At 45.6% G+C, this 144,179-nt stretch overlaps 1 protein-coding gene across 2 annotated transcripts; it reads right to left on the bottom strand.

The window, feature by feature from the left end:
* Window positions 1-54,801: 54,801 nt before the first annotated feature.
* Window positions 54,802-143,573, bottom strand: LOC116948854 (RUN domain-containing protein 3B-like). 2 transcript variants are annotated; one of them, XM_032966023.2, is made up of 10 exons: window positions 143,069-143,573; window positions 123,651-123,766; window positions 103,808-103,941; window positions 96,741-96,826; window positions 80,542-80,631; window positions 76,573-76,653; window positions 72,797-72,962; window positions 70,708-70,865; window positions 66,776-66,918; window positions 54,802-55,399 (listed from the first exon to the last, which is right to left on the bottom strand). In XM_032966023.2, exons 1-10 carry the CDS (start codon window positions 143,314-143,316, stop codon window positions 55,242-55,244), a joined length of 1,380 nt encoding a protein of 459 aa, XP_032821914.1. In that variant the 5' UTR covers window positions 143,317-143,573; the 3' UTR covers window positions 54,802-55,241. The 2 variants fall into 2 exon arrangements, with proteins under 2 accessions (XP_032821914.1, XP_032821923.1); XM_032966032.2 differs by having other exon boundaries at window positions 66,785-66,918; window positions 143,069-143,564.
* Window positions 143,574-144,179: the final 606 nt, after the last annotated feature.

Genomic DNA, 144,179 nt, shown 5'->3' with positions numbered 1-144,179 from the left:
ATTGACAAAGGGCAGAAACAGAATTTGATGCAAAAGTGGATGTGTGTGCTGTGAATTAAACCATAATAAACTTTACCTTTATATAAACTACCCACCCCCTTCTTAGATTACGCAGAAATTAAATAGATTTTGAACATTCCTTGTGGTGGTGCTGCTGAGCAGCACTGTTGTGTACTTAGAGGCAGGGGAGGCTTTGGACGGCAGTAGTGGTATGCACCTGGAGTGGGTCTCCACTACAGCACGCAGCCAAGGTCACTCTATACACTTTGGCAGTGTAGTTTTTTTTTAAGCAAATCACTGCACTCCTCGTGCACACAACCACAGCTATTACAGACGCACAAAGAAGCTACTGTACACATTGTGGCAGGTGGTGCATGTCTGTGCTTCAGCATTTTGGACGCTTGAGTTGGTGGATCACACATTTTGGAAAGTCCCAAACGCGCTGAGCTTTGAAGTGATTTTTTTTCTCAAGGCACTTCGGCTTTCCTCCCACATGCTAAACACATCCTCCTGAAAAAAGTAAAAATGCTCACTTAGGTTTTGTTGGATAAATGAAGGGCATGGTTGTTATTGCACACCTACTGGGTCAGTGACTTAGCACTGTAACTGTTCGGGCATTGAGACTTCATGTTGGGCTATTTAAAAACAATGGCGGGGTAGGGGGAGGGCAGGTAGAGCAATTTGCTCCAAGCCTCACATACAAGGGAACCTCAGAGATGATCGATGGAGCTCAGAGGGGGGCTTCGTCTGGCATTTTCGAAACTCCAGGTCTCCAAAAACCTTTCAGTGGCCCTGAAATTTTTAGGGGCACCACGGTGGCGAGCTGTTAACTACCTCGCCTGGTATACAGGAAGTCGAGGGTTCGATCTCAACCCTGATGCCTCTGTATTTAGAGTTTGCGTGTTCTCTCCGTGGTTGCATGGATTTTTCTCCGGGTCCTCCGGTTTTTCCATCCACATTTAGAAACATGCGTTTAGACTATTTGGCTGCTATAAATTTCCACGTAATAAGCCATTTCTTTGAGCTATCATTTGTGGCCAAGGCGCTTACCTGATAAAAGAAAAATGTTTTAGATTACATTACACTGCGTGTTGAAGAGAAACCAGCAGTGGTTCTTTGTCCTCTCAACACCCGTATGCATCCTTGGGCTGCCACTGCCTTCATGTTAGGCTTAGTGCTGAGTTCTACGCTACCGTACTCATAAAAAAGCTCAACATGTATTAAATGGCCCGGCAGCTTGGGGAGTTCCAGAAATACTTGCGTTGTAACTCCCTAAGTCATTACCCCCGACTTTTAAGAGACACTTGTCGGTCCGCCGCTCTCGCCTGGCTGTTGAGTGACACTGAGCTTGGCGGCATGACCCAGAGTCACAGGCATTAATATCCGTGGAATATTATGTGCGTTATAAATTGGGTTATTATGATGAAAAATGCACCATCGAGTGTGTTTATAAGAGCTGCATAGTGTTTAAGTGACTTCAAAAACAACACTGACTTCGACTTCCAAAGACTGTTCCCGAACATTGGGTAAATAATTATCCAGTAGCAGTAATCTAAATCAAATGTCTTTGTATCATGACGTGGTCCCAATGTCACAAGTGGGAATGGGGGAGAGAAAACAACAAACAGACTTTAAAAGTTGAAGAGTTCAACTCTGTTCAGGGAACCTAACCATTACAAACATTTGCTTTACAAAGCAACATGTTTCCAATGGGTTCGACACTACCTGGGTCTCAATGTAGGAGTGCTTGTCGATATGTGGAACACTAAATATACATTATTCACGAATGCTGTGTTGCCAGCAAATCTTCCTGGGGCACCATGGTAGTAAGATGTTAACTACATCGCCTGATATGCAGCAAGTCGTCAGTTAAATCCCCACCCTGACGCCTGCTGTATATTTGGAGTTTGCGTGTTCTCCGTGTGATCGCGTGGATTTTTCTCTGGGTCCTCCGATATTTCCCTCCACATTGAGAAACATGCGTTGAGAGTATTTGGCTGCTATACATTTCCACATGATAAGCCACTTCGTTGAGCTATCATTTGTGGCTAGGTGGCTTTTGAAAAAGAGCTCAGTGGGCCTTACCTCGTAAAATAGAAACAAATAGTTTAAACGTTTTCGTTTTTCGTTTAGTTTCAGTGAATTACGCTCCGCCAGAGGTAAGTTTCCAGAGTAACCTGCGTAAGTGTCATTAAGGGTTTCCGCAAACTCTACAAGAAGCCACACCTAGATGGCTCATCGTTCAGGAACCTTACATCATGCTTTTTCCTGCAGGGTTGGGTGGTGCTCGAATAGGCAGAGCCATCAGAGATGTACGACCCAACTTGTGGGAGCAAGCCCTGCAGATATAATATTGATGAAATCTGCCCGTTTTACTGCGGGTGCTGTTGCTGATCCAGAAATGAAACGTGTCGGTTGTAGGCGGATGAAGGCACATTTAGGGTTTTGGTTTTTTTACATTGCATTTATGACAAACATACGTTCACTGTTAACAAGTGAAAACGCGACACGTTGAAGTAAATGGGTACAATTATAACGCACCGCTTCTCGTGTTCTGAAATGCCGTAACAATGTTTTCAGTGAAGAAACAACACGTTCGTAAATAACACTGTAGCCTTAAAATAAAATAATAGGTGACGTTTTGAGTAATGACCCTTCTTCACGGCATTTAAATGTGCTGTGAAGAAGACATGGCTTTGTGCAACATTGGAAAATGTATAAGAAACATTGTGTAAGAAATAATATCTTTATTTATATTATAAATAATAATACACCTGCTGAACAATTACTTGTTGTGCTGCGTGCAAAATTAATCAAATGAATTCACTTCAATTTCACATTTCAAAAACCCATCGTATTTCAACTCTGACAAATGTTTAGACGATTGCTTATATATTTTCTCGCTTGTGCTCAAAGAAAACCCGCACAAATGAGAAAATAACTTCCTCCAATTAGCATGGTTGGCTACGTACGGTGCGAAAGAAGTTCAACATACGTACATACAAAATACGACCCAATAACCTTCTGTCTGGACCACCTTCACTTCAACGTTGCCTGCATTGCTGTAAAGCTGTCGGGCAGCTATATATTCTTAACCGAGCATGTGGCTACAAGCCTATGGCTTTTGCTGGCTCGCCATCTCACCACACAGCAGTGCTGTGGTTGCTGACGCCCACTGTACCTCCGGTGCCTCGTCCGGCAAAGTGCCCCAATGCCCAAGCAAGTGTGGGGTTAATGCTCGTCTCCATTAGCAGCCCTAAGCCACAGGTAAAGCATTCCACATTCATACGGTCGGGGTCATTCTTGCAAGGGGGGTGTGGGAGGGCGGGTGGGCGGGGCAGGGAGTGAACCAGAGGCACAGCGGTCAGCGCGCAACGCTCTGAATTTGCCACCTACGTTTGATTCCTGGCTGTGGCTAATATCAGCGGCAAGTGATGTATCTGCATCAATCCTGGGTCTTTTCTTCGCCGACCCGAACTGACCAAAGTAATGATGTATGCTCCAACAGCTCCCATTACATACTCTTTTGTTCTATTCGGTAAAGTCACGTAAAAAACAACAAAAAATAAAACATTCACGACGTTTTGGCCACAACACAAGTGACCTTCATCAGGTGAAGGGACCAGACTGTCTAGAGGACAGCGCTGGAGTGAACACAGCTAAGCTCAGACCGCGACCTTTAAGCTGTGTGAGAGGAAGCAGAGCGCCTTGAAAAAGGAATTAGCATAATACGACTCATGGGAGGAGGCATTCATCCAGCAGTGGATTGGCAAAATAACTGGGGCGTCACGGTGGCGGGATGTTAACGACCTCACCTGGTATACAGGAGGTCGTGGGTTCGATCTCGACCATGACACCTGAATGATGCGAGTTTGTATGTTTATCTCCCCGTGGTTGCGTTGTTTTTTCTCTGGGTCCTCCGGTTTTCCTTCCACATTTAGCAACATGGGTTTAGAGTATTTGGCTGCTATACATTTCCACCTGATAAATCACTTTGTTGTGCTGTCATTTGAGGCCAGGTCGCTTCTGAAAAAGAGCTATACAACGCAGTGGGCCTTACCTGGTTAAATAATAAATGATTCATAGTTTAGTTTATTTTTGTATTTTTTGTATTTGGGAACTTAATTGATCTGGATATACAAAAAGTGTAGGAATTTATAGGAGTTTTATCCTATTTCCTTTACAATTCAATAATTGATGTGAATACCCACGGACATGTGTGAACAATTTATAGTGGAAAGCCACAGTACCACAAATGCGGTGCTTCAGACAGTGTGAAGATTCAACATGACGCGTAAAAAAGCTTAGCTTAATCCACAGAGGAATTATCAGGACCGCAGACCCTTACCCGAGAGGCATCTAATGAATGTATTACGGTGATCGCGTCTCATACTTCCCCATTACCGTTGAATACATTCAACCATTAAAACAAAGTCTCTCCCGTGGCTGCTCGGCTTTCTGGGCTCAATAATAATAATATCTAAATAATATGGCATTCTCCCAACTGGCATTTCTGCGCTGTTAAATGTCTGCTCAGAGAGAGGTATTTGTTACACATTCTGCTTCAATACCTGTTAAGTCTCGCGTGCTGAAAGCTTGATATCGGAATGCATTCCCACATCAGCATGAGTAACATTTTCCGATAATGTTGGCAATTGTCTCCGAACAGGTCAATCAGTGAGGCACAGAGAGTGAAATGTTCTTTCTGAATGTTAATGCGGTTGTACATGGCCCCGTAGTATCTGGGCGACCGGAGCGGGGGCTAAGCCCCATCACCCCTCTGCTGTAGGTTCAGCCCCCGTCAGCAAACTGCAATAGTTTTATGGGGTCGGACAAAGCGAAAAAAATCAGCACAATCAAGCATTGGGCGTCACAGCTTTTCCTCATCCACACAGGGGGCCGAGAGCGAGAGCAGAATGCATGGCAAACACAAGCAGATTGCATCGTCCCCTGAGTTTGTGTATGCCCCCTCCCGCCGCCCATTAAACAAGGTCAGACAACAAGGCGCTTGTATATTGACTGGGAAGTCAAATCAGCCTTTGCCTATCTAGTTCATTGTCTTGCTTGTTGTATGCATCAGCACCAAATGTAAACTAAAATTTGCATTGAACTGCCCATATAGGACCCACCACTGCGATCTCTACATTGGGTCAAACTTAACATCTCTTAATGATCGACGGCTTGTGCATCAGATCTTATTTATTAATGATGTACTTCCAAAAAGATCAGCAGACTACCTGCTAGATCTCCTCACTGTTTCGAAGAATGTGACCTAAAGTCTTTGCTCATTTACCAGCTTCACATTCCTTATTGCCGTACAAATACTGGAGGAAGGGTCTTTGCTGTTGATGCCCCCAGGATCCGGAATGCTATCGCCAATAAACTGCAACTTGGATCATTTCCTGTGAGAAGTTTACTCAAAACTGCCCTAGAGGAGTTGTACACCCATAGTTGCCACTGCTATTCAGTGGCCTGAAATCAAATGTTTCGCTCCGGATGTCCGCTGCAAAGTATGATCTTGAGTTTTGATTATAGTGTGCTGATCTTTAAAGGTGCATTGAAAAATTTTGATACTCCTACTGATACTCCTGGTGTTATGGAGTGACTCATGCTGCCAGCTATGGAAGCAAAGTTTGGTCGTACATGTTATGTATATCGTTTATTGTTAAATATGAATCACAGTTCCTATGATCACTGTTACATTGTTTTTATAGCTTTATTTTGGTGATTTCGAAAACTTTTGCTTTAACCATATTTGTGTGTTGTAGTACAGAGTTAGCCTGATAACTTTAATCTAAATTGCCTTATGGTTGTTATTGTTTGACTTGCATCCCACTGGGATTTTTGCACACAGCATTGATATACGGTGCTTTTTCTGGAAGAATTTGCTGTTTTTTCCTGGATTTTTCTGTTGCGCGTAGTCACTTTAAGATGTTTCTTGTTCATGTTTTTGTTTGTTGCGGTTGCACCCGATTCAAGAGCTGAATGGCTCACAGGGCTATATCAAAATAACCTGAACTGACTGGAGTACAGGTCAGGTGAGTCAATTATCCTGCCAGCCACCTACAGGCCCGACTCAGTATCGCATTCTGGCGTACACACGTGCATCATGTACTGCACAGCACATAAGGACCTTCACAAAACCACACTTTACTCCATTGCTGCAGGAGGAAATAATTAAAAGAGTGGTCCATTCCTAATGTGCCACATATGTTTAACATACCTAATAAATGAACTGAACTCAAATTAAATAATTTCCAAGACAAGCTAATCCCAACAACAAATAGTCAATGTCAGTTGGATATAAAATGTAAATCAACGGGCAATTTAGATTTATTAATCGCATCAGCTTGCCATTAAGCTGCTGGTATGCTGCTCATGGAAATTATTTGTCCGTGTAATTGATGGGCGAGGTGATGTCATGCAGTAGAAACCCTCGTCTTATAATTTAACCACCACATTTAAGCAGATAAAATGTACATTAAATCAACACCTTAACCAGGTAATGACAGTTCCGTTCTGGAAACACGTGTTCACTGAATCATTCTTGCCTCCTAATGCAGGTTTATTAAATCCGGAGTGTATCCACCGGTAGGGATGATTAATTATTATTTACATTCGTGTATTCATTATCAATTTCCTCTCATCGAATCACCGAGGTGCACTCAGTTGCATCAGATCTCGGAAGCTAAGCAAGTTTGAGCGTGGATCGTGCTCGGAGGGGTGACTGCCGTGCAACAAACATTGTTGTAAATTTTGTGGGAAGCAGAGGGCATTGCAGCAAAAGTCAATGTTGCACTCTACTTCCACGCTTTCACATCTCTGATCCTCGCCTTCATCAAGCAGCTCAAATTTGGTAGAATAACCCCTAAAATCCGCACGCTCGTGGGGAGGCCCTCATCCAGCACATACATACAGGCCTGTGTGTCTCGAGAAACAATTATTTTGCGCCTTACGAGGTCAGCTGTCGGTTTTGCATCGCCTAGAATGACGTAGTAGGCCAAACCTCGAGTGGCAATCCTTGCCACAGCAATTGCAAGTGAATGCGGTGGCAGCTCCAGAGGTGTTTGTTGCTCTTTCTTTACGTCGCTCCCTCTTGGTCTGCCAAGCGGTGTGTCTATTCATATCGCCTCTCCTGAGGCCTGTTATCACAGCCTGCCGCACAACTGAGTCGGTCGCCGGCGGTTTTCTCCCAGTCATTTGGGTTGATGTCGCAGCTCTTCGTGTCCCGTTTACAGACATCTTTGAAGCGCACGGCTGGGTGACCAGTGGCCCGTGTGCCTGATGCCAGCTCGCCGTACAAGACATCCTTGGGCATTCTGCCATCCACCATGCGGCGCACGTGTCCAAGCCATATTGGGCGCCTATGACTGAGTAGAGAGTTCATGCTGGGAATGTTGGCCAAGTTGAGGACTGAGGTGTTGGGAATGCGATCTTGCCATCCAGCAGCGTACTGACAAAGGGCTGTACAAGTACTGATGTACATACACATGCAATGTCTTTAAGAGAAACTGGCTTAATCAAAAGTGACGTAAACTAAACAATAAGCTTAAACCCTCTTTCCGCACACTAATCTTCCCTGCATGCAAAGTTTACCGCTGGTGAGCATGACTTCGACATTTGCTGAACTTGCTGTGTTTACTCTTCTGCAGCGCTAAACAATCCCGACTCATGCATTCTCCCGAAGACAAAGAAAAAGATCCCCCGTATAGCCTGAACAGACTGTTTGGAAAAGTGCTGTTAGCGATGGAGGCCGGGACGGCACACGAGGGGGTGGGTGGCCAACAACACACCCGGCCTCCCTGGTCTCCCCAGTAGTGATGCTTACACACCACACTAGGTACTCATTTGAGGCTGGGTCAACCTAGGGGAGGCCCATGAGCGGTTCAGATAATCGTCACTGGTGTTGGCCATGGGCGGGTATCGAACTCGGGTCTATGCCGGGTTCATAGCGCAGCGTGGCGCTAACCGATACACCACCACTCCCTATTCATTCTCCCAGAAACATCAACATACACAGGCTGGCGATGTGCGAATCTACGTCTTTATGTCTGACCATACTTCACAAATAGAATAGTGTAGCGTATGTAAATATGGTATCTGTGGGAGAGACATCGATGTTTTCTAACAAAAGAGACACTTCTGATAATTAACTGCATTTCGAAACATGCTACGTATTTTTCTTCATGGTTTTAAGGAAACTCAAAACGTATTATTTGCGGAAACGAATGAATACTGCAGCAAATAGAAGGTTGCCTTGACGTGGAAAAGTCGAGGACCCCACTGAATTGGGCACCGTTGCCTTCCAGACTGTGTGCAAACATCTCTCCGAGTAGTGCACAATTTGTTTGTTTGAATTTTTTGCCTGTTGCATTAAAACCTCTTCTCCTAATGTGGTCCACTTGCAAATAAAACATTTAGTCTGAATACATTACCAGGGCAGGTTGAGTGGTGGAGCAGGAGCACTGTCAACCCCAACTGCGCGAGTTCGATTCCTGGCCACGGCTGACATCGGCGGAGAGTGATATCTGCTAAAGCAGTCCTACTCACCCACCTACCCCTTCACCAACTGACCAGCGTGGTAAAGTACGGTAACACCGTCCCCATAAATGACACGGCGTTGGGGAGGCATTCATACAGCAGTGGATTGACAACCAAATTCTCAAGGCAATTGATATAAGCGAACAGCTATTAGCCGTGGCGTTCCACGTGCAGATGAGATGGGGCCAGTTCTGTGACCATGCTGTTTTGCTCTTTCTTGCGCTAACATACACATGTAGTTGTTTATACTCGGTCAAGCCAAGATAAGTCAAAACCAAGTTCAATTACCAATACCTATTTCCACTGAGGTTATAAGTGATGCTAACCTGCCCTGGTTTGACCTTGATAGTTCGGGAATTGCCATTTGTGTTCGGCTGGCAGGAATTCATTTGTTTCGACATCTGGTAGTGGTATTGTTCGTTCGTTTCTCAGTCCGCTTGTCCTGGTGAGGATCGCTGCGGCAGCGTGTTGAGTAGGGCGGTCCAGACCTCCTTTTCCCGGCGACAGATTCTTGCTCTACATTACTATACACTATACACTACTACACTATACATTACTATACACTGACTCTAACTCTTCCTGAGGAATTCCCAGGCGTTCCTAGGCCAGTTGAACGACATCGTCTCGCCAGCATGTCCTGAGCCGGTCCCACTTACCATCACTCGCGAAAGAGACCCCGAGGTAATGTTATTGTGTTGAACTTTATTCCAGTAGACTACACGGTTTTGATCGAGCTAGGCTGACTCAGAAAATGGTTTTGGTTTGGTTTCTGGAAAAATAAGCAAAACCCGAGTTATCATGGTAGCACTTTTCTTTATTTCTCTCTCTCTGACAACAAACACATTTATGATATAGTCACACAGACTGCTGGGACAATTGCCGTTAGTGTGCACCTGTGATATTCGGCACGAGGTGGGTTGTGTGGCCAGAACCACTCTCAGCCACCTTTGTCTTGCCATTGCTGATGTTTATGCACTGCACCAGGTACTTGCCAGTGATGTTAACTTAGCTCAAGGGTATGGAGACCGAACGGATTTATTTATTTTAACTTATTATCTCTGTGATGGTCATTTTCTTATGTGCATTTTGTTTTTGTTATTGATCTTTTAGTTTTCTGATTTGCTAATTAGTGGGGTTTTGTTTTTGTATCATGTGTAAGGCACTGTCGAATTGATGTGCAGCGTTGTGGGATGCAATTGCATGAATAACGCAATATTAAATGAAATTACTCTTATTAAACACAAATCACTGGGTTCAAAGTGCAATGCGCCAACCACTGCGCCACCGCTCCACACTTACTACGCGCCACCGCGGTCTCTCTGACAGGCACAATCATCACACAACTTCGCTATTGACCACTAAGTGGGAGGTGACGTCACACTTGCATCTGGCACTCGGCTTACCATACTCTGCACACACACACTGTAAATATTAAAACATTATCTCAGTGTGGCTCACTCAGCTTAGCGCACCGTGAGATAACACCACAGACCACTAGTCATGTAATAATTGTAATGTTGTGGGTTTACTCGCTAAAACACACCGGTGTGCTGAAGTCGTGACTAATTGGCACGTTTTGTTTACGTGACAAACCTTAATAATTGGCTGTATCGGGTGGTGGCAGGTTTAATGACACATTTATATATTTACGCGATCTAACCCAAAAACCTGTATAATGTATGTAAGTTTAAATTGCACAAGTACATCAATTCCCAAGCTTGGGCAACGCAGCAAAACAACAGCAAGAACAATACCAGACCACACTAAGACAACACAACGCAGCCACTCAATAAAATGTCACATTATAATTTAACCGTCGGTACTTGGGTAAGTATGAAAGCTACAAATCACATTTGCAAATGCGGTTGTATCCAGCACTCATTTCCTGCTTTAGCACATTTTTTGAAGCAATATTTACAATGTTAAGGGAGGAAACAAGGTTGTTCGAAAATATTGGTGCTGCGACGTCAAAGGCCTTTTCCACCTATTCCAATTCTTGTTCATGGGATAGTTATAAGGTAATTAGATGGACGTCTTAGGTTTCTTTGGTTTGACAATTGGGTTAATGAATTCGCTAAGTATAGCACGGATTTTTCAACAAGGATTTTATGGATGAACTGGGCCCCATGCAGATTTATTCTGGCATAAAGTAATGTGAAATTGGATTTTAATTAGAGGTCACAGTGGTAGGTTCCCTTATGGTACGTCCAGTGCAAGTCCAATAATTGAATGATAAAGCATGGGTTAGCCTGTTTAGTGTTTCATTAGTAGCCCATCTGTAAGCAATGCCACGTAGTCAAAAAGTGGTAGAATTATAGCTTCAACAATTTGCAGGCGCAACCGAATGGCAAAGCAATGTTTGTTGCATTTACCTGCCACTGACCATCACATAGCGAGCCTCGTGGCTGCGTATGACAACCTGGCGTGTCCAAGCGTTATCCAGGCTAAGACCTGCTTAGTTTCCGAGATCTAACAACATTAGGCATATTCCGGCTGATTGGTCATAGGTGGCATAACACACACTAATACGGTACAATGTAAGAGCTTGCTAGAATAGAGACATGAGCCTTCGACGCGTCTCAAATTTAACACTCTCTGATGATTAGACAGTGAGTAGCACATTTTACGTTGAACTGGCGTAGTTTGTAACTAGCACAGCAAAATTACTGTAAAAACGGTTTTACAGTAATTTTGCTGTGCTTTGTAACTAGCACAGCAAAATTACTGTAAAAACTATTTTATAGTAATTTGCTGTGCTAGTTACACCTGATGACGGAAGCTTGTGTTGCCTCCGAAACGTCGTGATTTGATTAACTTTATTTTTACTTATGTGACTTTACCGAAAGAACCAAAGAGTATGGATCATTGCAGTCACGAAAACTTCAAATCTAGAATGGCGTAGTGTAGTCGGCATGGGTCCTTGTGCTTTTCCCCCTTTTCAGAACCTGGAACTTGGGTCCCTCCAGCCTGATCCCTGGTGTATTGGCACCAAACGTACACACTCAGCAGCTACAACAATGAATTGGGATGAAGGGAATACAGAACAAAAAACATCGCAGCTTTACATTTGATATATTCCCAACCGTCGAAGAGATAAAAAAAAATACAGAGGCTTCTTTCAATTATAATTTTGACATTCTACAAAGCATATCACCGTTCAGGCAGTAGTATGGTTAGAAGCAAAGCACTGAAGAAGTCAATTGCAGTAGCTGGATCAATCAGGTGTGGAATGTGGAACATTGGCGATGGACGCCTGCAGCTGCAGTGCCATCCAAGCTTCTTGGCTTCTTCATCTCAATGTCACAGAGATTGTATATTGCGTGACATCTTTTTTCCCGCTGTGGCGGGAGGTGAATGTTCTGTTGAAATTTAATCAATTAGAGGTCTGACATTCTCCGAGAGGTGTTTTGTTCACAGCGCAAACCGACATCAATGTCGATCAAGGATTTGAGTCGCAGGCATAAATGTTGCAAGGATAAGAGGGGATGAGGGGCCCCAGTGTCACCGGGTTCTCCGGATTATAAGATTAACTTTCTCCTAGTATTTTAAAGCAAGGGTTGGGAGTGCATCTTGTAATCTAGTGGGTGAGTGAGACAAATTTTGTATAACTTTACTGACACCCGACACACGTTTTGGGGTGCATTGTAATTTCTGAAGCGTCTTATAATCCGGAGAATATGGTAGTTATGTTTAGGATTGCCGCGATATCTACAATGTGATATCGATTTTTACAAAATGATTATATTATCACAATATCGGTTTCCCATACGTTTGTAACTGTACAGGTGTCCCGTGCGTAACACACCATAGCGCGAATTTGCAGCTACGCGATTCAACTTTAAGGGACATACATCACACTCACACTATGTGTTTCACAATTACGCACTCAGGAAAGAACAAAAACAAAATAGTAATTTTTGTTAATAAAAAAATATTTTTAATTATGAAAAATTTAATGTAAAAAAATATTTCACAGGTTAACCAACTAAAAAGCGTCGTGGCAGTGCCCAGCGTCATGGGCTGGGCCTTAGCCACCCTAAATCTGAGTAGAGACACCCCATGGAAGCATTCAAGAAGCTCTGTATTTGCTCCTTATTACGTAATCTTTGTAAGTACAATTTTTTTTCAATCTCAATGATGATGATTTGTTCGTAAACTCCTTTTTATGTCGTCTTTGTAATATTAATAGTATGAAGTATTAAATGCATACGTATTTTGTAAATCCAGAGCTAAAATAATGAAATGATACTTATTTTTTCTTCTGTAACGCACCCCCCCCCCCCCCTTACAACATGTATGTTTATGGGAAAATGTGTTTAATAAAGCGCTATTCGACCTGCGCGCTGTTTTTCAGGAAGGCATGTCACGCGATATGCGAGGGACGCCTGTATATGAAGTTTTTATTTATTTTGCTTTTGTGCTTTGCTGTAGAATATGAATAAAGATGACTTAAGCTTTTTCAAATTTGCGTTTAACGCAACATTGGCCTGCATCAACTGTCCTTTATCCATTACAACTTGACAATATATAACGCTTATGATGCTACATGCTGCCCGTTACACAAGATTGATAATTAAATGAACCACAACAGTCTCGGCTTTACTGTAAGTTGTCATGCAGGAAAATAAACATTATGAATACGATAAGTAATACGTGTACGGTATCTTTATTTAGAACTTCAATTATATATTTTTTAAAAATAGGATATTTACAATAAAATCATCACCCGCGATGATAGAAATAATTTTCCAACATAGATAATACGATTATCATGGATTTAAAAAAAACCCCAACATATATTCCAGCCATTCTCAATCCACCGATGCGTGAAGGCCTGCCCAATGCATGTCGGGCATGGGCGGTGGAGACTTTCACCATATTTCACCACAATGGTCACTGTGGGTTCGCACTGTGCGCCTGCCACTTTACATTATGTAATATATATCGTATCATTAACACATCGCGGCATCCTTAGTGCTGGCTCGGTGTAGTGTGGGCAGGGCCAGATGAACGCAAGCACTTTAGGGGATGCAGCCCGGGGCCTCGGATTACGAGGGTCCCTCAAACATATTACGCGCACTGCTCTATAACGGTTGGAACGCAATACTTTTAACACTATGATAAGCCATGTGGTTCAATTGTAAACATAGGCCAATGGTAGTACGATGTGTATATCACTACCAGCTACGTGTAATTCAGGTTTACAATTCGTACATCGCACTTAAAAAAAAAGAACAAACTTGAAATTGGTAACATTTTGATTTAAAGCTTTCGTGACTGCAGGGATTCATATTCTTGGTTCTTTCGATAAAGTCACGTAGAAGGGAAACAATAAGATAATAAAAATATAAAACAATAAAATTCTCACGACGTTTCGACTGCAACACAAGCAATCATCATCAGGTGTGAAAACCACAGCAAGAAACATTTCTTGCTGTGGTTTTCACACCTATTTTATTGTTTCCCTTCTACGTGACTTCACTGAAAGAACCAAGAATTTGAAATTGGTTATTGGGAATGGGTGATGGAAGAAGAGTCAAGGGACCCCCCCAACCCGTCCTTCCCCTAGAGCGGCGTTCTTCATTGCAAGGCCACCACGGGCCACTGGCGGCCCCTGTTGGCCTTTTAAGTGCAGCCCCTGACGTGCGGCCCCCCAACAATATACAAACACAAAGATCCCCCCGTATAGCCTGAACTATTTGTCTTTTGTCAACGTGACACTTTTTTTTACTGATTGGCCGTGTCGGGTGGTGGAGGGTTACGAGAACATTTATCAATAACGCGATCTCACCCAAAACCTTTATTATGAATAATATTGGTCGCGAAAGCCTACGTGTGTAACAGACTGTTAGGGCAAATGGTGTTTGCGAGAATCTATTTCAGTTTCAGTTTCATTTATTTGGTATAGCCCTGTGAGTCATTCGGCTCTTGAATCGGGTGCAACCGCAACAAACAAAAAACATGAACAAGAAAACATCTTAAAGTGACTATGTGACTGTGCAAACAGAAAATCCTGGAAAAAACAGCAAAATATTCCTGGAAAAGCACCGTACACCAACGCTGTGTGCAAAAATCCCAGTGGGATGCAAGTCAAACAACAACAACAACAACCACAAGACAACTTAGATTAAGGCCATCAATCTAACTCCATACTACAATAAACAAAAACATGGCCAAACCAAAAAAGTTTTCGACATCACCAAAATAAAGCCATAAAGCAATGTAACAGTGATCATAGGAACTGTGACCAAATTTTCACAATAAACGACATAAACAACATGTAACACCAAACCCTAGAGCCATAGCTGGCTGCATGCGTTACTCCACAACAAGAGGAGCATCAGTCGGAGTATCACATTTTTCAATGCACCTTTAAGATCAGCACACTAAATCAAAATACAGATAATACTTTGCAGCGGTCATCCGGAGCGAAACATTTTATTTTATTTTAGGCCACTGAAATAGCAGTGGCAGCTAGGGGTGTACAACTCCTCTAGAGCAGTTTTGAGTGAAGATCTCATAGGTAGTGATTCAAGTTGCAGTTTATTGGCAATAGCATTCCAGACCCTGGGGGCATCAATAGCAAAGGCCCTTCCTCCAGTTTTTGTACGGAAATAGGGAATGTGAAGCTGGTAAATGAGCGAAGACCTGAGGTCAAATTTGTTCTTTGAAACAGAGAGGAGATCCAGCAGGTAGTCTGCGGATTTTTCTGTAAGTACATCGTGAATAAATAAGATCTGGTGCACAAGCCGTCGAACATTAACAAATGTTAAGTTTGACCTAATGTAGAGATCACAGTGGTGAGTCCTATATGGGCAGTTCAATGCAAATCTTAAGGCCGAGTGATAGCTGGAATCAAGCTTCTTCAGTACAGTACTTGGGGCTGATTTATACACGATGTCACAGTAATCAAGTAGAGGCAGTATGGTAGCTTTTATCAATTCCAAACGGAACATAGGGGGGAAGCAGTACTGGTGAGCAGCATAGCACCTTGGTTTTGGAGGTATTCAGGACTAGTTTAAGAGCAACCAGCTGATGTTGTAGTTTGTTAAAATCACCCTGCAGCTTAGCAATCACGTCATCTGGAGAGCGGCCAACAGTAATCAGTATCGTGTCATCTGCAAAAAGATTTACCCTGGAATGATCCAGGTCAGTGCCCAAGTCATTGACATATAGAGAGAACAAGAGGGGGCCGAGGATGGAACCCTGTGGAACCCCTTTTGTTATCTTAACACTGTTTGACCTCCAACCATCTTTGAATACAGTTTGGGTGCGATAAAAGAGGTAATTTTTTACCATTTTACTGCGTTTTCGGAAAAACCGAGGCAACTTAGTTTACTAAGCAGGGTGTTGTGGTCTACTGTATCAAAAGCTTTGGACAGGTCAAGAAAAAAACAGGCACAGAACTGCTTATTATCAAGGCTACTGTAAATGTGATTCAGCGAGTCTAATGCAGTAGATGTGGTGCTGTATTTTTTTCAGAACCCAGATTGTTTTAGATGTAGTAGATTGTTGGTGGACAGGAAACTGCTAATTTGGTAGTTCAATAATTTTTCTAAAATTTTCATCAACGGGGACAAAATTGAGATAGGTCAGTAGTTATCTGGATCATCTTTAGGGCCCCCTTTGTGAAGTGGACGGACATAGGAATGTTTCCATTCTAGAGGAACTGATGCTTCTTTGATGGACAGGTTGAAAATATGGGCTATAGGTTTGTATATTAGGTGACCAACAGTTAGCAGAGCAAAGACGGGAATACTATCTGCTTTGGTAGAGGAGGACCCTTTGAGGTAGGACAGTTGTTTCAGAACATTACTTTCGTGGATTGGCTGGAAACAAAATTCTTTAATGTTTGGACAGGGGTGTAGGAATTTGCATGAGCAGGGGTGACTCCCAATACATTATCAAAAAGATTACCAGCTTCAGAAAAATGAAGGTTAGATTTGTCAACTATTTTTTTGGGATCTGAAAAATACTCCCCATTTCGGTTAAGCTCAACGGGCAGATTATCTGTTTTGGATGCATTTCCGATACATTTGATTGTTTTCCAGAAAATCCTGGCATTTCCATGTGATTCCAGGAGAGTGGAGGAAAAGTAGGCATTTTTTGCATGCCTGATTTTTTTTGACGCATCTATTCCTTAAAATCCTGTATTCTAGCCAGTCATTGACCAAATTACTTTTCTGAGCACATACCCAAGCCTTGTCCCTAGTTTTCATGAGATTTGTAATCAAAGGATCAAACCATGTTGGGCAGTTGCCTTTAGTTTTAAATCTAACCAACGCAGCATGTTTGTTAAGAATTTGGAGAAACGTGTACCTGAAGGTCTTCCAAGCCGTAGTCAGGTTGGGGATATCACAGACCTTGTCAATATCTGAGTGAAGCACATCATTAGTAAATGCCTGAGTGCTGAAGTGTCTCATAGAGTGCTTCTGAACCAATTTAGGGGGGCTTTGGGTCTGGCTGATGATCTCACCCCAAAAATGAAGGAGTGATCACTAACGTTATTACCCAGAACACCAGTCAGTGCGAAATTGTGAGGGGCATTTGTCAATAGGACGTCAAGCAGAGATGACTTTCCCGGATTTTTTAGGTTGGGTCTTGTGGGAACATTTATTAATTGAAACAGGTTAAATTCATCTGCAAAATTTGTGGCCACGGCCGGCGGGTTTAGCCAATTCCAATTTAGATCACCCACTAAAACTATTTCACCTTTAGGGGGGCCCCCAAAAAGCTCTCTTAGTGCAGATGCAGCTTCAACATCCTTCCCACTAGGCGGTCTATAGCAGCACACTACCAATATCTGTTGATTATTTGGGAGAGTTATTCTGAGAGCCAAACCTTCAAAGCAACATTTTTTTAAACAAGGAGTGAGCTGGTGAACATGCAATAGTGTTACGAACATAAAAGGCAATTCCACCTATGAAGGCCGCCACGGTACACGAGGGGGTGGGTGGCCACCACCACGCCCGGCCGCCTTTGTCTCCTTTGCGGCGATGTTTACACGCCGCACCATCTCCTCATTTGAGGCTGAGTCGACCTAGGGGATGCCCAGGGACCGGTTCAGCTAATTCGTCACCGGTGTTGGCCGGTGAGCGGCACACGAACCCGGGTCGCCAGGTTCGTAGCGCAGCTACAGCGCTCACCGCTACCACCCACCGCTCCCGGCTGACATAGACGGTCACGGCTGCACACCCCCTCCACACACGCACACGCGGACGCGTCTGTGTCTACGCAAGGCAAAAGTCGTCGTGGAGACGACACTGACGCACTCGCAGCAGATTTAAACATTGGCACGGCCGGGTGGGGAGCGCGCGGGACGGAGGGAGAGATGATTGCTTGATAATTTGCACGGTCACATGTCAGCGAAAACAGCGTCAGTGTAGCGATGGTAACACTCGCTGGGCTCGTGGAAATCAACAACGGGAACAACAACATCAGCATCATCATCATCATCTCTCTGTGTTTAAATGCAAAAGATATGGGTGGATCTTATTATGTGTTAGACGCGCGCGCGCGCGCGTGTGTGTGTGCAACCAGATTTGAATGACTTTATTTGACACTGCGCACAACATTTGGGGTGCGTCTTACTTACTGGAGCGTCTTAACATCCGCAGAATATACGGTGACTTGGGCTGATCGCTGTGTCCCACACATACACACACACACTGCGTGTGTGTTTGTGTTGAACTTCTTTCGCACCGTACGCAGCCAAACGTGCGAATCGGAGGTGGGGGCGGGGTAAGGACAACAAACTAAACACAAAAAGCAGCAGTTCTAAAGAAATTAGTTGTCAAACCTCACGTGGAATGTCAAAAGTCAACGACACACAGCTTTGAAAGTATAATTAGTTATGCAATTACATTTTGCAGATCAATGTATATATCCAGTAACACATTAAATAAGGCCTCCCCGCCCTCTGTAACCCGGCGACCCGAGTTCGATTACTGCTCACGGTCACCACCAGTGACGATTATCTGAACCGGTCCTGGGCCTCCCCTAGGTCGACTCAGCCTCAAATGAGGAGCTGGTGCAGTGTGTAAACATCGCCACTGTGGAGACAAAGACGGCCGGGCGTGGTGCTGGCCACCCACCCTCTTTCGGCATAGTTTCGGTTTCGGCCAAAAAGTCAATTTTTAACTTTCGGTCTGGTTTCGGCCGAAACTGATATTGCAAGCACACACACACGTCACACAAACACACACACGTACACACAAACACGCACAAACACAAAGATAAAGACAAACAAAGATCCCCCATATAGCCTTAACAGACTGTAGGGGCAAGTGCTGTTAGCGAGCACCTATGAAGGCCGGAACGGTACACGAGGGGGTGGGTGGCCAGCACCACGCCCGACCGCCTTTTTCTCCCTAGTGGCAATGTTTACACACCGCACCAGGTACTTATTTGAGGCTGAGTCGACCTAGGGGAGGCCCGGGACCGGTTCAGATAATCGTCACTGGTGTTGGCCGTGAGCGGGAATCGAACCCGGGCCGTCAGGGCCATAGCGCAGCGCGCTAACCACTACACTACCGCTCCCCACACACCAAGTTGGTGCAGCGATTTTGCTGTGACTGGTCCCACCTGAAGACGGAAGCTTGTCGTGTTTTAATTGTTTCTTTTATATTATTTTATTTTAATTTATTTTAATTTGTTTTACCTACGTGACTTTACCAAATAAAACCAGAGTATATAGCATTACATCGTGACATATTTAATAAATCTTGTGTTCGGTAACTTCGGTTATATACCTTTGTGTTTCGGTCTCGGGCCGAAAGTGGAGTTAACCGTTCGGTTTCGGCTTCGGTTTCGGCCGAAAGTCAAATTTTAACTTTCGGTCTGGTTTCGGTTTCGGCCAAAACCAGAAATTCAGTTTCGGTCGGTCTCTAAACTACACGCGCGCGCGCGCGCATGCGACTCCGGGCAGCAGCGGCAGTGGTTGATGGCAGACGCTCCTCACTCTCTCCAGCGTACGCAAGCAGCGCACACACGCACACTCAAGCAAGGATGGGGGTGAGAGGGGTGTGGTGGTGGTGGTGGTGGTGACGGAGTAGAATAAGAAAAAAATAACTTCCCCCCCCAAAACCATCAAACTAGCGAGCAGCAGCAACAAGCAGCACACGCGTAGCCAGTGTGGTGCCGCCACAGCGGAGCCGCTCCGGCGGGGCCGTGCCCACCACCGTGACACCACCACCAGGGAGCGACGACGCCGACGCTACACGCCCCTCGCCGCCCCCCACATGAATGCACGCATACCCCGCATAGAGCCCGAAGGGGAAGTCACCTGGCCGACAGGTTTTCATCCAGAAGCCCCTAATGGGATCAAGCTTCATGGTTTCCTACGGCCAGGGAATTGGGCGACCTACCCCCGAGGCTGACGGGCACCGCGGCGCCGTGACCTGGGATTGTAATTGCATCATCACGGCAGGGGCTGTTGAGCCACCGCGGATGGAGACAACACACGCAACACGGGTCAGTGGGCTGGTAGCGGGAAGAGCAGAAAGCGGACGTCGAGGGCACCACTGCGGTGACTAGGATCCGACTATCAAAAGAGCGGGAAAATCCGGACCCCTGATTGGATGGGAGGCCAGGGGGGCGGGGCAGCGCGGTGTCCTTTGATGTGAGCAAGGACGACAAAAGAGGGGGAACCAGGGAGGGGAGGGTTCTTCAAGGCATCGAGATCAGCGGAGTGTTGGAGCCAGCCATTCGAGTCGTCCGTGTGATGAGGTTCAACGCAGCCAGGCCCAATCCTCCACGGAGACGACGTACAGTATCGCCCTTCCACAGCTCCCGGCGCATCAGAGTGGGAGTAAGCGTAAGTAAGGGAGAGGTGAGTTCGGGCTAAATAACAACGGGAGAATAAGGGAGCGCCCAGCAGGATAGGTTACGAGGGATAGGTTAGGGTTAAGTCCCGGACAACCGAGGGATAGGCTAGTGTCTGCTGACCCACACAAACACACGTAGTTTAGCCGATTATTCGCGGGGAATAAAAATCGTCAGTAGAGGATAAACTGTGTCGTGTGGTCTTTGTGAGTGTGAAGAGGAAGGTGGAGGGCCTTGTGTGCGCGTGCACGCGCGGTTGTTCACACGGCCTTTCAATCGGCTCAGAGGTGTCCCCTTCAATCGGCGGCGAGCGCGCGGTGGACGCCCCTGCCCTCTAACCCCTGACCCCGAGTCCCTCGCGTGCGATTGGTGTACGGAGCCGGGCAGGTAGCGGCGTCGGGTTTGTTAGTGTTTGGGCACGTAGGGCGTGTGTGCGAACGGATCCCGGGGGCTAAGCGCCAGCCGCGGACCATACCTCGCACAGCAGCGGTGAAGGTAGGAGAGGCGGAGGGTAGCAACCCTCCCCCGAGTGTAGAAGAGGAGAGCCTCGGATCACAAGGGAGTGGGGATTCGGGGAGCAGCGGTCCTCACACCAGCACTCGCAACAGCAACAGGAGCAGTCCACCAGGAGCACTTTTGTTTGAGCGGCTCAGAGGCTGGGCTCTCACAGGCAGCTCGAGGCACGCACCACACACACACACGCGGGCACATGCACGGCACCAAGACGCGTGCACGCACGGCACACTGAGCAGATTATAGCAGCGTGCTGATGGCAATAGTGTGCATGCGCGCGTGTGCACACTCACTCATCCGCCCACTAGCCACGCACACACCGACCCACCCACCCCTCCAATGATCAAATTCAACCCTCCCACCACCCTATCCCACCACCCTATCCCACCCCACCTTCTCCTCCTCCACATGGGTTCTACACAGCAGGAGGGGGCTTGGGTGCGCGCGCGTGCGAGTCTGTGATGCGTCTAGAGGCCGACTGAAATCGGTTTCAGTGCCGAAAGTTGACAAATGGCCTCTTTCGGCATAGTTTCTCTTTCGGCCGAAGCCAAATAGTTGACTTTCGGTTTACTTTCAGTTTTGGCCGAAAGTAAATGTTTAACTTTCAGTTTCAGCTGAAAGTTAATTTTTTACTTTCGGTTTACTTTCGGTTTCGGCCGAAACCAGAAATTCAGTTTCGGTCGGCCTAGGCCTCGGTAAGTTAAGGTAAAAGGTAAAACAACGAGCCTACCTTTACCCTTACCCCATACAAATGACCCGATTACAGGGTAATTACTGGGGCACTACTACACGTGAAGAAGGTTTATAACAGGTAAATGCGAGGTAGAGCGCTTTATTAATATATAGAAGACTCTCGATGATTACAATTTTAAATGGAGGCCACGGACTGCGCCACGGAGCTTTTAGCGAGCGGTAAAAAGGGTATTTACCGGGTAATACTTCACGCTACTTTTACCCTACCCTTTACCTTACCCCTTGGCATGTCGACACCTTTACCCTTTACCCTTGTACCCAGTAAAAAGGGTAAATTACCTTGCCTTGCCGAGGCCTAGGTCGGCCTCTATGGTCAACCCCCCCCCCCCCCCAACAATCCGCACGGTGTGGGAAGTCCATCATTCCGCCGTGGATTGACTAAAGATGACAGAGCCAACTATATTTGTCATGCTATTGTCTCCATGTTTATTCAAGTGTTTGGCAGTGCTCATTTCCATTGGCAGTCCGTGGTTGAAATTACACAAAGCTCCATGGCAGGGGAGGCTGCTTAGTGAGCCTCTCGCTATCAGAAGGTCGCCGAGTTTAAATCTTGTTTTGGGGTTGACTCAGCCACGTAATTCCCTCTCGGGGTCGATAAGAGATTACCCCACTTAGTGGTAAAGTTAACGGTAGTTGTCTCACGGAGAGACTCGTCACCGCCATAGGAATGCGGAGTTTCCATCACTGGCTGCGATCTTTTACACAGGAGATGAGCACTGCCTCAAATGCTAAATTGGCCGGAAATCACTTTTATTTTTTTATCGCAGGGATCGGACTTCTCACAGATCTCAACTGGACATGTGCGAACTACTGGGTATCTGTGAATTGCTGAACATGTGTGAAAATATCTTTATAGCTCATCGGATTTCTCCAGTATAAATACATATTCTGATTCTGAATACAATATCACAAGGTGGTGCCCATTTCACCGCCTTGCTTGGAGGGATGATAATTACAGAGTGGAGTTGATCCTGGCTGGGAAATGGATCATAATCTCATGATTTGAAGCTTTGGTGTCGAATAATTCTGAGCTGTATGCAAAACCATGTTATATGAAACCCAGACATAAGTCAAGAACATTGTGCAACTACTGTCGTGTATTTACGCTCAAGATATAGGGTACTTAAAACATATATTTTCATATCTGGCAAATGCTTTTCTCCGGCGTTACAGAGGCATGGTAGTGTGGTGTTTATTTGTACACAAGAAACACTGTATACTTTATGGCAATTCACCTTTTTATATATAAAAAAATTATAAAATGAAAAAACTTCCGTTCTTGCAAACTACATATTAATTGCACGCAATAAAAGTGATATTTTTTTTCCTTAGAAGAAATATCACATAGTCATTGTGAAGATGTGTTTTTAGGCTCAGCCCGTGTACATAGCAGTTGTGGTAAAATGGCAGCCGAGTGAGACATTAACCACATCTTGCAACATCGTCTTATTGAAGGGGGAAGTCGGGTGGTGCAGCTAAAACTTGTTACCCGCCCCCCATCTCGACTACTCTTTACCTCCGGCTGCACGTAAATTCATTTTCTGACATAGCCACACACCGGGCACTTATGGAGCGCCACAGCAAAAAGGGGCGCTTGCACACAAGTGCCAGTTTCAGAGACAGCTGGTTCCCGGCGAACAGTTGGGAGTACGTGCAAGGATGGCGTTTGACCGTTTGCGTGTTCGACTGTGTGCAGAGATTAACTAACTGCATTGCGCTGCACTTGGCTTGCTGTGGGTCATCGGCCCAATCTTCCCTTCCCAGAGAAGTCTGCCCCAAGCCCCACTTGTCTTTATTAACAGCTTGAATTAGTCTTTAAACCTTGCGTGAGTTGCATATGTGCTGTACGTAACCGTGTCATTTACATCACACTTAGCGTTTTCCACCAGGCTTCCATAGAAATAAATATTAAGGGGGGGCGGGGGTGGACGGGCAGATTTTCATTTGGATGACTGTTACAGATTTTTTAAAGATTTTTCGTGATAATGTCCTGAGGTCTTAGTTCCAAACAATTAAGCAAATTACAGACAGTCCTCGGGTAACGGGAGGGTTAGGTTCCCAAGAACGATCCGTAAACCGAATTTGCCATATGTCGGAAACTAAACAATTTCCCATCAAAATCAAGATAATTTCCACTTACCTTAATCCTCGGCGTAAGGCGGGCCTGCCTTCCACCTTGCTCCACGTTATTCATCCGCAAGCATTTATGTAACCAACACAAACATTTCCACATATTAAAATTTTCATAACATTCTTTTTGGGAGCATTTCCGTAAGGTCGGATTTCCGTGAGTCTTCCGCAAACCGGGCACTGTCTGTATATATATGAAAAAAACTACGGATATTTTGTGTCAAGATGAGAACGTAGTCTCTGATCTTTTCACGAGCTCTTAACCGTGTTTAATTAAACAATGGCTATGCTAATGCTGTCAGGACTTGCTTTTTACGTAACACAAACGTATAGACGTGATTATAACGCCATTTCATTGCAAATGTTAAACATATGTGGCACATTAGGAATGGACCACTCTTTTAATTATTTCCTCGTGGCGCAATGGAGTAAGTGTGGTTTTGTGAAGGTCCTTATGTGCTGTGCAGTACATAATGCACGTGTGTACACCAGAATGTGATACTGAGTCAGGCATGTAGGTGGCTGTACTTCAGTCACGTGGTTAATCGCGACTCGGTTGAGGATTGCTGTGTGTGACACACGTGCTGTTGCATTTTACAGGTAAAGGACCCAAATGTTGTTTTTGATCGTTATAGAAATGTTTTAGTCTTTAAGCTTGGCTTTAAATTGGGAGCTTGTGATATATTCAATAGGAGGGGATTTAGCACTGTACGCTGTAAAGGATGACCTACTGTAGTTAATACTGGTAATTATCTAACCCTAATACTGTTTATTCTTTAACCATGCCCATGCACCCAGAGTATGACTACGTACAATGCTATTAAGAATAGAACACATGTACAGTAGTAAATTGTACAATGGTGACAAGTACAGTACAATCTTGATTTGAAGCTTTTGTGACTGCAGGAATCCATACTCTTTGGTTCTTTCCGTAAAGTCACGTAGATAGAAAAATAAATAATAAATCACGACGTTTCGATCGCAACACACGCAACCGTCGTCAGGTGAAAAGACACAGCAGTAGAACTGCTGTACAGGAAAGAGCTGCTGCAACAAGAGGTTATATATTGGTTTGAGGTGGGTGTCACCCAAGGGTAAGTAGGTGGGGTCAGAGATGGAAAGGAGTCCCGTTTCCGCACGCACGCACAGCAGCTGCGTTAAAGCCTAAACCGCGAGAGCTACCGTTACATCGAGGCAAAAGGGAGCAGCGGTGGCTATGTTAGTGAGACCTTAGTCTGTTAATGTAAAGACATTTAACAAGGTGATGGAATTCAGAGAGTCGGAAATAACTGCTAAACAATGGCAGGAAGGATGGAAACATCACAGCAAGTTATGACTTTACCTGGTTAATAACATCCTTCCAAGGGTTGAATTTCGCTGTCACTCCTAAACACATCCCAGTGGATGATATCATTGCCCAGGTCGACGTAGCCCTCAAAGGTTTGGGACACATCCCGGCGGACGTGGCAAGATCTGAAATTGCTGCTATCCTAAAAAATGCTAAAAAAACCCATCAGTAACATCAGCAAGGACGAGCAGTTTGAACTCGCTCAATTAAAAAAGAAAGATTATATTTTGATTTAAAGCTTTCGTGACTGCAATGCCACTGTCATCATGGATAAAACCACATATAACAACAAAATTCAGGACCTTAATGATGGCAGTTATACCAAAATCAACAGAGATCCTTCCAACCGCCTGGGCACAAAAAACAACAATATCATCACCAATTCGACTTCCCTAATCGAACCGACCAAACAGTTCTATCTAAAATCTACGGCTGCTAGACCACCCAGATTTTATGGCCTTCCAAAAATCCATAAAGAAGGTACTCCACTCCGTCCTATCGTATCCACCATTAACTCACCCACCCACAAACTGGCCCGATTTCTGTCTGAGACCCTGCTTCCATTCACGGGCAAGACCACCTCAGCTGTACTTAACTCAGCTCACTTAGTTTCTCTAATCAAGGACATCTCACTGTCTCCAGATGATTTACTTTTCAGTTGCGATGTAGTCTCTCTGTTCACCAAGGTACCTGTGCCTGACACCATTGCAATAATTGAAAACTTGGTCCAACAGGGACTGAATCCGGATGTACCAAGTTTGGTGAGGTACTGCCTTACCAATACTTACTTCACCTGGAATGGTAAATTCTACAAACAAAATGAAGATGCCCCTATGGGTTCTCCCTTGTCGCCAGTGGTAGCGAATGTTTTCATGGAGAAATTTAAAACAGATGCCATCCTGACATCCACCCTATGTCCTTCCTTGTGGAAAAGATACGTAGATGACACATTCGTCATCTGGCCACAGGGCCAGACAGCACTGGACCAATTTTTCAACCACATCAATTCCATATACACCCATCCATCAAATTCACCATGGAAGTAGAAAATGATGGCAAGCTACCTTTCCTGGATGTTTTGATCGAGAAGAGACCTGATGGCTCGTTGGGATATTCTGTCTATAGGAAAGCCACCCACACGGATTCCTATCTAAAGCCTGATTCCCACCACCAACCAACCCAGAAGAACTCCCTCATCACAACACTACACCATAGGGCACGTTGCATCTCCGACCAGCAACACCTAGCCAGTGAGCTGGAGCACGTACACCAAGCCCTCAAGATGAATGGATATTAAAACCGCACAATCCGCAAAGCTGTATCCCCAATCATGGGGAGAGAACCATCTGAGGACCCAATCAAAACCATCACCTTGCCATACATAGCAGGTGTTACCAAAAAGATTTCCAAAATCTTGAACAGACACAAGATCCAGGTTCGATTCAACACAGTACACAAAATTGGTGATTTGATCCCATCTGTGAAGGATGTGATTCCTGACATGCAATACCCTGGTGTATACAGACTAAGTTGTGTCTGCGGTAGCAGTTACATCAGGGAAACGAAACGACATGTCTCGGACCGTGTTCGCGAACACAAGGCAGATTTGAAACACAGCAGAACCAATACTTCTGCCATGGCTGATCATTATTTTAATGCGGCTGGCTCACACGAAATTGATTTCTTTAAGACAATGGTACTTTGCAAGCCTACTGGCTATCAACAAAGATTCGCTCAAGAAGCCGTCCATATATACAGACAATTTCAACCGCGGTGGGTTCACACGATATTGTTTTTTTTCCGAGACCAAGATACTAGGCAAACCTTCGAGCTACCATCAAAGATTTGTCCATGAAGCCATCCAGATATATAAATACAGACACAATTTCCACCGAGAAAATGGGTACAAACTGAGCAATCATTGGAAGGATGTTATTAACCAGGTAAAGTCATAACTTGCTGTGATGTTTCCATCCTTCCTGCCATTGTTTAGCAGTTATTTCTGACTCTCTGAATTATATCACCTTGTTAAATGCCTTGATATTAACAGACTAAGGTCTCACTAACATAGCCACTGCTGCTCCCTTTGCCTCGATGTAACGGTAGCTCTCGCTGTTTAATAGGCTGTATGTCTCACCGGTGGTTCTCTGGCATTAATACGCTGGCCTCTCACTGTGCAGCAGCCAATGCCGCAGCTTGTGTTGCCCACGAGGTGGCACTATGCCCGGTCCTCTGACACAGACATGCTATCTTCCCATTTAACTCGTTTACTTTGACATGCCAATCTCTCCCTGTAACACAGCTGCTGTGCGTGCGTGCGGCGACGGGACTCCTTTCCATCTCTGACCCCGCCCACTTACTCTAGGGTGACGCCCACCTCAAACCTCTATATAACCTCGTGTTGCAGCAGCTCTTTCCTGTTCAGCAGTTCTACTGCTGTATCTTTTCACCTGATCACGATTGCTTGTGTCGCGATTGAAACGGCGTGATTTATTATTTATTTTTCTATCTACGTGACTTTACTGAACGAACCAAAGAGTATAAGTACAGTACACATACAGTACACATACAGTACGGATAATGGGTGTAAGATATCAATATAAGTAGGTGGTATAGATAGACATACAGCTTAGGATTAAAGTAATATTCGAATGGTGAAGTGTGAAGGTTATGATTAAAGACAAAAATGGTTATCAGGAGTGGAATTGGGATTAAAGTAAACTGTTGTTGAGTAATCCGACCCGTACACCAGTCACGTGGTTAATGGCGACTGGGTTGAGAATTGCTGTGACACGCATGCTGTTGCATTTTACAGATTGCCACAATGTGTTTGCCCTCGATTTGGAGCACCTGCCCACGTCTTTCATTTCGAGTGTGCAACACATATCAAAGCATAATTTCAGGCGGCTATTTTAGAGTTACAATATGACATACACGGCAGGCAAGCGCTATCATAAATGAGGATTTACGTTTAATGCCTATTTTTGTATCTGCAGGATGCAAACGTACATGGCAGAACAAGGCACTGCCGCCAGTGAAATCATCATTCGCCAATTAATTTGCACCTGGATTCGTTGTGAGCATGGTTCATGATGTGCCCTGCTTACAACGGTATGTGTGAATATAAATAACTAGCTGTAACTACCCGGCTTCGCCCGGGACTTGGATTCACCACACCCGGCCGCCTTTGCCTCCCCAGTGGCGATGTTGACACTACAGCAGTTACTCATTTGAGGCTGAGCCAACCTAGGGGAGGCCCAGGACCGGTTAAAATAATCGTCACCGAAGGAATCGAACTCGGGTCGCCGGTTTCGTAGCGCCGCACGCTAACCACTACACTACAATGCGTTACGCTTCCACACACACACAGACAGACACACACAGACACACACAGACACATACACAGCGCGCTAACCACTACACCACAATGCGTTACGCTTCCACACACACAAACACACACACAGACAGACACACAGGCAGACACAGACACATACACAGCGCGCTAACCACTACACTACAATGCGTTACGCTTACACACACACAAACACACAGACAGACACACAGACAGACACAGACACACACACAGCGCGCTAACCACTACACTACAATGCGTTACGCTTCCACATGCGAGGATCACGTGACAGATTTGACGTCACAGCTCACTAAAAAAAAACAAAGTGTATTTAAAAAAAATTTGCATGGTGTACAGTCTGGAAAGTACCCACATGGCAAATTTCAAGTTTGTTGCATTTCGGGAAGTATGCTAAACATTTTTAACAGACACACATATTCACATCTTTGCCTTTTATATATATGGAAATGACAGTGACAACAGCTTTTCCTGGATATCTGATGCTGGATCGTGGTATTTTGCGTAGTGCCATTGAAATATAAAATTGGTTGCATTCTGATACTGAAAGTAAAAATAACATTGAGATATATGTCTATGCGTGAGTTATTGTTTTGTTACACACGGTTTATATATTTTTAAATAGGATCTCTTAACATGAAACATTCTTAAAAGTTCCAAATGAAAACGCATGATGCAAATAATGTACAAAAGGGCAACTCTCACCATACAGCGTAACAATGATCCGCGGGGGATTGCTGGATTCCAGCAAGTGTGCTGTACGCACAAAGTTGAGGTTGCGCTGACTTAAACAGGCCACGTGCCGACTGTGGTAGCAGCACAGACATGCTCACACTGCCTTTGCTGATGATCCCACACAATAGTGAAATACTCATTGCACCATCACAGTTGCATCGAGCCGTGTGACGGTATAGTACCACTTGATGACACGTGTGATTATGTTTGGAATCTAAAGCCAATCTGCTTTTAAAATACTAAATATCTGATTACTCAATCATGAAATTTCTGACCCCATTTACAAATCGAATTTAACTTTTAAACATTTCAAAGACTCGAATGTCCCCTATATACAGCTGTTTCTAGGTATAAACCCCCAAGTCCACTGGGCTACAAGGTGGGAAATCAGTAAGACATTCCTGAATACATTTTATTACAATTCCATGTTGTGTAGTAGGAATATGAATTTTTTTTATCATCATCATCACCACCACCACCGTTTTTGTGAAATCATTTATAAATCTCAGTGAAATCTTTACGTAAGCAAATGCCTTTCATGCAAAGGCTTCGTGTTATTGTGCATCATCTTCAGATTTTGACTCTCAACTCACTCGACCACTCCACACAGCTTCTCTTGATGTTTTTTTGTTGTTGCTTCTGCTACTGCTGAAGGGAAACACATTTTTCTTACAACCAAGGGTCGGCAAATTGCGGCTCTGGAGCTGCATGCGGCTCAATAAGGACTACTTAGTGACGTTATTTATTCAGGACTCCCCTTCTGGTATTCACCACATACAGTGAGGGAAAAAAGTATGTGAACCCCTGCTGAATTTGTACGTTTGCCCACTGACAAAGAAATGATCAGTCTATAATTTTAATGGTAGGTTTATTTGAACAGTGAGAGAGAATAACTACAAAAAAATCCAGAAAAAACGCATGTCAAAAATGTTATAAATTGATTTGCATTTTAATGAGGGAAATAAGTATTTGACCCCTCTGCAAAACATGACTTAGTACTTGGTGGCAAAATCCTTGTTGGCACTCACAGAGGTCAGACGTTTCTTGTAGTTGGCCACCAGGTTTGCACACATCTCAGGAGGGATTTTGTCCCACTCCTCTTTGCAGATCTTCTCCAAGTCATTAAGGTTTCGAGGATGACGTTTGGCAACTCGAACCTTCAGCTCCCTCCACAGATTTTCTATGGAATTAAGGTCTTGAGACTGGCTAGGCCACTCCAGGACCTTAATGTGCTTATTCTTGAGCCACTCCTTTGTTGCCGTGGCCGTGTGTTTTGGGTCATTGTCATGCTGGAATCCCCATCCACGACCCATTTTCAATGCCCTGGCTGAGGGAAGGAGGTTCTCACCCAGAATTTGATGGCACATGGCCCCGTCCATCGTCCCTTTGATGCGGTGAAGTTGTCCTGTCCCCTTAGCAGAAAAACACCCCCAAAGCATAATGTTTCCACCTCCATGTTTGACGGTGGGGATGATGTTCTTGGGGTCATAGGCAGCATTCCTCCTCCTCCAAACACGGCGAGTTGAGTTGATGCCAAAGAGCTCCATTGTGGTCAGATGAGACCACAACACTTTCACCCAGTTGTCCTCTGAATCATTCAGATGTCCATTGGCAAACTGCAGACGGGCATGTATATGTGCTTTCTTGAGCAGGGGGACCTTGCGGGCACTGCAGGATTTTAGTCCTTCACCGCGTAGTGTGTTACCAATTGTTTTCTTGGTAACTATGGTCCCAGCTGCCTTGAGATCATTGACAAGATCCTCCCGTGTAGTTCTGGGCTGATTCCTCACCGTTCTCATGATCATTGCAACTCCACGAGGTGAGATCTTGCATGGAGCCCCAGGCCGAGGGAGATTGACAGTTCTTTTGTGTTTCTTACATTTACGAATAATCGCACCAACTGCTGTCACCTTCTCACCAAGCTGCTTGGCAATGGTCTTGTAGCCCATTCCAACCTTGTGTAGGTCTACAATCTTGTCCCTGACATCCTTGGAGAGCTCTTTGGTCTTGGCCATGGTGGAGAGTTTGAAATCTGATTGATTGCTTCCGTGGACAGGTGTCTTTTTTACAGGTAACAAGCTGAGATTAGGAGCACTCCCTTTAAGAGTGTGCTCCTAATCTCAGCTCGTTACCTGTATAAAAGACACCTGGGAGCCAGAAATCTTTCTGATTGAGAGGGGGTCAAATAATTATTTCCCTCATTAAAATGCAAATCCATTTATAACATTTTTGACATTCGTTTTTCTCGATTTTGTTGTTGTTATTCCGTCTCTCACTGTTCAAATAAACCTATCATTAAAATTATAGACTGATCATTTTTTTGTCAGTGGGCAAACGTACAAAATCAGCAGGGGATCAAATACTTTTTTCCCTCACTGTACATTGCGGCTCTTGATTTATTGAGGTTTTGTTTTTTTACTGAATTCGAAAAGAATTGCTCTTTTCGCTGTTATGGTTTGCCGACCCCTGCCTTACACGGTATGCCATTTTAACATCGCTGTCTGCACGAAACCGCAACTGTTGGACATTACAAATGCCTTATTGTCATATTGTACCTAAGGTTCTGTTGTCTGCTCTTTACCATTTTAGAGTTGCACATCACAACAACATTTGCGGGATACTGCAAACATCTTACTCATTGGCGGCAGGCTGGTGCCGTGGCAACACCCGTGTCTCATCACAGCAAGCAACACCTGAGCTGGACTCCCGACCTGTGTGCCTTTCTATGCGGAAACTGTTTGTTCTCCACCTGTTCTGAATGGGTTTCCTCCGGGTTTTTGATTTAATATCCCATAGCTAAAAGATTGAGGTGCCACGGTGGCAAGATGTTAACTAGCTCTCCTGGTAAACAGGATGTCGTGGCTTCGATCCCAACCCTGACGGCTGTGTATTTGGAGTTTGCGGTGTCTCTCTCTCCATGGTTGTGTGGATTTTTCTCCGGGTCCTCCGGTTTTTTCCAATACATTTGGAAACATGAGCTTAGAGTATTTGGCTGCTGTACATTTCCACATGATGATAAGCCACTTCGCTGAGCTATCATTAGTTATAACCAGGTCGCTTCTGAAAAATAGCTATATAGCTCAGTGGGCCTTATCTGTTAAAATATAAAATATAGTTTAGTTTAATCATTCAAAATACCCCTCAATACAAACAATGTAAATGCTATTGGCCAAATATCCCAATGCTGACAAATTCCCTGAAAATGACTCAATTTGGATTCCACACATAGCAGCATCTTCCCCTCCTGCAAAAAACTTGGCAGGACCGTTATGAAAAAGAGACTAATTGAGGCTCTCCTAGGTAAGGAAGCAAATATATATAAATATTTTATGGATACATTTGGGATTGCATTGCGCACTAAATTTCATGCCTTGAAACTTCACAGTTAAAAATCAAAACCGATGTAAGCGTACAATTACAGACTTACAATCCAAAGAAATTAAATACGTTCGTAATTTAGGACGTGTAAACGAAAATGTAATTCAGCATTTTATGTAGACTGCAGGGGGAATCCGATTAGCTATGAAGCTCTTTTTCACAGATGTCCAGTATAGGCGGGTCAGCAATTGCGTGAGTCTACGGAAATGGACGGCTGATCGATCGCACCCTGTCTGCATGGACGACTGCTGAGAATCATAGCTGTTTTGCAGAGAATGGGTTTCCGAGAGAGATGGCAGTGGAGCATCACATCAGAGCATGGCTTCAACCGCATCTGTTAATAAATGTCCAAGTGACCTCAACGCAGTGCTTCAACACAGTACGCAACACAATACTTAGTAGAGTCAGGTCCTCAAAGTCAGCGTGCTGCAGCCTAGGAACCAGACAATGGGCCAATCAAGAACACAGTTACGCCTTCCCAGGTCTTATCGGTCTGAATTGATCGTCCCATCAGGATTTCGTTTGAACTCTGATAGCATCAGATAGAACTTGTCATATATTGATGCTCACTGCAACAGCCTTGATGACATGGCACAAGTCCTCGATGTTCATTGCAGAGTAGTGCCATCTCAATATAAGACAAACACTGTGCCTAAAGCTTTAGCAGGTGCACGGTTGTCCCGACAACCAAAAGCAAAAAAAAAGGCTGTTATTCATTGTCAGCGATGATGAATACGCCAACTCATATTTACCCTCCGTCCAGGTGAAGCGTGTTACCGTACGGCTATTATCAAAACGCATGATTACCAAAAAGACAAAAAGGTCACTTAATCCCCGATTTGCCGCTCATGAAAGTTTGTTGATAAATCCCAGACAATATTGTTTTGGGCCACTGATTTTTTTAAATAACCATTATGTCCTCTCCCGAGGCACAGCTCAGCGGAGAGCTTTAAATCTAATTTAACAAATTATAAAAAATGATATTTAAATCACAGATGCCAGAAGCTGTGGAATTATCCAGTGTGGGTACACTAATTGGCACTATTCTACATATGAGCGCAACCGTGATCTGTCATTTCAAGCAAATCATTTGGAGCCTCTAATTACACCTACATCACAGCAATCCACGTATTAATGATGTAGCCTTCCTGCAGCCAATTGCATTGACGTTAAGAAATGTGTAACATTAAAGCACAGTCGAATTTAAAGAGGTCCCTCCAAAGACTCACTGGTCTTGTCATGCATTCTGAACGGTTTGACCACCGTGTTTTTTTCGTTGTTGTTGTTGGAGCGTGAGCAGTGAGAACAATTTTGCTTAAATGCAAAGCAGAATCAGTCAGATGGGAGATATGCAGTGTCATATGGAGTGAAACGTTTTCAATCAATATCACATGAACATGCTAATGCTGAATGACAACTGAAGTGCCAGCAGAGCGGGAGACAAGGTTCTTGAGGCTGCACCTTCTTTATTCACACTTTCAGGATCACAGGTTCGCCCTCGCTTCTTCCAGGTCGTGTCGCCTAGCCGTGACACAGGCCTGACCGTGCTACACTGACGGCGCCGACCGGGGCAGCCAACAACTAAGCGCCGAAGGCGGTGAAGACGATAGCGACGACGAGACGAGTCCACGTCCCAGAACCGGCAGCCACGAGCTCCGCCCTCCGCCCTGGCCGTGCCTCCCTTCTCTAACCCACCAGCGGGTTCCAGAGTCTTCCAGACGCGGTCTCTGTGACCCTTGCCCCAGTTCTTCCGCCCTGCCGACACACCTGCGTAGTTGCTCACCGGCGTGTGTACTGCTCGCCCACCACAATTGCCGTTGCTGGACAACAGACGGTGCTATTACACCATACAACCAACGAATATGTTATCTGTGGTACAAAAACAAATGTCAAGCTCCCACGTGGGAACAACTCCTTTATACATTATCAGATCGGTCATTGCTGGTAATATTTATGTAATGTATGAGATAAATATACCATTTGGGAGAATTGTGGCAAAGTAGTTAGCACATTACACTGTGAACCCAGGTACTTGCGTTTGATTCTTGGCCACTGTCGCCATGAGTGGTGAGTGATATCTCAACTTTCCCCTCCCACAGTCCAACTTCACGAATCCCCTCTGCCCAGTCTGGTGACATATGGTCAAACAAACCCCTATGATTGACACAGCATAGGGAGGTTTTCATCCAACAATGGATTGACGATTGTCAAATGATTGCTATTTAACATAAATAAACCAGTACCTAATGAAACATTACCTCTATTGTCCGCTTTACACTACAGAGTTTGGTTTAGTCGTATAATTATACACCCGTATATTATTAGTAAGGACTGAAAATTTAAAATTATTTTACTCAGCGCGAGTTTGACTGCCTTTGATTCGTTTAACAGCTCACGTTGTGTGGGACCCTTGTCTCAAATACCGAGTTGCCATGATTTACGACTTTGGAAGAGAACACTTTTGCATGCGACCTTTGTCCACGTTATTTGCTCATTTTAAACGTGACAACCCCATGTAGTGACGATCATTACCACGTGGCGTTTTTATTACCTTATCATGAAATGGATACATCATTATATTTTACACCAAAAAAAACCCCATCGAAGGTAAGAAAAATATTCTAAAATTTAGGCAAACGCTATTAAATTTTGAATGCATTGCGAGCTTAAAATACGTTCCATTGCTATTAGAGAAGCAACCTATTGAACAATTGTAATGCTTCATCGAAACAATTTTGGCCCCCTCCCTTGCAAGAAACTGCCTCTGTCACTCTACATTCGTGACACCTCGGGATTGTTGGCAGCAACATGTCATTGCTTGAGAAGAACGCACGAACTCCTTGCAAGAACCGGTGGACGCACACTTGGGGATCTGATTTGCTCACCGAATATTGTCCGGCTCACCCGCGGACCGCAGTAAGGCAAAGTGACTCGCAGGCAAAGCGAGAGTTCTTACTGCATGTGGTGTGACAGGTGAGGAAACATTTTTCAAGTCGCTGGCCGGACAGAGCCGGCTGAAAATAAGCTCCCCATGCGCAGTCCTCGTTTATAACCTGTGTAGTGGGTTCAAACTGACTCGCAGACGCACTCTTTGGAGGCAACATGTTTATTAACATCAACACGCTGACGCAAAGTGTGCCCCTTCTACCAGATAACAACCTATGGTGGTGGTCCACCAGGCGAACGACACTAATTCGACTCGGAGTAGCTACAATGGACGGGACCCCAGCTTGGGTCCAGGTCCACGTGTTGATGACTCTTCTCTGGACGTCCAACGTGGAACGTCGATTCATCAGGATGACAACAGCAGCCGGTGCCGCTCAGGGCTTGCTCCGCCCCTAGCCACGCCCACCTCCAAAGTTCGAGAAGGATCTTCGCCCGGACACGTGATCAACCCAGCTCCCCTTTGGGGGATCCCCCGGTGGATACCTCCGGTCACGTGTCCTCCGGGGTCCCTTGTAACCCCGTACCGTGCCCGGCACTCTCGCCCTCTGTCCTGTAGGGGCTGGCACTGCACGCAGAGCGTGGTGCCATCCGTCACTGTCAGTCAGTGCTCACCGAGCCCCGCTAGGGCTCGTACTGCATCCACATTCAAGTGGTGTCAGCGATGTCGAGACATCGCGCGCCGTGCCTTTCCCAGGCCGGCTTCACACAGTGACATCCAACGGTGTCATTCATTACACCTGCAACAGTCCATCGCGCAATGGTTCCAAGTTGCTGTTGCTCATTAAAATTGTTGCACTCCGCTCGCCACCATTGAACACCCACAGCTTGGAATGGCGATAGCAAAAAAAAACTGCACCAGTTGAACAAGTAGGCTATCGCGACCAATGTTATCTCCATATATAAAAGGCAAAGTTGTGAATGTGTGTGTCTGTTCAAAATGTTTAGCGTACTTCCCGACATGCAACGAACTTGAAATTTGCCATGTGGGTACTTTCCAGACTGTATACCATGCAAAAATTCTAAAAATACACGTTTTTTTAGGGGGGGTGGAGCTCAATAATGCATAAATGTTTTGCACAAGTGAGCTATGACGTCAAATCTGTCACGTGACCCGCGCATGTGGAAGCGTGAAGCCTTGTAGTGTAGTGGTTAGCGCGCCGCGCTACGAACCCAGCGACCCGAGTTCGATTCCCGCTCACGGCCACCACCGGTGACGATTATTTTAACTGGTCCTGGGCCTCCCCTAGGTCGACTCAGCCTCAAACGAATAACTGTTGTAGTGTGAACATCGCCACTGGGGAGACAAAGGCGGCCGGGTGTGGTGAATCCAAGTCCCGGGCGAAGCCGGGTAGTACAGCGAGTTCATAATAAAGGTTTTTGAGTTAGATCGCGTTATTTATAAATGTGTCGCAACTCTCCACCACCCGACACGGCTAATCAGTAAAAAAAATGTGTCACGTTGACAAAAGACAAATCGTTCACTGATTTAGCCCACCGGCGTGTTGTGGATTCACTCGTCAATACGCCGGTGGGCTAAAGTAGTGAACTATTTGTCTTTTGTCAACGTGACACATCTTTTTTACTGATTGGCCGTGTCGGGTGGTGGAGGGTTGCGACACATTTATAAATACCGCGATCTAACAAAAAAAACCTTTATTGTGAAAACTACACCGGTTGTTCCTCTTTGTCATCATCCTCATCGCTTTTGGCGACGTCTGAGAGAAATTGGAAGAGTCGTCATTCGGCGACACGTTGTAGAGAATGCGCGTGTGCAGTTTTTTGTTGTTGCGTCTCCCCGCTGCAGAGAGCGCAATTTCGCACGAGTGACTACCAGGGGAGTCTCGAGGGAATCTAATAAGGGAGGAATGTCGAAGTGTAAAAACAAAAAAAGCATTTTGAGGTTGCCATGCTATTCAAGGGCCTCATGCCTGTGCCTGGCGCCACTGAGATCTCGGAGTTGTATCTGGGCAACCACTCATGGGTACACTGTCCTAGGTATTTCACGTGGAGGGAGTTTATGGCCATGCACCATCAGAATTGGTTTTCACTTATTAAATTCCAGCTCCAACAACCAAACATTTCCACATCGTTGGATTTTGGACACGAGACATTTTTTTGTTACAGAGTATGAAGGAGTGACGTATTTTTTTTACACGGAGAAAGACAGGCATATGTATTAAATATACTCCAGAAATAGTTCTGTGGTGTTATCTTCTGGGGGCTGTTCCCTGACAAGTCGATATGCTCCTCTCTGAGCTTTGGAGGATGAGTATTCGCATGGTGACGTGCTGCTCACGGGACAATTACACTATGATGGCTGATGCATACACAGCATGCAGGAAAAAGGACAAGGGCGTATTTTATAATAGCCTTTACAGCAACACATCCTCGATGGGCTCACCCCCTGCCTATCTCTCCCCTCTCATCTCATTCTACTCCCCACACGCAGTCTCTGCTCTAGCAAACAAGGTTTTTTTGGTAGAGCCCCAGTCAACCGTCGCTCTGTAGAAGGTATTTTTATTTTCTGCCCTCTTGGTTTGGAATCTCCTCCCACAATGTATGCATGTTGTATGTATGCACGTGGGGGAGTGGTGGTGTGTCGGTTAACGCGCTGCGCTACGAACCCGGCGATCCTATTTAAATTCCCGCTCACGGCCAACACCAGTGACGATTGTCTGAACCGATCCTAGGCCTCGCCTGGGTCGACTCAGCCTCAAGTGAGTTCCTGGTGTGGTGTGTAAACATTGTCACTAGCGAGACAAAGGCGGCTGACCGTTGTGCTGGTCACCCACCCCCTCGTGTGCCGTGCCGGTCTTCATAGGTGGTACTCACTAACAGCACTTTCCCCCAAAGTCTCTTAAGGCTACACGAGTGATCTTTGTATTTGTATGTATGTTGAACTTCTTTCGCACCGTACGTAGCCAACCATGCTAACCGGTGGTGCGGAGGAAAGACAAGAAACTGAACAGAAAATGCACAAGTCATCTGTGCCGTCAAATCCATGACCCTAATTTAATTTCAGGCTCAAGTCCTACATTTTTTCATCGACCTATAACTCAATGATTGTTTCCCATAAAGCAATAAACCCTTTGTATCTGTACAGCATCTCAGATGCAGCCACATTCAGGCACGAAACTAACCCAAATATTGTGTTTCACGAAGCAGAAAGGTCAGCAATTTGCAAACAAACACTCATGCAACATTGACAAGCTACGTTGTAATGTGTTGCTCCAAAAATGTTTTATGCAGCATCTTAAATAACAACTAGAGTGCGAAATGTTCACCTCATATAACAAACTCAATTGAAAGTAAAAAAATATAGGTACTGCCAAATTGGGTGCTTATTAAAGCGTTTGGCAAAAGCATCACATGGCATGATTCACAACTCCAGCATCAGAGAAGAACAAGCTCCTGGTCCTGTGTTAAACTCAACGGAGAAATCACTGAATGATCTGATGGTTTAAGTAGAGTCTGGCAGGGCAATACACCACTGCCCTTTCTATTGCGGTTAGCAAATCGAGCATGTCACAATATCAGCAGCACATTCAACAGCAGCAGCCTAGCCCCGTGGATTTTTTTTTGTCAGAAAAACTCGACACATTCCGTTTCCGCAGATTGTCGGACCTTTTTTTGGTGGAGACGAACATGCCATCGCTTATTTCTACTCATGTCATAAGCACAATTGAAGGTTCCATAATTTACCAAATGAAACCGAACGTTGTAAATGTTGGATGGCAACTGCGTGGTTGGAAAAGTGCCAGTGTTAATAGTGCTGGAAGAGAACAAGACTCATGAAACTTCCAGAGGCATTTGCAGCAGAAATGCATGTGCACTCAAAAAAGTCAAAACAAGACTCGTTTATCTAAGGCTGCAGCTCACCTCATAATAGATAGGGCAGTAGGTATACACAGTTGTTGATTGAACATAAAATCAATGAAAGAGCAAGGCAGTGTGAAAGCATGGCAAGACACTCTTCACATCATCACCATCATCCAGGATCAATCCACTGCTGTATGGTCTCCCCAAAGCCATCGCCATCTTTAAAGTTCAGCCATGTAGTCATCAACTGATTTAACACTACAAGAGGGTGTTGAGCGATGCCTGTTCTTGAAGGAAATGCACGGCCCCACCCTGCCTCCTGTTCGCGTCCACACACAATGGCATGTGGATGTATAAAGTGTCCGACAAAACAGGCAACCGCATTTTGATTTAAAGCTTTCGTGACTGCAGTAATTCATATTCTTAGCTCTTTCGGTAAAGTCACGTTGAAAGGAAACAATACAATAATAATATATATAAAACAATAAAAATTCTCACGACGTTTCGACCATAACACAAACGGTCGTCATCAGGTGTGTCGGTTTGCATAAATTTATTTATTTACATAAATACACCGTTTAAAAATAAATAAATTTATGCAAACCGACACACCTGATGACGACCGTTTGTGTTATGGTCGAAACGTCGTGATAATTTTTATTGTTTTATATATTTTATTATTTTATTGTTTCCCTTCAACGTGACTTTACCGAAAGAGCTAAGAATAGGCAACCGCATCTCAAGGCGCTCTGCAATAGGGGGGGGGATCACACGGGCATCTACAGAGGTTGGAGAAAAGGGGGATTTTTTGTTATATATATACACAAATGTGTTTGAGAATAGCTACAGGCCAGACATGGCATTATGTTAGAACAAATGAAGACGCATCAAAGAGAGGTAGTCGTACGCGCGCACAAGAGGAACGTCTCGAGACTCGAACCAGGTCTCAGCAGAGCAGTGCAGACGGTCACGGGGAGGGAATTCCAGACAATGTGGGAAGCTGCAAGGAAGGAGTACCCAAACCTCATTCCATTAAGGTTGATTGCGTGTCTGAAGTTAACTCGGGTCAATTCGAAAGAGCAAAGGAGCCTACCACCCCGGCATGCCACCCTACATCGTTTGGCAAAGCTGTTGATCACATTGGGTTGTGTGCTACGTGCCGAAGAACAAATCGCCAGAATGCGACCGATGTCAGATCTGGGAAGCTAAGCGGGGTTTGAGGTTGGAAAGTGCTGGCGTGGGTGACCACCACGCATGCCAGGTTGTCAGACAGCTGTGAGGCTGTTACTCCGTTGTGGGCAATAGAAGGCAGTCCAGCTAATTTTTTTTTTGTCCTGGGATTATATCACGTCGCGCCTCCGATTAGCACGGTTGGCTACAGTGAGGGAAAAAAAGTATTTGATCCACTGCTGATTTTGTACGTTTGCCCACTGACAAAGAAATTATCAGTCTATAATTTAAATGGTAAGTTTATTTGAACAGTGAGAGACAGAATAAAAACAAAAAAATCGATGCCAATCAATTTAGAAAAATGTTATAAATAGATTGGCATTTTAATGAGGGAAATAAGTATTTGACCCCCTCTCAATCAGAAAGATTTCTGGCTCCCAGGTGTCTTTTATACAGGTAATGAGCTGAGATTAGGAGCATGCTCTGAAAGGGAGTGCTCCTAATCTCAGCTTGTTACCTGTATAAAAGACACCTGTCCACAGAAGCAATCAATCAATCAGATTCCAAACTCTCCACCATGGCCAAGACCAAAGAGCTCTCCAAGGATGTCAGGGACAAGATTGTAGACCTACACAAGGCTGGAATGGGCTACAAGACCTTTGCCAAGCAGCTTGGTGAGAAGGTGATAACAGTTGGTGCGATTATTCGCAAATGGAAGAAACACAAAAGAACTGTCAATCTCCCTCGGCCTGGGGCTTCATGCAAGATCTCACCTCGTAGAGTTGCAATGATCATGAGAACGGTGAGGAATCAGCCCAGAACTACACGGGAGGATCTTGTCAATGATCTCAAGGCAGCTGGGACCATAGTTACCAAGAAAACAATTGGTAACACACTACACCGTGAAGGACTGAAATCCTGCAGCGCCCGCAAGGTCCCCCTGCTCAAGAAAGCACATATACATGCCCGTCTGAAGTTTGCCAATGAATATCTGAATGATTCAGAGGACAACTGGGTGAAAGTGTTGTGGTCAGATGAGACCAAAATGGAGCTCTTTGGCATCAACTCAACTCGCCGTGTTTGGAGAAGGAGGAATGCTGCCTATGACCCCAAGAACACCATCCCCACCGTCAAACATGGAGGTGGAATCATTATGCTTTGGGGGTGTTTTTCTGCTAAGGGGACAGGACAACTTCACCGCATCAAAGGGACGATGGACGGGGCCATGTACCGTCAAATTTTGGGTGAGAACCTCCTTCCCTCAGCCAGGGCATTGAAAATGGGTCGTGGATGGGTATTCCAGCATGACAATGACCCAAAACACACGGCCAAGGCAACAAAGGAGTGGCTCAAGAAGAAGCACATTAAGGTCCTGGAGTGGCCTAGCCAGTCTCCAGACCTTAATCCCATAGACAATCTGTAGAGGGAGCTGAAGGTTCGAGTTGCCAAACGTCAGCCTCGAAACCTTAATGACTTGGAGAAGATCTGCAAAGAGGAGTGGGACAAAATCCCTCCTGAGATGTGTGCAAACCTGGTGGCCAACTACAAGAAACGTCTGACCTCTATGATTGCCAACAAGGGTTTTGCCACCAAGTACTAAGTCATGTTTTGCAGAGGGGTCAAGTACTCATTTCCCTCATTAAAATGCACGTAAATTTATAACATTTTTGACATGCGTTTTTCTGGATTTTGTTTTTGTTATTCTGTCTCTCACTGTTCAAATAAACATACCATTAAAATTATTGACTGATCATTTCTTTGTCAGTGGGCAAACGTACAAAATCAGCAGGGGATCGAATACTTTTTTTCCCTCACTGTATGTACGGTGCATATCATACAACCCATTTCTCCATATCCGCCGATCCGCACTGACCAGCGTCGTGAAATATAGTCACCGTCCATATGGCGTTGGGGTGCTCCTTATCCAGCAGTGTATTGGCAGGGGATCTGTACACGTACACGCATGCTATATACACTCTATCATGGCAGGAAGTCTGGATGAAGACATGTGGAAATGTATATCAGCCAAATACTCTAAACGTATGTTTCTAAATGTGGAGGGAAAATCGGGATGGGAATACAAATCCACACGACCACAGGGAGAACGTGCAACCTCCAAATATACAGGCGTCAGGGTCGGGGTCGAACCCATGACCTACTGTATACCACGTGAGGTCATTAACATATCTCCTACACCTTAAAGCTACTGTCCTTTTCTGACATTCCCAATGCTTCCCATTTGCCAAGGCTAACAAATTGGCAAAAATGTTCAGCACGCATGTGTGCGTGCTAGACATCCTGTTCCTCTACTACCCCCTGCTGGCAGTCAGAATACTTGATCATTTTCAATAATAATGGCTGCATTATACTTACTAACCTTTTGAGGATTTCTGAGAAAATAAAATATAGCGCCCTAAAATGTACTTTTCAAAACATTTTCAGCACACTAGAGCTGGGATATCTGATTATTAAAGCATCCGATTACTCTGCAAATGGTCCGTTTGATTACTCGACTAATCGGATAGGATGCAAAATAGCCGAAAAAATATGCACGTGTGCTGCTGTATGGGAGGTTGTAGGTAAGGCTTGGTGGCATCAGCATCATCAACGCCGTCACGCCTGTTGTGGCTTGTCACCTTCTTCTTACAACCTGTTCTGAGCACGACCTGACAATCACCAACACCCTATTCAGGCAGAAGAAGAAGCCTTAAGACCTCCTGGTGACACCCTCAATCACACCAATGGCATTTACTGGACTACGTGATTGTCAGGAAGCTTGACAGCTCAGACGTCCGCATCACCTATGCCATGATCAATGCAGACGATTGCTGGACTGACCACAGACTAATTCGATCAGTGATGACTCTCAAACTAAACCACAAACGCATCAACCGGCCAAAACTACAGAGGAAAAGACTCAGTGTAACCAGACTAAAAGACCCAGCAGTAGAGGTCCGACTGAAAGAGCAACTAGCTCAAAGACTCAGCACCAACCAGGCTTCAGGAAATGTTCATAAGTACTGGACACAACTGAAGATGGCAGTTATAACCAGCTGTGAAAACACCATTGGCTACACAAGAAGGAAAAACGGTGACTGGTTTGATGACAACGACCAGGAAATCACAGGCATCATTGACAAGAAGCGGGAATCAATCATCGCCTGGCAACAGCATAAACAGTCTAGACAGAAATAACAATCATATAAGGAGGCCAAATCGGAAGTACAAACTAACATCCGGGAACTGAAGAACAACTGGTTCAAAAACAAAGCAGAAGAAATACAACGTCTTGCAGATTCCAATAACTCACGTGAATGTTTTTAAAGCAACCAAAGTCTTACATGGACCAACAAAGCAGGGCCTTGCACAACTTCAGTCAAAGGTTGGGACAGAAATTTTCAAAGGCAAAAATGCAACCATCTCCCACTGGCAGGAACATTTCAGCACTCTGTTCAACTGCAACATTGTTATAGACGCTTCTATATTCAGTGAGATTCTGCAACACTCTACCACTGAGGATTTAGCTTGAGAACCAACGATGCTTGAAGTGGCTAAAGCTGTCAAACAAAGCGAGTGGACTAGACCAGATTCCTGCTGAGATTTACAAAACATGGAGGACAACGCCTACAAGAACACCTGCACTCCCTCATGGCCAGGATCTGGAATGATGAAGACCTTCCCAACGAACTGAAAGATGCCATCATTGTCACCGTCTTCAAAAAAGGTGACAAGTCAGACTGTGACAACTACAGAGGAATCTCTCTTCGTGCCACTGCTGGAAATATACTGGAAAGAATACTACGAAACAGACTTCTACCACTTGCTGAAAAACTCCTTCCTGAATCGCAGAGTGGCTTTCGACTTGGCAGAGGAACCTCATACATGATCTTCTCAGCCCGTCAACTCCAAGAAAAGTGCCAGGAGCAGAGACTACCATTGTACATGGCCTTCTTTGATTTGACTAAAACTTTTGATTTTGTTAATAGTGATGCACTATGGAGAATCCTTCTGAGATATGGCTGCCCAACAAAATTTGTTAACGTCCTCCGTCTGTTGCATGACGGTATAAAGGCTGTCATCCTCTCTGATGGTGACACCTCAGAGCCAATCTAAGTAAGGACTGGTGTGAAGCAAGCCTGCGTTATTGCACAAACTCTTTTCTCCATCTTCCTGGCGGCAATGCTTCATCTGACAGAGAACAGACTTCCCAGAGGCATAAATATCACATATAGGACAGACAGGAACATATTCAACATCAACCGTTTCAGAGTCAAGTCGAAAACATCAATCACATCCGTTATTGAATTCCAATATGCTGATGATGCCCAAGTCAGCGCCTGCTCAGAAGCTGACATTCAGGTCATCGTCAACATATTTACAGATGCTTACAGCAAGATTAGTCTAACATTGAATACCAGCAAAACAAATATCCTTTTTCAACAAGTTCCTAGAGCGCACCTACCGCCCCCTACAACCAACAATGCAATACTAGAAACGTTCCCAGTTTCCCATACTGTACTTAGGCAGCCATCTCTCTAGCAATGTCTTAACTGATGATGAAATCCAACATCGGATTGTGCTGCCTTTGGAAAACTTAAGAACAGGGTCTTTAAAGACCACGATATTACCACCAAGACCAAAGTGGCTGTCTCAAGAAAATACTAAACATCACCTGGGAAGAAGGACAAACTAATATCAGTGTCCTGGAGCAATCGAACTCATCCAGCATAGAGGCCATCATGATGAAGTATCATCTCAGATGGGCAGGTCACCTTGTGAGGATGAGTGACTCGAGGCTTCCTAAGCACATCTTTTATTCCCAGCTCAGCGATGGATCACGTGTCCCAGGAAGTAAAAGGAAGCGTTTCCGTGACAACCTTAAAATGCACCTCAAGCGAAGCCACATAGATCCAACCAACTGGGAAATCTATGCTCTTGATAGAACATCATTGGAGGGCCAAAATAAAAAAAATGGATCTCAGAATTTTAAGGCCGAGCGAAGATAGTTGATAGCCAGGAAATTAGCACGCCGCAAAGCACATACACCAGAGACAACAAGTGGGAGCTCCAGGATGGACCATCTGTGCCCCCACTCTGCCAAGATCCGCAGGTCACGGATTGGCCTATTCAGCCATCTCCGGACCCGTGGACAGCCAGGTCCACCTCACAACACGGACAAGTGACACCTGGAGGGAAATCATACTCGACTACAAGGAAATCCCAGAAGAAGAAGACTGCAAAAAAACAGCAAATAATATTCTGTTAACCAAATACAGACCGACAATATCTTACAATGATTTTAAATAGTTTTATACATGGTACAGAATGTAAACATGAAGCTCCCTAAAAAAGAACAAGAATGTCCCCCCCCCCTCCCATCGACAAGGATGTGCAGGCAGAAGGCAGAACAAGAGGCAGCAAAACATTAATTGAATATTGAGAGGTGTCTGCAGAGTCAGACGCAGCTTGTTTCGTCAATAAAATCGCGAACCTAAAACCCACGTGCGCGAGCGGCCGTTCACATTTCACTTCTTCTTTTCACTGGTGACCAAAAATAAAATAAAATAGACGAATTGCCACACTTACTCGCGAAAACAAAGACCATCTGTGCCAAGCCAAAGCGGTTAAACCTTTCATTGCCTCGTTATATCTTACGTTGCATTGCACAGGCAGCCAATTCAGCATTACCATTAGCCGAGTGTTGGGTGGGGGGGGCAATTACAGGGTGTGTGTGTGTGCGTGGGATCTCTTGGTTGTGCTAGGATTTTAATAGATTCAGTGTGTGGGTGTGTACTCCCCACGCGAGGACATTTACTCAACACATCTGGCCACCAAAAAAAAACCCACCACCAATCCCACTCTGAGCAGAACGGCGCATTCAACTTTTTCTTTCTTTTGACGTTGGGCACAAACAACTCGAAGTCAAGGCGGGAAAACCTGTGATGCAATTCACACAAAGGGACCTCATTGCACACTCCAGGAGGAGAGCATTTACGCTACTACCGCTGCTGCTGCATAGGTACCCGCCCGCGGTCGTGAGGAATAGGTCTACCGGTCGATACGTTTTTCGAGTTGTGCCACGTGTCCAGCATTACGTCCGACATTTCGCTCATCATCATCATTATCCACGGGCAGATTGCCACGTAGGTGTCCACTGCACATTTCGTCATTAGTTTCCACTTTCCTCTGTCGTGTGCCAATATGCGCAAGTATTGTCACATCTCTCTGGCACCAATATCTTATGTCGTCAAGTCATTCTCGCTCTACACGCGGAGGGCTATTCCATTGCTAAAGAAGCTCCCAGCACGAGCAGCGAAATGTCAGACACGATGTAAAACAAGAAGCGGTACAACCCGAAATACGGTGCCGTACATCAGAAAGCTATAGTCATTTACACGGAACACTTACTAATTAATAGTCGAGCACTTCTGTGTTGTACAGAAGTTTCAGGCAATCGCAGCTTGTGGGCTTGTTAGTAACAAATGCTCTTGTGGCCAAAGTGCTGACAACATTTTTTTGGGAGTTTGTTTCAAAGTCGCATCCCTTGTTTGGGATTCCAATTAAGTTTTGTCACATTGTCAACCTTGCTATCCATTAGTAAAGCGATACGTTCAAAGTGAACACAGAATGTGAAAATACATTCTCATAAAAAAACACGTTGATTAGTTAAACTGAGTGCAAGATGCCGAAGTACTGTACTCATCATCAGCAGCTATTGTTTATCCACTGCTGGATGAAGGCCTCCCTGCACCATCACAATCGCAGCGGCTTTTGGCTTTGTTATCAAACAAAAATGGTCATCGCATCGCACGCTGTCAGATGCGCTACTGTGGCCGTCTCGAATGCTCTTCCGTCCAATATTAGGAAGCCACTGGAACTATGCACTTTTAAATCATACATATTGAAAAGTATGTATTTAGAACTGCTTTTTTGTGTTGAGTTTGTGGTCCTTACCCCACACCTCCGATTTGGTTACTTACAGTACATCACTTATGGCCCAGTGCTGCTACCATCCATCTCACTTTTTGCACGTGAACCAATCTCATCGCTCAAGCATCTTCTTAGATGTGTTATCCCCTTTGGCTGCCATTCTGTCACCAGTCTTGTCCTGGCTGCCATTCTGTCACCAGTCTTGTCCATCGGCGGTCATTCTGATGGGCGCTGTGTTCTGCCCTCCCCCAGTTACACTTCTTACCCATGCCATTGACATGTTTATTCATTTTACAACCATGCAGTCCAGGGGACAGCAACCTGCGGCTCTTTACGTACTGCATTGCAGCTCTTGATATATTGAGGTTTCTTTTTGATTGAATTGGCAATGGGAGTCCAGTTTACCATGTGAGTCCAGTTTACCGTGGGAGTCCAGTTTACCATGTGAGCCCACTTTACCATGTGAGCCCACTGTACCATGTGACCCCACTTTACCATGGGAGTCCACTTTACCATGTGAGTCCACTTTACCATGTGAGTCCAGTTTACCGTGGGAGTCCACTTTACCATGTGAGCCCACTTTACCATGTGAGTCAACTTTACCATGGGAGTCCAGTTTACCGTGGGAGTCCACTTTACTATGTGAGTCCACTTTACCATGTGAGTCCAGTTTACCGTGGGAGTCCAGTTTACCGTGGGAGTCCACTTTACCATGGGAGTCCACTTTACCATGTGAGTCCACTTTACCATGTGTGACAACTTTACCATGTGAGTCCAGTTTACCGTGGGAGTCCAGTTTACCGTGGGAGTCCAGTTTACCATGTGAGTCCACTTTACCATGTGAGTCCAGTTTACCGTGGGAGTCCAGTTTACCGTGGGAGTCCACTTTACCATGTGTGCCCACTTTACCATGTGAGTCCGGTTTACCGTGGGAGTCCAGTTTACCGTGGGAGTCCAGTTTACCATGTGAGTCCACTTTACCATGTGAGCCCACTTTACCATGTGTGCCCACTTTACCATGTGAGTCCAGTTTACCGTGGGAGTCCAGTTTACCGTGGGAGTCCGGTTTACCATGGGAGTCCACTTTACCATGTGAGTCCACTTTACCATGTGAGCCCACTTTACCATGTGAGTCCAGTTTACCATGGGAGTCCGGTTTACCATGTGAGCCCACTTTACCATGTGAGTCCAGTTTACCATGGGAGTCCAGTTTACCATGTGAGTCCAGTTTACCGTGGGAGTCCAGTTTACCGTGGGAGTCCGGTTTACCATGGGAGTCCACTTTACCGTGGGAGTCCACTTTACCATGTGAGTCCACTTTACCATGTGAGCCCACTTTACCATGTGAGTCCAGTTTGCCATGGGAGTCCGGTTTACCATGGGAGTCCAGTTTACCATGTGAGCCCACTTTACCAAGTGAGTCCACTTTACCATGTGAGCCCACTTTACCATGTGAGTCCACTTTACCATGTGAGTCCAGTTTACCATGGGAGTCCAGTTTACCATGTGAGCCCACTTTACCATGTGTGCCCACTTTACCATGTGAGTCCAGTTTACCGTGGGAGTCCACTTTACCATGTGAGCCCACTTTACCATGTGAGTCCACTTTACCATGTGAGTCCAGTTTACCATGGGAGTCCAGTTTACCATGGGAGTCCACTTTACCATGTGAGCCCACTTTACCATGTGTGCCCACTTTACCATGTGAGTCCAGTTTACCATGGGAGTCCAGTTTACCATGGGAGTCCACTTTACCATGTGAGTCCACTTTACCATGTGAGCCCACTTTACCATGTGAGTCCAGTTTGCCATTGGAGTCCGGTTTACCATGGGAATCCAGTTTACCATGGGAGTCCAGTTTACCATGTGAGCCCACTATACCATGTGTGCCCACTTTACCATGTGAGTCCAGTTTACCGTGGGAGTCCACTTTACCATGTGAGCCCACTTTACCATGGGCAGGAGTCAGCAACCTGCGGCTCCGGAGCCACATGCTGCTCTTGAAGGACTGCTTTGTGACGTTACTTATTAAGGAGCACCACCGTCTCGTATTCACCACATGCATCGCAGCTCTGGAAACATTGAGATTGTTTTCGCGAATTCGACAAAAATGTCTCTTCTCGATGTCGTCCAATAAGTAATTCACAGAAACTAAGGAAATACACCACACACATATTGACATATTAATTATACTGTATACCCTCCAGAAAGCAGGCTATTACTGTGAATGACGTCTAGGAACTATATACACACATTGGTGAACTTGTATATTTACAATGTCTGTAAAGGGAGTTGACTTTGCCATATATTAACAAACATGATACCACTAACAAGTGATGTTTCCTATTGAATTGGCTGTTAATGACATTTCAACACTTTTGCAGCAAAGGGAATCTGTAATTTCTCAAAAAGTAATTAGTTGTTGGACACATTCAATATTGTTATGGTTTGGATATACAATGCGTGTGCTGTACTGTTCAATGTTATACATTGCTTATTATCTTTGTTTACATTTATGCATAGAAATACCCATTATGCATTATTTTGTAAAAAAAAAATAAAGTCCAACTGCTGCAAATACATATTCTTAGCTCTTTCGGTAAAGTCACGTTGAAGGGAAACAATAAAATAATAAAATATATATAAAACAATAAAAATTCTCACGACGTTTCGACCATAACACAAACGTCGTGAGAATTTTTATTGCTTTATATATATTTTATTATTTTATTGTTTCCCTTCAATGTGACTTTACCGAAAGAGCTAAGAATATGAATTACTGCAGTCACGAAAGCTTTAAATCCAAATGTTACAAATACAATTCAGTCTTTTTCCTCCAAAACTTTCACCTTGGCCAATATCAGTGCAAAATATCTCCATGATGGGTATTCAACATTTAAAGGCTTGCGTAAGCGTTTCCTAAACGAAGTGTTTGGCTGGCACTTCACAGCGATGTATCTGGGAGCACAATGACCAGCTTGCCAATATGGGACCTCTTCTTTTAAAACAAGGGAGGAGTTCACTACACTGTGCTTAACGTGTTGCTCGTTGTATGCTGTATCGTGCCCTTTAATGAGGGATGTGGTGTAAATGTCATTTGATATTGCAGTACTATGCACAGGGACAGATTAACACAAGGGAGTTTGCAGCCTAAGGTCTCAGATTTTGAGGACCCCCAAAAATATATCAAATACTGTATGTACTGCTTTAAAATGATTGGAACACAATACCATAGCACTATGATACATCATTTCGGTGACTGAATTAAAGCCACAGCATCACCATGTGTAATACCACTAGTTATGTGCCAACAAATAGTTTCGTTAATTTTAACTTTGATCAAAGCTTGAGATTTGTATATCACGTTTTGAAAACTGTAACTAAAATAACCAAAGTTAAAAAACAAGGGAGTGTTTGGCGTTGGGCATAGGTGGTGGATCGATAGCAAAGGGAAGGAATTTAACACAGCATTCCCGCGTTATACGCGAATTAGCTCTACGCGATTTTGGCTATCCGCGAATCACACCTGGAACTCTTACATGACCGCATCGATAGAAATAAAGTGGATGAGAGATAAAGTGATGAGATAAAGAGATGTTATTATAATAATGTTCACGTATGTAATAGCTTATTTATGCATTTGTCTAATGTAATTAATTACCAAATATGGGTTTTCGTAGTCCATTATAATTATTATCCGCGACATGTGCTATTCACGGGCGTCTCCGGAACGTGTCCCTCGCGAATAACGAGGGACATGTACACAAAAAGGGCCCACAAAACTTTAGCAGCCCCGGGGTCTCCATCAAACTGAATCCAGCCCTGACTGTGTACACACACACACACTTGGAAAAGTGCAACCTTGGAGCACACGGGCTGAACGGATTAGAGAATGTGGCATGCGATGTTCACGCTGTTTGTAAACCAGAGCTTTTATTTCGATTTAAAGCTTTCGTGACTGCAGGGATTCATATTCTTGGTTCTTTCGGTAAAGTCACGTAGAAGGGAAATAATAAAATAATAAGACTATAAAATTCTCACTACGTTTCGATTGCAACACAAGCAATCATCATCAGGTGTGAAAACCACAGCAAGAAAATTTGAAAAAAGTAGCCACTTTTTTCAAAAAAGTAGCCACTTTTTTCAAATTTTGAGAATTTTATTGTTTAATTTGTATTCTTTTATTATTTTCCTTCTACGTGACTTTACCGAAAGAACCAAGAATATGAACCAGAGCTTTGTGCATTCAAGGTTTTTGGATTAGATCGCGTAAGTATACGTGTGTCGTTTACCTGCCACCACCAGACACAGCCGACAAATAAGGGTTGTCTCGTAAACAAAACGCGCCAATTAGCTACTCCTTCAGCAGCATCGGGCGATTTTTCCAGAATTCTGCCAAAATCGCCCGATGCTGCTGCATGTAATTATGAATAATAAGGTGTTACCCTTTCTGACAATAAAACAGGTGTTAACATATTCAAACACCGAATAGAAACCTTTAGCAAAGTATTAAGTACTGCATTAACCACACGTACTTGTGGTGAACATGCAAACAAACATGTTCTGATAATATATGGCATTGTCTTTGAAACTTATTGGCCTACACCAGGCCGCGCTTTTAAAAATTATTATTAAAACATTTTATTGTTATTAAATATCTGTGTTTGTACTGTTTGTACTTCACAGCATACTGCACACAGAATATTAATTACGCAGCAGTGAAGGTCAGTTGGCTGTAATGCAAATTCTGCCTCATTCTCGGTGCATGAAGAACGTTATTTAATATGCATCTCATTTATGCAGTACATCATTGCGATGATTGACTTTGATTTTTGATCATTTTAACCAAGTTCCCAATTGGCTATAACCACAATATTTTTTTCTATAGGTGAACAAAGGTCGTTGACAAACAATCTAAGTGTTGACCTAATATTTTGAACCAAGAAATAGGGTCACCAAACACGTGAAACCCGACGCGTGAGCGTACGGGCAAGAAGCCAGTGGGCGCGTCAGCTAACACGTGACTTCTAAACGTACATCAGACTCGTGCGGCATACAGAATTAAGAGAGCTAAGCTAAAAGAAGTATAACAATGGATGGCACATCATCTTTGAAGGACACGCAATTGGCCTCCTTCACAAGTTAACACGCATTAATTGGTGATGCTGCACTGGCAGCGGTGCACAAATAGTTTACAACCAAGCAGACACTACAAATTCGTTAATAACACCGCCTCCTTTAACGCAGTGTTCTTGGCAAATGTGATGAGTTTTTTTTCTTCTCGTTCACAAGAATTGACTTTGCATGCCGATGGGATGAGGCCACAAAATGTATTAAAGCATCCAACCATAACGTCCAGCGCTCCAGATAAGGTTTGCATTGGGTGCTTTACACATTATAAAAATATTAATCACCGTACGTATGACATTTAAAAACGGATGCATATGAAATGTGATATTTGGGGCCCAGGAGGTGGAATTCAGTAACGTATATCACCAAACTATAATGCGTTTTTAAAAAAAATATTATTTTGAAATAAAAAATACTGCACGTTTTTGTTAAGGATAAAAATCTTTTTTTAAAATATTTCAATCGATAAACTCTCAGGTATGATAGAATGAGTCCTTGTGCAGGAAAGTCAACTTTTTGTACAGAAGTTTAGAGGGAAATTGCAGGTAAAAAATGTAAGGCCCTTAGTTAATACGCAGACAATGGGTTGTAATGCGTATGTCGATATGACTCAAGACTTTAAGGTAATGTTAGATTTCACTGCATGGAAATGCATTTTTAGTCACACAGCCTCAAAATTGTGGCGAACATTACAAAGGCACAAACCTTAAACTGGAGCGCTAACGTCGGTGTTAGGAATGGGACATTGCATTGCTGCCTTACAAAAAGAAAGACGTTTGTGAAAACATTGCTCAAATGCTGCATGTGACAAAACAATGAAAATCACTCCATGGTTGAGCTTGGGGGCTGACCTCCAGCCCCAGTGTTCGGTGAAACCCAGGGTGCTGAGCCGCACAGATGAGCCCGAGAGAGCTGCACATGCCGAGCCTCTCATGCCAATCACCCCAAAGCAAACACACACGACGGAGGAGATGCAGGTAGAATTCCCCGTGGCACTCATAAGCCCCAGGCGATGACACCTCTGCAGAGGCTCAGTGAGGCTATTCATTGGTGGGGTGTGATTGCGTGAAGTAATTGGCTCCTCTCCTGATCAACCGCTGAATTATCTGGGTTATTAGCAGCAGCAGCAGCAGCACACGGGAAACATGAAGCAGTTCGGAGAGATGTGTCTGTGAGGGAAAGCATTTGATTCATTCTGTTCGAGTAAGTGTGAGCACTGCAGCGTCACGTTTTGATTAAAGCAGGACAGGTATTTAAAAAAATTTCGCTCCCGATCTTTTGACGCACGCTTCTGTCTGTAAATGAAATCAGCGAAAACAGATTTAGAACGATCCTGGATTCGTGGCGATCACAGTTAGAAATGAACTATGCAATCAAATGACCGCCCAGGTCTTGTGGACAAAAATGAGCCCTATGCATCTCCTCGAAAAGAAGGTTTCCCTTAGAGAATATACCCAACTGTACAGAAAAAACGGGTATGTTTATAGAAGCAGCCAGTCATTAAACAGAGGCAGTGAGTGGACAGCAGGGATGGCTGGGAGCTCCAGACCACGGGGGTGGCAAGGGAGCATGGATGATCTCTTGCTGTGCGAAGCCTGACTGGGGGTTCTGACAAAAGTATTTGTTGCTGTTAAATGCCGCACATTCCTGATGATGAGTAAACAAGTTCCACACGATGCAGACAGCGCCAATTCAAGTTGAGATCGAGATCCTATGTGTGGCGAGTATGTCTCACACGATGTATGGAGAATGCCAATTCAAATTGCATTGTCCTCTCTATATTTGATGGTACATGTTTACTTATCACCAGGCATGTTCAGCATGTAACAACTTGATTTATATTAAAACAGAGAAATAACTGGTGTGCGTCGAAAGGCATACACCATGGGTGTATCACAAGAATCAGAGTGTCGGAAACCCATACCTTGCAAAAGCAGAAGAAGTGATGCTTCATTGATTTTCCATTGGGTCATACCAACCCAAGTGGTGTGGCGACTTTATAGGCTGTTAAAACACGTGGCTCATCCAAGCTTGTACATTTTATCTACAGCTTATGTGTTCAGAAGGCAGCACGTAAAATAGAAAAACAAAACCGCTTTTGCGTGTCCACTTGGTAAGACATTAATACATCACATTGCTGGCTATTGTCCGGTGAAACAAATAGATGTGACAAGGCAGGACGTTAGATCCAGACTTAGGCAGCACGCCTGTGGGCTAATGATCACGAATTGATGTTTTATTGGAACCCTCTGGACAAAGCGAGTCTTCAATTCAACACCATCCTCTTCCACGCCTCACCCCTGGAACAAAGCACTTACTGCCAAATGGCAAATGCCGCAATGAAGACAGCGGCATAATACTCAAATCAGCAGTCGAGCACGGAGACGTAATGGCACCGACTTCTTTTGTAGCCAAACGGCGCTCTCCCTCCCCCCCATCCCCCACAGCTCACCGACGCTGCAGGGCCGGTGGCTGCACAAGGCGAGGTCGACACGACCTTGACAATATCGAGTGATTTTGACGAACGATTCCCGAGATTAGAAATAAACCAATACGGTGGAAGGACAGCTGCTGCTTAACAAAGGGTTGATGATTGCGACCAAGACGGTGGGGGTGATGATGATGATGATGGAGATGACGCAAGACGCTGAATGTTTAGGGTTGATTTTTGGCGGTTTGGGGGTGTCTCTGGAAACAGGCGAGCGAGCACTTCTCCTGCTCTCCCGTTGGGCTCAGAAGCTCGCTGGGGTCGTGTTCGTGGCCCACCTTAGCCGGGAGGCACGCCAGTGGAGTGACCTCGCCTTCAGCCTCGCCTGCACACCCAACGCGTACGCACAGGTAAGGTCAACATGCAATATGCACGCGCGCATACAGTGAGGGGAAAAAAAGTATTTGATCCCCTGCTGATTTTGTACGTTTGCCCACTGACGAAGAAATGATCAGTCCATAATTTTAATGGTAGGTTTATTTGAACAGTGAGAGACAGAATAACAACAAAAAAAATCCAGAAAAACGCAAGTCAAAAATGTTATACATTGATTTGCATTTTAATGAGGGAAATATATACTTGAGCCCCTCTCAATCAGAACGATTTCTGGCTCCCAGGTGTCTTTTATACAGGTAACGAGGTGAGATTAGGAGCACACTCTTAAAGCGAGTGCTCCTAATCTCAGCCTGTTACCTGTATAAAAGACACCTGTCCACAAGCAATCAATCAATCAGATTTCAAACTCTCCACCATGGCTAAGACCAAAGAGCTCTCCAAGGATGTCAGGGACAAGATTGTAGACCTACACAAGGCTGGAATGGACTACAAAGACCATTTCCAAGCAGCTTGGTGAGAAGGTGACAGCAGTTGGTGCGATTATTCGCAAATGTAAGAAACACAAAAGAACTGTCAATCTTCCTTGGCCTGGGGCCCCATGCAAAATCTCACCTCGTGGAGTTCCAATGATCATGAGCACGTTGAGGAATCAGCCCAGAACTACACGGGAGGATCTTGTCAATGATCTCAAGGCAGCTGGGACCATAGTCACCAAGAAAACAATTGGTAACACACTACGCCGTGAAGGAATTAAATCCTGCAGCGTCCGCAAAGTCCCCCTGTTCAAGAAAGCACATATACATGCCCGTCTGAAGTTTGCCAATGAACATCTGAATTATTCAGAGGACAACTGGGTGAAAGTGTTGTGGTCAGATGAGACCAAAATGGAGCTCTTTGGCATCAACTCAACTCGCAACACCATCCCCACCGTCAAACATGGAGATGGAAACATTATGCTTTGGGGGTGTTTTTCTGCTAAGAGGACAGGACAACTTCACCGCATCAAAGAGACGATGGACGGGGCCATGTACCGTCAAATCTTCGGTGAGAACCTCCTTTCCTCAGCCAGGGCATTGAAAATGGGTCGTGGATGGGTATTCCAGCATGACAATGACCCAAAACACACGGCCAAGGCAACAAAGGAGTAGCTCAAGAAGAATACACATTAAGGTCCTGGAGTGGCCTAGCCAGTTTCCAGACCTTAATCCCATAGAACATCTGTGGAGGGAGCCGAAGGTTCGATTTGCCAAACGTCAGCCTCGAAACCTTAATGACTTGGAGAAGATCTGCAAAGAGGAGTGGGACAAAATCCCTCCTGAGATGTGTGCAAACCTGGTGGCCAACTACAAGAAACGTCTGACCTCTGTGATTGCCAACAAGGGTTTTGCCACCAAGTACTAAGTCATGTTTTGCAGAGGGGTCAAATACTTATTTCCCTCATTAAAATGCAAATCAATTTATAACATTTTTGACATGCGTTTTTCTGGATTTTGTTGTTGTTATTCTGTCTCTCACTGTTCAAATAAACCTACCATTACAATTATAGACTGATCATTTCTTTGTCAGTGGTCAAACGTACAAAATCAGCAGGGGATCGAATACTTTTTTCCCTCACTGTACACACAGGTGAGGTTAACACACAGTACATACACAGGTGAGGTCAACACAGTACACACAGGTGAGGTGAACACTACACAGAGGTGAGGTTAACACAGGTGAGGTCAACACTATACACAGGAGAGGTCAACACAGTACACACACAGGTGAGGTCAACACAGTACACACAGGTGAGGTCAACACAGTACACACAGGTGAGGTTAACACAGGTGAGGTCAACACTATACACAGGAGAGGTCAACACAGTACACACACAGGTGAGGTCAACACACAGTCCACACAGGTGAGGTGAACACTACACACAGGTGAGGTCAACACAGGTGAGGTCAACACTATACACAGGAGAGGTCAACACAGTACACACACAGGTGAGGTCAACACAGTACACACAGGTGAGGTGAACACTACACACAGGTGAGGTTAACACAGGTGAGGTCAACACTATACACAGGAGAGGTCAACACAGTACACACACAGGTGAGGTCAACACAGTACACACAGGTGAGGTCAACACTACACAGAGGTGAGGTCAACACAGGTGAGGTCAACACTATACACAGGAGAGGTCAACACAGTACACACACAGGTGAGGTCAACACAGTACACACAGGTGAGGTCAACACACAGTCGACAGGCAAACACACACACAGGTCAGGTTAACATAGACAGTGCCCACACACGTGTGAGGTTATCACACACCAAGCTACTGTGCACACACACAAACATAGCTCCCACTGCCTGAATACCATTTTTGCTTTGTTCGTATTTCTAACATTCAATTCCAGGAATATCACTGAATGCATTAAGCTTATCATCACGCCAGGTGTATGCGATTCTGCTGTTGTATCTGAATATGAATTGCTAATAGCCTTACCGACGTGCACACACTGCTTCCCCCTCAACCAAATAAATTAAACCAAAAGTGTCAAAGTGTCTCGCTGTACAACAGGACTTATCTCCATTCTTGGCTCCGAAACCGGCAATGGAAATCCATATTCTAATTGCAGCAAGGGCAAGTATTTTAATGCCACAAGTACCTTACTTGTGTAGTGACTGTGCTTGTCACTGTATGGTGCCGGGACTTGCGAAGCCACGACCGGTAATGTGTTGTCATTACAGGCAGCCCAGGTTATGGGATGTAGTACCAGCCCTAGTGGGGCTTGGGTGAGCGCTGGTTAGCGCGGAGGCACCGCGAGCAGTGTGCGGTGTGGGCACCTGGTGAGGAAGTGAGAGGGAGCGTCAGCCAGCCAGGGTTACCTTGGGGCATGATACGCTGTTTGACCTGCTGTCACGTGACCGGACGATATTGGAGGGGGGCCACCGGTGGACGAGGGCCATGGGGCGGTCACGTGGTCCAGAGGAGCTCTCAGGAATTTTCGAGGAGCTGGAGAGACCTGGAAGGTGGGCGGGGCGAAGGGCGGAGCCAGCCCCAGCCCAGGGGTATATAACGAGAGCTCAGTGAGGAGCTCGAGGTCCTTCGTGTGCTGGTGTTACGAAGATCCACGTCGGGGAGAAGAAGCCTCTAGCCACACGGTCCGGGACCCCATTTGTGGTCCGGACCGGGATAGCGAACCGTGTCTAGATTCTGCCGTAGCGTGGCTAGATGGGCATTCGAGACCCGAGTGTAGATCGTGTTGTGTTGCGTGTTAATGCGGAATAAATAGTGTTGCTCCCAAGATAACGTCTGCGACCCAGTTGGACTCACTACAACTGGTGTCAGAAGTGGCCAACTTGCTAGACTGTAGCTAGCAGTAGACGAGTTATGTTGCAGAGTTCGTGTACGGGCGTCGGACGACAAAGACGACAATGAGCTGATTCCGCTCACGGCCGCCGAGGATGGAGCAGAGACGCTACCCGAGGAGCAGGTCGCAGTCGGGGCGCGGGGCACCTCGCCTTCAGTGGAAGAGCTTGTCAGGGACGCGCATGGCTGTCTCGCTGACCTCCTCCAAGTGACATCCTCCATCCTCTTAGAAATGCGGTCCCTACCCTCGATGGCGAACGAGGGGGCAGTGGAGCCGTCCGGACGGGGCGACTCTGCCGCCATTTCACAAAGGGCAGAAATGCCATCGCCGCTGCCCACGCTCGCGGGCGCCATTTTGCCTCTGGCGGGAAACGCGGAGTCCGCCAAGCTTGAAGCGGGGACGTCCTCGTCATTCGACGTCCAGTCGCTTCGCCGTCGGCTGCCCTTCATTAAATACTTTGTTGGGTGGAATTTAAGAGGCGATTTCTCATGAATACTGACGTGGCGGGGTGGTCAGAGGCGGACTCGCTGAAGGCGCTCCCCGCCGCCCTTGACGATGATGCATTAGCGGCATTCCTCGCCATCCTGCTGTCCGAGAGGTCCACCCTCACACAGGCGTTTGACCAGATGGCAGCCACTTTTGAGCCTCCGCTAAACACCGATCAGATATTCGCCGTGAGGCGGACAGGGGATGGTGAATCGACCCTCACCTACAGGAGTGCGCTTTTAGCGCTGGCGAAGGCCGCATTTCCGCGAATGGATCACGATGGCCTTGACGCCTTGGTCCTCGAGAAAATGTTGGAGCTCGCCAAGGATCTCCATACTGTGCTTTCCCCCCGAGGATGGGGAGGTCTCTTCGCTCAAGATCGCCAGGTGTATACAGGCGCAGCAGATCCTACAGTGTGATAGGGTGTTGGTGGCGTGCTACATGTCTCCCGTGGAGCCCAAGGCCCACGCGGACGGAGAGCCTGCGTCCGCGTGCTCGCTGCATGAGCGGAGAGCCGATCGTGGGAGTGATGGAGATCGGCGGTGGTACGACCGGCGGCGGGCGAGGTCTTTTTCGTCCCGAACCAGCGACGGACGGGTCACCTGCTACAACTGCGGGCTGCCGGGGCATGTCCAGTTGGGCTGCCGGGTTCCTCGACGGCGGGCTCTGGGACGTCCGACTTCCTACAACTCCATACTCCTCAGGCGAGTCGCGGCACACCTCGCACTCGGCCCCGGGGGTTCACTTCACTCATTGGGGAGGTCCGATTTGCGGGGGGATCGCGCGCGGGTTTGGGGGGAGTCGGGGGCGTGTTCGCGACGCATGGCAGCTCCGACCAGATCAGTGGTCGGAGTTGGTGGTTCGCGTGGTCGCGGCGACTGCGGGATCGTCGGCCGTGCTTGGGTTCGTTGAGGGGGTTGAGGTGCACATGCTTGTGGATACCGGCGCGTCTTCAACCATTATCTCCGAGCTAATTTACAACATTTTGCCCCCCCTGGTGTCGGGTTTTGAAGCCGGTGGATGCTCCGTGTTTCGCCGCTAATGGCGGATCGTTGGGGATTATTGGTCGAATCTCCATTGCATTACACATTGCCGATGTCCAATTGTCGGTCCATGTATTGGTTTCCACGGCCCTGGCTGTCCTGTGCTTGCTAGGGACTGATTTTCTCGGCAAGATGCCCCTGAAAATTCGTATCGACCAGGGCCGTTTGGAATTGCTGTCGGGTCGGCGTATGGATTTTCTTCCGTCCCCCGGCTCGCATGTATTCTGCTAATGCTACAGTACAGGCACTTGTGTGCCGCGCGGTGCGGATCTTGCCCGGCACGCAAATGCTGGTGCCTCTTCAATTGCATAAACTGCTCGATGCGTGCACTGTGGGGGACGGTATTGTACTGGGTCCCTCGAATAAGCTCAGTCGGGGGATGTCGCGCATTGCGGCAGAGACGCTAGTCTCCCGGGACCAGCCACCATTTTATTCAAGTCCTTAATGCCGGGTCCGACACTACGGTTACTCAGGAGGGTTCCGTGATCGCTCACGCGTCTCCGGCATGTCCGAAAGTGGATGTTGTGGGCAATGTCCGGGTCGGCGTTTGATCTCACAGACCTCCGGTTGTTAATGAGGCATTGATAGATAAACTGTGCTCAGAATGCAGCGATTTGTCCGCGGGGCAAATGGGGAAGCTGGGAGCGCTCCTACGGGAGTTTTCTGACATTTTTAATAAGTCTAAATTTGATATCGGTTGGACACCTGAGTCCGGCTGAAAAGGAACATGTCCGTGCGGCGGTGGATGAAATGTTGGCCGCGGATATTATTTTGCCGGCCACCAGTCCATGGGGTGCTCCAATCGTCCTTGTTAAGAAGCACGATGGCAGTCTGCATTTTTGTGTCGATTTCCGAAAGTTTAACAAAGTTTTGGTCTTGGATGCCTACCCCTTGCCTCGCATGGACGATTCATTGGACGCTCTGGTAGACGCACGCTTCTTTTCAACCCTCGACCTTTTGTCAGGTTTGTGGCAGTTGCCTCTTGACGAGGCCTCAAGCCCCAAGACGGCTTTTCAGACACCCCAAGGGCTGTTCGAGTTTAACCGGCTTCCGATGGGGCTCCATTCTGCACCGGGCACTTTTCAGAGGCTGATGGAATTGGTTTTGGCGGGCCTCCAGTGGGATTCGTGCCTAATGTACTTGGATGACGTCATTGTTTTTGCCACACGTTTGATGAGCATTTGGATTGCCTGGGGGCTGCTTTCGTTAAAATGCGTGCGGCCGACTTGAAATTCAAGCCCCAAAAATGTCATCTGCTCCAAAAATCTGTTCAATACTTGGGCCACATAGTCAGCGAATTGGGTATTGCGACGGACCCCGAGAAAACTGATTGCGTTCGGACGTGGCCGACCCCCACCTCGGCCAGCGAGGTGCACAGTTTTATTGGCTTCACCTCTTATTATCGCCGATTTGTTGCGGGGTTCGCGTCCATTGCTGAACCTCTCCACGCCCTGACGGCTAAGGGCCAAAAATTTCATTGGGGGGAGGTGGAGGAGGCTGTGTTCCGCTCTATTCGCGATGGGTTTGTTAACGCCCCTCCCCTGCGTTATCCTGACTTTTCGTGGCCATTCATTTTGGACACGGACGCCAGTAATACCGGCATTGGTGCTGTGTTATCCCAAGTCGTAAATGGCGTAGAGCACGTGGTTACATATGGCAGCAGGGTGTTGTCCCCGGTGGAGCAGCGGTACTGCGTTACACGCCGGGAACAGTTGGCCATTGTGGTTTTTGTGCAGCAATATCGGCTATATTTGTACGAGCGACACTTCGAAGTGCGCTCCGATCACGCGGCTCTCCATACACGTTGCGTGTGGACCAGCCCTCTAGTCAATTGTCACGCTGGCTTGAAATCCTGCAGAATTTTTCATTCAATGTCACGTATCGTAAGGGTTCTCGCCACATGAACGCCGATGCCCTATCGCAATTTCCAGCGCCCGGAGAGTGCGCGTGTTTTTCTGGTTCGGGTCGTTGTCGACCGTGCGGCTTGACCTCCCCGGCCATGGCCTCTGATGTTGAGGATCTGCTGAAAGGCTGTGAGCAATGTGTCCGGCGGAAGCCGCCAGCGAGATCTTATTGTCCTCCGCTGCAATCCATCCAGGTGTCACGGGTAAATGAAACTGTTGTCCTCGATATTCTCGGGCCATTTCCCATTTCGGTGCGTGGCAAACAAACACTTACTCGTGGACGTTGAGTATTTCTCACGCCGGCCTATGGCTTAGCTGCTCCCAAATCAATCGGCTGTGGCTATCACTGAGGCGTTCCTTAATGGCTATGTTCTGGATAAGGGGGCTCCTGAGCGCCTCTTGACGGATCAGGGCAAAACATTTTCCTCCAAGCTACTGCATGAGGTTTGCAACCTGCTGGGAACAAAAAAGGTATGCACGTCACCGTACCACCCGCAAACGATGGCATGGTCGAACGCCTACACCGGACTCTGACCTCCATGTTGAGTCACTTGGTCAGCGAGTCACAGGTCGATTGGGATTTGCATATCCCTGCGGTTCTTGCCGCTTAGAGGATGACCCCTCACATGTCCACCGGCTACTCGCCCTTCTTTTTGATGTATGGGAGAGAGTATGATCCTCCCATCGATGTCCAGTTGCAGGCCGCGCCCGCCCCGAATGTGTCCAAAATTTCTGACACGATTCGGTTCACGATGGGGAAACTTTCTGAGGCGTGGGAAGCCGCCAGTGTTAACTCTCGGGCCAGGCAGCTGGGCAGCGGGCGGCGATTGGTCGCCGGGGGACATGGCCTGGTTGCATTGTCCGCAGGTGCCAGTGGGCACATCACCTAAATTGCTGCAACCTTGGAGAGGGCCGGTTGATGTGATTTGGGTCGTGCGGTCGCAGTGTGTCCAGGTTCGGTTTGGTAAGCGGAACTGGTTTTTACACCCGTCTCGCCTGAAACCGTTCATCACGCCGTGTGAATTTGTTTCATCTCCATATCGAAGGGGCCAAGTGTTGGGTGTGCCCGACGAGCTGGGGCGTGCATCTGCTGACGTAGGTCCTCAGGAGAATGTTCCTGTTCCGCCCCCAGGTGCCGCGCAACTGATGCCTCGTATGCGGCCGCTCGTGTCGGCCTCACGTGCTCGGAATGCTGAGGACCTGACGACCCGGCCTACTGCTCTTCGTGAGGAGCCGGCTTCATTGGGTCGATTTCTTGCCCCCCCCGGCCCTCCCAAGGTGGTCGAGCCCAACCCGTCTGGAGGACCAGCGTCATGGACGGGGGCCGTGGGGCAGTCACGTGGTCCAAATGAGCTCTCGGGAACCTTCAAGAAGGAGCTCGAGAGACCTGGAAGGTGGGCGAGGCGACGGGCGGAGCCAGCCCCAGCCCAGGAGCATATAACGAGGGCCCCGTGAGGAGCTCAGGGTTCTTCGTGTGCTGGTGTTACGAAGATCCACGTCGGGGAGAAGAAGCCTCTAGCCACGCGGTCCGGGACTCCGTTTGTGGTCCGGACCGGGATAGCGAACCGTGTCTAGTTCTGCCGTAGCGTGGCTAGATGGGCATTCGAGACCCGAGTGTAGATCGTGTTGTGTTGCGTGTTAATGTGAATAAATAGTGTTGCTCCCAAGATAACGTCTGCGACTCAGTCGGACTCACTACACTTGTATAGTTTGTTAGATATGCTCATTCCTTTCTCACAATCTCGCATGCCTGCTGGGAATGTTGAAGGAAAGAGTGATTTAAGCATAAATTTTGTGCAGTCTGATTTTTATTCATTAAGAACTGGCTGATAAGATGGGCATCTACACACTATTTCAAACATTTAATTAGATACATATCAAAGTGTTTCACCGAGTGATTTACCATCAGTGAATACAATCTGCAGCAGGGCGTGTGTGACACTGTGCCTCAAGCGTGTGGATGAAGACGTTTCGCTTGAAGTGGTCTCAGAAGCAGTTCTGTGGTTTCATCGTCCGCGGGGTGTTCTCTAACGCTCGGGTGATGCTATGCACTGCTATGCACCGCTCTGCAAGAGTTCTGAATGGACAATTCTTTATCTCATGATATGATGCCGAGAACACAATTGGAATACAGTTGGGGGAGGAAAATTACGTAACATTCGTAGATATAATGTTTTACGTGATGCATTTGATATTACAAAAGGCTTTGCAATGTCAAAATCAGCATCCTGCACGGATGTAGCACCCATAAAGAGATACCGAAGATAAACGCAAGCCACTGTGTGTACCACTGAGATAAAAGCATCCTCCTATGAAGTATTGGATCTGAAAGGATATTTGAGTCACGCATCATGACTCCATTTCCTTGAACAGGAACAGGGAATCTGGAGACTTTCAAACACGGCATTTGAGGTATGAAAACAACACCCGGACCACAACGCAACGAATGAGTGGGCTAATTTGATATTCTTCTTCATTCTGGAATGTTACCAATGTCACGTGTAATACGTCTACTTATTTTTGATGTCCATTACAAATGGATAAAAACAAATGTTTTTGTCTCATTGCCAATTTTATTCTAATTATGGTATCAGTAACCCTTCCTCTCAACCACCAGGGGCCTTGCTCCCATGCGAACTATGCTCCGCTGTGAAGATGCGGGCCGCCTACTCTCTACTCTATAGATAGAGGATGAAAGAATCTCTCCAATGTGTGACTTTGGAGCACCCAAACACAGATTGCTCTCTCTTGGCGGAAGTCGTGCCACTATATTCATTCTCAGGAGGGCCAAGAGGAACACATTCACAATCTCTTAAAGCCAACAACCGCATTTTGAAGTTAGACAATTTACATATATGATTGCTATACAAGCGTCATCCATAAGACACAACTGGTTTAATTACTGCTGAGACCCAGGTGGAGAACTTGGTTTCATTACTGGTGGCTAAAACCTGGATAGAGACCCAGGATATCAGTGGTGTGAGCTCAGAGTTCTGACTCCCAAGCCCTGAGTCATCCAGCCTCCTCAAAATCGTCATCATCACGATCCATGGGCAGACCAGCCCGTAGGTGTGCATTGGACATTTCGTCATTTGTTTCCACTTTCCTCTGTTTTGTGCCAATTTGCCCTCAAAAATAAAAATCACAAACAATATTTGTGAGGCTCAGAAGAGAAGATCTGGTCAGCACCATGTCTAGCTAATCTCTTCTGCATTAGTCTCTGCCATAGGAATGTGGACTTTTATCGGCAAACCCAATGGCCACAGACATTACACGCATGCCTTACGCTCTACGTCTGAAATAAATTGTGGTAATGAGCGTCCCCTGCTGTTGAAACCCCATCGTGGTTAAGAGCCTTATAACCAAAATCCAATTCTGAACCTGGAAATTATTGAAGACCGCTGATGTAACTTATTGGAATACAGTTCCCTTACTACACTGTACCATGTTGCGTACGAATGAAAGAGCCATCCATTATGGATGCATTTTAAAACGAACAAAGCATTCAGGGCAAGTTTGTCTCAAAGAAGTGGAGCATCACCACACAATGTCAGTGTATTATCATTTTCAACCCATTGTAACGTTTAATAATTCTTTATAACCAAGGGGCATTTGAATAAATGTGAAATTTGCAGTGTCAAGTGAAATTGCAAATAGTCCTTAGGGTTATCACCCCTTATTGAAGAATGTTAAGTAGAAATACATGTCAAGTCTGTTTCTGTAATGTTGGCATCCTTATAAATTAGTTTTTTTTAATTATTGAAAAGCTCAAGTGATCTTTAACACTACATATTTAGGAGCAGCCCTTCATCAAGTATTTTACAAAAAATAGCTGATGATAATTAGAATCCTTAATTTCGTGTCTTTAATGTTATCAATAATTGCATGCAAAAAACTATTTCGAAAATAAATTATTGGTTTACCAACCTTTACCAACGTGACGAAGTATGGTCAAACAGGCCCCATGGATGACACAGCATCGTGAGGTTTGAACTGACAAAGGGCTGCAGGTTTTAAATAAATATATATTTTATAATGGCTAGTCACGTGATCAAAGACATAAATTCGTAGTGTGCTTCTATGAATTCTGGATTCAACAATTGATTCTGTAAACGATTATCGACAAATGGATGATCGAATAACAATGGTGATGATTATGGCAATGATGATATTTATGATGACAATAGTAGTGATCCCGTTGTATGTTGGATTTAGTATCCTGTTAATGATTTCAATAATAATAATGACGTTGGTGTTGATGGTGGTGATGACAGCTGCTACAATGCTGATAATGACAAAATACCACTGAAATGACGATATCAATGCTGATAGTAGTAACGATATTACTGATGACAATGATGCCAAAAAATATTAATAACTTTCAAAGTGGTTGAAGCAATGTGATAACAATGACAACCGCGATGATGACGACGATGTCTCTGGTGGGCGTCGCTCGGGCCTTCTTGCTGACACACGCATATGCCATGTGTCCCCCACCCCAGTGCCTCCGATTGTCACGGTTGGCTACGTACGTCACGAAATAAGTTCATACGCGCATACGGTACGTACGCACATTGCTCACCCTTGCTGGCTGCGAGGAGCACATCCTCCGCCTCCCGGCCCAGGTCCACACTCAACGTCGCATCGCGCAGCACGCCCCGCCGCTGCTCGGCGAGATCCTGCGCGGACTTGACGTGTCCGCTCTGGAAACCCGAGCTGCGGTCAAACGCAAAACGTGCGGCCGGCGGCTCACTCAAGGCAACGAAGCCAACTTAAACAGACTTGCCCAGGGCCACAGCAGCTCTGAGACTCCTTACGTCATGCGCACTTGCAAACACTACCCCCCCCACCCCCCCCCCCCCATTTTTTTGCCTCTTGCTTATTTTCAAAGGAAATAAAATGCATCGGTTTATATATATAAATTAAGCCGTATGATTAGCTTTTAAAATTGGTAAAATGGTTTAAGAGTCAGCAGACTAGTGCTTAAATTATTTGACAGTTCAGTTATTGTCTTATATATTACAGTCACAAAAGTTTGAAGTGTTCTCAAAATGAAACGTTCCGTGGAGCTCACTCCGGTTGGCAGTCCTGAGCCAGTGGTGGAAATGCCACGATCCTATGGCAAGGATTTTTTGTTATCGAAACATCATAGGACAACCACGGCTGACTGCAGCAAATGGTGCAACCTCAACAAGTGCTGCTCATTTCATTGATGCCAAACAGATGAATAAGTGGAATCTACCGTGGTCAGGATGTCAACTCGTGCTCGTATAACTGGGTACCCTCATTGCTGCGTCATCAAACTAAACTATAATTTTTTTTTTTATTTTACCAGGTAAGGCCTACTGAGCTCTACAGATCTTTTTTTCCGAAGCGACCTGGCTACAACGAAGCGGCTTGTCATGTGGAAATGTTTAGCAGAAAGACACTAAACGCATGTTTCTAAATGTGGAGGGGAAAACCAGAGGACCTGGAGAAAAATCCATGCCACCACGGGGAGAACATGCAAACTCCAAATATACAGGTGTCGGGTCGGGATCGAACCCAGGACCTCCTGCATATCAGGCGAGGTACTTAACATCTCGCCACCGTGGTGCCAACTGAGCTATGTCCTGGTGCTCACTGCGTTATGTAATGATGCAGTGATTCATACAACGAACATTTCACGCAATAATTTACTGTTTACTCTTCATGAAAACGATAAAAAAAACTTGGACAAACTGAACAAGTGAAACAATACAAACACATATCGTTGGGGATGAATCGCTACCTGCCATAGCCCAACATCAGTGCGATGTTACGCTGCGTCATATAAAACAACTAACTGTATGTATGCAGTACACACATGATGTATGTAATCAGTGAGTTCATTGCCAAGTCAGCTGCCAGTCTTTGGCCATTAAAAAAAGACAATCACGATGCTGTGTTGGTAGTGATGCATAAGCCAAACGAATTAAAACGCTCGTTGGTGAATAACGCTGCCTTAAAAGAAGACACATATAAGAGGCGACGTTTGCGGGATACATGGCCCTTCATTTAAAATTAAATGTTCTTTATCCCAGCTCCACTGTGCACCAACAATCAGTCTGACACTTCCACAGTGCCCTCTGCTGGATCAGCCCGAGAGAGGGGCTGCACTCGGTCCGACAGCCCCTTTCACAGCTCAAAGACCCGGCATTGTATTGCGACTCATGTAACCATGATTGTGAACAACATTTTTATTGTATTATACCAGGTAAGGCCAACTGAGCTGTATAGCTCTTTTTCAGAGGGGACCTGGCCACAATTGATGGCTCAACGAAGTGGCTTGTCGTGTGGAAATGTATAACAGCTAAATACACTGAACGCATGTTTCTCCAAATACACAGCAGGGTTGTGATCGATCCCGCGAAATCCTGTATACTAGGCGAGGTAGTTAAGATGTAGATTGAAACTAACATCTGTCCTGTATAACAATGAATGTAACAACTCTATTGTATAACATTTGCACTGCCGCAGGACGACTCTGAAATAGAGCCGAACAGCTCATTAGGCCCTTCCTGCTGAAACAAAAAAAAAATCTCCGTGCAGGTTTTACGCTCAGAACCCATGGCCAGGATAAATGAAAGGGTCTTTTGTCTCCGCCACTCAGCTGTTCAGCGCCACCAGATTGGCCTGCGATGATGCAGAAATCAAAGCGCAGCGTGCCCGGTGACTGTACTTGCCGTTCTAACATCCACAAGTGATTCGACTGCAGAGCACTGCGAGCAAGAGACGGCGTTCCACGAAGTTCTGCTGCGACTAAATTACAACGCGGAGCGTAGACCCGACAGCACGGGCCGTTGGCCAGCGTCCGGCGAGCGTCCGGCACGCCTCTTGGCAAGGCTCTCGCGCGTGCATATCTCGGCCGGTGGTGTGACTCAGCCCATCGCCAATGTGAAGTGGATACAATTCGTACCACATTGTGGCGAGTGCGCAGTAATTGCTCCCGTGGAGAAACCAGCCGCCGCCCTGATACCGTGGAATTTCACCACTGGCTTAGGGGCCCACCAATGAGGAGGAACACCATCCTGTGTGCCTGCTTTGGCAGGGCGACGCTTTGGCTTTGACAGTCCCACCGCTCAAGAGGAACTGCACCATTCGACAACGCGGACTTCACTAAAGCGTTGCAATGGGAATTATCAGCAAAGACAATTTGAAGGCCAAACTTGGACCTGCGTGAGGCATTCGTGATCCCAGTTTCACGCAACAGGTCTGAGAATTTCTGGACCCTGAAGGAGAGAGGATGAACGACGAAAGATACCGTCAGAAGAAATGAATTGGATGAGAATGAGAGTGGGAGTACCGAGACGACAACCTCTGGAAAATGAGACCATGGGAAAAACACAAGGGCACGTGAGAGACTTTGGTGCAAAAGATACCGAGGCCCCGCAATTTTTTAACGTGCAATGGAGGCCAACAGATTAACATCGATGGTCTCGCACCGCCATGCGGAGGACGCAGGCGGTCTGTACAAGAGGTGGATCAACGGCATGAAGGAGGACTTAAAGGAGATCTACAGGAAGCGATTGCCATGATCGTAGTCAAATAGGAGTGGATTAAGTTTATTATACGTTATCCTCAGCTGTCATGTGACAATTATGGGTTAATTGTGAATTCGTTTGTTTATCAACATTGCCTCCTACTGGCAGACCAAACACACTTTTCAGATTTAGCTCTGCTTCCTCCTTGTGTCATATAGGGATTGCTGCCACCGGAGGGACCCTTGGGCGAGATTACAGTCAGGCATTGGAACTATTTAGATGAGATAGCAGGCGCTTTTAGTCGCTAAGATATAACGGCAACCTCCCTATAAATCCTCACCTTCAGTTTGTTGTCCTTCCCCCGCACCTCCGATTAGCACGGTTGGCTACGTACGGTGCGAAAAAAGTTCAACAACAATCGCCATTCGTCACTAAGTGGCACTGACGTTACCACGGCGCTTGTGCCAGGCTACGTGCACTTTAAGGCCAAGTGATGTACTTGATGCAGCGATCTTGCTGTGACTGTTCCACCTGAAGAAGGAAGCTTGTGTTGCCTCTGAAACGTCGTGATTTAATTGTTTTTTTTTATCCTTATTTTACCTACATGACTTTACCGAAAAAAAACAAAGAGTATGCCAAGTGAAGTGTCGAATGCCCGCTGGCATGGGACAGACCCAGGTGCCATGGATTGACTAAGATGACTGGCCGATGCGCCACCTGTCCCCCCTACTATGCCAGCTTGCTGTGTTGTAGACGCCTGGGCGTTCCGCTCGTTGTGAGCATCGCTCCTCTGCCGTTGCTTTGAGAGCGACCGCCTCTAACTGCCCAGTAGCATCCTTCACGAGCCTCCTCCAGAGAGGCCGATCTTGACACCGCTTGTACCAGTTCTTGGCAAGTCCAAAGACATTCAACACACACATACACCTGACAGAAGGGAACAGGAAGAAGCTCAGGGCCAGACGGGTGCACGTCTCCCCCCCCACCCCCCCCCCCCCACGCTCACAGCTCGGCCTGCAGCGCCAGAATGGTCGCCTCCATGCCCTGCCGCTTGACTCGCCAGCCCAGGGTCATCTCGTGCTGCCTCTGCACGCCGGCCGTGTGCTGCTCCGTTGCCTCGGCGAGCTGCGCCTCGCGCACGCGCACCAGTTCCTCCAGGTAGCACTGCCCCGTGGTGGGTGGCGGGAGGGGGGGGGGGAGACGGAACGTGGAAAACAGAAAGGTGAAGCGGAATGACGATCAGTAGTTTCCGGAGTCATTCTACAATTTTTTATTTTTATTTTGACCAGGTGAGGCCCACTGAGCTATGTAGCTCTTTCTCAGAAGCGACATGGCCACATAATGACAGCTCGACGGAGTTGTTATTCACGTGGAAATGTATTGCAGCGAAATACTCTGAATGCATGTCGATTCTACATGTGGCGGGGAAAACCGGAGCACCTGGAGAAAAGTACACGCGACCACGGGGAGAGAGACGTGCACACTCCAAACATAAAGGCGTCAGGGTCGGGATTCGAACCGACGACCTGTATACCAGGCGAGGTAGTTAACATCTCAGCCACCGAGGCGTCCTCAGGCTGCAGCTCACGACGTGACGACCCCGCGACACACGGAGGCGCAAGCATCCAGAGGTGTTTTTAGCCAATGAAGGAAGTGTTTATGCGTGTCACCTGCGGCGAGAGCGAACCGACAGCCAAAGGCGACTCCAGGTCTCGAATGTGGCCTCGTAGGCAGCAACATAGCAGGGGCACAGAGTAGGCGATTGTCTCACTCCCCCCTCCCCAAGTTTAGCAGACTCAGGTCGTAAATATTGACGAGAAAATACTCATGGAAAGCAAGTACGAAGCCAATCTTACCAAAAAAAATAATGTAAAGGTGTAGCCCTGCAAATGCTTGCTTTTTTCCACTGATGGAGGAAGTACCACCGGTGTCTCTAGAGAGTCCCACTGTCTCTAGAGAGTCTCACTGTCTCTAGAGAGTCCCACTGTCTCTAGAGAGTCTCGCTGTCTCGAGAGAGTCTCGCTGTCTCTAGAGAGCCTCGCTGTCTCTAGAGAGTCTCACTGTCTCGAGAGAGTCTCACTGTCTCTAGAGAGTCTCACTGTCTCTAGAGAGTCTCGCTGTCTCTAGAGAGTCCCACTGTCTCTAGAGAGTCTCACTGTCTCTAGAGAGTCTCACTGTCTCTAGAGAGTCTCACTGTCTCTAGAGAGTCTCACTGTCTCTAGAGAGTCTCGCTGTCTCTAGAGAGTCTCACTGTCTCTAGAGAGTCTCGCTGTCTCTAGCGAGTCTCGCTGTCTCTAGAGAGTCTCGCTGTCTCTAGAGAGTCTCACTGTCTCCAGAGAGTCTCACTGTCTCTAGCGAGTCTCACTGTCTCCAGAGAATCTCACTGTCTCTAGAGAGTCTCACTGTCTCTAGAGAGTCTCGCTGTCTCTAGCGAGTCTCGCTGTCTCTAGAGAGTCTTACTGTCTCTAGAGAGTCTCACTGTCTCCAGAGAGTCTCACTGTCTCTAGAGAGTCTCGCTGTCTCTAGAGAGTCTCGCTGTCTCTAGCGAGTCTCGCTGTCTCTAGAGAGTCTTACTGGCTCTAGAGAGTCTCACTGTCTCCAGAGAGTCTCACTGTCTCTAGAGAGTCTCGCTGTCTCTAGAGAGTCTCGCTGTCTCTAGAGAGTCTTACTGTCTCTAGAGAGTCCCAATGTCTCTAGAGAGTCTTACTGTCTCTAGAGAGTCCCAATGTCTCTAGAGAGTCTTACTGGCTCTAGAGAGTCCCACACTTTACCCCCACCAGATGCATCTTGCTGATTGACTAATGGTGGGCAATGGTGGGAGATTTAAGAAATCTGCTGGTTGTTTAAACCGCCGTGCAAGGAGAATAAATCGGTGACCTCTGGATTGCAAGTCCAGTGTTAACCATTTCACCACCACCACCACCACGGCAGCACCCGAATTCCTAATCCTACCATCCAGTGGCATCGACACGCAAGTTCCAAACTTCACGTCGTGTTCATGATATTTTCGAACGCGGACGGAATGAGCGAGCAAGCTAGTAAATATTTAACCGACACTCTGTACCCGAGCGGAGTCACCTCTCTACGCAACGTACCTTCTGCTCGCAGGACAGGCGGTACTGCTGCTCCAGACGCTTGTACCTGCTGTACCAGCTGTTCTCGTTTGCCAGGATCTCGGCGGGAGGGGCGTCCGGGGTGGCGTCCTCACTGCTGCTACCCAGCGTGCGCATGTCGTCGCCTTCGCTGCTGATCGTTCCATAGCTACACGGCACACACACACACCGAGACAAAGACCCCACACACACATACACCTCACATAGCCTCAAGAGACTGTTGGGGCAAGTGCTGTCGGCGAGCAAACCTTTCAAGGCCAGGAAAGGAACACGAGGGGGTGGGTAGCCAGCACCGCACCCGTTCGCCTTTGTCTCCCACAGTGGCGATGTTTACATGTCGCATCAGGTCCAGGACTGGTTCAGATAACTGTCACCGACCTTGGCCGTGAGCGGGAATCGAACTCAGGTTGCCGAGTTCGTAGTTCAGCGCGTTAACCACGACGCTACCACTCCTCTCAAAATGTATACACATTCAAACACACGTATATATACACACACAAAGCTCCCCCATATACTCGCAAATGTCCATGCAGAGCAGTGATATGTGCTGTTAGAGCCAGTCCTGTTTGAAAGCACCTATCAAATCTGCCATGGCAAATAATAGGGCGGTGAGACCAACACCTTCGGCAGGCTGTTTTCCCGACGCTAATGTTGATACATCGGCACCAGGTGCTCGCTTTTGGCTGCATCAATCTAAGGAAGTCCATAAGAGGTTTTTTTTGGGTTAGATCGCGTAAATATGTTGTTAAAACCCGCCACTACCCGACACAGCCAACTAGTAAGGGTTGTCACGTAAACAGAACGTGGCCAATTCGTCACTAGTACAGCCACACCGGTGTGTTGGAGAGCCAAGCCACAACATTTACAATCTGAGCACGACGCTTCGCCAGTAATTACAACGAGCCATCATCAGGCGACAGCCAGATTTGTGGCTTGGTTCTCCAACACACCGGCGTGCTGTACTAGTGACGAATTGACCACGTTCTGTTTACGTGACAACCATTACTAGTTGGCTGTGTCGGGTGGTGGTGGGTTTTAACGACGCATTTATATATTTACAGGATCTACCCCCCCCCCCCCCCCCAAAAAAAAAAAACCCCTCTATTATGGATGATATAATAAAACACAGCCTATGTGTTAAACTAATCTAAGGGAGATCCAGGCAAAGTGCAGAACCTTTGTTTTACAGTGTTGTGCACGACCAGGAATTGTACTCACGCCACGGGGATCATGTAGCAGAGTACAATAACCACCATGCCACACGCAAGCACGGGTACTTGTGCACAAATGTACACGTGGACATGCGGTAGAACTGTATACTTTTACATATTTATTCAATACATTGCAACGGCGACCTGTTATTCGGTGTTTTTTTGTGATTACGCAACGGCCGTCAACAAATCTCACTGAACGTATTGTTCATTAGAGCTCCGTTACAGTGCACTCAACACACACACACACACATGTGAAGCAAAAGACTAATTTCACACTTCTATCATAACACAAATTTTGGAGAGGCCTTTGGACAGGCAGTGAGATTAACAGCCGAGAGATGGGGGGGAGGGGGCTGAGATGCGGGCACATGTAGACGCATCTCGAGCTGCCGCATGAGATTCTGCAAGCCACCATCAAGACGGCAATAACCAAACAAATATGTGCACGCACACAACGCTGCTCACAACGCTGCTCACGATGCTCACGTGCCCTGCCATAGACTGGGGGCAAAACTACGCACTTAAAGGGCCGGCAGATAATGTGACAGACACAGACACGTGCACGCAGTGTATCACGATGTTGGATGTTTAATTTATAACGCTCTTCAGATGTGGGTGATCATAACAATCGTTATTATGATGCGTCCAGATTTTTTTTATGAGGGCAGGAATTATGTATAGATTAAAAAAATATATATACCATGGAATTGGATGCACTCAGACAAACTTGATTTGCCATCGGCGCCATTGGGAGAGTGATGGTACATTAAGTGTTGTGCATCTGTCAAGCCATTCGCTTATTGTACAACTACGCCACGTTTTATAGAACTAATAGTAATACCTTCATAATAACGCCACATATGCTTTATTAGGATGATTTTTTTGCAAATTTGACTGCAGGTCGCTTAAATTGAGGAACCTGCGAAAACATGTTCAACCTAAACCATTAGCGTCGAATTCTCTTGTTAATACGAGAGCCCGGTCTCCCATTGCACGGCCATTTCTCCATTGATAACAATACTGTAGTTATTTATGCACTGCAGCCACAATGCATCCCAGCCAATGTAAGTGGTTGTCCTTGGAGCGTTTCACTCGAGTAGAGTTAACATTTCAACACAAATGGATTCTGTGCATTGTTAAGATCCAGGGCCACGATTTATAATTCAATGGGCACGTTATTTTTCATCTCTCATTTTGTTAGGGTGCTAATCACTGTGTTCGCTCGATAAGCATGTCGCTTGCGTGTCGTTTGCAAAATTGATTCTCACAACGCGTGAATGTGTCACTGCGGCGCATAGCGCTGCTGGCACGGAAGGGGATCGGGCAGGTGTAGTAGCGCTGTCCGTCAGCAGGATGTGATGAGCCGGAAACAGGGACGTGAGACAAGGGGGGTAGAGGGGGACGTGTGGTAAAGCAGGGGAACCTTCTAGTGGGTTCCAGAAGGGGGGGCGTGGCCGAAGGCGGAGCGAGGCCACGCTGGGTGAATAAAAGGGGAACCCCGAGCGAGAAATCGGGGCTGTTGTTGGAGTGGAAGCGTCGTGCTGCTGGAGCCCTCGTCACCGTCTTCAACCTCCTACGGCGTTGTTGGTTCAGGCAGCCTGTTAGCTGTCCTGACCGTAGTCTCGTTAATCCTTCTACTTTTAGTGCCTCTGAGTGATTCACTACACGTGTATTGTGAACGTGAGAATCAACTGTGATTTTTTGAATGGATGCATTGTTACATGGCTGCTGGAGAGGGGGCGGATGTGTCTCAGTGCAGGTCTCAGTGCAGGTTAACACGTGACATATGGCACTGATGCTTGAACAATTTTTACATAAACACTAATTACAGAAAACACCCTGGGCACCCTTGCAAATCAGATGTTCCATTTCAAGGGATTATCCAGGTTTAATATTTAAATAAATAAAACAAACAAAAACTAATGCACTATTACCAAGGGTGTCTGCATAATATATGCAATTTATTCTCATGCAATCGGAGGCAATTTTCTTATCAAGAAAAAAAATTATACACGACTTCCTGTGAAAGCAGAACGTGCAACAATTCTGAGGGGAATAAATATCCTACCCAATATGACCCCCTCCCCCCCTCTTTACTGGAGTAAGGGGCATGACGACAGTGAGACCGTTAAGTTTTATCCCCATTGACCAGAAATCTGAGGTTGAAGCGTGTTCAGAAAAAGAGATTAATTTAAATCCAGAGTTGTCTCGGGCTAAGCTCAAGAAAAAAAAGGAAATATTTAGCTGATGAATAGCTGCATTGTTTCACCTGCACTTGAAACCACGATGGCGTCACGAAATATCTATCTCGCACAACTTGCAATACTCTTCATGAGCATGAAGAATGTTGCACGGGAGATATACTGGAGTCGAACTGGGCCGTAAGGAAGGCCTCCATGCATTTACCCCAATGGATTTGAGCGACGGCACTCACCTAAGCTCTCGCGTTGGATCCAGCGGCAACCTCACGCAATTCCCCGTTGCCCCGTGGCTCAGTCCAATCTAGATTAACAGACGCCTGCAATGTAATTCTCGGTGCCGTACCTCTGCGTGTATTTCAAGTACGGGGTGTAGTCAATGACTGCGTTGTTCTCATTCGCTAGGTCCTCTCCCTTCAGGCAAAAGCTGTAAGAAACGAGAAAAAATATCCATGAGCATTTCACACCGAGCCTCGGACGGAACTATGCCAACACGGTCAGGCTTTTGTAGCTGAAAGTGGGGTCACGCATTCTGATAACATTTCGCAGGCAGCTTTGCCCGCTATTCGCATGCCAAATACACACAGGAACAAGACGCGCGTGAGAAATCAGCGCGTTTGTTTGCGTGACAAGATTCGTTATTTTTGCCGCATTGGGTGGAGGAGGGCGTACGACACATCTTGGCATTTTATACTCACGTGGCGATCTGATAAAAAAAATCTATGAGAATCAAGAGCACGAACGTTTGGTTTTGGATTCGCTATGCAGAATACGGTAGATCATCCAGCAGTAATACGATACGAATTACTTTTGAGTCCCCGAATTATTACGTGTGATTTTTTAGTCCTGGTTGCTGGCTACATTTTCCCCCCTTATCTTGATGAGTTAACTCTGCTGTGAAACTAAAGCCTCATGTTACACCGTTTGTTGACTTCTAATAACACATGCACACACATCCATTGTTATCATTTTGTATGCATTGCGTGACATAAATCAAGCCATTAAGAAAAGTGGGCTTGAAAATAAGTTAATTCCTCAGTGGGCTTTGTCTGGTAGGATAGCGATGGTTTAGTTTTATTTGTATATGTTTGTGTTCCTGTTATTTGTTTACCTTTCCTGTACTTTGCAATCATATGTTTGTTGTAATGTTTTGACCCAGTGCCCCGACTGGACATCTGTGATAAAGAGCTTTATAGCTCATCGGATTCCTCCTGCAGCATAAATATTCAGATTCTGATACATTCACGATGGAGTTGCAGCAGAGGATTGGAACCTCTCCGAGAAAACATCCACCGAGGAGCTGGAGCAATGAAATCAACCCATGTGCAGTTGGCTAGGTAAATTGTTACACCTCAGGATCATGAGAGATGACACTGGCTTCTGACAGCCTTCATCCAGCCGTGGATTAAACATGGCTGATGATCATCGCATGTATCAGAGATATGCGACGATTGTGTCTCAAATTGGATACAATTATAGCCGAAGAAATAATTATTGCTTCAGCTATGAAGATGATCGAAATGGGCTGATGCATTGCGTACATGCCAACCCCAAAAGGTTCCTTACAATCGGTGAGGTCTTGAGAAAACCCCAAGAAACCCAGTAGCAATCCAAGACAGAGAGAAACCCAAGTCATTGAGGGAAAGAACTGTTGAACCGTCACACAAGGGTGAGTCTACTTTTGGAGAAGAGGCAGCATGGGGAGGAGTGACGAAGTGAGTTTGCTTAGCAGAAATAGAAGTCTAATGTACACCACTTAGTGAATACCCCCCACGGTGAACGAAATAATAGTCACATTGGACTGTTGCTATTAGTTTCCCACTGTTTTCTCATAGAAAGTCTGCGAGTAAAAAATTAACTTTTGGAGCTGATCCTTGCATAAGACCTGAACCATCGGAAGCTGCCGGTGCCCTGCAGTAAACAGGACTGAGAGTAATGATTTACAACAGGTAAACAACAACAAAGGTGAGAATCCATTGCATGGCCTTGAGATACTCAACATTGTGAAAAACGGTGAGTCTTAGGCGTAGTCCTCGAAAAAAAAAGGTTTAGCTTAGTTTACCTTGACGTCAATGCCGAGCAAAATGGATTATCAATATAATGCTTCTGAAATATGTGTTGATATCAACATAGTCATGGGAACACACTAAACAACCAACGAAGACGCGCAGACACACACGCAATTCAATGCCTGTGTAGAGGTGCTAACTACTCACGGTTCAGTAACCTGCATTGCCACTAGGTATCAAAGGGGCAGTGCAGCGTTACCTCTGTGTGAATAACGGTTGGGGTCAGACGAGGTGAAGTGGATCGTAGCCACAGTTTGGTAAGAACCAATCAGACAGTTCCACGTGGGAATGTGGGATTGGTTAGACCTGGCCACAAACGGGTATAAGAAGGGTGAGCAGAATGCATCAAAGAAGGGTGCTGAAAACAGGCTTGGCATGGCCAATTTGACTGCAAAATTACCCCAGATTATCCGAGTGTAGAGCGTGCAGTCTCAGTGGAAGTACACTCGGATTAAATGAGCTACCTTCTGTACAGGATGAAACTTAATGGTTGAAAAATGAAAGACATTCGTTCATTAATTAATTTCCATTGTTGAGAACCAGCACACGGAAACAAAAATGTATCTTTAAAAAGGGTACCTGGATTAGGGTTAAATCGAGCAAATAATATTTTTCACACAAGAGAAAGAAAGCGTGCACGAAATAACCAAGACTATTAACACTTTACGCAAAAAGCTTCTAATCAAACAATTCACACGTTTACTAAAACGTAATAATGTGTTTCAATGGCAGCCAACATAACGCGTTACTATGCCTGATATTCAATCTAATTCGGGCCGGACACACTAGTTGAACATTTACGAGTCTCTTGTATATATAATTGGCTTGTTTTGAGACATGACACGCTCAAAACGCAGACCAGTCCTATAACCTTAATAGCCCAGGCAAGACTATTAGGCACTCCGAGTGCCAGGCAACAAGGAAATGCGGGCAAAGAGGCTCAACGGACTTTTGGGGCAAGGGCTGTGAGCGAACACCTACATAAGGCACACGAGGGGACGGGTGACTAGCCAACACCACACCTGGCCGCCTTTGTCTTTCTTGTACAACAAAGACGCCCCGTATAGTCTTTACAGGTTGTTGGGGCAAGTGATGTTAGCGAGTCGGCCGACACGGCACACGAGGGGGTGGGTGGACAGCACCCCGCCCGACCGCATTTGTCTCCCCAGTGGCGATGTTTAGACATCCCAGCAGGGACTCATTTGAGGCTGAGTCGACCAAGAGGAAGCCCAGGACAGGATTAAGATATTTCTTCACTGCATCATTCATTGTTCCTGTCGTATTGCTGTTGTGTCAGGTGTCTTAACATATGTTTGTGCGAGTGTGTTGTGAGTTCGACAGCCTCAAATGAGTACCTGGTGCAGTGTGTAAACATCGCCACTGGGGAGACAAAGGTGGTCGGGCGTGGCACTGGCCACCCACCCCCTCGTCTACCGTTCCGGCCTTAATAGGTGCTCGCTAACATAACTTGCCCCAACAGTATGTTAAGGCTATACGGGGGGTCTTTGTTTGAGTGTACATCTGTTCAGTTGTTACATGAACTGGTGGATGTAATGAATGGATATACGTGGGAAATCTGGAAGAATTTGAAAAGACTGGAGTCTGTGACCATATTACTCCAATCTCATCAAATATCAGAAGCTACGCAGGGGGTTGAGTCTGGAAAATGCATGGATGGGAGACTGCGATGAATCACAGATGTTACAGGTTGCAGGGCTATGTTGTGGGTACCATGAAGACAGTTAAAGAATATTCAGTGTTGTATTGTGCTTCCATGCTCCCTTCATCTGTGCTCGACAGCCCACACTAAACGGCCTGGTGAAGTGTGATCAAATCACCCCACAACCTGCACATTTCCATTTTATTTTACCAGGTAAGGCCCACTGAGCTAAATAGCTCTTTTTCAGAAGCTACCTGACAACAAATGATAGCTCAACGAAGTGGCTTATCATCATCTGGCAATGTATAGCAGCCAAATGCTCTAAATGCACGTTTTTAAATGTGTAGGGGAAAAACTGGAGAACACGGAGAAAAATCCGCGCGACCACGGGGAGAGATAAAGCAGGCGTTGGGGTCGGAATCGCACCCACGACCTCCTGTATAACAGACGTGGCAGTTGACATCTGGCCACGACATTGTGCGGAGGGCCCTCGTACAAAGGCTGTTTCACGTACATTCTATATATATGAAAAGGTAGAGGAGTGGGGAGCTTGGCCAGTGTGGTAAGAATGTTGCGGAAAATTTACCTGAAATCAATTGAGTTGAGGGCCAAGAACATTCCAGCCAGCAGAAGGGCTTCATCTCCAAGCATGGCTGCTCCTTCTCCATAAAACCTCCTGTGGGCCCATGACAACAACCGCACACGCATGCCATTATTGTTACATTTCGTGTGCACGCAATCGCCTTGCAGCAATCTGGCTGAGGAGGATCCATTTAGCTCTGGATGAGGGCATCTAGTCCGGACAAGCATTTATCATGGGACAATTGCCCAATTTTAATAATAACACGATGTAACACAATTTTTGTTCCTGGGTAGTAAGTATTATTTCGTAATTGCTTATGCCTAAAGAGTATAGAAAATGGATATTATTCCCCCACAAACTTTGCTTTTGTGACCAGGACAGTGATATTTTGCAATTTACCTATTTTCAATGAGAAAACGGGCGAATTTGTGTTTTTCGTTCACATAAAGTCAGAAAAAAACTACATGAATACCAATTAACACGTATTTATATTAACGTAATACAAACATCACTAGAAAAGATTTTGAAGTTAGTAGTTTTTAGAGATTTACGATTATACTGTAAATCACTTTCACGAATATTCCCCCAAATGTAGTCTCCCATCATGTTCTCGTTATACTGTCCTTGATAGCGGCGTTCAAAGTACAGTATATGCTGGTGGAAGCGCTCGCCTTGCTCCTCCAAGTACGCTCTCATGTTCTCCTTGACTTTATCAAGATGAGCATCAAGGAGGTGGACTTTCAGGGACATCCTACAGCCCATTGTGCCGTAGTTCTTCACCAGAGTCTCAACCAGCTCCACACGACAGCTTTAAATCGAAATTCAGCTCCACATAGTTTTCGACCTTGTGATTGCCCAGGAAGCCATGAACCACTGCGACAAAGCTGTTCCAAGCCGCTTTCTCCTTACTAGTGAGCTTCTTGGGGAATTCATTGCACTCCATGATCTTCTTTATCTGTGGTCCGACAAAGACACCGGCTTTGACCTTAGCCTCAGACAGCTTAGGGAAGAAGTCTTGAAGGTACATGAAGGATGCTGACTCCTTATCTACAGCTTTGACAAATGGTTTCATAAGGCCCAATTTGATGTGCAGTAGTGGCATTAGCACCTTCCGGGGGTCCACCAGTGGTTCCCACTTGACGTTGTTCCTCCCCACAGAGAACTCGGTCCACTGTGGCCAGTCCCGCCTGTGGTAGTGCACCTTGGTGTCCCTGCTGTCCCAAAGGCAAAGATAGCAGGGAAACTTGGTAACAGCGCCTTGGAGACCCATCAGGAATGGCACCATTTTGAAGTCTCCGATGACCTCCCAGCTATACTCATCATATTTCACGGCGACTAGCAGGGTCTTGATGCTGTTGTAATCCTCTTTGAGGCGCACCGAGTGAGCCAGGGGAAGAGACGGGTACTTGTTACCATTATGGAGAAGCACGGCTTTGAGGCTCCTGGATAAGATGTCAATGAAGAGACGCCACTCATTCTGGTTACAGGCGATTCCTATTGCCTCGAACAGACTGGTCACATTGTGGCAGAAGCAGAGCCCATCTTGACGGGTGAAGAAGCTGCAAAAAGGTTGGTGACGCTTCCTCTGATCTGCGACTTGCGCACATTCATCCAACAAGTTCCACTGCTTGAGCCTAGACATCAAAAGCTCGGTATTGGACTTGGTGAGAGCAAGATCTCTGATCAAGTCGTTGAGGTCTTTTTGGTTGGGGTAGTATGGGTTTCTTTCCTCAGCTCCACCTCTGAAATTGTCATCTGGATCTACAACGTCTTCCTCGCTCTCTGACTTGCTGCTCTATTCTAAAGACAGCTGCTCTCTCTCCGGAAGAGTGGGTACGGGGAGTTCATGGGAAAGTGGCACATGGACGATGGATGAAGAAAGGTGATAGCAGGTGCATTCTTGCCAGTCCGACGTTTGGAAGGGTCCACCATGCAGAAATAGCAGTTTCTTGAGTGGTCAGTGGGTTCCCGCCAAATTCTTGGGATAGCGAACTTCATGGCTCTCTTTACCCCTCTGTACCATCCTACAAAAATACATTTATTTCACCCATGACTAACGTGCAAGAGAATCTCGCAACATTTTTCAAACATGATATATATATATTTTTTAATTAAATTGACAATTGTAAAACATTTACAAATGAAAAACGTTTACAATAATTGTTTTAAATATATAATATAATATTCCGAGCAACAATTGTACATCTTACCTTCCAGAGTTTTTTTTTGCATTGCTCGCAGGCAGGGGCGGAGCCAGGATTTCAGGCCGGGGTGACATTCAACAAATGTTAATTTCAAGAATGATTAGAGAGTCAGGCTGTTGAACTAGAAGCCATCGGTTGGCGACACACTCTGACAATGCAGTTGCACGGAGTCCGCCAGACCGAGTGTCGTACACTTACACGCAGAACGTCACCCCTGTCACCCCCCCTGGCTCCGCCCCTGTTTGCAGGTGAAATGAGGTGCCCAGAGGTTTGTCTTGATCCCCGACAGGCATGCCGAAATATGCTTTGTAGGCCTCAAACAGCTTCGCAGATGCTTCCACAGAGCACTTTTTAGCTCTTGTCTTGATAAATTGGCCGCAGACATAGCAAAATGCGTCTGCCGGAATGCTTGCAGCCTCTTGATACCATCTCAGAAAAATGCAGATATGTGTCCACGTAGGCAGCTGGAACTAAACTGAACTGGTGGGCTTAAGGCCCCTGTATTTATACTATTTATATTACTGGAAAGTTCTAGAATGTTCTAGAAGTTACTACAAGTTTACTCAGCACTGAAGCTATCTGGAATTCATATTCTATGTTTTTTTTAGTAAAGTCCACCCCCACCCCCCATTCCTGATGACGACCGCTTGTGTTGCGATCGAAATGTCGATATTTTCATTTGTATTTTTATCATTATAATTTTATTGTTATTATTTTTCTATCTACGTGACTTTACCGAAAGAACCATAGAATATGACTCCCTGCAGTCACGAAAGTTTCAAGTCCAAATCGATCTGGAATGTTCTAGAAAATAGGTAAATTTCTAAATACCACTGTCCTGGTCACAAAAGCAAAGTTTTTGGGGAATAATAGCCATTTTCTGTACTTTTGAGGCATAAGCAATTAGGAAATAACACTTACTACCAAGAAACAAAAAAATGTTACACAGTGTAATACAACTCTTATGTCCCTACAAAATCAGCAAACGATTGACTACTTATTTGAATAATATAAGGTATCTTCCCCCCCCACCCCACCACCCGAGATTGAACATAAGGCAAGCTAGTTGTGTGTACCAACAGTGCACAGTGAGGGATATGAGGGTGAGATACGACCCAGGTGAGAGGGCAACTCCAAATCCAACAGGAGTGTGCGCTCATGCAACCATATGGAGACATCACACCGGCGATTAAATACCTCACAATAGGTAATGGACCACTGGCTAATTGACAACAATCGGCAAGCGATAAGTCCTGATTGTGAATGTGGCACCCATTAAAGAAATGTGCTTAGTTAGTGAAGCATTGTATTTATTATTCAAGGGCCAAAAATAATGAAGGACAACTGATTTTCTGGAGATTAAATATTCTCCCTTGGGAAATGTGTTGACCTGGTTTTGGCATCTGTGAGACATTCCCTGCGGAATATACCATGCTATTTGAGGATGTTTGTGCCTATTTCCCTCCATGAATATTATAATAATGATAATTCCATATATTTAGCCAGGAATGCCTGAGTCTCAAGACTCCTTTTTGGGAGAGTCCTGCATAGGAACGTTGGCAAATTTCATTTCAAGGAGTATTTGCACAAAGGAGGAAGGTGAGATTTTTTTCATAAAGACTTACATTCTTTGCAAGCCTTTCTCAATTCACTGCTATCTAAAGGCCTCCACATGCCATGTCGGTAATGGCAATTTGTTTAAACAATACTACACCAGTTTGGTGAAGGGAAGGCCCTTCAGCAAACCGTAATCACAACTCAGATAAGTGAATTCAAAGTGGAGTGCACCACTTCGCCACTGCTCAAGTCTGGGTGTTGAGTACCCCGGAGAACCCAGGATAAATGAAGGGCACCATGCCCTCTCAGACACATTACAGCTCGAGGAGTCAGTAAATTTGATGAGTGTAATTCATCCACATTGAATATTGGCAATGACAGCGAGACATGGGATATGCAAAGCAGGTTTCATTTCATTTATATTGAGTTGAACAGTTAGTGATTTGTATTCCCAATTAGGCAAGAGGAGTGGCACTCCAAAACTAATAAACACATCAAAATTGTTAAGATACACGTAGGAAATATAACCCCTAATTAAGTGACGAATGTCAATCCATTGTGGCTTGTTCCAAGTATTTCTGATGTTGTGCGCAGCATGTGATGTTTACGTGTGTGTGTGGCGACTCGAGTTCGATTCCCGCTCATGGCAAACATCAGTGACGAACTGGTCCTCAGACTGCCCAAGGTCGATGCAGCCTTAAATGAATAAGTGTATGGGTGTGTTAACATCGGCACTCGGGAAACAAAGGTGGCCGGGTGTGGTGGTAACCACACGACCCCCTTGTGCACCGTGCCGCCTTCTTCAAAGGTCCCCTGCTAAATGTGCTTGCCCCAACAACCAGTGTAGGCTACATGGGGGATCTTTGCCTTTGTTTAGGAGAGTAATATTGCATAATTGATGTTCTTGCATGGGAACGGGTTACCTTGAGCAAACCTCTTGAAGGCCGCAAGGATACAACGAAGAAGTTGGAGTGAAACATAAAATCGTGTTTGTTCAGACATTGATCAATGCATGGGGAAATACAACTAAGGAAAACAATCGTTGTTTCGCTGCCCTGTACATTAGTGTAATGAGAGAGCGCCATCAAAGGGATGACGAGGGGTAATTGCATAGTCACTGCTGGGTAACTAATATCCAATGAGAAGGAAGGGTTCCATCTGGGCCAAAGGTAACGGGCGGAGCTCGTGGGTATGTACGGGAACCATCGGGAAGGTTCCACGAGGGGGCGTGGCTAGAGGCGGAGCTTAGCTCCGCCGAGGGCAATATAAGGAGAGGCAGCGAGAGGACTCTTGGTCGGTGTGGGGAGCCTGGAGTCCGGATTGCATCATCGCCCACCTCTACTCGCCACCGGCCACGTGGCGGCCTCTGCCAGCGAAGCCCTCTCTCCCTCCAGCGCGCCGCCAGCCAGCGGCGAGCGTGGACAGAGAGAGAGAGAGACGCGCTGCGACGGTGGAAGAGGGAGTGCGCGCGTTACAGCAACAGAGAGAGAGAGGGGAAGCCATCCGGAGAGAGATAGGGGAGCTGTGCAGTAGTTGTTAATAAAAGACACCAGTCAATATTCGTAGTGGAAGTGCGTTATTACATTAGTATGAGGTGACCCTTTGAGACAACTGTGAAAATAAAATGATATTTTTTTTAAAGTTTGTTCTAGTGCTAAATGCATTTCACAGCATATTCTGAAATTGCGCATTCGAGGGGGCGAGACAAAAAAACCAAACACCAAGTCAAGCTAAGGATAAATACGAGGGCATATGGTGATCTTGCTCTCATTTCCTTAACGGTGTGCCGGGAGTAAGTTAATTGGATTTTACATTAGTGGCCAAGTGCGATTTTATTTCTCAATGTGTAATCGTGTCCGATGGCCCTTAAGCGCACCGACAGAAATTAAGGGGTGGATCCGATGCATTCCCAAAAGAGGTTTTAGATACCAGGCTCTAGTAATCGAATGTTAAGTCTGTAATTTTACAGTTAAGAGAACTGAGGAAAAAAACACGAAGGCTGCCATGAAAAGCAATGAACTACGAGTAATGAATCAAAGTTTAATGTAAATGAGCTACAGTGAGGGAAAAAAGTATTTGATCCCCTGCTGATTTTGTACGTTTGCCCACTGACAAAAAAATGATCAGTCTATAATTTTAATGGTAGGTTTATTTGAACAGTGAGAGACAGAATAACAACAAAAAAATCCAGAAAAACGCATGTCAATAATGTTATAAATTGATGTGCATGTTAATGAGGGAAATAAGTATTTGACCCCTCTGCAAAACATGACTTAGTACTTGGTGGCAAAACCTTTGTTGGCAATCACAGAGGTCAGACGTTTCTTGTAGTTGGCCACCAGGTTTGCACACATCTCAGGAGGGGTTTTGTCCCACTCCTCTTTGCAGATCTTCTCCAAGTCATTAAGGTTTCGAGGCTGACGTTTGGCAACTCGAACCTTCAGCTCTCTCCACAGATTTTCTTTGGGATTAAGGTCTGGAGACTGGCTAGGCCACTCCAGGATCTTAATGTGCTTCTTCTTGAGCCACTCCTTTGTTGCCTTGGCCGTGTGTTTTGGGTCATTGTCATGCTGGAATACCCATCCACGACCCATTTTAAATTCCCTGGCTGAGGGAAGGAGGTTCTCACCCAAGATTTGACGGTACATGGCCCCGTCCATCGTCCCTTTGATGCGGTGAAGTTGTCCTACCCCCTTAGCAGAAAAACACCCCCAAAGCATAATGTTTCCACCTCCATGTTTGACGGTGGGGATGGTGTTCTTGGGGTCATAGGCAGCATTCCTCCTCCAAACACGGCGAGTTGAGTTGATGCCAAAGAGTTCTATTTTGGTCTCATCTGACCACAACACTGTTGTCCTCTGAAACATTTAGATGTTCATTGGCAAACTTCAGACGGGCATGTATATGTGCTTTCTTGAGCAGGGGGACCTTGCGGGCGCTGCAGGATTTCAGTCCTTCACGGCGTAGTATGTTACCAATTGTTTTCTTGGTGACTATGGTCCCAGCTGCCTTGAGATTATTGACAAGATCCTCCCGTGTAGTTCTGGGCTGATTCCTCACCGTTCTCATGATCATTGCAACTCCACGAGGTGAGATCTTGCATGGAGCCCAAGGCCGAGGGAGATTGACAGTTCTTTTGTGTTTCTTCCATTTGCGAATAATCGCACCAACTGTTGTCACCTTCTCACCAAGCTGCTTGGCAATGGTCTTGTAGCCCATTCCAGCCTTGTGTAGGTCTACAATCTTGTCCCTGACATCCTTGGAGAGCTCTTTGGTCTTGGCCATGGTGGAGAGTTTGGAATCTGATTGATTGCTTCTGTGGACAGGTGTCTTTTATACAGGTAACAAGCTGAGATTAGGAGCACTCCCTTTAAGAGTGTGCTCCTAATCTCAGCTCATTACCTGTATAAAAGACTCCTGGGAGCCAGAAATCTTTCTGATTGAGAGGGGGTCAAATACTTATTTCCCTAATTAAAATGCAAATCAATTTATAACATTTTTGACATGCGTTTTTTGTTGTTATTCTGTCTCTCACTGTTCAAATAAACCTAACATTAAAATTATAGACTGATCATTTCTTTGCCAGTGGGCAAATGTACCAAATCAGCAGGGGATCAAATACTTTTTTCCCTCACTGTATATGCATGCAATGATTTGCCGCCTTCGAAACTATGCGTTGTCATGATTCGACTTTAGTATACATTGTTGTTTTTAACTATTGTGGTAAATGTCGCATTTACGGCAACAGCATTGAAGCAAAGGCACACGCAGAACACTTGAAACTAAAAGCAGGCAGACCTCAGACAAGGCTAATTCCACGTGTTCACATTAATTCCTGGTATCCACTTTACAAGTGAAGAGAGATAATTACAGCTGCAACACTGTAGTTTGGCAACTTTGTAATATCAAATTGCAAAAAAATACTCAAGAGTCTGGCAGGTACGAAAACTTGTAAATTTATTCAGCAAGTCACGAATTTGCCCTTGGCAAGTCTGCTTTTAAGGTAACGGTTGATTTAATGTCATCACGCCAGTCTTGGGGTTATCTCCAGTTGTTCGTGGAGGTTAATTTGGGAAGTGATGCATTCTTCAAGGATACGAATGTCACAGTCAAGTCAACAGCCTCCTTAAGGTATCCCATAAACGTGTAGTGACTGACTCAGAGACACGAAGAGTAGGAGGTACTCTGTTTATTAGCACGACTTGACAGTAACAGTAACTACAGTTCCCAGTCAGAACAGCTGGTAGACTGCCTGACTGGCGACGCCGAGATGGTGAAGACGGTGACGATGGTGATCCTACTCCAAACGACAGCCACGAGGTCCCCTCCCGGGGCCCCTCTTATACTGTCAGCGTGGCCTGGCTCGGCCCCCTGTCACGCCCTCTTCTGGAACCTACCAGCGGGTTCTCGATGTGCCCCTTCCGTAACCTTTCCCCGAGATCCCTCTCTGGTCTATCACGTGGCCTGCTGTCAGTCAGGGCTGCTGTAAGCTGCAGATCCCCTTCCCTGCCAGCAGCCAGCGCTATACTGCTACGTGACCGATTCTGTCACTACAAACGTATAAATGCATCTCACGGTTTTGATGTTTACGGGATTAGAGTCTCACAGTTCCAATCACAGACTGTGCCTTCAATCACCTTCCCGTTGTTTCCATATTTAGCACAAGTTATGAGAGCAGTGTCCCATCCTCGGTTTTGAGATCTTCTCCTCCCTCTTGTTTGAGTCATGGTCTAGAACTCAAATGCCCACTGATGTGGTGATCATCTCCTCTTTAGAACCTTTGAGACAGCAATGGAAATTCCATATTCCTCCGGAGGGGAGAATGTCTCCATCAGGACAACCACTGTTGACTTGCCCACAAAAGTGGTACTAATTGTATTGACCCGTAGAGAGATGATGGGCTGAGTCAAACCCCGACCAGGATTTGAATGCACAAATTTCTAAAATTGAGCCACTCCTTCTACCACTGAGTCACTGTGTTCATCAGATTAGTCGTTTAAGAAGCTTCCTTACATCTTTGTCTGTGCTGCATATAATTGTTGTTGTGTGCCCTGGTGGCAAGAAGGTTGGCGAGATGTTAATTACATCGCCTGGTAGGCAGGAAGTCGTGGGTTATAACTCGACCTTGACGCCTATATATTCGGAGTTTGCATGTTCTCTCTCCCCATGATCATGTGGATTGTTCTCCGGGTCCTCTGGTTTTTCCCTACACATTTAGAATCAAGCGTTTAGAGTATTTGGCTGCAATATATTTCCACGTGATAAGCTATCATTTTAGTTTGTTGTCCTTCTTCGCACCTCGGATTAGCATGGTTGGCTGCATACGATGCGAAAGAAGTTCAACATGCATACATTTGTGGCCAGGTCGCTTCTGAAAAAGAGCTATATGGCTCAGTGGGCCTTGCTTGGTAAAAGAAATATATATTTTTTTAGTTTTAGTTTTCAACATGACCAATGCTGTGCAGTGTAGCCATTATCCCATGTGCTTAACAGGAGTGGGTTACATCTTCTTGGTTCTTTCGGTAAAGTCACGTGACTTTACCGAAAGAACCAAGAAGATGAATCCCTGCAGTCAAGAAAAGCTTTAAATCGAAAGGAGTGGGTTATTTTATTATGAGACAAAAAACCCAAGGTGATAACAGACTTGAGAAAGGCATAGCTGGAAAGTGTTAAACCTGAAGATGAAGATATGACACCCTTCATAAATTTCACATCACAGCAGGCAGGATATCTCTATATCAAGAGGCACAGATCCTGGCCTTTGGCGGAAGTCTTCGTAAATATGCCTGTACATTAGTCACGTGTCTAATAAAAAGGTTGACAACTTGTCACTGAAAATGTAATATGTACATGGCCAAGTTTGACATAATAGGAACATATTCTTGGTTCTTTCGGTAAAGTTACATAGAAGGGAAACAAAAAAATAAGAAAAATACAAAACAATAAAATTCTCACGACGTTTCGACTGCAACACAAGCAATCATCATCAGGTGTGAAAACCACAGCAAGAAAATTTGAAAAAAGTGGCAGTTATTTTTAACATTAGCACCACGGAGAGCAATTTGGCAGTTATTCAAATGGACGAGTCTATCTATGTTCGGAAAAGAGGAGGGGGGAGACGAAAATAATGGATGCGGTCTGAAAGCCACCGTAAGCGTGAACAATCAATTAAGACCCGAAATGGTTTATAAAATCCTTCCAATGATTGCTAAGCCAGAATCCATCTTCTCGGTTGAAATTGTCTCTGTGCTTGTATATGTGGATAGCCTCATGAACGAATCTCTCATGATAGCCAGATGGCTTGCAGAGAACATCTGTCTTGGAGATGTCAATGTCATGTGAGCCTACTGAATTATAACAGTGATCTGCCACGGCCGAGGTGTTGGTCCTACCGTGTTTTAGGTCTGCTTCGTGTTCACGGATGCGGTCCGAGACATGTCGTTTGGTTTCTCCAATGTAACTACTACCACAGAGGCAACTTAGTTTGTAGACGCCAGGGTACTGTATGTCCGGAATCACATCTTTTACAGACGGAACCAGATCACGGATTTTATGTAATGTGTTTAATCGGACCTGGATCTTGTGTTTATTCAAGATTTTGTAGATTTTTTTTGTGATCCCCGCAATGTAGGGTAAAGTGATGGTTTTGAATGGCTCCTCAAGAGGGTCCTTCTTCATGGTTGGAGTGACAGCTTTGCGGATTGTGTAGTCAGAGTAATCATTAGCCTTTAGAGCTTGGTGTACGTGCTTGAGTTCACTGGCTATGTGTTTCTGGTTGGATATGCATTGGGCTCTATGGTGCAGAGTCTTGATGAGGGAATTCTTCTGGGATGGATGGTGGTGGGAATCCGGTTTCAGGTAAGCATCCATATGGGTAGCTTTCCTGTAGACAGAGTGGCCCATTGAACCATCAGGTCTCTTTTTTATTAGGACATCCAAAAAAGGTAGCTTGCCTTCTTTTTCGACTTCCATGGTAAATCTGATGGCTACGTGTATGGAATTGATGTGGTCGAGGAATTGGTCTAGAGCATATATAACAAATTTTACCTTCCGATTCGGAAAATGGGATGACATCGCAGGAAACATGATGATGATTGCTTGTGTTGCAGTCGAAACGTCGTGAGAATTTTATTGTTTTATATATATATTTTTATTATTTTATTGTTTCCCTTCTACGTGACTTTACTGAAAGAACCAAGAATATACTCCACTATTAGTTACCTTGATATACGATTCGTAAGCTGCATTCAACTTGAAAGAAACAAAGCTATTTTAAATTCGACATGCAACTGGTAAAAAAGACGACCTGGGCTGCATTCCCTAAAGAGATTCTGGGCCCATTATCGGCACCTCCGATTAGCACGGTTGGCTACGTACAGTGCGAAAGAAGTTCAAAATACACACTTTTAGGTGAGGCCGGGTGGATCAGAAGGCTCTTAACACCCATTCCAGAGCATCAATAATACCGCTGGGATCTTCGTTTAACATATCGGCAGTCAAGGTGAAACATATCGGCAGTCAAGGTGATTCGGCCACGTTCTTAAGTTTCGCAAGCTGATGGCCTCACCTCAGTATCCAACAACTTCAAAAGTAAAAAAAAACTGGAATATTCGTTTTTTTAAAATAAAATTTTACTGAATTATACTCAGGCTAAGCTTCTAAAATAGTTTTTCGGGGACTGACACGTGATAAACAATTCACTTGTGCATCGTATCATAAGAGCGGCTCGTGAAGTGACATCTTTCAAGGTTGTTCTGTCACAGATAAAGTTGCTGAAAGCCATACATTTCATGACATGATTTCCATAACAGGAGCTGGTGATAACACAAAAATATGCACTATGTTTGAAATGTAATTTGTTACACTCTTGAGTAAGTGGAAGTAGTATTGGTCCTTACATTTCATACGACCATTTTCAAATATATATATTCTCAGATCTGCAAAAGTAGTTAATGCATTGAACAGAGGTGGGCATAAATAATCAGATTATATATTTAGCATATGTTGTGCATTCATGAACAAATTAAGGTAATACATTTTGAATGGCACATGCCTGACTCCATTTTTAAGCATTCATGTGGTGTTTAGTCTAATAACAGTAAAATACTAATAATGTATGGTACTGTCAATCCACTGCTGGATGAAGGCATTCCCATGCTATGTCGGTCATGGGCATTTGTTTGTACATTCATCAACACCCTGGCCAGTCCGAATTGCTGAAGGGGGGCCCAGGATTTGTTCGGATATCACTCTCCACTGATGTCAACCATAAGCGGAAATCAAACTCAGGCGGCCGGGTACATAGCGCAGTGTAAAAACCACGCTCACAATCGCTACCAACTAAACTATCATAGCGAAAGAAAAAACTGTCTGTTAGGTTGCAAGGCAAATAATATATGCAAAGCGTGGGAGATTCTGCTCCGTTTTAGTTGCTCTGCTAAACCTGCAGGATGTAAGATTTTGGATCTTCAATGAGGTGACAGCTGCACTGACCTAATGGGGCATATGTCCCATGTGGTGTTCTGAAAAAAATAATGGGGTTAGGACATCTATTGGATGCTGAAATAACAAGCCCTGCTGATTCCTTTCGACCCACGTACCATGCTGAAAGCTCAAAAATGTACAAACAAATTAGAAATGTAAAAAAATAATATCAAAGGGACGGGACGACAGAGCTCTGTCGTCCCGACAGGTCTGTTCCTTTCACCTGAAGAAGGCCACTTGTGTTGTGGCCGAAACCTCGTGAGAATTTTATTGTTATATTATTTTATTAATTTATTACTTTATTCTCATTCTACGTGACTTTACCGAAAGAACCAAAGAAGATGAATCCTTGCAGTCACGAAAGCTTTAAATCGAAGTTTATTTCATGTAAATTCATTACAAAGATAGGTTTTCGTAGGCTAATATCACTATCCACGAAATTTGGGAATTCAGTAGTATTTCCGGAACGTATCCCTCGCGAATAATGAGGGAACTCTGTAATTTGTGATCAGACAGCTCCTTATCCTAGCCGAGTAGAATGCCCCACTATTTTAACAAAAAAACATCTACATATAATTGCCAGGAGTGATATCACAACAACCCTGTTTAGTGAATATTTGGCAGCATTCCTATTCTCTTTGTTTACCTGTGTGTACATACCTGACATATTTTAATACTCTTTGGCAGGAGAACTGCTACGTCAGCATTTCTCCTGCTGTGTTTGTTTCACCTGATGACGGTTGCTTGTGTTGCGATCAAAACGTCGTTATCTATTCATTTTCTACCTACGTGATGACTTTACCGAAAGAACCAAAGAGTAAGGATGCCTGCAGTCACGAAAGCTTCAAATCAGGATTGACATATTTTAAATACTTTCTGACTACGGTTGAAAGCATTAACACGTGAGCTCTCTTCGTCTGCCTCCCTGTCCATCTGTTGTGACATGTGGTCAAAATAACGCTCATATGAATTATCCAATATACAGTCGGTGAAATGTGAGCATAAAGCTGTGTCGCTATTAGAGACTTACCCCATAGCAAACTGGTTTAAGGGGTTACCCAAAGTTTGGTGATAAAAATAACAGCGCCAAAAGGATTTGCTTTTTCCGTCAAGATGATGACATCACACGTCAAGGGCGCGCCTCCCCGTGACGTCATTGTGCGTGAGATGTCACAACATCACTGATTAGCACGGCTGGCTACATGCAGTGCGAGAGACGTTCAACATACGTACATCACACATCATGTTTCCTGCGATGTCATCCCATTTTCCGACTCAGAAGGTAAAATTTGTTAAATTACAACCGCTAATTACCGCACTTCTAGGATCTCACTTACACACGTTGGAAAGCTTTACAGAGGTCGCGCATTTGCACGATACGTATTTTTTCCCCCAGTTTTTAATTGCGGCATGTTTGCACGCGTACATTATTCATGTTTAATTCAGGATTTGTCTGAAGTATGTGGTTTAGTTAGGACACATCATAGGGACCCCCCCCCCCCCCACTTAGCGGGGAGGTCATCGACCAAACATCTCCGAGGAGGCAGATTGTCGTGATTCATTACAAACAGCTGCTCACTTTCCTTTGCACAGCTACAACACACGCAGGAGGTAACGGCGCACGCGTCCTACGGCTTCCTCCTTGAAGCTTTCACCTGAGACGTCAGTACCACCACGGCAAAACAAGAATAATGTGTTGAATTGATATAGCATCTAAGCACCAGGGGAAATCTTCTTTGGTTCTTTCGGTAAAGTCACCACGTAGAATGAGAATAAAATAATAAATTGATAAAATAAAATAACACAATAATATTCTCATGACGTTTCGGCCACAACACAAGCGGCCTTCATCAGGTGAAGGGACGAGACTGTCTAGATGAATCATTGCAGTCACGAAAGCTTTAAATCGAAATTTAACCACCAGGGGAAAGTACGTATACATGTCTAAACAAAGGAAAATAAATTACCAAGACAAAATTACAAGTTGAGCAGATTGAGCACGACAAGTTGTGCACGGCCGTCTCAACATTGTGAACCGAACTGTCGCATGCTTTCGGATAGTCAACAATTCTTGTGATGGCGGCCAGATGTTAACTACCTCGCCTGGTGTTACAGGAGGTCGTGGGTTCGGTCCCGACCCTGACGGCTGTATATTTGGAATTTGCATGTCTCTCTGTCCCCGTAGTTGAATGGAATTTTTTCCAGGTCTTCCAGTTTTTCCCTCCACATTTAGAAACAATGTGCGTTTAGAGGATTTGGGCTGCTATAAATTTACACGCAACAAGCCACTTCGTTGAGCGTATTATTTGTGGCCAGGTCACTTCTGCAAAAAGAGCTAAATGCAGTAGCTCAGTGCGCCTTACCTGGTGATGTAAAAAAAGTTTCAATAATTTAGAACAAGGTGCGGATCAGAACAACCTCCTGAATTGTTTGAAGTGGACGCTGTGCCGATTCTCTTTGTGATCACCGCGCCGACGTACCCATGCGCTGGCGATACGTTCGGATGTCTTCAATGTAAGCGTTCCGCTGTCACGCACAATTATTTTTGAACGCCGCCTCATAACGCGTTTTTTTTTAAGCCGAGGATCAAGCCAACACCGTGGAAATGGTCGAGGGGAAAATTCAACTTGGCTGGACGTCCCTCCTTCCCTGTTCTCTTCGCCAGTCTAAGTTTTATCCCCAAAGCCACCGCCATCCACCTCCCCAATTTCTCATGGAGGTGACCGCACAAGTCTGGAGCACCAGTAATTCACGAGGACGTCCAACATTCAATGAACACCCGCATTTCATAAAAAAAGATCTATGCTTAAATTCGATTAAACCCTTCATTGGCGAGATGTTAACTACCTTGCCTGGTATGGAAGGAGGTCGAGGGTTTGATCCCAACCCTTACGCTTGCGTGTCTCTCTGCCCATGGTTGCGTGGATTTTTCTCCAGATGCTCCGGTTTTTCCCCTCCACATTTAGAATCATGTGTTTAGTGAGGGAAAAAAGTATTTGTTCCCCTGCTGATTTTGTACGTTTGCCCACTGACAAATCTTTCTGATTGAGAGGGGGTCAAATACTTATTTCCCTCATTAAAATGCAAATCAATTTATAACATTTTTGACAATGTTTTTTCTGGATTTTTTTGTTGTTATTCTGTCTCTCACTGTTCAAATAAACCTACCTATAGACTGATCATTTCTTTGTCAGTGGGCAAACGTACAAAATCAGCAGGGGATCAAATACTTTTTTCCCTCACTGCAGCTGCTATAAATTTAAACATGATAAGCCACTCTGTTGCCCAGGTCGCTTCTAAAAAATAGCTATATAGCACAATGGGCCTTACCTGGTAAAATAAAAATAGTTTAGTTTAAATAGTTTTTAGTTTATTTAGGGTGCTGACATGGCTGAGCAGTAGCGTATTTCCCACTTTGTTTGCAGAGGTTTGAACCCATCAGGCCGCCCTGGTTAATTAGAGTCGCTTTCAAATGTTTGTCCATTGGAGAGATTCCGCACATTGCAAGTTATTTATTGTTACTACTATTTATACGATGGGTGTATGAGTCAACATTTACATCAGCTGTTTCACAGCAGACCTTCAAAAGATGTGGTGACATTAAACGAAAAAGCGATGATCAAGGGTGCCGGCATCACCGTCCAAAATTTGCCAGATTTCAAAACGACTAATAAATTACCCAATTGGATAAAGCCCCGCAGCAATATCGCTCCCTGTTTTGAAACCACCGCGGGCGATAACAGTCTCTCAAACACTGCACTTTCGCGATAGCCTTGCCTCGCTAGAATAAATTGCCAGAATACCTAATGTACCAATGATTTGATATCCAACCCGACAGGTGCGACCCCACACCAGGAGGTCATACCTCCTGTTGGGGGGTCATACCTCCTGTTGGGGGGTCACCGGGAGCAAGGGCTGTATTTAATGAGCGGGTGTGTGTGGAGAGACTGGCCGTACCGCGTGGTCTTGACGTCGCGCAGGGCGGAGGAGATGTACTCGCCCAGGCGCTTCTCCATCAGGGTCATTCGGATCCAGGCTCGACCCTGGGTGAAGTGAGGTCAAACAATTCCCGTGACTTACGTGACCTAGGGAAGCTTCGTCCAGCAGTGGTCTGAATAAAAGAGCTGAAAAGATATATTGTTATTTTTATTATTTGACTATAAGACACACAATAAAATAATGCCGTTTTACATAAAACTAAACTATTTTTTTTATTTTACCAGGCAAGGTCCACTGAGCTATATATAGTGACTTTTTAGAAGCGACCTGGCCACAGGTGATAGCTCAACGAAGTGGCTTATCACGTGGAAATTTATAGCAGCCAAAAACTCTAAACGTTTCTAAATGTCTCCAGATCAATCCATAGCCAGCCATATTTCTAAATATGGAGGGAAAAACTGGAGGACCTGGAGACAATTCGGCCATAATTTACCATTTGAGGATTTAATGGGGGGGTATGTGATTTATTTGGGCTCGTCCTTCCCTGTGTTGAAAGATGGGACAGTAAACTTCCAGGTCGATTTGTGGAGAAGAGTAGTAGTTTTGTCATGTAGTAATTTATCTAGTGTTCGCCTGAGTTGATGTATTTCTGATATTACTTCATTCGAATAAGAGGTCATTAGTGTCTTATGTGCCCCTCCTATTCAAGGTGCAGTAGAGAGGTGTTTCTACTCCTTGCTGTATAAAGCACCTAGTGTAATAAATCTGCCTCTGATGACTGCATTTAAGGCGTCCCATAAAGTACCTGTGGTCAGCTCTATTTTGGTTGTGGAGTTTCGATCCCAGTATTCTCTAATGTCATCTGAAATCTGTCACTGTTTTTCTTGTCTTGCGTTGCATTGGGCTCTGTCATTTGCAGGAGCCGTTTTCTGGTTATCAGAAAGAAGTAAATTCTGGATAGCGATTTGTGGGCTTGGGGTATGTGCATGTAGTTCTTTTCAAGGGTATGTGTTGTATGCCAAGGGTCTATGAGAGAGAGAGTCGTGACAATAATAGCTAAGGAGGGCTTCTCTTTTGCTGTCCTTTTTCTCTTTAGGTGGAGGGGGAGTTTTGTCTATTCGGGGGTTGCAAGTCAGGTTCCAGTCCCCCTCTATTATGACATCATCATGAGAGTTTGAATGTAGGTGCTTTATGACCATTTTTATGGTGAATGTGTAATGACTGGGAATGTCACTATGTGGTGCCAGGCTTGTGAGGCCACGGTGGGATGTACTGTATACTGTTGTGTGTACACCCCGGACACGGGGTGTAGTATCAGCCCTAGTGGGGGCTTGGGTGAGCGCTGGTTAAGCGCGGTGGCACCACGCACAGCATGTGGTGCGGGCTCCCGTTGAGAGCGAGGGAGTGTCAGCCAGCTGGGGTTACGTTGGGGGCATGATACTCTGGCTTACCTGGGGACATGTCACCGGATGATACTGGAGGGGGGCCACCAGTGGAGGGGGCTAATGGGTGGTCCGGGAAGAACTCTCGAGAGCCTTCAGGCAAGGCCGAGAGAGATCGAGAAGGTGGGCGGGGTGAGAGGCGGAGCCAGCCCCAGCCCGGCCCGATATAAGGGGGGGGGGGGGGCTGTGAGAGGCTCGGGGTTCTTACTGTTGGAGAGGCAGGAGATCCACGTCAAGCTTGAAGAAGCCTCCAGTCACGCGGTCTGGGACCCAGCTTGTGGTCCGGACCGGGATAGTGTAACCGTGTCTAGTTCTGCCGTAGCGTGGTTAGTTAGGTGGTCACCACCCGAGAGTATGTTGTGTTAATAGCCTGGAGTATGTTGTGTTAATAGCCTGGAGTATGTTGTGTTAATAGCCTGGAGTATGTTGTGTTAATAGCCTGGAGTGTCTTGTGTTAATAACCTGGAGTATGTTGTGTTAATAACCTGGAGCATGTTGTGTTAATATCCTGGAGTATGTTGTGTTAATAGCCTGGAGTACGTTGTGCTAAGAGTTGAATAAAACGTGTTGCTCCCAACACAACGTCTGCGACTAAGTTGGACTCACTACAGATGTGTTAGCTGGAGGTGGGTAATAGTCGTCGCAGAATGTCAAAAGGGTGTCTTATATTTTGCCATTGCTCTATTATGTATCTAACTTCCGGGTCTGCTATTTGTTCGGAGGGTGTGAATGGTATTTTTTTGTGGATCAATATTACAACACCTCTACTTTGAGATGTTGTTGTTTAATTGAGTCAGTTAAAGTTAATTTGCTTTCTTTTAGAAAAGCAATTTCAGTTTTTAGTTTGTTTAAGTGTCCCGGTGTTCTCTCTCTTGATTGGATGATTGAATACATTAACATTTAAGGAAGTAAATTATAAATAGGCTGGGGCAGGGATAGGAAGCTTCTAACCCCAGGGCATTATGGAGGTTGAAAGGGGGTAGTCGGAGGGCAATAGGGTAGGGAAGGAGATGGGGAAGGGAGGGGGAGGGTGCACCAAACACTGGCGCTGCCAACCAAAACTATTCTTGCTTCCAGCATCGCATGTTGGAATTCCTAATTCTCACCCCTAATAGTTGGGGATGCTCTTAGACTATTTATCAGATCTGAATGCTATTCTTATTTCCTGAGTGGGGCGGTGTTCCCTTCTCCAACTTTCCCGTTTTAATTTCTGCTTGATTATGGTCTACTGTCTAGGCCCAATGGTGCATTCTGGTCGAGGACCTACTAACTACAAAAAACCCTATATTATGGATAACTACAAACTATTCAACTAACGCAATCCGCAAAGCAACTTTTATAATTCAATGGCACCAGTTGTTATATTTGTAACTTTGAGAAAGGTAAGGATGTCCATTACTAACTGCTGAGTAGGCAGAGGAACAGAACCTGTGTTTTATAAAAAAGATTATGGCATCCAGGGGCGAAGCCAGGAATTCAGGCCGGGGTGACATTCAACAAATTTTAATTTAAAGAATGATTAGAGAGTCAGGCTGTTGAACTGACGCCATCGGTTGGCGACACGCTCTGACAATGCAGTTGCACGGAGTCCGCCAGACCGAGTGTCGTACACTTATACGCAGAATGTCACCCCTGTCACCCCCCCCTGGCTCTGCCCCTGATGGCATCCATCACTAATATATAATTTAAATGTTGTTTTTGTGTCCTAACCATCTCGCCAGACAATCTTTGAAATAACGTGACGACGCTACTATGTTATTTTATTATTTCTTATTTATACGTGACTTTACCGAAAAAAACAAAGAGTAATTCCTGCAGTCACGAAAGCTTCAAATCAAGTCTGAACCACCTCTCCGGGGAGGTAAGAGGTTTTTGTCCTTGTGTTGTCTCTGCTTGTGTATCTGCCTTTGTGTCTTCGCTTGGATTTGTGTCTCTGTGCTGTCTCTGCCTGTGTATGGGCCTTGTTGCTTCCGAGTCGGTGCTGCCGATCCCCACTACCTCATACTGATTTGTCCCATTGTGTGCTGCCGCCCCCCACTCTGCTCCATGCATACCTCATGCTAATTTTGTTCCATTGTCTCTCAGCCTTACCTTCGCTGCCTATTTAAAGTGACTTTACTGTGTGCTTGTCTCTGTGCTGGTTCGCTCTTCTTGGATGTCGGTGTGTGTGTGTGCGGTCTGTATTTTGAGTTTCATACGTAACTTTCAATTTAGCAATCTTTGAAATAACGTGATCAACCGGACTCTGCGTTAATTGTGTTTTGACCGACCGTCTGTGTTGCTTTATATGGTTCCAAAATTTTTGCCAAACCCTGTTTGTCTGGTATGCTTCTCTCTCTCTGTCCCCTGTTGTGTCTGTGTCAGTTCTCCCTACTTGGGTGTCTGTATATACATCTGAGGATATGTGTTTCCCCTCTCTCCTAAATTTAGCTCTTCTGTACCTGATGATGGCTGCTTGTGTTGCAACCGAAACGTCGTACGCTACTATGTTATTTTATTATTTCTTATGTATACGTGACTTTACCGAAAAAACCAAAGAGTCAGTGGAATAAAATCAATTATCAACAGAAAGAAATCGAACCAGGGCGTTTTTGAGAGCAATATTTAATCCCAGCTGTATAGCTGCGCAAGACGGTGGTGCATGGTATATTCAACATTGAGGTTTTTCTCGTGCAGTGGATTTAGAATGATGACGATGATAATTATGATGACAAAAATGATGATGATGACTGTGATGCTCATATTGAGGATGATGATGACCAAGAATGATAACAATTATGCCAATGCTTTTGTTGATGACAAAAATGATGATGATTCAATAATTATGGTAAAAAGTCTTCTCTAATAAAGGTAAGAACGATTTGTTGCCTTTCGTAAGGCGTGAAATTGCAGGCAGTGACAAGGAGTTAGAGCTCGACTGACAGAACTGGATTAGGTTATTAACGTGTGCAGGTGCTCTACCGTGTCAACAAAGAGCAATTCCAGCATTTCATTAGGGAATGAAGATCAAAGAAGATGGTTCAGCTACCACGCACAGCACAGGCACTCACAGAGTGTGGCATTTATCCTGAACAAAAGCTCACACTGCCTCACGCAGAGAATACGGTCAATTATTCGAAAGATGACAAGAATGTGTTGGCATAGCACCGAATTCTGCCAAAGACAGAAATGGGTGGAGTTACATCCCTATGTATTGAGCTTGGAAAGGAAAATTAAGTTACGTGAAATAACCTAGATGAGTTGGCTACGTAACAGTTTGTCAAGATGCAGTTGAATTTAATAATAATAATAATTTCGTTTTCTTTGGTTCTTTCGGTAAAGTCACGTAGAATGAGAATAAAATAATAAATTGATAAAATAACACAATAATATTCTCACGACATTTCGGCCACAACACAAGCGGCCTTCATCAGGTGAAGGGACGAGACTGTCTGGTAGGACAGCGCTGTCCTCCAGACAGTCTCGTCCCTTCACCTGATGAAGGCCGCTGATATTGTGGCCGAAACGTCGTGAGAATATTATTGTGTTATTTTATCAATTTATTATTTTATTCTCATTCTTCGTGACTTTACCGAAAGAACCAAAGAAGATGAATCATTGCAGTCACGAAAGCTTTAAATCGAAATTTAATAATTTCGTTTTATATGGCGTAAGTCATGCTGATAGCATCCAACAATGCTGTACATATAAAGAGTAATTCAAAAGCACTGTTGCCATGTATCAAACTGCTCTGCCTTTATGTGATGTGAGCTATGCAACAATTGGCAGGCGTGTGCAGAGTAACAACTCACTTTGTATTTGAACACAGTAGACTGGTAAACCATGTGGGTTCATGAGGAAACCCTGGCATAATATTGCATTTGCACCGTAGTTGAAATGTGATCTGGCTGTTAATTCGTGGTAATTCGTGCCTTCACATATTATGCTGCTGGCTTTGGGCACCGGTCCACAGCACAAACTGCCAATTAGGATGCTTAAATCTAGAATTAGGATGCTGCTAACAATGCTGTCTCGACGCCATAGACGCCTATGACGAATTCTCAGATTCCAGACTCGCCTCTTAAAATATCACTCCAACTTAACATTATAATTGTGTAAGTTTTAATCTTGATTTAAAGCTTTCGTGACTGCAGGAATCCATACTCTTTGGTTCTTTCGGTAAAGTCACGTAGGTATAAAATAAAATAAATCACAACGTTTCGGGTGCAACACACACATTTCTCACATTAACATCACTAGCCCCGGCCACTTCTTTATAACCCTTGAGCTACACCCATTTCAAACATTTAAAAAGTCTGCCTCAGTAGCAGACCATGCTTTCCCACCTGATGATGGACGCTTGTGTTGTGCCCAAAACGTCGTGATTTATTTTATACCTACGTGACTTTACCGGAAGAACCTAAGAGTGTGTAAGTTTTAATACAGTTACATTTTTATTTCATGGAATTTGGAAAATAAAATACAGGAAACTGGGCTAATTTGTAAATAAATTAGACTAATTATATATCGATGTAATAATCATCGTTTGCAAAATAATTTCTTTTGTGTTTAAGGTCACTTTTTAGAATAATTTTTATGTGACGGTGTGTGCGCGGGAGTGTGTGAGTGCACATTCTCCTCACAATAATAACCGTTCAAGATATTTTCTCCGCTATTTGTACACCGGTGAGCCAAGTACTCCTATTGCGTGGAGACTCAACATTTGAAATAAATAAGAGAAATATCGAGTCGCAGCGGAGGTGGGAGTGGCGGGAAGTCTCCTTTAATGGGCAAAGATGTTTTGTTGTTGTTGCAATTATCATTTATTTCTGTGGGCCTACGCAGATTACCGAAAATTTGCCGTGTCCAAGTTGAAGGGCGAGCATGCGGTTGGGAGCCACCGTTTCTCCGAATTTTAAGGACGTATTGAGTGTGTGACCACACACGGCTCCTGCCATCACCACCCCCCCCCCCCCCCCGTACATCCGTATCGCCACCAAAGGTCACATGCAGGCTTCTTGACATATCTTTCATTTAATGTCATGAAGCAACAAACAAATTGGCTTGTGCCGCTATGTTTATCGTAATTGAACAATAATCTTTTGCAATTACATGCAGTTCACATTCCTGCGATAATCTATCCACATAGAATGCTCCACTTGCGAGCAGGGCCTCATTAAATACAATATAATTAAGGCTTTGTATTCTTTCTCAAGCAGAGCTAAGCAGGACACGCGTGAAAAGCTAATCCCTGCATTTAAAAGATAATTGTATCCGCAATCAATGCACCTGCATCTATGCCCATTACCGCACGTCTATATCACGATTTCTCTTAGCGTGACGATGCCATGTCACTCTTCAAGATCATGCACTTATTTTTTCCTAAACTTTTAACATCATACACGGGCCCCCTTTTCATGGTTACCGTATTGTATTGTCCGGCTTGCCAATGAAAACCAAACACACGTAAGTCTATCCCTCATCATCTCGCTCGCAAGGTGTCCAGGGAAACTTGTCAAGTTTGGTTAACGTTACCTCTTTTGAACCAGGTGAGAACGCAAGAGATCAGAACGCAGTAGCCTCATTCGCAAGGGTGGCCTGTGTGAAGGCATGCGGGGTGGTGGGTGGGTGGGTGGCGGCGGGGTCAGAGGTCAGAGGTCCCACCTTGGCCCTGCCGCCGCCGCCGTGCTCCATACTCTCCACGCTCGCCAGGCAGTTGTGCGGCACCCTCTGGCACGCAATGCGGACGTAATCCCAGAAGCAGCGCGGCATCTCGTAGCCGAACCAGCTCAGCTGCCCTGTAATGAGAGCCCGGACCCCGCACGCTCGGCCCTCGAACCACGGCGCCCGGGAGAGAAGCGCCCCCGGCAGAGAGAGAGAGCTGCCGGGGGGGGGGGGGGGGTGTGGGGATCCCCACAAATGCCACGCGAACCACAAAAGCAAAAATCATGGCACACCGCGGTCTCGTCGTGAGAGCGCGTGTCGTGTAGCACACGCTCACATCTCGCTACGGCGGCGAGATGTTAAACTACCTCGCCTGCTATGAGATATTAGTGGAAGACACCTTAAAAATACATGTGTAATGCGGCTCTCAGAGACACTGTCTTGTCTTCTGTATATTTATCTGCTTCTCTATATATAAAAGGGAAATTTGTGATTATGTGTGTCTTTTCAAAATGTTTAGCGTACTTCCCGACATGCAGCAAATTTGAAATTTGCCATGTGGGTACTTTCCAGACTGTACACCATGCAAAAATTATAAAAATACACTTTTGTATTTGTTTTGGGGGGGTGGCTCAATAATGCATATATTTTTTGCACGGCAAGTGAGCTGTGACGTCACATCTGTCATGTGAGCCGTGTGCGGAAGCGAAACGGAGTGTGCTTGCTGATCGCGGGTAAAGTGAAATACAATTGTGTTGCAGGTCTAAGGCGTTCTTCACGCAGCATTGCTTTATTATTTCAGTCGTTTACTGCTGTACGCACCCTGAAAGTTGTGTGTGTGTCTGCAGCAAGCGCGTGTTATGTGTACCTATGGTTAGCGCGCTGCGCTACGAACCCGGCGACCCGAGTTCGATTCCCGCCCAAGGCCACCACCGGTGACGATGATTTTAAACGCTGCTGGGCCTCCCCTAGGTCGACTCAGCATCAAACGAGTAACTGGTGTGGTGTGTGAACATTACCACTGGGGGGACAAAGGCGGCCAGGCGTGGTGCTGGCCACCCACCCTCTCGTGTGCCGTGCCGGCCTTCATAGGTGCTCGCTAACAGCGCTTGCCCCCTACAGTCTCACAGGCTACACGGGGGATCTTTGTCTTTATCCTGTGTGGGGGGGGGGGGCAGCGTCTGCGTAGCGATTCGCGCGCTGCGCTACGAATCCGGCGACCCGAGTTCGATTCCCGCTCATGGCCACCACTGGTGGCGATTATTTGAACCACTACTGGGCCTCCCCGAGCCTCAAACGAGTAACTGGTGTGGTGTGTGAAGATCGCCACTGGGGGGACAAAGGCGGCTGGGCGTGGTGAATCCAAGTCCCGGGCGAAGCCGGGTAGTAAAGCAAGTCAAGATTAAAGTCTAATGACAACTCAACACGTAACCGCGAGTGACTCTGTACACTTGGGTAGTGACGCAACTCTATTCTGAGACAACATAGCTTCCAATCTCAGGACAACTCAAAGACGATGGAGACGACCCGATCCAAGGTGACGACGACGGCAGTTCCCCACACCAAGCAGCCCCAAGCCTCCGCTCGTGCTGCTACTTATCCTCGCCCGGTCCGGCCACGCCCTTATTCCCGAATTCTCCTCACCGCACCTGGCCCTGCCGATCACCGCCATTATTACACTTTCCTGCCATTGGATCCCGTGCTCCCCCTCACGTGACCCTGTCAACGCTCGTCCCATCAATCATCATTAGCTCGTCCATTAGTAACCATGGTCCCGGGGAACAATACTGTCCCGCTATCGCTCCGTACTGTCATTACATCACCTCCTCCCCCATCCCTCTTGAAAAAATTGCCTTCCTCCGCTAACACAATTTCAACAATTTATTTTTAGGCCGAATAAACCGTTTAACACAACGCGTAACAATTGTTTAGGGGTTGATGGAACAACCTACACTTTAGAAAACCAATGTGAACCACCGCAACAAAATCCGTAACACAACAATAACGCCAACTCCGAACAACACACGCAAGCAACCCCCACGATCATTCCGTCAAGCCATAGACATTTTGAACATACGGACACCCACAAACACAATGCAACACACAAGAAACCAACAATATCACGGCGCTCCGTCAACGAAATGTCCAGCTCTTGACATCGGTCCTTTTCTTCGGGCAGATTTTGTGGCCAACAAAAGGCCAAGAAGGCTTGCACTCAAGCCGGGGGGGGGGGGGGGGCGGAGGGGTTTGAGGTCTTCGGCTACTTCTGACGCCAGGGATCCACAACTGGGGGTGGAACAACAGACATCCCTCGGCATTCGATTACTCCAGCCCACCAGCCCGGCCCGTCCGACACCCCAGACCCCGACTACACAACAATGGGGATGAATGATGCAGGACTAAAACAACAAACGGCACCAAGCGCGATTAACGGCGACTCAGCGGCAACATCACACTCACACTTGCCTGCACCGTGGCCGTCCAATTTCAACGACTCTCCCCACCGGCCATATACCTGGCCAGTGCAAATTTCGGGGACCAAAGCAATGGCGCTTCGCAACCGATTTAGCCATGCTCTATCCCGTACTACACCTCTTCTGACTAACACACTCCGACACATCACACAGATTGACAATCTTCCTGATGCTGGACCCCCTCCAAAATCCTTATCAGCGAATTTCCACGGCCACCCTTCCCTCAACAGGAGTCGTACTCAACAACATGCACCCCGAACTTAGGGTTACTGCCACAACTCCCCTTCCACACTTTCCAGCATGTGTCCTCACTCTCGTCTCAGCACTCGGCCCGAACCTGTCGCATTCCGCTAAACTCCCTCCGCAATATTCCTTTCGCCTGAACCCCCGCAATTTCCATAAACCCGAAAAGGATCTGCAGGAATGGTTCCCCTACTGAACAGCGTTAGCACCCATCGCGGTACGAGTCTGCGGCCCTTTTCGCTTCAAGACAGCCCAAGGAGGACCCCCGTCTCCTGCCACCCAAGTCTCACCGTTCGGTACAACGTAATGGGACCACTATCCCCAATCTCTGCGAGCATCTGGCCCACCGTTCCAGACGCGCCACAGAGGGTCTCAACCTCCGGGCTATCAGATCGGGCCTACTGCTCCAGATGCGCCACGGAGGGTCTCGACCTCCGGGCCATCAGGTCAAGCCATCTGCCGTAACCTGATGGGACCACTACTCCCAGCCACAATGCCCACACCTCACTGCGCCAGATGTGCAGGGAGGGTCTCGACCTCCGGCCCATCAGGTCAAACCGTCTGCCACAGCACGACAGGACCACTACTCCCTGAGCAATGTAAGCACACAGCCCACTGTTCAAGACATGCCATGGAGGGTCTTGCCTTCCGGGCTGTCGGCCAGTCCTTCCTTCTCCAAGTCGGGATCATCTGCTTCATGCAGCCCCCCAAGTCCGTCCTTGTAGGGCCTCACCTGCTTGCGGGCACCCCTCGGCGGGTTGTATACAGCCGACATCTCCTTGTAGGCCTCCTGAAGCATGGACCTCTTCTCCTCAGGGATGGCAAAGCAGCCAGCACCTCTTCCTCTGTCCAGCTGACAGACTGGTACGCTGCTCCAAACTGGTGGGTGAAGGCACTCCGTCTTCACCCGCCGCTGTAAATTCTTTAATTAATGGCAACCGTCGTGGTTGCTTGACGGCTTCCCGCTCCGCCATCCGAGATCACACCGCCACTGTAGCCTCCCGCACAGGCTTCGAAATGGCGGCCATTGGCCGTGTCTCCACCCGCAAAATGGTCTCCAGCGCGGGAACCCCGATCGCAGGCGGACACTCCCCCATCCATGCCCGAGTTTGCGGCTCGTCCCCGGTTGCGTCGGCTCCCGAAGTCGCCACTCTCTTCTTCGATGTCAAATCAGCGACGGTCAACCGGAGCCGATCCGCCTCCGCCATCAGGGCTCGCCACTGCTCTGACGCAGGTGCCGTATCCTTTGCACACTCGGGCTTCGTTACCAGGCTCCCGGCTCCAGGGGCAGCTGGGGAAACTCAATATGAAGATGCTACAGGTTGGTTCTTACTATTTACCTTCTTCGGCATTTTACAATAGCCACTTCTGACACCACTGTAACGTAGCTCTCAGAGACGCCGTCTTGTCTTCTGTATATTTATTAAGAATAAAGTCCAATGACAACTCAACATGTAACCGCGAGTGACTCTGTACACTTGGGTAGTGACGCAACTCTATTCTGAGACAACATAGCTTCCAATCTCAGGACAACTCGCAGACGATGGAGACGACCCGATCCAAGGCGACGACGACGGCAGTTCCCCACACCAAGCAGCCCCAAGCCTCCGCTCGTGCTGCTACTTATCCTCGCCCGGTCCGGCCACGCCCTTATTCCCGAATTCTCCTCACCGCACCTGGCCCTGCCGATCACCGCCATTATTACACTTTCCTGCCATTGGATCCCGTGCTCCCCCTCACGTTACCCTGTCAATGCTTGTCTCATTAATAATCATTAGCTCGTCCATTAGTTACTATGGTCCCGGGGAACCATACTGTCCCGCTATCGCTCCGCACTGTCATTACACAAGTAGATTATTATACAGGAGGTGGTGGGTTCCATCTCGACCCTGATGCCTGCTGTCTGTGTGTCTATCTCCCCGTGGTCGCATGGTTTTTTTTCCGGGTCCTCTGGTTTGTCCCTCCACATTTAGAATTAACGTGCTTTTTGGGTATTTGGCTGCCATAAATTTCCACATGATAAGCCACTTTGTTGAGCTATAATTTCTGAAATATAGCTACATAGCTCAGTGGGTCTTACCCGGTAAAATACAAAAAAAAAGTTTAGTTTATTTTACATCATATTTGTACACGATTACAGCATAACGTCGCTGATCCAATTCACTGGGGACTGAGGTATCGGTGGATACGTGAAAAGGTCGGATTTGTGGACATCTATAGAAGACGACAATCCACACCACAGCGCAGAATTACTACACTGGCTGTGGGCGGTCAATCGGTCAGGGTGGATATGTGGCAGGCGGACATTTTGTGATGAAGGTATGTACCTATTTTGTGATGTGGGAATCTTCCAGCATTGCATATTAAACCACTCCGTTGCACGATTGTAAATTAGTGTGGGGACACGTAAAAGTTGCAGCCCCTGCAATTTCTTGATCACGCCACTGCTGTCAGAAGGGCCTCCCTGTTAGAGGGAGCTCTGGAGAGCCCCTCCAGAGGGTTTTTGTTCCTGCTCTTCACAATGGGCAGTCACCTTGGGAGTGGTGCTGTTACCCACATTTAACCCACCACACGCGACTTTCCCAATCGACGAACTGTGGTGGTACCAATTTATACTGCTGGGGGGAAAAAGGTAGGGAGTTTACAAACGTGGCCATTGTTTCAACTGTCGTGTTGGGCTATTGATCTGGAGAGCTATGGATTGATCTGGAGACATTTAGAAACGTTTAGAGTATTTGGCTGCTCTAAATTTCCAACGTAATAATCCACTTTGTTGAGCTATCATTTGTGGCCAGGTCGCTTCGGAAAAAAGAGCTACGACACTCAGTGGCTCTTATCTGGTAGAAAATAAAGGAAAAATAGTTTAGTATTAGTTTAAGTCCAGTGTGCCAAGGATTATACCACAGCAACGAGTGTAATGGATCTTACAGTTTGATGCACGTGAATGAATTAAATGAGACCTGCACAGTTAATTATAAACACTAAACAGCGAGTGCAGTATGCACGTTAAATTTGTCAGCAGATTTGTGAGTGCCGACCAACGCTCATTGAAGTGCAGGTGGCAATCAGGAAAAACCGAAATCATTTTCATTTGACACCAACCACGAATAGAGCAAGTCTACACCATCATCTTAGTTCACAGTTGGGGCACACGTACAACAAAGAGTAACTGTAATTTACAAAAAGAAAAAAAAACTGTTGACTCAGGGTCACAAACGTTACCGGGGATAGCGATGTAATTGGTTGAAGACAAATGTTCAGGCTATTTACCCAGGATATAGTTGCGTTGCCAATTTATTAGGCAAAAGAGAAACATGCAAACGGTCCTGAAGATGGCTTTGAACCGTTCAGCTAGCAAGAGTGAATACACGGTGATTCCATGCATGCACTGCTTCACTTGATAATATGTTCACATTCCGATTGGTCACTCACTACGTTATTCTTCAATTTTGAGAGGGTGGGGGGAGGGGCTCTTCTGAATAAAATCTATTTTATTTTACATGGGAAATGAGAACAGGAAAACCGGCACATCAACGTTTTCTGACGTATTTTTACACTCCATTATATTCTCTGCCCTAGGCAACTGCCTATGTTACCTACTTCTAATACCGTGACACCACCACTGCCTTAGAGATCCAAGGAAACATCAAACGCAACTAATTCTCACATTTATCATCAGCCATTATCAATCCACTGTTGAATGAAAGCCTCAAGCCACCATATTTCACCGTCCTGCAATTTAACAATCCATCTAGCGTTTACACAGAAGCCTATTTCATTGCTCCAGTTCACGATGAACGTACTATTCGGTGTATTCCCTCCTTTAACTGCTACTCATTAATTAGTCTCAACAACGGACCATCATCCCTTCTGAGTGACCTGCCCAAGCTTACTTACTTTTCTTAACAGTCATTGTGATGTCTATAACAGTCATTGCGATGTCACCAAGTTTCACGTGTTCTCAAAGGCACGTGGTTTCCTTTCTGTCTCTCAAGTGCAATTCCAAGGATGCATATCTTTTTTTTACGTTTCTTTTGCCCAATTTCAACTGTTGTCTCATTTTCTGTAGATTTGTTTCCACATCTCTCTTTCATGTCACAGTAGGTTAAATAATCTCAAAGTTATATTCTTAGTTCTTTCGGTAAAGTCACGTTGAAGGGAAACAATAAAATATATATAAAACAATACAATTTCTCACGACGTTTCGACCATAACACACCTGAAGACGACCGTTTGTGTTATGGTCGAAACGTCGTGAGAATTTTTATTGTTTTATATATATTTTATTATTTTATTGTTTCCCTTCAACGTGACTTTACCGAAAGAACTAAGAATATGAATGACTGCAGTCACGAAAGCTTTAAATCAAAATTTCATCTCAAAGTTAGTTTGGCCAGAATTAATGCACATCTGGCTAACCAAAGTTCTGCGAAATGACTCGTGCCTCGCACACTTTCTTGCCAAAATCAGTGGAGACTGGAGAAAAGGCAAAGGGGTGAGCAAGGGGAGCATGCGTGAGGGTTGCCGGAAGGTAGAGGAAGAATCTTGGAAGGGTTCAAGAGGAGCCGAGATGGACGAGAGTAAGCCACTTCGGGAGAAATGAGGCTGATGAGTTATAACACTGTCACTGGCTGTGCTTGTGCATTACAGATGGGATGTTTAACCCGTAGGCTTTCGCGTCCATTATTATCCACAAGAGGTTTTTTTTTAGTTAGGTCACGAAAATAAAATTTGCCGTTAAACCTGCCACCGTCCAAACCATAAATCAATTACTAAGGTTTGTCACGTAAACAATTTGCATCTTTTGTTTACGTGACAAACCTTACTAATTGACTGTGTCGGGTGGTGGCGGGTTTAACGACACATTTATATTTTCGCGATCTAACCCAAAACAACCTTTATTATGGATACAAGTACAAAGCCTGAATCTAGACTCATCAACGGTGATGGGAAGGGAGATGCCACACGGTCATGCGAATCCCTCAGAGCTGTCCGTATATCGATGGTATTTGTAAAGTCCGCCCGAAAGGCACACTTTCACTTTGTGTATTTTTATATATTCCTTAAGCAAAGCCCTTTTGCTTCCTAGCAGCGACCTTCTTTCTTTTCGTCTCTGGTAGGGCGATATGCAAATGAGGAGCATTATAAATCCAACCACGACCTCTGCAAAGTAATGCATTTATGGGATTTGCTGCATTAAAATTGTGTATGTTTGCATACGCAGCAGATGTGTCCCGACAGTACAAATGCTGCACACAAAGAAACGTAAATCCTTGCACAAAACGCCTGCCAAAGCAGCTGATAACATTCTAATTGAATTACAATTTTTCATTGAACAAAATTACTTTCTATTCTATGTTTGCACATTATTGAACAATATTATTATTATATTCTTTGGTTCTTTCGGTAAAGTCACGTAGGTATAAAATAGAATTCATCTCATTACTTATTTTATTTTCTTTCTACGTGACTTTTCCGAAAGAACCAAAGAGTATGGATTCCTGCAGTCATGAAAGCTTCAAATCAAGATTATTATTTACCCTCGCACAGCCAAGGAAATAAAGGTGGTTTTTACTGAAACAAATGTAGAGTGCCACTCCTGTTTGCACCCTTGAGCCAGTGATTAAAATTATACATTCCTATCGCAAGGCCTATCCATAGCACAACCGCTGCTGACAACATAGATGGACTCGTCCATCTGAATAACTGCCAAATCGTTCTCCGTGGTGCTAACGTTAAAAAACCGCCACTTTTTTCAAATGTTCTTGTTGTGGTTTTCACACCTGATGATGATTGCTTGTGTTGCAGTCGAAACGTCGTGAGAATTTTATTGTTGTATATTTTTATTATTTTATTGTTTCCCTTCTACGTGACTTTACCGAAAGAACCAAGAATATAAGTAGTACTCAATTTATATATACAGTATTCCATTGTTATTCGCGAGGGACACGTTCCGGAGCGGCTCGTGAATAGAACATTTCACGGATAATGATATTGGCCCACGGAAACCCATCTTTAAAAAAAATGAATTACCATAAAGAAATGCATACATTATACATATCATCACTTTTTCTATCATCACTTTATTTAATAACTATATCTCATCACTTTCTCGCATCACATTCTCTCTCATCACTCGATCTCCTAGATTTCTTTCTATCTCTCTCTATGCAGTCGTGTAGAGATCCAGATGCGATTCGCAGGTTCGTGAATAACAAGGGACTACGGTACCACAGAAATGAACGACTGAGCCAACCCCAAACCAGAATTTGCGAACCATGAGGTTTCCCTCCTGTGGCGCTCGGATGGATAGCAAATAAGTAGCAATAATTGATAGAATGTAACATGACTTAATGACCAAATCACTAAAAATGCACCCAATCTTATCAGATCTATAGTTATATTTTACCAGGTAAGGCACAATGAGTTTTGAGCTTTTTCATAAGTGACCTGGCCGCAAATGATAGCTCAACGAAGTGGCTTATCATGTGGAAATTTATAGCAGCCAAATACTTTAAACACAATTTTATTCTAAATGTGGAGGGAAAAACCGGAGGAGCCAGAACAAAATCCAAGTGACCACGGAGGAAAGAGACTCCATCAAACCCAGGGCCTCGTCGGGATCGAATTCACGACTTCTGCATAATAGGCGAGCTAGTAAACAACTCACCACCACGGCGCTGTTCTGTACATCTATACTACCCATGCTTATGCAGACTACATTCACCAACCCGCATTGACCAGTATGGTCACATATTTTCCCAAATATACTACGTAGCCTACTGGCATGTATGTTTACATTATAAGCGGTATTACCGATGAATTTGGTGAGGAAATTCAAATTCTGTCAGTGGCCTATGTATTTAGTGTGCAGGTGGTCCGATTGCACCGTAGCGCAATGGGAACAGTGAGGCCCAGGCACTGGGCGACAAAAAGAAATGAAATTTGACAAGGGGGCTCCACCATGTTCTACCGATCGTTTCCCACGGCGGGTCTCCCTCGCTTCATGTGAAGTAGTAATAGATGCGTTCCAAAAAAAAACACGGCGCACAAAGCAAAACCGCACGAAGAGACGGCTGCCTGCCGAGTAGCGCGCACAGTACACACACAGTATACACACATAGTACACACACATATAGTACACACACACACAGTACACACAGTATACACACACAGTACACACACATAGTACACACACATAGTACACACACACACAGTACACACAATATGATACTGGTAGGAACCTCCTGGTTACACCACCAGCCCACAGGGGATTATTGTGTCCGTCCGTCCGTCGTGCATCCAAAAATGGGAGGGGTGGGGCTGGGTGGAGAGGGGAGGGTGGGGAGGGGCTGGGTGGGGTTGGGTGGGGGGTGGGTGGGGCTGGGTGGGGAGGGTGGGGCTGGGTGGGGCTGGGTGGGAGGGGAGGGTGGGGAGGGGCTGGGTGGGGTTGGGTGGGGGGTGGGTGGGGCTGGGTGGGGAGGGTGGGGCTGGGTGGGGCTGGGTGGGAGGGGAGGGGAGGGTGGGGAGGGGCTGGGTGGGGAGGGTGGGGCTGGGTGGGGAGGGTGGGGAGGGGCTGGTTAGGGAGGGAGGGGCTGGGTGGGGAGGGGAGGGTGGGGAGGGGCTGGGTGGGGAGGGTGGGGCTGAGTGGGGGGTGGGAGGGGAGGGTGGGGAGGGTGGGGCTGGGTGGGGAAGGTGGGAGGGGTTGGGTGGGGAGGGTGTTGCTGGGTGGAGGGTGGGAGGGGTGGGGCTGGGTGGGGAGGGGCTGGTCACCCCGTGGTGCCCTTATAAAACTCAACGTTTAACCTACTCACGCCGGCTTGTGCCCCGCCCTCACAGTCGGGAATATTTGCGGAATACACCACGTGGTGCCGCCATTGACCCTGGCCATTGACCGAGCAACCCAACGTTCCTGCCAGCTCCCTCCGCAGGAATGTGTTCCCACGTCCGACCGCATAGCCGCATCTTAGTGAATTCAAACCGCATCATAGAGCGAATGTTGGGTAGAAATAGGTTAGCCGCATGTAAAGTGTGCGAAATCTCACACACCGAACCCGCGTAGAGCAAGCGAAACCTGGACACACTTTTGCAAGAGGTACAAATGTTATCCATCTAGTGACCCCGGACACAATCGAATGGATTTCCTAAACTCAACGCACAGCCACAAACTCGTCTGTTGCTTTTTCAAATATCATACAGCAGACGACTAGGTTCCATACAAACCATACTACGCTCCAGTACCTCGCATCGACCGTCTGTCTGTCTACACACCCAGCAACTCATTCGCGAGAACCACCGTGAGTTGCAGTTATTTCGAAATTGTCCAAGCAGGAGGCAAGATTATAATAATCATGTCAGTATTGCGATTAGCTCTGCCTGTCAGCCGGAGAAGTTAAATGTCAACGCGCAGCTCAAACGAAACAAATCGGCATTTTGATGGAAGCAATTCCATCTTACGTCCTTTGAAAAAAAAAAAGTGAAACTATGTGCATCACTTAATGTCAAAAGTTTTTACCTTTACTTCCAGTGCATGTTATTAAAAAAAATTGTGAGCACATTATAAAATGGCATATTGAATTTCATTTACACACTGTCACACTATAACTGCTACATATATTGCATTTGTCTAAAAATGGACCGCCAACATTGATGAGGCGAGCGCATTGGATTTCGTCTGGGCATTTTTATAATCCAGCATAGCAAATGAAGCACTCAAGACAAAGAAGATGCAAAATCATGCTACTCCCTAGCCATTGCTGAAAGTAGGGGCTCATAAGTTACTGTCTTAAAAGCCCTCGTCTCAGCGGTGATCAAGTGATGCTGTGCGGCAGCACGATGCACCGGATAGTGCCAATTTTATGTAATGTGCTATTTAAGTAACTAGGTGAATCCCAGCAGTACTTTAACATTTCTCATGGCATGTCTGAACGGCACACGTATGCATTGAAACCGTGATAGGCAGCGGAACATTTAAATAGGTTAACGTAGATTACATTTGGGAGAGTTGTGGTGCAGTGGCTGTCGCTCCACGTGAACCCAGCGAGCCGAGTTCGATTCCCTGCCACGGCTAACATGAGCGGCGAGTGATGTCTGAACCAACCAACCAACCAAACCCCCTCACCTCCCCCACCGCCCCAACGTGAGGTCTGGCCGAACTACCAGGTCTGGCCGAACTACCACCATGACAGACTAACACGGTATGTGTAAGGCTTCATTCAGTCAGCAGTTCATTGCCATTGCGCTGTTAATGTTTAATTATTTAATTAATAAGATTACAAGAAAAACAAAGTCGACCTAAAATTATTCAGTGCTTGTAACAGCACTACATCTGCATATCATAAAATTAGCGCAAAGTAAGGTGTTTATATAACTCTATACTACGTACAAGTCTTACGAACCGTATAAAGTATTTTTATTCCTGTGCCCTTGCCACCGGCCGTATGTGTATCCAGTATCGGGCACGTGATTATATGGCAGCAGTGGATATAGCATGGCTCACGACGGCGACGATGATGATGTTGCGTCGTTGGAGTAAGCCACGCTGCTATGATGGGAACTACGTAAGCAACGCAAGTCGCCATTCAAGTCGCAAATGAGTCCATGCAACCGCTCTTACTCGCTGAGGCCGCCGACTCACAACCAGACCGCCCGAGCGCCAAAGTCAAATTCGTAAACGGAGACACCACTATAACGTGAGCATCTTGCACGCTGTAAAAGTTGTAACTAATGCGCAATTTGCACGGTCTTCGGAAGGCATTGTGTGCCAAGTACGTTGGTGACAAATAGATACATTCCGAACAGAGAAAGCAGCATTTAGTAAAACGAAGTCGAGCGTGGCCTAGAGCGTGGGATGCAGATAATATTGCAGTTCATCTCATCTGAATGCAAATGCTACGCAGATTTGACTTTAGTAACTGCTAGTGTAGTATAGCATAACAGTCAGACTCTAGCACAGAGAAACCCAGGCTTATCAAGACAAATGCTTCACTTTGCCTCCGAGATCAAATACAATCCTATTATATAAACCGGCCCTTTTCAAGTCCTCATGACCCACATACTGCACAGCTTTCACCGATTACTCACCGTCAGGAGCACGCAATATCTATTGGCTTAATTTGAATATGAATGGAACAGATTACGACTGTGTAGGGTTTTGTACTTGTGCTGTTGTTCTCCGACGTGTTGTCGGGTTGGACCGCATGTTATTTGACAACAGCGTCTGACGTTTGCACAGGCGCCGCGGTGGTGAGATGTTATCTCCCTCGCCTGGTATACAGGAGGTCGTGGGTTCAATTCCGAGCCTGACGCCTGCTGTACATTTGGAGTTTGCGTGTTCTCCCCGTGGTCGCGTGGATTTTTCTCCGGGTCATCTAGTTTTTTTCTCCACATTTAGAAACATGGGTTTAGAGTATTCACACTATGAGCCACTTCGTTGAGCCACAGTGAGGGAAGAAAAGTATTTGATCCCCTGCTGATTTTGTACGTTGGCCCACTGACAAAGAAATGATCAGTCTATAATTTTAATGGTAGGTTTATTTGAACGGTGAGAGACAGAATAACAACAAAAAAATCCAGAACAACGCATGTCAAAAATTTTATAAATTGATTTGCATTTTCATGAAGGAAATAAGTATTTGACCCCTCTGCAAAACATGACTTAGTACTTGGTGGCAAAACCCTTGTTGGCAATCACAGAGGTCAGACGTTTCTTGTAGTTGGCCACCAGGTTTGCACACATTTCAGGAGAGATTTTGTCCCACTCCTCTTTGCAGATCTTCTCCAAGTCATTAAGGTTTCGAGGCTGACGTTTGGCAACTCGAACCTTCAGCTCCCTCCACAGATTTTCTATGGGATTAAGGTCTGGAGACTGGCTAGGCCACTCCAGAACCTTAATGTGCTTCTTCTTGAGCCACTCCTTTGTTGCCTTGGCCGTGTGTTTTGGGTCATTGTCATGCTGGAATACCCATCCACGACCCATTTTCAATGCCCTGGCTGAGGGAAGGAGGTTCTCACCCAAGATTTGACGGTACATGGCCCCGTCCATCGTCCCTTTGATGCTGTGAAGTTGTCCTGTCCCCTTAGCAGAAAAACACCCCCAAAGCATAATGTTTCCACCTCCATGTTTGACGGTGGGATGGTGTTCTTGGATCATAGGCAGCATTCCTCCTCCTCCAAACACGGCGAGTTGAGTTGATGCCAAAGAGCTCCATTTTGGTCTCATCTGACCACAACACTTTCACCCAGTTGTCCTCTGAATCATTCAGATGTTCATTGGCAAACTTCAGACGGGCATGTATATGTGCTTTCTTGAGCAGGGGGACCTTGCGGGCGCTGCAGGATTTCAGTCCTTCACGGCGTAGTGTGTTACCAATTGTTTTCTTGGTAAATATGGTCCCAGCTGCCTTGAGATCATTGACAAGATCCTCCCGTGTAGTTCTGGGCTGATTCCTCACCGTTCTCATGATCATTGCAACTCCACGAGGTGAGATCTTGCATGGAGCCCCAGGCTGAGGGAGATTGACAGTTCTTTTGTGTTTCTTCCGTTTGCGAATAATCGCACCAACTGTTGTCACCTTCTCACCAAGCTGCTTGGCAATGGTCTTGTAGCCCATTGCAGCCTTGTGTAAGTCTACAATCTTGTCCCTGACATCCTTGGAGAGCTCTTTGGTCTTGGCAATGGTGGAGAGTTTGGAATCTGATTGATTGCTTCTGTGGACAGGTGTCTTTTATACAGGGAACAAGCAGAGATTAGGAGTACTCAATTTAAGAGTGTGCTCCTAATCTCAGCTCGTTACCTGTACAAAAGATACCTGGGAGCCAGAAATCTTTCTGATTGAGAGGGGGTCAAATACTTATTTCCCTCATAAAAATACAAATCAATTTATAACATTTTTGACATGCGATTTTTTGGATTTTTTTGTTGTTATTCTGTCTCTCACTGTTCAAATAAACCTACCATTAAAATTATAGACTGATCATTTCTTTGTCAGTGGGCAAACGTACAAAATCAGCAGGGGATCAAATACTTTTTTTCCCTCACTTTATCACTTGTGGCCAGGTTGCTTCTGAAAATATATATATAACTAAGTAGGCCTTACTTGGTAAAACACTAAAATAGTTTAATAGTTGAATAGTTTCGCTCCACGTGTTGGGAGCTTTTTTAATCACCCACTCACAGGAGTCCTGGCTCATTGCTCGGACCCCTTTACTGCAAGATATGACGGTGTCCATCCAGTACTCACTGAGCTGAGTTGGCTTCTGGTTGCCGAATGAATATGAACCACAATACCTTGCTTATCTCGTCAAGGAGCATCAAATATCAAGTAAACTCCGGTCATTCGTGCAGTGGCTTTTCGCTGGCCATCGAACAAAGCCGGTCATTGCATCGCACGCTTTCAGATGGGCTTTTGCGATCGTCTAAAATGTTCTTTATTCCAATACTAGGACGCCACTGGAGCTATGCACTTTTAAATAATCTAAATTGAAAACTCATTTCTTTGAAACTGCTTTTTGTGTTTAGTTTGTTGACCTTCTGCCGCACCTCAGATTAGCACGGTTAGCTAAGTACAGTGCGAAAGAGTTCAACATACATACTTACGAAGCTCCCAGCTAGACGGAGGGAAATGTTGGACATGACTGTCATGCCAGAAAAATGCGCGGTACAACCCGAAACACATCGGAGAGCGATCGAAACGACCGGTGACTCCGAGAACAGCTCACTGTGGAAGGGTTGCCAGGACTGTGGTTTGAAAAAGACACCACTGGGCTGTATACGTTTTGACGTTCGTGAACAAGCGGCGTTTAAATTGCAACGCAACGTCACATTGCACGCAAACAATGATTTCGTAAAAGCATATTCATACAACCATGCACTTACTAATGGTTGAAAATTCCACACACAGATGTCACCATAACAAATGCACTTTTTGCGATTCATTCTTCAATATATCAAACCTTAATAACACTTGGAAATAGCATAATATTTTAATCTAATTGCACTAACATCCATATGTCATGAAAAAATGATGCCTAATTCTGAACCCTTACACGGCATTAAAAAGCTCATGTAATAGAAGGGTCTGTTGAATGCAATATCACACAACTCTCTTTGAATTCCCTTAAAGTGACCTTTTATTAATCCAGATGCCAATTTACAATACACCCTGCTGCAGTGAAATGTTAATTTCGTGGTAGTCAAACTGACATTTTTATTTCTCGAAGCTGGAAATTAGTCATATTCAGTGCAAAACCAAACGCAATGATACGTGTTATTTCTCAGTCATCGAAGACCAGGCTGAAACCATCAACTCGCTAAGCTTGAGAACCCAGTTTAATCGCACGTGGCAAAAACATAGACTTGAACCCTCGATCTCAAAGATGCTGGATCATTGCTCTGACCCGTGAGTGACCCAGCCCCCTCAATGTCACGGAGTTATTTTTTTAAAATTATGTTTTTATTATGGAAGGCGCACACACCCGGTACAACGTGTCAATGGTTTCTGGGGAGGTGGACAGAACATTGTCATGGGATTCTTCAGTGTCCACAGATGACACGCTGTGATAATTCCCTCTGTGCGTGATCTCTGGACGAAATTAATACAATCGTTGAGCCATAGGCATACCTGTCAACCCATACGGTTTACCCTTATACTTGTACAGGGTCTACAGCCATTTGAATACGGGGACATTTTTGTTGGTCTATTTGTTTGTGTTTCTCCCTTGTGATGGGACTTTGTGGGATGAACGTTGAGATTTATAAGGGCACGGGATGAACAATGAGGTCTGAATTGGTCTGTAATAAGGTAGGGCACTGATAAGGGGTTGACAGGTATGCATTGGCTGAGTGGAAAGTTATTTGAGCGGCAGGCTACTCAACCATGCAATTGCTGTCATTATCAATGTACCTTGAGTCAGAGGCACCCTGCGGTACCGTACATGGGAGGGGTCTTCGTCACACACGCACGTTTCCAGAGGGCTCCACTTGCTATTCGACTCATCATATGCACGAGCAAATTAGAATCACTAGGAGACTGACGGGTCGCACGAGAAGATCAACAAATGCCGCCTTCTTGGGGGAACGTTGCTTTAAAAAACCCTTCCTCGTCAAGGTAGCCGTGTCAGTTTTACATGTCACCATTGTCATGAAATGAGTGTGTCTGACCCACAATAACAATAAACCCTCCAACAATAGCCATTGAACACTTGGTTCGAGTAGAGCAAGGGCTGGATTTTGGTATGGAATTTCCAGGCTTTTTGAGTGGTGAGAAAAAAAAACCTAATTTACTTCAGAAATTCAGCATTTCAATGGTTTCAAAGCACCACTGTCTAAACGTGCAATGTGCCCGTGCACGCACGAGATGGTAAGTGGTTCTACACAGGAGAATACCCATCTGGCTTTAATGGGTCAGATCCCAACAGCACGCTGATTGAATCAGCTTGTATACTAAGGACCATCTAAAAACCACGTACCAACAAGATTCAACACGTATCTATTTTGCCACCTAACTTTACTGCCGTCCAACTAATTAAAAAAAAAACTTACACCATTTTTTTTTTACAATGTAATGTTTATTTTTAATACCCTTAAGTCGCACGCGCGTACATGTACGCCAATTTTTGTGTGTCAAATCCCACTGCTGAATGCCGGATGAGGGCCTCCCGACAGTCGCGCGGGCTGTCGGGATCATTCGAGCTTGCTTCGTCACTCTGGTCAGTGCGTTGGTGCAGTTGGGGACCGTGGATGTGGAAGCGTTCAATTAGCGTGCAACAATGCGTTCTGTTGCACTGCCCTATGCTGCGCAAAGACGTAAGGCTGCAGCACTATCACAACTTGTTTGTGGCAGGGCTGCTGGTCCACCCTCTGATTAGTACGGTCGGATACGTACGGTGCGAAAGAAGTTCAAGATGCTTACTGCACACATCCATTATAATATCCAGGCTCAAATCTGTTGATCTTCCATGATCTGAGATCGGGTGCATTTCAGGTGATTTGTTCATAGTAACCGCCCGGGTTTTACACATCTAACGTGATCGATCACTCCCGTGTGCAATATTAATGTGATGAGTTTGCTGATTTTGTACCTTTTATGTGACACTAATGTATTGCCGTCATCGTGCCAGGACGCTCCATGCAAACGAGATGTGAATCTGTGATCCCACTGGTTCGTCTGGTATATCGTATATTATCAGGGCTTTTTAATTCTAAAGCTACAAGGGGGTGGAGAAGACATGCCCCGATCAATGAATTCTCACAATCCCACTCGCATGTGCAATTAATACGCGTGTACACAAAGCTGTACGTATGTGCAAATAAGAAATTCCCCTGGCATCTCAATACAATTACAATCATGAGTACATTTCAATCTCTCAGACTACATCACTGACTGATAAACACGAATGTAATTAGATTAGAAGCTGATCGACTGTCAACCTTAGCAGATTTTCCGTAAATGTTTTTAAATTAATATTATTTATTATAACGACAGCTCTGATTGTTTTGTTACTTTTGTAATACGCAATTAATTATGTAATTTTATCTCTAATTGCATGTCTTTCTTGCAAAACAATCTTACTAAGTATATTTATTCATTACGAAATTCATGTTCTCGCCATATTAATTACATATGTTTTTTTTTCTCTAAAATGCATTTGCATTCTTCCTGCATTTATCTTTTAAACGCCGCAGCCTTCTGCGTGCCACCCAACAGCGCTACCTGTCCTCCTTATCCAGGGTGTGAAATAGTTGCGCAGTGGTTAACGCGTATCATTACGAATCCGGCACCTTCAGTTCAATTCCCGGCCGAGGCTATAATATCAGTGGCGAGTGATGTCGGATCCAAACCTGGGCCACCCTTTCGCCAATCCGCATTGACTAGCCTGGTGAATGGATCCTGGGAACCCCTTTATTAAAGTGCAATAACAAACATGGTGAAATATGGGCAAACAACCCCCACGACCAAAACGGCACGGGGAGGATTTTATCTATCAACGGATTAACACAGGGCTGTAAATTATTGTTATTTCAGTTAATTTACCGAGGTCTCCTACGAATATGAGAAGCTTTGTCTCTTTGGGCTCTCACTAGATTGAAATAAAAGAAACCAGTCGATCAAAACGTTTTTCGCTCACAACAGTCATGGCCGTTTTTGATTAATTCAGATCAGCAAAGTGAAGCTGCATCGCATTCAAATGTGCGGCTGACTCTTGCCTCTACAAAGAGTGTACCCCTGGAGATACAGTATATAACCTATGGGATATGCAAGCAATGCTCAGCGTCGTCAAGCCTTCATCGAGTCCATCTCTTTTGACTCTGGAAGTGCCATCCTTCCCGTACTCTTGTTCATGAGCCATACCCTAGTGGAGGCCAGTCGACTTGGTTTCCCCCTTCCTTTGCTGAACAGTATTTTTTTTTGCAACGCAACCGGATGCAGTTTAATGTCACACCCAGGGTGGAAATTGTGGTGTTATCGCCGCTTGTCGAAAATAAAATGGGGGAAACAATCGACACCGACGGGCTGCTGCCCGCCAGCAGCACTGGGAGAGTGGAAGGCCAACTGTGCCACCTGGAGGAATAGGGTTACCACCTCCGAAGTTAAAATACAGGACATATCATGGGAAGAAGAATATCTCATGAAATCAAGGGGAGAGAAGAACTACATGTATATCCATTGACCCGAGTGGTGCGCTATTATTAGACATCTGACAAACACTAAGACGTTTAACTCTTTCCCATTCCGATAAAGTACGCGTACGTGTACATGATCAGTTTTTCTTCCGATTACATTCCCGGAGGGTGCGTGGCAAAGTTTGGCACCAGCCATCACAGATGTTCGGTCGTGTCGCTTCAGTTCTCTGCGGCGAGTACAACGTCTTTACAAACAGCGACGATGTGCCTCTCTAAATAAAATGAACGCTGAGCAGCTTGCACATTCCGAGATTCAGGGGTGAATGGGGACACCCAACCCTGCAACTTGCAGACGTCTCGGAACGCGAAAGGGTTAATATCCCCAGGAAGACTTACATATTTCCCAGGACAGCAACCTCTAATAAAATTAACTGTCTTGGGGAAAACCAGGACAGGTGGCAACCCTACAGGGGGTGCTTGGTGGGTGCTGCCTGGTGGGTACCTTTGAGGCGATGGCTAAGCACCTGCTCCAAGATGGCCGCGAAGTTGACGAACTCCTCGGAGGAGTCGCCCACAGGCTCCAGGCCTCCCCTCTCCACCAAGGCCTTGACTGCAAACCTGAGGAGAGAGGAGGAGACAGAGGGCCCAGTGTGGTAGGCCAAGGAGCACACAGAGGTAGGTGAGCAGTGAGGAAAGGTATAACACAAGGCATGCAGTGATTCATCCACCAACACGCCAGTGATTCAGTACATTGTAATGATCTGGGGTCGTTTACTCTCTTGTTCGTACCTGGATTGCATCTTCTTTTTTGTTGTTGTTTTTTTATCTTTAGTTCACATAGCTAATGTTTTATCCGTTAGCCTCAATGTAGCGATAGTCTGTCCTTATCAGCCACAGTCAATCCGCTCCAGGAAGAGGGCATTCATCAAGTCGTCGTCATCTCCAACGACCCTCTTGTAATGCAACATTAGTTTACGATTTTCATGAATTGTAAATAACTGATCTTCACGAGCATGATATGACACCTTCACAAGGACACTAATCATTATTTTTAATTGACGAATCATTTCATTGCATGCCTAATGCATGTTCAAGCAAAATACACATGTTTGGGGGGTATTGTACACTCCAACGTCGCATATCTGAGATGTAAGGGGGGAAAGGTTTAAAAGTCAGACTCGCGAATATTCATAGAGAATGGCAGTTACACTGAGCACAAATAGATTACAAGACAAACATGAAGCGTGAACTGCTTGAAAGCGAATGTATGCAATATTAAGAATGTCTGTATGCGAAAGTGTCAGATGGTGAACATCAACTAAAAATTTGAGTTAGACCGTAAAACAAATACTGCAGTCGGTATGGGGAGTTAATTGGATTTGGGTGGCTACGTGATGGTCGGATATGCGACGTTGTACCAAAATAATAGCAATAGGAATCAAAGCATTCTTTACATAGCCTCTTGTTACAGAACGGTTGGCTACATGCGGTGTGATAGACGTTTTAAGATGCGTACAAACGGCGCCCTTGTTAATGCCTTGCTGTGTTAAGGCGCCATAGAACTTGTTATAGTTATACTGGTAAGAACCTCCTGGTTACACCACCAGCCCACTGGGGATTATTGTGTCCGTCCGTCGTGCATCCAAAAATGGGAGGGGTGGGGCTGGGTGGAGAGGGGAGGGTGGGGAGGGGCTGGGTGGGGAGGGAGGGAGGGGCTGGGTGGGGAGGGAGGGAGGGGCTGGGTGGGGAGGGTGGGGAGGGGCTGGGTGGGGAAGGTGGGGCTGGGTGGGGAGGGACTGGGTGGGGAGGGAGGGGCTGGGTGGGGAGGGTGGGGTTGTATATGCCGGGTATTGAAAATTTAATGAAAATATAAAAATTAAATGAAATTTTTTAAAAATGCGTAATTTTCTGAAATTATGTTAATTTATGTAAGTGTGTGCATAAATTATGCTATTCGGAGATATAATCTTATTAATTTATGAGAATGTATGTGATTATGCCAATGAGGGCAGTTATGATAATTAGGCTTAGCTTCGTTGCCCAGGGTCGTATCATCAATCGGGATAAGACAATTAATCGTATGAAGTTATGTAGGTGTGCTGTATGCCAGATTAAGCTTGGCTTTGTTGTCTAGGTTCGTATTATCGATCGGTATAATACAATTATTCTCGCTTTAACATTTACTGATTATGTATTAGTGTGTTATGTCAGGTCTCCAAATTCAAATCTCACTGCATTATACAGTTCTTATAATTAAGATTATTACGCATGAACTCAGGAAAGAAACACTCAAACACTTTGTGTTAAGCAATTTTAATTCTAAACAAAACCTTAACACTCTAATATGCGAATTCTTATGCTTGAAATTGTCAACACAGTACTCCAGGAGATGTTCCCCTCATTGATCCATACATTTAACCCTCAATGATCACGTTTGTTAACTGGGTAACAGAACAATTGATTACTTCCTCAGAGTACGCGAGCATACACGGCGATAGGAACCAAAAGTCCTTAAAAATTCATGCAACGACATTCATGCGAAGGCAATAAAGAAACATGTCCTGAAGGCAAAGTATACGGTAATTAATTCATGAGCAAGATTATGTAATTGCAAAATGTCTTGGAACAAGGGTGTGTGGCAGTACGCGTGCTTCAGCAAATACTCATCAATTGGCTAAGGCTTCATGGATTCATACATTCAACCCTCAATGATCACGTTTGTTAATTGGGTAACAGAACAAACGATTACTTTATCAGAGTAACACGAGCATTTTGGTGAGAGGAAAAGTCCTTAAAATGCATGCAACGATTTTCATACGAAAGGCAATAAAAGCAAATTATTATACCCCAAAGGCAAAAGTATACGTCAATAGATTCATCAGCAAGATTATATAATTAACGAAATGTCTTGGAATAAGGGTGTGCGATGGAGTGCGTGCCTTCCTATGGGAGATTCTTATCTTTGGCTAAGTTTTAATTCATTTGTGGACAAGATTATATGATAAAGAAACAGGTTTAACACGATATTATCTCTGTGAGCGTGTAGATTTGTGACAAAGGTTTTCAACAGTTTAGTTTGTATCAATTAATCTATTGGTAATTTATGCAGTTGGAAGTAAAATCACATAAAACAAAATAAGAAAAAAATGAATGTACTTATAAACGACGTATTCTTATCACTCGATGAGCCGCGATTCCTTCACGGCCAGCTGATGGTCTTCCACTTTATAATTAGTCTTCTTATTGTGGATGCTTGTATTGTCTCTTTGGTAAATTCTTGTGTGAGCAGACGCCGGGAGCGTTGTGGGTTTGTGAGTGTGGGGGAGGGTACACGAACGACGGCTGGTTCCCTCGCTCTTGTCTTGGCTCCCAGCTGGTGGCTGGTCGGTGTGAGTGTGGGTCGAACCCACGGCGCGCTCGCTGGCGCTGACACTTGCTCACGGGCGGCTGGTCAGGCTCTCTCCCCTGCTGGATGAGCCGAGTCGGCACAATGCTTGTCCGCTGGCAGCTGTCACCCTTGTTTGGTGGCGCTGGTGGCGCTGCTGTGCGCTCACTCTTTCTCCGGCTCTCTGGCGATGAACGATGCTTTCGTTCGTTGATGGCAGGCTTGGTCGACGTTTGGCCCTCTCCGCCCTTCCTCGAGGTTGATTGCTTTATGCTGAGAATAATTTTCAGCGACACTCTGTCGGTCCATGCTGAACTCAGCACAGAGCATCACCTCGCCCCTCTTCTCTACGATGCACCACACGCATTGTTGTCGATCTCGAGGCCATGCCCCGGAGCTGGCTTGCTGTCCTCTTCCGAGCTGCTGTGTGTCTTCTTGTCGAGCTGATGGTCGCCGTCTTCTGCCGCTGGTAGCTGCTGTTCAATGCTGGCTTGTCGCTTTTATGCCAAAAATTCCTTACTCCGCTCGCCCGCTCACAAAGGACCGGAACTTCCTTTGATCTCGCTCTGTGTTGTGGGGGGGGGGGGGGGCTGTACGGGTGTCTGTGTGTGTGTGTCATTTATTAAGCCATCTGTGTCTCTCCCTGTGATCACCGTCGCCCTCCTCAAGCCATCCATGCATCCGTGCGACACAGATGCCCCCCTGCAATAAACAGAGTCATTTACCTCGCTCTGGGTGTTACGTTCCTTGCTATCCTGTGCTGTGGGAAGACAAAGACGGTTGGGAGGCTCTTTTCCTATGCAACACAGTTCATCTTTGTTGTGTAAGTTTGACCTATTTCGCCTCATCCCTTCTCGACAACCCTCGGTTTAATACTGCATAAATATTATTTGGTTTATGTTTCCTAAGATTTGTGATTTAACATTGTCATCACCACGTATTTTTTAGGGTTTATTAGTTTCGTCTCCCCGTCTGTATCCGGGGATCCTTGCTGTTATACTAGAGTCATTTTTTGATGTCCCGAGTTATAGAGGTAAGTTTCTTGACGGTTGGAATTCATATTCCTTGGTGTTTGTAAGGTCACGTAAACGGCAAGATGTAGTGTAATTTAAGGTGAATAACATTAGTATTAATATGACATGTATTAGAAGTAATAACCCGCTATGTAGATTGTAGTCTGGTTTTTTTAAAATCGTAGTGAGTGTGTGGACAGTCTATGATGTCGACTCATTTGTTGCTAAGTTCTGAACTTTAACCGTTGTATTAGCAGTAACGAAAGGGAAAATTATTTTAGAATTCGCCTGTGAGTGGCGTCTGGTTGTCTGTGCTCTCAAAAAGAGGGTGATTGAAGTCCTGTAGAGTTCCCCTCGAGTCTCATTAGTAGTTTCCCCCCCCCCCTTTTTCCTCTTTGTTTTGGGTTTATTACTTTGTATTGCTATCTCCGGCGGCCTGTTGTGTGTGAGAATGGCGGCTGCTCTGAGTGGAGGGGGTTGTTCAACCACGATTGAAAAAAAATATTTGGCAAAATCCTTATTAATATCAAAAACAAAAATGGAAAAAGGCCTATATATACAACAGTGGGGAGGGGCTGGGTGGGGAGGGTGGGGCTGGGTGGGGGGTGAGAAGGGTGGGGCTGGGTGGGGAGGGGTGGGGCTGGGTGGGGAGGGGCTGGTCACCCCGTGGTGCCCTTATAAAACTCAACGTTTAACCTACTCACGCCGGCTTGTGCCCGCCCTCACAGTCAGGCATATTTGCGGAATACACCACGTGGTGCCGCCGTTGACCCTGGCCATTGACCGAGCAACCCAACGTTCCTACCAGCTCCCTCCGCAGGAATGTGTTTATTATTCACACTAGAGGAGCTGCCCCTTCTCCTGTGCCCTGCTACCCAAGAGTAGGCTGCACGGCAATCAATCCAAAGCCATTTCATTTCTCAATGGTTTTAAATATGTAAAAAAAAAATTACTAGATTTTATAAGATCGTTTTATTGGGCAGTTGTCACTGATGGACGTAGTGAGACCGTGGAATTGCGATGATGAAAAAGAACCCAGCGTAATCGTGCGAAATTTCAAAGATTCAAATGGAGAATCTCCGGCTCAGTGTTTCGACACAGTATCAGCCCCTGGGCCAAGCACACACATTTGCCTGAACAAATTAACCCTGTGATTCCTGTGAAATCAATTGCTCCGAGGGGAATTGATCATTTGACAATAGTATTTACTTATTAGGAACAAACTGGCAGAGACCCTGCGAGTATTACATTTGCAGGATAAGAGCAGAATTTAGACTAAGCCTTGTGACCCCGTGTGTGCGTTTGTGGAAAATGCACACACCCCATTAAATCGTTCCATGCATCGCACTCCACTCTGCCTGGCTGTCACGTCTGGTTTACACAGACCACGGACGATGTGCAAAAAACGTATGCTTTATGCACACAAGGCACTGTCACACCGTGCCCACAATGTATTAAATGTACCCACAACAGGCCACGTAACACACGTGTACAATGCACACATACTAGTGCCCATATGTATACAAGTATGTTGAACTTATTTCGCACCGTACGTAGCTAGCCATGCCAATCTGAGGTGTGGGGGAAGGTCGACAAATTAAACACAAAAAGCGGTTCTAAAGACGTTCGCTTTCAATCTAGATGATTTAAAAGTGCATTGCTCCAGCGGCTTCCTATTATCGGAAGGGAGAGCATTCCAGATGGCCACAGAAGCGCATCTCAAAGCACACGATGCAGTGACCGTCTTTGCTTGATGGGTACCCAAAAGCCGCTGCAAGGATGACCGGAGTTTGCACGATGGCTTCGCTTCATGGGTTTGCTTAATGGTTTATTCACCAACCGTGCTTAGCGGAGGTGCAGTGGAAGGACGACAACCTAAACACAAAAAGTAGTTATGAAGAAATAATTACAGTTTCAGTTTCATTTAGTTGGAATAACCCTGTGAGCCATTCGGCTCTTGATTCGGGTGCAACCGCAACAAACAATAAAATTACAAGATACATTTTAAATTTACTGTACGCAAATTGAGAAATCCCCTACAAAAAGAATAAAATCTTCCAGAAAAGCACCATGTGTTTATGCTGCGTACTAAACTGTGCCAAAAAAATCCCATTTTGATGCTAGATCACAATAACAATCATAATACAATTTAGATTACAATTTTAAGTCTAACTCTATACTACATCAAAAAATTGGGCTAAACTAAACCTTACTAGAAATTACTAAAATAATGCTATAAAAACAATGTAACAGTGATCATAAGAAATGTGATTGAAAGTTAACAATAGCGACATACATAACTTATATTACTAAACCTAGCATCCTTCGCTAGCTACAAAAATTCTGCCCGTGCAGTGCATACAAGACAAACACACAGCCAGTAGCGGTGGGAGGCATAAGCAGACGAAAACAAATCTTGTAGGACCCAGATCAGCTCAATGGCCCCCACGATCATGGGCATCTTTAAAAAATATTGGTATGAAAACTGAGGAAAACTTCTTCCTGTTTATTCGTATTGTACTTATTATTTTTCTTGGGTCATGGAAATATATTTTGGAGGTGGGTGAGGCATCAGGGGGGTGAAGGGGTGAGGATGGGGGGGCTGGTTAGGATCCACCCGATGGGATAGCACCACCCCTACACAGAGTATTCGTATTAATACAACATAGTTGGATTTATAGATCACGTAAATACACAAGCCATCTCTCATTGCTGTATAGAGGTGAACTCCACAGTGATATGTAGAGTGAGGGAAAAAAGTATTTGATCCCCAGCTGATTTTGTACGTTTGCCCACTTACAAAGAAATTATCAGTCTATAATTTTAATGGTAGGTTTATTTGTACAGTGAGAGACAGAATAACAACAAAAAAATCCAGAAAAACGCATGTCAAAAATGTTATAAATTGATTTGCATTTTAATAAGGGAAATAAGTATTTCACCCCCTCTCAATCAGAAAGATTTCTGGCTCCCAGGTGTCTTTTATACAGGTAACGAGCTGAGATTAGGAGCACACTCTTAAAAGGAGTGCTCCTAATCTCAGCTTTTTTACCTGTATAAAAGACACCTGTCCACAAAAGCAATCAATAAATCAATCAGATTCCAAACTCTCCACCATGGCCCAGACCAAAGAGCTCCCCAAGGATGTCAGGGACAAGATTGTAGATCTACACAAGGCTGGAATGGGCTACAAGACCATTGCCAAGCAGCTTGGTGAGAAGGGGACAACAGTTGGTGCGATTATTCGCAAATGGACGAAACACAACACTGTCAATCTCCCACGGCCTGGGGCTCCATGCAAGATCTCACCTCCTTTAGTTGCAATGATCATGAGAACGGTGAGGAATCAGCCCAGAACTACACGGGATGATCTTGTCAATGATCTCAAGGCAGCTGGGACCATATTTACCAAGAAAACAATTGGTAACACACTACGCCGTGAAGGACTGAAATCCTGCAGCGCCCGCAAGGTCCCCCTGCTCAAGAAAGCACATATACTTGCCCGTCTGAAGTTTGCCAATGAACATCTGAATGATTCAGAGGACAACTGGGTGAAAGTGTTGTGGTCAGATGAGACCAAAATGGAGCTCTTTGGCATCAACTCAATTCGCCGTGGTTGAAGGAGGAGGAATGCTACCTATGACCCCAAGAACACCATCCCCACCGTCAAACATGGAGGTGGAAACATTATGCTTTGGGGGTGTTTTCTGCTAAGGGGACAGGACAACTTCACCGCATCAAAAGAACGATGGACGGGGCCATGTACCGTCAAATCTTGGGTGAGAACCTCCTTCCCTCAGCCAGGGCACTGAAAATGGGTCGTGGATGGGTATTCCAGCATGACAATGACCCAAAACACACGGCCAAGGCAACAAAGGAGTGGCTCAAGAAGAAGCACATTAAGGTCCTGGAGTGGCCTAGCCAGTCTCCAGACCTTAATACCATAGAAAATCTGTGGAGGGAGCTGAAGGTTCGAGTTGCCAAACGTCAGCTTCTAAACCTTAATGACTTGGAGAAGATCTGCAAAGAGGAGTGGGGCAAAATCCCTCCTGAGATGTGTGCAAACCTGGTGGCCAACTACAAGAAACGTCTGACCTCTGTGATTGCCAACAAGGGTTTTGTCACCAAGTACTAAGTCATGTTTTGCAGAGGGGTTAAATACTTATTTCCCTCATGAAAATGCAATTTTTTTTATAACATTTTGACATGCTTTTTTCTAGATTTTGTTGTTGTTATTCTGTCTCTCACTGTTCAAATAAACCTACCATTAAAATTATAGACTGATCATTTCTTTGTCATTGGGCAAACCTACAAAATCAGCAGGGGATCAAATACTTTTTTCCCTCACTGTATGTATATGTTGAACATCTTTCAAACCGTACGAAGCCGACGAGGCTAATCGAAGGTATGAGGGAAGGACAACAAACTAAACACAAAACGCAGGTCTAAAGAATTAATTTGCAATCTAGATGATTTAAAAGTGCATAGCTGCAGTGACTTCCTAACACCGGAAGAAAGAGCGTTCCAGATGGCCGCAGAAGCGCATTTGAAAGCACACGATGTAGTAACCATCTTTGTTCGATGGCTAGCCAAAAGCATAAATATCGCGGCTCCTATTATCCATGGGATTATCCGCAATATATACTGTTATCCACCATGTAAAAAAAAAATCAGTCTCGTGGATAATGAGTTCACGCAGACCCTACAGATACCGCAAAAATAATTGGAGTTGTGGGTAATGCGGCAGTGGATAAAAGGAGTTCTCCTGTACTGACACACCAGCAGTATGTGAGAGTGCCGTCACGCACTGCACATGTTCTGTGCGCATGGCACGCAGTGTGCGGTTATGCACGCCGTTTAAGCACCCACCAATTTTCAGACAAATTTTGTGCACGCTGCACTTTGTGAGCCGAGGACATGAGAGATGTGTTCACATTGCACTCAATTCAGTGTGCATATTTGCACGCACAATGCATGTGCATAGAGAACCGGTGATTCTAAGAAGGCACTCGTATCAAAACTCGCAAATTTTAATCAACTAGCCAGAAGTACCCGGTGTTGCCCAGGTCAAATTTATATTTCAAACTTACTCTGAAAAATCTAACAGCAGTGCACACTGACTGTGGTGGTACCTGCTATGATTACAGCAGTGCATACTGACTTTGGTGGTACCCGTTATCACAACAGTAGTACATGCTGACTCTATAGCAGTATTGATCGACTCTATAGCACAAAGTACTCCCCTGACAGAGTGGCGTGGTGAGGCCTAGTCCCGTGCAGAGCCTCCGGCCTCACCTAGATTGTCCAGCCGGCCGAGGTGGCACCTTGGCAGGCGGGGGCTGGGCTGCTACCCCTGCCCCCCCCAGGCACGATGTCCCCGGCCGCTCTGCAGTAATATCTACGGCCTATAGTGGTAGCATCTACCGACGGTATAGTAGTAATAACTACACGCATCGGGGTGGAGGGGACATGAGACAGTGAAGAATTTACCTGAGCGTTTAGTGTATTTTTATAGGATTTTTAACGCGAAAGAAAATGTCCCCCTCACTCCCACCGAAGGCGTGCGACTTGGCATGGGCCGTCCCCCCCCACCGCCACCAAAGGCGTGGGAGTTGGTATGGTCGTGCACGCGTCATAAATAAATAAGTAAAATGAAAGCGTGCGAAAATCACTCAAAATCGCTAATTAAACTAATTAAAAGTTGACGGATGTGAAAAAAGGAATAGCGCTTGCTCACGGCGGGGCTTGCGGCGTGGTGCCTGGCGATTTCTATTTTACATAAACCCCACCGTTGGAGAGCCAAGCGTGCGACCACACACAAACCCACACACAATTTTTTACTATTATATTTTTAAAAGAGCTGCTTATTAAACCTTGCTGGCTACTCGGATATGCAAAACAATGCTGCATTAAAGGGTTCGTTTCGTACGTTAATTAGTCTTAAAAATTCACATGTAACCTTGAAACCCCCCCCCCGAAGCAGGGGCGGAGCCAGGATTTTGACTTTGGGGGGGGGGGGGGGGCTGACTTCAATATTCTGAGATACCCAGTGTTTATGTTTTCCAATGGGTGCCACAAATGTATAAAACAGATTTCATTGGATTTGAACGCGGAGTTTATTAATAGGTCGGAGCCGCTGATGTGGCTAATAAGTTCGACAAGTTCGAAAGGCTGCCGCTCAAGCAGCCGTCAAGGCAGCACGAGGTGACAGCCTGCAGGGCAGCACAAGGTGGCAGCACAAGGTGGCAGCCTGCAGGGCAGCACAAAGTGGCAGCCTGCAGGGCAGCACACAAGGTGGCAGCCTGCAGGGCAGCACAAGGTGACAGCCTGCAGGGCAGCACGAGGTGACAGCCTGCAGGGCAGCACACAAGGTGGCAGCCTGCAGGGCAGCACGAGGTGGCAGCCTGCAGGGCAGCACACAAGGTGGCAGCCTGCAGGGCAGCACGAGGTGACAGCCTGCAGGGCAGCACACAAGGTGGCAGCCTGCAGGGCAGCACACAAGGTGGCAGCCTGCAGGGCAGCACACAAGGTGGCAGCCTGCAGGGCAGCACACAAGGTGGCAGCCTGCAGGGCAGCACGAGGTGGCAGCCTGCAGGGCAGCACAAGGTGGCAGCCTGCAGGGCAGCACGAGGTGGCAGCCTGCAGGGCAGCACAAGGGGGCAGCCTGCAGGGCAGCACAAGGTGGCAGCCTGCAGCATTTTGCAGTAGCCGGATATCCGGTTATCCCAATTACCGACTTTCCCAAAATTTCAGGGAGGGCTGAGCCCCCCCCCAGCCCCCCCTGTGGCTCCACCCCTGCCCCCAAGACATGCGCTACTAAATAGCGAGATCTCAGTCACCACTGCCGTGGTGCAATGGTCAGCACGCTGGACTTGCAATCTGGATGTCACCGGGTTCGATCTCCGGCGTGGCTGTTGAAAAAAATGGGGGGAAATGTCTTGAATTCCCCCACCTCCGGCAGTTGAAATGGATAAACCACAGCTCGTCCATCTGCAGGTCGTGTGTTGCGGGATAAATTGTGGGTGGCTCCCACCTCTTCTCAGATGTCTGGCGGGCACGGAAGAGTAGGCCAAATACCCTTCATAGGCAGCTCCCTTGGGTTCCCTCTAGTGGCGGCCCTTCCACCAGCAGTTGCATGACAAAGTATTTGCAGGGCTGATCCTTTGCCTTTTTATTCCTACAATTTTGTCAACCGTCGAGGATGTAGGAAGCAATAACAGCAAGAGCAACGCATGCAAGAGTACCGGTAGCATGCGGAGCTCTGCAACGGCCACTTGCGCCTTGTGGCACTGCCTTCCGCTGATGCCGGCAGAGAGTAAGTGCAGACATCCGTACGGAACACTCCAGCGAAGTTTTAAAAAAGCTCGCCTTATAATAATTATTTACTGTATAGGCTGTGCGCTAAGTGCCAACTGATGAGGCTGCCTGTACAGTCCAGTGTGAATCCGTACTCTTTATGCCAATAAATCATCCCCGGTTTGTATTTAACGACGCAGGCTGTGATATGCTCCTGATGAGCGCTTTCATAATGCAATAATGCTCGCGCAGTCAGAGAGTAATTTTAGTTTTTTTTACTAAATTTAAATAAATGTGAAGTTCTGACGCTAAATTCCAAATCAGAAATCATAAGCTCCAGTTTTATGCAATTAACATTTGTACATTTCCCCTCAGTTACTACCTTAGCGTTGTTTTTTAAAAAAAATCAAATGTTGACTCCAAATAGTTATTTTTGTAAATACCACTCCTGAATTTTGCTACAAAACTCGCAACGTTGAATATAGAATAAGAGTATACCATACTAAAACTTTTGCTAAAATTATCTGCTAAAAATGGGCCTTTTTCATAGCACGTAAATATGCTATTGAGGACCATTGCCTGAACCATTGTCGTATTTTTAAGGCCAGAGTTATTGACGTATTGAGATTTTTAAAATTGTGCTTATGCACCACTGATAATGCAGTATCACCAAATAATTAGCAAAAAAATGTTGTGGAAAGGAAAAATTTCCTCACAAATTAAAATCTACGGGAAATACTAATGAGCAGCTGGCTTCATTAAAATTTAATAAAACTTAATGCAGGTTGATGTGGCGATTTTCACATCAAAGTTAACCTAATGGAGGCGTATCGCCAACATACAAAGCACTTTAAGGGAAAGTGCTCCGATAGGTTATTTAAATTGAGCACAACGTAAACATTATTCTGCAACAGTATCAAATTACATCCTGGGAAGTTGTGATCCCATGCGCCAGACATTGCCTCGCAAACAAGAGTTGGTCTGAGAAAGCTGAGGACAATGCATATATTATCATAGTATGTTTTTGTTTGCATTTTGACTGCAGGTATTGTGGTTAATGCAGACATGAATCTTGTAAAAAGGTTTCAGTTTTGTTGCCAGAAACAAGGGGAAAACCCCTATTATTACATTTTGGTACTGGCAAAGGAGGTCTAATGATGTAGATGCTCACCCCGAGCCCTCATTACTTTCATAGTGCATTGTCTTTGAGCTGTACGCCTTCTGGCGTCATCTGGTCGACCACCAATTGGGTCGAGGCTCAAAAGAAAGCCGTCCCTTGGTGTGGACCAATCAGTTTCAAGGACAATGCATATATTATCATAGTATGTTTTTTTGTTTGCATTGTGACTGCAGGTATTGTGGTTAATGCAGACATGAATCCTTGTAAAGAGGTTTCAGTTTTATTGCCAGAAAAAAGGGGAAAGCCCCTATTATTATATTATTATTAAAGCTGAGGCTGTTCGGTGTAGACTACAGCATGAGTTTGGCTTTGGAGTGAGAGCACAAAGAAGTGATTTCTGAATCTGGGAAAACACCCATGATTAAATTGGGATTCATAGTTTCGCGAGGTGACGCTCTCAGTCCAGTCACCAATGAGTGCACCAAAAAATCCGTGACATTTAATTTTGTTATTTAAAAAAAAAATGTAATTCGGCTCAATTTCTGCTGGGAATTTAGAAAAAATGTATAGTGTCGATTGCCACGCCACAAATATGTATTTGTAGTTGTGTGTTCAAGTGTGCCTCTAGTGTATGAATAAAAGGGAAACGCTTGAAGAGATCTCAGAAGTAGTTCCGTGATTTCCTCCCACGGGATGTTGGCAAACAGATGGGTTTATGCACTCTGACAATTCTGCACGGATACTTTATATTATATGGTGCCAAATCGAATTATTGGGAGAACAAAATTTAGGAAAAAACGCATATTGATACCACTAAATAGTTGCCATCACCAGTGATACCGATCACTTCTTTGGCCAAAGGCTTGGGCGTGAAGGTGGTCAGTGCTCTTCACGCTTAGAGCCAGTTAACGTCTACATCGAATGCAGAACATTCGTATTATAAAGTCTCATAGTTTTAAACTCATGACTGCTAATAATAGTGCACGTGACAAACAAGTGCCGTGTGATATTCGCAGTCAGTCTCCAAGGGGAAATATATCTCAGGAGTGGTCCAACTGCGCCAATAAACTACCAGCAGCTACAATTGCCAAGCAAAACGTTAAAAGTGTAATTGTTTCAACTTACAAAACAAAGTTTAGCCACTTTAGACTTTATCACCAGAGCCTAACTTTATTTATAGACACAGGTAGCAGTTAGAGCAATGCAGCTGGCTTCAAAGAATTACGTTATCAATATTTCTAGAATATATAGCCATGTACAGCCGTTTATCAATCTACTGCTGGATAAGGGGCTTTTCATGCCATGCAGGTCATGGGGATTATTTGATAATACTTCACCACGCTGGTCAATGAGTATTGATTACGGTGGGGAGTGTAGACCTGGGTGCATAGAAGTGCAGCACAACAATGTGTTTGGCTGCACTGGCCACTGCTGCCCGCCACATAATACAGCAGCCTAAAACAAACTGCTGCACGTGATCACCAATCCAAGCGCCACACGGACTGCGTGGCTTCCAAGACTTGAAGAACTTGGGGGGGATCATTCTGGACGATTTGGTCATGGGCGTTTCTAAAGTCCAAAAGCACAACCCATGTACCATGCAAGGAGAGAAAATAACCAGTCTCTCACCGGTTTTGTATTTGAGCATCAATAACCCCCCTGAAACAAAGCGTAACCACCTCTCCATTGTATAAAACAATTATATAGCTAACGTTCAGACCTCTGAATCAACTGCTGGATGAAGGTCACACCACGCTGGTCAAGAGGGGGTTGTTTGAGCATACTTCACCGAGCAGTGTGGTTTGGTGAAGGAGAGGTCCTGAGACTAGTTAATATATTGCTTGCCATGAATGTTAGCCATGATAGCGAACTGAGACAGCTGGGTTCACAATGCAGAGCACAAACCACTGTGCTTTTGGTCTCCAAACACCATTCTTGTACTGTATTTTAGAGTCAAGGACTCCGTCTGGCTATATCACACGGCATTAAGTATTGTCAAAGGGCTGTAAAGCAGGAAATGTTGTATTATTAATTTCCTGCCAATTACAATGTGCTCCAATTAAGATTTAATTCCTATACCACTGCTGCCTTTCAATCTTGATCCTGTATATACTTTTTTTTTTATTATACTGTGTTTAAGATTTTTCAAAATCTGCTAAACCAGCACTGGAACCCATAAGTAATCCTTCATTCGGTAAACTATATCCTGGTAATAAGTATAATATTGTAAATGCAAACGGTGCTAGGCAATGCACATTCAGCCGTGTACGATGTTGAATGTCTTTTGTTCCGCATTCACCAGCCTCACCCATTAAACGTCCATTACCACAACTGTCAAAAAAAGATTTGAGCTACTTGATCCGATGGGAAAATGCTTGGAATTATAACCTCCTGAGCATAGGACGCATATTCACTTACATATCAACCACGGATTTTATACTTGCATGTTAAAGCAACCGCTTACCGGTTGATTTCACTTAAGCTCCCGCAGGGAGAGCAGTGATGTCTGCCACACCCCGCCCCCCCCTCTGTATTCACATGCAGGCTCTGTGCAGCCTCTGAACGGCAATGAGTGGGGGGAGTCTATTTTGCAAGGGATATTGGTGAAATCTGCCACGATCAAGCCATGCAAAGTGTTAATTTGCGTGGCTTTACTGTGAAATTTAGGTACATGGGGATGAAAGTGCAATCTCTGTTAGAAATGTATCTATCTTTTTTTACACGGGAGCTCTAACTCCTTTAAAAAAACAGGACACCCCCTACTCTGCCAGCTGTGCGAAAAAAGTCAGACCGATTACAGAAAGTCAGACCGACCAGATATCATCAGCTCTTGAGCAAGCCCTCTCCAAGTCTCTCCTTCCGAGATGATCCGTCTTAAAAAATTGGTACGATTGTTATTGTTGAGCAAAAACTGTAGTAGAGGTCCCAGTTTTAGGCCTCATTACACATTTTACTGCACTGAACAAGTCACAATCTTCAACATTCTTCAATGATCTCATTAAGCTGATGTGGTCGAGTAGCTGACGGGTCAGAGTACCGAGGCTGCACCACCGAGATCCTGGGTTTAAATTCAAACTTCGGCCAACCGTGATGACATTTTTTTGCAAATTATAGTGAGTTTACAGTCTCAGCCGGGTCACAAATGACTGCAAACAAAAATCAAATACCGTATTTTCCCGTATATAACCCGCGGGGTATACCAATTTTTACAAACAAAGAAAGACCCTGCGGGGTATATGGAGTTGCGGGCTATCCCAAAAATATTTTACACGTGTGACATGTCATGACTCGTTACATTTTTTCATGGTAGGACTATCCACTTTGCAACACTTACCTTGGACTAAAGCACTGCTGAATAAACCACTCACACAAAAATTGCACGTTATCACGTTTTAAATTAATTGTTTGTACAATTAAACGACAATGTTTGAAGTGCGCGCACTGTTTACCGGCGACGGGAGAGCTGGGGGGAGAGAGAGGTGGGGGTTGGGGGGTGGGGCAGCTGGGGGGAGAGAGAGGTGGGGGGTTGGGGGGTGGGGCAGCTGGGGGGAGAGAGAGGTGGGGGGTTGGGGGGTGGGGCAGCTGGGGGGAGAGAGAGGTGGGGGTTGGGGGGTGGGGCAGCTGGGGGGAGAGAGAGGTGGGGGTTGGGGGGTGGGGCAGCTGGGGGGAGAGAGAGGTGGGGGGGGGGGCAGCTGGGGGGGAGAGAGGTGAGAGGTGGGGGTTGGGAGATGGGGCAGCTGGGGGGAGAGAGAGGTGGGGGGTTAGGGGCAATATATGAATGCATGCGGGGTATATGGAGGTGCGGGCTATCTGAAATTTGTTTTACACAAAACGCTATTTTTGCGGGGTATATGCGTCTGCGGGTTATATGTGTATGCGGGCTATATGCGGGAAAATACGGTACTTTGTTTAACTAAATTGGCCTAGTTTTCAGCTGAGAATTAACGGGAAAAAATATTTCAGTTTGACTGCCATTTTGACATACATTCCCTGCAGCAGGGCAGATGGGAAAATGCAGTGCCCCGTTCTGTGTGGCTAAGAAGGTCACTTGAAGGGGTCTCGGATGTAGTTCTGTAATATCGCTTTCATTCGGCCATTTCCTAATGCATAGGGTGATGACTGCTCGAGTTTGGAATGGATACTATCTTGGCATGAAGTCAATAGCATAATTAGAAGCAATTGAGAATACTTTTTTTCGGTAGTATTAAGAGTATATTAATATCAGATTTCAATGTAGTCCAATTGATCCTGTGTTAATGTTCGCATCTAGATTGACATAATTAAAGTATAAAATATTAATTAAAATGATATAATTTGAGATAAACCGACAATATTGTTGCAACTTTAATCAGATTTTATGACAAAGGTGACAGCAGTACATGATTATAACCCCTTGCGTAATGTGGTTTAAAATCAAGAGCTCGTTGCTATTGCAGAGATCATGTCTCTCCTGACAAAATTTAGTTGGTTTTACTTTATTAGGCAGTGGACCTTCCAGAAATGCTATCCAGCAGCATTTGTTTTCTCAAGAAAAATCTGAACCATTTTTCATCCTCTGAATCTCATGGGATCTAGGTGTTTTAAATTGGCACCGAATTTGCTTGCTTAAACAAATTCTGCCGGATAGCTCTCGTTCAGAAATTGCACAGCCTAATGGAATAAAAAAGGGACTTATGCGGAGAGATGGATATTTGTCCGTGTTATTTCACCATCCATAATCATCCACAGCGTATAATGAGTTTTGATTGTACTCAGAGCAGCATGCACATTAAGAGTCGTGTGGAGATGCTTGGCATGTGCCCTTGCGCAAAGAACGATATCCCCCCCCCCCCCCCCCCCTTTGCAGCCCACGGGTCCAAGAGCAGTCTGACCACCTGCACACTCGATAGCTACACCACAGCACAAAGGACCTGTTCTGAGTAGTTGCAGGCTTCCCTGGTGATGTACACACGGCGAGCACCTGCACAGAGCCGCACCGTAACGTGGCAGCGATTCATAAAGCACTCAAGACGCATCTCCACTTTCAGACTTGCGTGCAAGCGTACAGATTCACTCAATAAGTGCACGTGTACAATTGCACCCTTGGGAGTTCACATTAGCCATGCTTAATCCCCTGCTGGACAAAGGCCGTCTCCATCCCTCACGGCTCTGCGATGACGTAAGAAGCAACCGAGCACCCAAACACAAGTTGATGTCATCACTCTGTGGTGGACATCCTCTGGCTCGTTCCTCCCATGAGCTGCCACTCCAATGTTCGTCTCCACCACCGGCCAGCACCCCTTCTAGAGACGTGTCCTTCCCGTGCCCACACAATTTTCTTAACAGCAAATGTGATGTCCGTATAGCTGTTTGTTCTCCTCTGTCTCAATGTAACGGAAGTTGTTCGGAACGAACACATCCCGAAGACGCATGGAGCGCTGCACTACACAAGTAACGGTGCGCTCAAGACTCAACACGTCTGCAAGCTGCTGTCAGGTCCAACCTACACCACCGCATATAGCGAGCTCGAGAACCCATGCATTTACCCAGTGGCGTAGCTTTGAACGATGCAGGTGGTGCAGGTTAGTACAGTTGCACCATGGCCCACAGGCTATATGGGTCAATGTGCCAGCTATGGAAAAAGAACCCCCCTCCATTAATGCCTTGCAAGAAGGGGCATGCCAATCAACCATGTTATGTCACCGCATGCATCATCTTCTTTTTCTCCTGTAGCGCATATCTATTATGTTAAGCGTGGTACCACGAGAGACTCGTTTTTTCCAAAGGTTCCACCGACGATTAAGCAAATTGGATGTAAAAAGTTGCACGTAGCTGCAAGCGTGGGTAGAGGAACCGTGCTTCACAACAGCATTCACTGAAAGGAGCCCGGCATCGTTGATTGCACTCAGCCTTTTAGGTGAAGAACTAAACCACTGCAATGCGTGTGCCAATTGTTATTTGGACAATGGCACACGCATTGCTACTGTCCCAATTACAAATCCGACGACCTAAACAACATATTCAAACCAGTAATATTTGATCATATTCGCTTTGAAAAAAAATGATCACTTGTTAAAGACAATCGCACACACGTGCGAGTGAATGTTTAAAAAACAAGTTAATTGATGAAATGTGCAAAGGTTATGTAATTTAATTAATTTCATCCCCATGCATGCGGCTGCCAAGTGAAGCATCACTGGCCACGCAAATACTGCACCTTTGACATGTGTGAAGAGAGGCTTGTGAAGAATATAACGCAGCACCCATGACCCTCTACTATACAGTAATTGGACCTCCGATGACCATGGTTGGCTACGCACGGTGCGAAAGCAGTCCAACATACATCGGGACATATCACCCACGACGCGTAGCGAAAAGCATACCCGTCAACGAGCACGGACACCAGATACTTTCTTTGGATACACGGTCGGCAGTCGTGCATTTCACACGCAGCAGACACGTGCATGGGTGAGCTGCGCAGGACAAACTCCACGCAAGACCACGCACGAGCGCAGCATCAATGATAGCTCGAGATGTTGTCAAGAGTATTTAACGCACGGGGGACGGTGGGGGGGGCATACATGCACAACACAAGCGATGTTCATTCAAGACACGGAACTATTCCTGCAAGACAACATCCGAGCAAGACGCACAGAAGTCTCCGTGCGAGACACACGCATCCATAGTGTAAGGCACACAGGGAAACCAAGCAACACACGCACACATACACACGGGACGCTCCGTACAAGACAGACAGACTATCCGTGTAAGATACGCGGCACAAACATTGCACAAAGACAGACACAGGACACTCCTTGCATCACACACACACACATGGGACGACGGCCCAGGCATACAGAACATCAATGTAACACACACACACATACACAACATTCAAAACACACACCAACCACACAAGACGCTCAGCGCAAGCCACGCAAGGCACGTACAATGTAAAGAACACGCGCGCGAGCCATCTTCACCGAAGACGTGCAAGCCTCCGCCGCGCTCGCCACAACACCGGACGCTTATGTGCGGTGTGAATAGAAGAAGAAAAAAAAATGAAATCACACGGGCGCATGGATGAGACCCCCTCCCCCGCTGTGCTGGACGGAGCCCGCACGTACCGGCACACGGTCACCAGGTTCCTGCGCTCGATAAGCACATCCCTCGCGTCCGCCTTCCGGCGCAGCAGGGCGCGGCCGAATCCCAGTGACAGCGCCATGCCGAGGGGATGCCGGGCAGGATGCAGGGCGTGCGCAGCCGAGGATGCGCCTGCTGCTGCTGGAGAATGGCAGCGATTCTGGGGACTCCCAGAGTGATCGGCGGAGGGGCCGTTCCCCCGAGCACTGCCGCATGATCGGCTGGGATACATGACACGTGGAGAGGGTGGGGGGAGAGGTGGTGGAGGCGGTGAGGGAGGCGGGGTAGCCCGCGACCCTTTCTCAAAGCAGATATCGCCTTATTCATGAATTGCCACCATCCGCCAATGCTCATCAATCACCTGTCCATGAATTGCCTCGTCACCAATATATTAACTCCCCGCTGGATACAAATGTACAACTCTCATTATTCATTGGAGGCACGTCTAATTAAGCAGGCCTCCAATGGATGACCCACGTGCAGATTTGTAAAATTCTCCAAAGTGACCAGAAGATGGTAGTGCCAGAACGTAGATTCGTGAGTCCGTCTGTGCGGACTTTGGAACGTTATTCCCTCGTGGCGTGGCGGGTTTTCACCGCGTACTGCGGTTTCCTCCACGAGCAAAACGAACCAGAACACTCCAACCTCGGCGCTCCCCCGCAGGCCAGATTTTTTTTTGGGAAGAGGTGGGAGCGCACCGACGCTTTATCCCACCAAACGCAACCTGCCGTTCGACTGTCATGTACCCATGTGATATTGCTGGGTGGACAGCGCGAACCATCACACCACGGCAGCATCCCACGTGCACTGCACCCGTGTTAATATTGATTTAGAGTGGAAGAATTCTGGTTCTCTGGTGCAGAAGCGTGCACGTTATAAGGCAGCAAGGCTGTCAGATTTTTTTATCAATTAAATTCACTGAATGTCTTAAAGTGTGCATAATGTCACTTGTATAGACATCAATATACACGACTTGCACACTTAAGGCTTGGGCACCTGGAACAAAATTATTGTACTACCCACGGAATACATTTTTGGTTTACATTGTCATTCCATCGAACCGCTGGTAAGTATTTTAACTGTGCCTGAAAGCAT

This window comes from Petromyzon marinus, chromosome 2, assembly GCF_048934315.1.
Source record: "Petromyzon marinus isolate PM22_M1 ecotype Great Lakes invasive population chromosome 2, UKy_Petmar_22M1.pri1.0, whole genome shotgun sequence".
Taxonomy (NCBI): Eukaryota; Metazoa; Chordata; class Hyperoartia; order Petromyzontiformes; family Petromyzontidae; genus Petromyzon; species Petromyzon marinus.
This window is presented reverse-complemented; position numbering and strand designations above follow the sequence as displayed.

What these genes read in the sequence shown, in the direction of transcription:
- LOC116948854 (XM_032966023.2), bottom strand. Translation starts at nt 143,316, where the DNA reads ATGTATCCCAGCCGATCATGCGGCAGTGCTCGGGGGAACGGCCCCTCC. An exon ending in GCGGCGGCGGCAGGGCCAAG is followed by an intron (nt 96,827 to 103,807) that starts GTGGGACCTCTG and finishes CACTTCACCCAG; the next exon opens with GGTCGAGCCTGGATCCGAAT. An exon ending in CTCAACTCAATTGATTTCAG is followed by an intron (nt 76,654 to 80,541) that starts GTAAATTTTCCG and finishes CGTTTCTTACAG; the next exon opens with CTTTTGCCTGAAGGGAGAGG.